Source organism: Protomyctophum parallelum (genome assembly GCF_964188405.1).
Source record: "Protomyctophum parallelum genome assembly, chromosome: 8".
In the NCBI taxonomy this organism is placed as follows: domain Eukaryota; kingdom Metazoa; phylum Chordata; class Actinopteri; order Myctophiformes; family Myctophidae; genus Protomyctophum; species Protomyctophum parallelum.
This window is the reverse complement of record NC_139703.1, coordinates 43,330,583-43,474,761: the sequence shown is the minus strand read 5'-3', so window position 1 is coordinate 43,474,761 and position 144,179 is coordinate 43,330,583. Positions and strand designations below refer to the sequence as shown.

The 144,179-nt window shown below is 39.4% G+C and overlaps 3 protein-coding genes across 4 annotated transcripts in view; 1 reads left to right on the top strand and 2 right to left on the bottom strand.

Annotated features, from left to right (window-relative positions):
• elk4 (ETS transcription factor ELK4) overlaps positions 1 to 10,603 on the top strand; it is a 14,578-nt gene extending 3,975 nt beyond the window's left edge. Inside the window, exons 2-6 of the mRNA XM_083770873.1 lie at positions 129 to 343; positions 2,222 to 2,995; positions 3,229 to 3,459; positions 5,671 to 5,793; positions 5,896 to 10,603. Of these exons, the coding sequence (XP_083626999.1) occupies positions 137 to 343; positions 2,222 to 2,995; positions 3,229 to 3,459; positions 5,671 to 5,793; positions 5,896 to 5,994 (1,434 nt within the window). The 5' untranslated portion in view covers positions 129 to 136 and the 3' untranslated portion in view covers positions 5,995 to 10,603. The remainder of the gene's footprint in view (positions 1 to 128; positions 344 to 2,221; positions 2,996 to 3,228; positions 3,460 to 5,670; positions 5,794 to 5,895) is intronic.
• Positions 10,604 to 54,650: 44,047 nt separating this feature from the next.
• On the bottom strand, positions 54,651 to 66,741 carry mfsd4aa (major facilitator superfamily domain containing 4Aa; the record flags this gene model as incomplete). The annotated part of the gene is given in 11 exon segments (XM_083771983.1): positions 54,651 to 54,772; positions 55,330 to 55,450; positions 55,689 to 55,759; positions 56,393 to 56,540; positions 60,530 to 60,703; positions 61,312 to 61,427; positions 62,090 to 62,114; positions 62,116 to 62,226; positions 62,769 to 63,014; positions 63,378 to 63,576; positions 66,509 to 66,741. Coding segments are annotated over 11 exon segments (1,485 nt in total). The 3' UTR covers positions 54,651 to 54,731.
• Positions 66,742 to 71,810: 5,069 nt separating this feature from the next.
• cdk18 (cyclin dependent kinase 18) lies at positions 71,811 to 113,728 on the bottom strand. 2 transcript variants are annotated; one of them, XM_083771613.1, is made up of 16 exons: positions 113,400 to 113,728; positions 93,995 to 94,125; positions 86,582 to 86,742; positions 85,756 to 85,860; positions 84,719 to 84,775; positions 82,697 to 82,811; positions 82,343 to 82,437; positions 82,172 to 82,234; positions 81,209 to 81,332; positions 80,509 to 80,629; positions 78,492 to 78,589; positions 77,196 to 77,301; positions 75,975 to 76,017; positions 74,391 to 74,481; positions 74,143 to 74,220; positions 71,811 to 73,496 (listed from the first exon to the last, which is right to left on the bottom strand). In XM_083771613.1, the coding sequence occupies exons 1-16, from the start codon at positions 113,414 to 113,416 to the stop codon at positions 73,462 to 73,464; spliced, it is 1,440 nt and encodes a 479-aa protein (XP_083627739.1). In that variant the 5' UTR covers positions 113,417 to 113,728; the 3' UTR covers positions 71,811 to 73,461. The 2 variants fall into 2 exon arrangements, with proteins under 2 accessions (XP_083627739.1, XP_083627738.1); XM_083771612.1 differs by having other exon boundaries at positions 85,756 to 85,890; positions 86,609 to 86,742.
• Between the last annotated feature and the right edge of the window lie 30,451 nt (positions 113,729 to 144,179).

Genomic DNA, 144,179 nt, shown 5'->3' with positions numbered 1-144,179 from the left:
TCATGGTTTTGTCATTAATATTGAATTGCAGCTGTAGATTTATAATACCTCAACCTCAACTGTATACTCCCTGTAGCTTGATGACTGAAGTCCAATCTCTGTCATGGAATCTTGTCTCCTTTCCACAGTGAGAGACATGGACAGCTCTGTCACCTTGTGGCAGTTCCTTCTTCAGCTCCTATTGGATTCTAATAATGAGCAGCTGATCTGTTGGACCAATGAGGAAGGAGAGTTCAAGCTGCTACAGGCAGAGGAGGTGGCCAGGCTGTGGGGTGCCAGGAAGAACAAGCCCAACATGAACTATGACAAGCTCAGCAGGGCTCTCAGATACTACTATGACAAGGTAATCACTCTCAGCATTGTGACATAACATTGTCAAATTGAAATAACGACTACTGCAATTTCCAAATCCCATTTTCATTTATAACTCCAGGTGGCAGACGCATTGTAGTTTTTTCTTACATTTATTTTGCAGTAATACTTGGCCTAAAAATCTTTAATCTTTATTCTGTTTTTCGTGCATTGACCATTGGCATCTTTCTCCTCATCTTTCTCCTCACAAGGAAAAACATCCATGAGAACGTACAGTTCACAAATTTAAGACAACATTTTAAAATCATCTACACCAGTCTTCATCTTCATCTTATATATTCTGTCTCTGTCAATCTATCTAATATGTACGTAACATATACGATTAATATTGTGAGTCCGACTCCCAATACTCAATTCTCCTGCTTGTTATGTGGCAATAAGCTAATCATTAAAGAACGGTTGACACCTTCTGTAATCTGTACCGTCACCATATCTGGAACAGTAACGGCTGTCAGGATGTCCCGAGGACCAAGGCTTTGAGGAATAACTTGGTGCTGTAGTTGGTGCCCCAACTAGGTCTACTTCTGCTTACTAGGGATGCATGCCTGTTGTCCTGTCCTAGCCCAGGACAACTTGCATTTTTATTATTGAATTCTAGCGTTTTTCAGAATTTCCGAACACACAAATCATATATCAGAGAACACCCTTCATTAAATTCAAACAAATTCAAGCTAGATAATTGTTTGATTCCCAAAGAAAGCACCATTCTATTTTGTCTGATCAAGAAGCACCTGACAGTCACACCCAAGCATAAATGTATCTGTAGCTGTAGATTAGATAGATTCTTTTGACCGGGAAAAACATACTTAATGTGCACTGTCCCTGTCTAAATAAAATAAAAAGAACATAACTGTCACACATTGTAAACCTAGGTTTGCATAATGACAATAAATAAATAAATGATTCCCTGACATCTGACTAATAACGATATTAGTCAGACTTAGGACCTCAGGACATACCTTTTAATAGCATTTGGGGTTTAAAATAAATAAATAAGCAAGAACACATGGACGGTGGAAGATTAAGACGCTTATGATTTGGGTAAACGTATAATTTGCTGTACAGGAGGTATCTAACTGTTCAACCTTATTGCTTGTTGCTTGCAGGCACTGAGAGTAAAAGTACATGGATCGTCCCAAAACCTACACATCATATTTCAAGGGGAGAAAATATATCTCAATCAGATGGAGTGGTTACAATTCCTAATCTAGAATTTACAGTATAAACAAAACGATGCGATATCATTTGATGTTACACTATCTAAAACTGTTGCTGTCTGGGCTGTAGTGAGACAAGCAGAGGCATGACAGGGCTGTGCCTCTGAGGTCCCTTGCTCTGAGCTATGTCTGTGTTTGTCTCCCCCTGTTGCTTGTGGTTTGGCTTAAATACACCCTGACCCTGTGGGTGTTCTGGGCTGGGCTGGGCTGCTCTGCAACATGATTGGCTGTTAGTTAGGTGCAGGCAGGAAGGATGGAGCTGTTCCATGCAAGAATGATTTTCTGTGGTCTTCTATTTTTACTCTCTCTCTCTCTCTCTCTCTCTCTCTCTCTCTCTCTCTCTCTCTCCGACACACACACACACACACACACACACACACACACACACACACACACACACACACACACACACACACACACATACACACACACACACACACACCTCTGCCAACTCTTTGCTAGAGACCCAACAAGTGAGTTGCAGTTTAATAAGGTTGTAATGCATGTTTTACTCTTGTGTGTTATGTTAGTGACTGAAATACCTAAAGCTGGCAATGATGTTGGATATCTTCACATAGCAGTATGTTAACTTTTCCTGTCATCTTATAATCCCTCTCCTTTCTTCCAATTAGAACATCATCAAGAAGGTGAATGGTCAGAAGTTCGTCTATCGCTTTGTTTCCTACCCAGACATCCTTAAAGGGGAGGCTGCTGCTCGGACAGAGGGAGGAGATGTGGTCGGGGGAGGACTAGGCAACCCGCTGCCCTCAGAGAGGGCGGACAGTGCCATGCCAGACGTGGAGTCTGGGGACAGGGGCAAGGCAGGGGGCAGCATAGTGTGGCAGGGCTCCAAGCCGTCCAACAGGAATGACTACATCCACTCTGGGCTGTACACCTCCTTTACCCTCACTTCGCTGCAAAATGGACGGCAGCTCTTCAAGTCCATCAAGATGGAGAACCCGGCAGAGAAGATGGCAGACCGGAGGCTGGGGAGCAGCGCCACCCAGCAGGAGCCACACCCGCAGCCACCGCCCCTGCAACCTCAGCCCACCACGTCATCGTCGTCCGTCATCAAGTTCGGCACGACTCCGCCCAAGGCAACGCCTCCACACGTCCCTCCTCAGGTCACCGTAGAAATGGCCCTGACATCTAATCCGCCTCTGTATTCTCTCGCTCTGCCCACATCACGGGCCGATGACATGGCTGCACACTCGCCACTCCCGTCGCATACCCTCTACTCTTTCGAACACATCCGTCCCTCAGAGCCACGGTTCAGCCTATCGGAGCTGCCCTCGCCTAGCCCCTCCCCAAGCATAGTGCTTGACTCATCCCAGGAGCTGGTGATTGACAGCGACATTGAATCCATCACGTCTCAGCCCGCGGAATCCCAGACACTGGAAACAAAGGCTAGTCAATGCAACTCTGTCTCCATCCGTCTTAATGTAAAACATTTACAAAAATGCATTTATCTCTGAAAAAACACTGTAATGGGGCTCAAAAACTGCACAGCTGCTCGAATTTCTGGCTCAAACCAATTAAATAAATTATTATTGAACCTGCATGACTTTTGTTATTAAAACAAAGTTATGTCTAATCAAGTACACCTCTAGAATTAATGGATTTTGTTTCTCTGTCTTAGGTGGAATCTATCAGCTATATGTCTGCTGGGGTCATGGAATCTGAGACCAGCATGTCTCCAGTCAGCACCATCAACACATTCGGCAGTCAGAGTTCAAGCAAGACCCGTAAGCCACCCAGAGTCTTGGAGCTGAGCACTCCTACCCTGCTGGTCACCTCCTCTGACTTCTCACCCATGAACATCTGCAGTCCCTCGTTGCCAACTGCCTCCCTCACACCAGCCATGCTACAGGTTAGAGCCATCTCCTATACTGTGTGTATGTATATGTAGTTGGATAGAGAAACATGCATGCATGCATGCATGCACACACACACACACACACACACACACACACACACACACACACACACACACACACACACACACACACACACACACACACACACACACACACACACAAACTCGAGATGTGATCCTGCCTCTAGTATATTGAACGTTTCATTGCTTGGCCAATTATTGGAAAAGGTATTACATTGTGGTGTAAAAGAGCGGCACACATTTTCAGATCCATACACCAGGGGGCAGTGATGGACCAGTGATCTCTGGCACCTGGCTTCTGGGTTATTTTCATGATGTTTAATTGCTGTTTGTAGACCACATGACTGTGCACTCCGTTATGGCTGGAGAGGCTCTATTAGATCAGCTGGGGCAGACAATGCCTTTATTATGTATGACCAGGAGGTCAGCTCTGTGTCTTGCTGTCTCCGCGGTCATGAGACCAAGCCTCCGACTGCTGCTTTCCTGTCAGCGGTGGCTTTTACCCAGGACCACGTTCTCCCTGAAGAAAACCTATCCTGTGGCCGCTGAATTCATAATCTGATTATTAATTAAGTAATTTAATGTTGAATATCGCCAATACCGAGTCCTGATATTCCTTTTCAAAAGTGCTAGTATTCCAGTCAATCCAAAATCAGTAAAACCAGTCCAGGCTAGAAGAGATTAAGCTTAAAGCTCAATGTCATGTAACTGTATCTGTCTATAAATAGTCTACAGAATGGCTACATTTAATTGTATCGTCTTTTACATAGTTTAAGTGTTTTAAGCATAACATAAATAAATGCCCTTAGGGGGCCCTTAGTGGCTCACCTGGTAAAGCGCATACCATTAAGACTCCTTAATGGTCCTTCCGCAGCTGGCCAAGTCCAACCTGAGGGTGTTTGCTACATGTGCTTGAAGAGAAGAGAAGAAGCAAGCACTCGGTTGAGTAGTTCATTCAAAGTAATAATGTATCGTATGCACGGTTCAGGTAGAGAAAGTCATAGTAAACAATACCAGCTCTCACGTTGTATCCAATAGAATTCTTCTTTATTATCAGTTTTCCCTCAGCAGCAAGCAAACAGAGGGACCGTTTCGGGCCGGAGGCCTTCCTCCTCTCTCTCTCCTTGTTTCTCTCTCACTGTAGCTGTCTGGATAAAGCATGAAAGTACATAAAATACTTATTTAACATAAATAAATTCCCATCCATTATGCCTACAAAAATAATGTGTAAAATATGGATTCAGCATTTCTTCCATCCGTTCAGCAGTTTCTCACTAGTTTGTATTACCACCTCACCTGTGTATGACCCACAACACTGTTTGGCATGCAACACATTACTGTAAATTAGAACACAAGTCACTTCAGTATGCAGCCAGGCCTGGGACTGGCAAACATCCCAACTCCAAAGGTCAGTTGTAAAGCTAATTGCAGTTGCTAAACCATGTATGAGATCTATTTATTTTTAAGTGGATGCACAGCATTTTGTCGTATGTTCCATACAGTGACAACACGCATCTTAGCTTGTAATCTATCTTGCACCCCGTGCAAAATGCAGTGCAAGTGTCATTGCCTGAGGCATGGAAAAATGAAACAAAACATTTATTTTTATTTCTCAGTACCCCCCCTTGTTCTTGATTTATTTATTTATTTATTTTGACCACGCACCAGAGTGGTATAGAGATGTTTGCTCATCTGTTCAAGTTGATCTTGAAATGAGGTGTGATTTGGTGCATTGTTTTATTAGGCGGAGTGAGCACCTCGTCTAAAGTCTAGAGCAGCTCCTCAGGGCCAGCACAGTATGTCCGTCCATGCTAAAGCGTGCACTGCTTGCAATCAAATATATCCAACTCTGCACCCATGTTCAGAATTGAACGCTGTTCAACTAGCTAAATTTGAGTTGGACACCCCCAATACATTTTCGCCCTGTATTAATTTAAAACCATGTGCATAGATTGTCTAAATAGGCCATTATGTAGTACATCTGACCTGAGGCAACCTTAGTTTAATTATCGGTTAATCACAATAGAATTGCAGAAACGATCGGAGAGCAACATGGTCCACATCATGGGCCGGGTTCAAAAACCCACACCGAGTACATGGTCTGAACCACAAGGACAGCTTCTGCTTCTTCAGATGATCTGTCCGGTCTGCTCTCAGGTCACGTCTCTCTTGTCTTTTCCTCAGACTCCCACCCTGTTGCTGACTCCCAGTCCTCTGCTGTCCAACATCCACTTCTGGAGCACCCTCAGTCCAGTGGCTCCTCTCAGTCCGGCAACACGTCGACTGCATGGAGCACACCTTTTCCAGGTGAGTCTTCTTCATGGGTCTTTTTCTTAAGTTAACTGACTGTACTCTTTTCATTCAGCTCTGATAACCTGTCATAACACACTTTGTTCTGCTGTATTCCAGTTCCCATCAGTGCTCACGCCCCAGTTCCAGATCCCAGTGCACAGTCTGGAAGGGATCAACACACCTGGCCCCATCTCGCCAGACCCCCAGAGGACATAGTACTACATCCGTGTGCCTCGCATCTGTCCCCGGGACCTAGTCAGCCAGACCTCCATCATCAGCTCCTCATCTCCCAGATATCAGTGCGCTGACACACCTGTCATTGGGCCTGGGGCATCGCTGCCACCCCAACCCCACCCCCCCACACCAGGCCAGGCCCGCATTCTGGTGCTTGTCATTTTTGTACATTCCAAATGATTTACTGCCATAGAATTCACACTACAGTCACATTACAGTGAAGGGAGGTCTGGACTCTGGAGCGATGATGTAAGCTGGGTTGATGTGGGGTGATGTGTTCAATGTTCAGCTTCATGCCATTCTGAGGGACAAGCATTTGTGCACCAAGGAGGCACATTATGAACATTTACATCATTCCTTACATACCATTGTATACAACATTTTCCCTTGACTTTGGGGATTCTTGCTCATGTCTATTTGGAAGAAAAAGGGATTTCCATGGCAACTATAGCTGGCTGCATGCAGAACGATTGGACACAGACCAGCCTGAAGTATGTATAAATTAAGGGTTGGTTAGACCAACAATATTGCAGATGTCTGAATAACTGTTTGCTTTGTGTGCTTTTAAATATTTTAAACAGCCATCCATTCCTTAACGTTTGCTCCCTTTTGAAGGGCAGTGCATTAACCTGGTACTTAGTCATTGCCAAGTCACCCCATGTTTCATGCGGCCCCTGTTGCTGCGAGTGAGTAGACAAGCACATGCCTCCTCCATTACACATGGAGTCACCAGCTGTGTCTTTTCACTTGACTGTGTAATTTGAGACAGTAGGAGTCGCTAGTGCAGCAACAAGGACACAATGCCCTGCCAGCTGCCCAACCATGAACACTGACTGTTTGTTGGAGCACCCAGCCAAGGATGGAGGCACCTCTACCACCAATCAAACCCGGGCCTCTGCGGTGAGTGTACCTCTACAACACCCAGACAACCCAGGAAATTATTATTATAATGGAAATTTCATGTCGACATGATGCTTTATTAGCCTGCCTGCTGCTCCCTACCTAAGGATATACGTCCAATCTCGCCTACGAGTGTGCATTGCACTAGAGTTTCTTCAAGCTAACGTGTTGACTATAGCCATAACCACAAGAACCCTTACCTTAACTGTCTTACTGCAGCATTGGCCATATAGCAACTGAACCTCTCCACAATTTCCTCCTTCTTTAGCTTGCCTCTTTGTAAATGTACCCCAGCTCTTTCTGCATGTACAGTACACAGTGTGGGCCACCTGAGCTGCTCAGGGCACAAACCACAGTCAGGAAAGCCATAACTCCTAACTTAATCCCAATCCCAATCAACCTTAACCTTTGGACCTTGAACCCTAATTTAGGACTGTGTTGGAGTCCTAATCAGTCCTGTCATGGAGCAGTTTAGCACCTTCCTCTGCCATACAAACCTTTTGTGAAGGTGTAGAATATGAAAGAGTGACACCCACCCACACTTAAAATGACCTTGAAGCCATAAGTACTAATGCTCTTGAGAGTGTGGACATAGGATTTAATCATTTTTCTATCTTGTTTACACGTGACACTTGGGGAATTGAATGATTACACTGTCACAGTGTTCATTTACCCAAGCGTTGCTCTCTAACCCAGGGATGGACAACCAGTGAATTTTGTACGGGGAAGGACTAATTTGTACTCACTAATAGATCCAACTCCCACGCCCTATATGCTTAATTCCATTGCTGGGCTAGTTCACAATCTACAAGCTCATAATGAATTGTGAGCTTGTAGATCAGCTATATTCAGCGCACGACACTGCTGCACAACCAAGTATAAATCTGGCTTGTTAACCCTACAATCAAGTCATGCTGAAGCGGTGCCTTACCTCAGCCTAGCCCAAGTTAAAGTCTGACTGTCGATAGTTGCCAGTTCTGTAATTGAAAAGATTATTGTTTAGTAACCACAATTTATAGCCTAGGGCTCCTGTTTATGTGAATGCCTAACACTGAATTCACACCAGCATAAGTATTTCGCTGCTACGTTCGGACAAAGCAGTGAGGTTCAATGCATAGTCTGGTGAGGAACCACCACAGATAAAGGCAGCGTGGCAAAGCTGTGGCAAGATCGAACGGCAGCCAACCAGAAGTGCGCTGTGCTCTGAAGTGGGCATGGATTAAACATACACACTGGACAGCACTTGAGATCTACAGAAATGTAGGCTACTACATACTACTGTATGGAAGTACCTAATTGATTATAAAAGTTTAAACTAGCACTTGTAGATTTGTATTGCCTAAATTATTTCATATAATGTACCCGTATACAATTTATGAATCATAAATGAGAATCAAGTGTACCGGTATGTACTTCTCCTCCCTGCCCGCGGCGTGTGCAGCTGCTCGCTTTGAGCTGCTCGGAGCAGTGGAGTTCTTGCTGGACCACAACACACTTATTTAAGACGACGTCACTCATTTCTCGAACATGCAGATTTTGCGATAAAACGGAGTGAGCAAAATCACTGCCGCTGCTGGTGTGAATTCACTGAGTGTTTTCTATGCCATATCTTTGTTTTGACCAAACTAGAGCGCTTAAGATGTTTTTTTGTGTGTGTACTGTTCTTGTGTTTGTACAGTACTGTGCAGATCAGATGTTTATTACTGCTTATCCGTTTTCATTCACTTTAATTTTATAGAGGCATTCTAGTAGGGCTGTCCCCAATGCCTTTTTCAAGTTTTGGATATCCTACACATTTATCTAGCAAGCATTTTAATATTTGTTCTAAATTAATTAGCCAATACATTTAAAACAATCATGCCTCTTTGTGGCATGATTGGTATGGTATCACTGCAGAGGCCAGCACTTTATGGTACATTTTGTTAAGTCACATCTCAATGGTAAATGATGTTAAGTCACACCTCAGCCAAGCAGATTTATCACCTTAACCTTGATGACCCCATTATGGAAAAGACTATTTTGTATTTTTTAATAACTTCCAAACATAGCACATTTACAAGCTCAGGGATGTTGTGAGCTTATACATCAGCAAGTTTTGCCATTTGCCGTACAACTAATTGATGAATGAGTATCCAAAAATTAAGCTATTTGGGGCCAGCCCTAGAATCTAGTACTGTACCAATAGACAAAGTAAAGTACGTAAATACTTATTGCACATTAAGTAAATGTTTTAAGGTCACATTGACTCACAAAAGAGATCGACAGTATATGCACATAGCAGAGATATGGACCACCACCTCCATATCCTATTCTCTTTAAACCTGCTTAAATGTAGTTAAAAAAAACATACTGTACATGTATATTGTTTATCTAGTTGCTCTAGTTTCTTTAATCCACATTTATTTTCCTGTAACTTTCAATATAATTCTAAGAATTATTTCTATTTTTGTAAAAGGACAAAACGGACATGTGTGTGCCGGTATTTTGTTTTACAGTATGTACTGTAACCAGCCTAATTTGGTTTTTCATGTAAACACTCATGTATTTCCTCATGTAATGTCCCTCTCCTCTGTTTGGGAGATGGTTGTCCCATGGTGGTATTGGCTATTTGGGGAACCCTAGCCATCTAAATCCATGTTTATATGTATATATATATAGTGTTGTTATTGTAAATGCAGATGTTGTGGACTTGTGGTGGAATGTTTGCACTTAAACATGTTGGGGGTTCCTGCAGTATTGGATTCTATCACTTTTTTAAGACAGATTTCTTGTGTCCTTCTTTGAAGATGCCAACAGCATTTTAAGGGGTATTGTATTTTTTCGAAACAAGGGGAGCATAAATTCACGCACTAATTACTTTATACTACAAATCCAAGAGATCTACCTAAACTTTTATATATTGATTAAGAATCAATAGTTAATTCAGGCCCTAGAACAGTTGTCTATTTTATCTAAATATTAGAATTTATAAAAGCCCAATATGATTGGTCGGCTATATTGTATTTTTGCAGTAGTAGTTTTGATAAAACTCAAAGCAGCCAGATGATTGTTATATTTCTCTAAAGCTTTCCTCTCCTTAAGGACCCAAGTGCATAATTTCTTAATACCTACGTAATAATTTCCTTGAAGTTTTCTTGAAATGTAAAATCTGTTTCTGTGACTTTTTAAATGAGACAAACTGACTTTTTGCTTAAACGTCCTTGCTTTCTGTCCAGTTGTACATTTGTTTTTTTATGTTTACAAGCTACTTGTTTGAAGTGGCATTGATGTGTGAGTGAGAGACACAGAAGAAGTATTTGTATCTCAAGAGCTGGATATGACCAAATAAAGAAAAAGAATACCCTGATCTCTCTAACCCACTGTCTATGGACATTTATTAAATGCAAGTACTGCAATGTTGTAAGTATCAATACCACAATGTAGAAATACTCTGTTAAAAGTGCAAGTCCAGTATTCAAAGATTACTTGAGTAAAACTATACAAAAGTATTCAAAGCATCAAAATATTCTTTAGTACTAAAAGAAAAGTACTCATTATGCAGAATGTGCCATTTCCCAAGTTTGAAAATGGCAGAGCTACAAGCTCACAATGCATGTGAGCTTGTAGATCTGGTATTTTCAAATAGCCAACGTATATAGGTGTAGGCTATAGGCTGAAGTGGTTAATGTGTGTTTGTAGTCTACAAAGTAAAGCTTTCAAATAATTGTAAGTACAAAAAAAGCCCCTAGTGGAATAGAATAAAAGTATTGAAAATTGGAAATACCTCAAAATTCGTGAGTATGTTTGAGTTTGAATCTTTATTTCGGTCATTTTTACAAAAACAGATAAACAAAAATAGGTTTAAGCAATTTACATTGCTTAATTTATATTACATTAATTAGTCAACGCAGTGACTAGTTCTGACCGAAAAGGTATGGGCTGAAGCATAAAGCTTATTTTGCCCACCTTTTTATATAATACAAATAATAATAATAAGTCTGTGATCAATTATCACAGTAGCATAATTTATGAAAACACAAATGGGAAAAAAAGGAGTAATATCATAGAAATAATACTAAAAACAGAAAAGGAAAAGGAAATATAACAAAAGTAAACAGGATGTTGATTTACATTTGTCATTACATACTATAATATAATATATAATAATATAGTTATGAATATAAATATAAACTTAAATATAATTATAAATAGAAATAAATATAACCATACTTATCTAAATGTCTATACATGAAAATGTATACATATTTGTTTTTGTTTTCTTTTTTACAAATATATACAGCCAAGCACCCATTCAACCGTTTTCTCATTTTGTTTGTTCTGCTGCTATATATGTATCAATTATCTTTGCTTTAAATGATTTCTTATATGTTTGTATTGACCTAGACAATTTAAGCTCGTTATCCAATTTGTTCCACAGTTTCACTCCTATCACAGTTATACATCTCCCCATGGTGTTAGTCCTTGCCTTTGTTGTTTTAAACATAGCTGTTCCCCTGAGGTCATATTTGCCCTCTCTTGGCTTGAACAGCTCCTGCATGCAGCTTGGAAGTGAGTTATTATGAGCCTTGTAAATTATTGCAGTGGAGTTGAGGTTGACTAAATCTTGCAGTTTCAGTGTACGGTTTTCAATAAAGAGTGGGTTTGTTGGTGCATGATAGTCAGACAAATTTACAATTCTAATAGCTTTTTTTTGTAGCATAAAGATGGGACTAACTATGGTTTTATAAGTGTTTCCCCACACTTCCACACAATATGTTAAATATGGCAGTAGTAGGGATCTGTACAGAGTTTGGAGTGATTTTTTGTTAATGATACTTTTCATTTTGTATAATATTGCGATTGTTTTAGATAATTTTCTTTTTAAAGTGTCAATATGTGGCTTCCATGTGAGTTTTTCATCAATAATGATTCCTAAGAATTTAGTATAGTTTGTTTGTTCTAATTGTATATCATTGATTGTTAAATGGATTGGAGCATTTATAATGTTATTGCCAAAGATAATGAATTTAGTTTTACTGATATTTAATGATAATTTGTTTATTTCAAACCACTTTTTTAGAATAAATGTACTTTCCACCACTTTTGTGTGCACAGTCTAACATCAGGCTATGTCAATAATTACTGATTATGTGCCATACCAAAGCCAAACCTACTAATCTGAAGGATGACCAATTTCAAAAGGTCTATGACAAAAGCCAAATGGACATCCATGTTCCAGCACCATGTTCTTTATGAATGCCAAAGTTGTGGACCACATCATTTCAACATTGATACCATGTAGGCAATACAATATTCAGGATTCCAAACTGGTACAGGAAATTGAATGTCACAAGGATAGTATGGAGTTATGCTTATAGGCCTGTTACACAATTACTACATAAACACCTGATAGCAATTTAATGAGATAATTGCAACCACTTTTTCAAAACATAGTGGAAATATAGCAGATCTACAAGCTCAACATGCGCCAGTAAATTGGCTATTTCCACTATTCATAAATATATATATTATAAGTTATTAAGTTATACAAGTTATTTGTCATTATCTGCCCTGTGCACCTTTCATTTATGAAGCCGAACAGAAAAGCATTTCTTCAACGACTTAATTTATAATCGTTAATTGCAATAAATAAATAAAGCTGCTTAAAAGTGGGCTCTTAACATTCTCAATGAATGATTGATGTGTTGGTGGTAGAGCAGCTGCCTGTAGGTTATTTTCTCCCAGAATAGTAGCCTAGTTTCCTCCATAGTGTACTTAACGGAACAGGCCCTGAAGGTCCAAATGGCACTTGGAATGCCTATAGCACAAGATGAGGAGAGTGTGGAAATCAGACATGGGAGAAGACTTTGCAGTATCTGTGTCCTCCTCTTCCCTCTACCATATCGTTCAATCTTGGAGCAGATGTGACAACTCAGAGCCAAGGTCTTCAGGGTCTCTTGCTTCAATGTTATTCAAATATTCCATCCTGCACTGTGGCCGAACCTCATGAAGGTTATATGAACTGGTTGGTCCACCGACCATTCCATCCTCCAGCAATGGGTGCAGGTGTCACATAAAAGTAACTTTGAACATGTGGAAGTAGCTTTTCATGCTTTATCAGGGTCCAGAGTTACATCCACCTCATATTGTTGGAACCTCTTCAGCTCAGCATCACAGAGCTTCTTCAGTGTCTTCTTCAGCTGAGCCACAGCTGTCCTCACGGTCTCCACATATGGATGGACAATGCCCTTTGTCCAGTCCTTGGTGGGTGGAGGGGTGTTGATGGATGTGAAGTTCTGGAGGAGGTGGAGGTGGTCTTCAGTGAGTGAGATCGGTTTCAGCTCAGAGCTTCTCTTCTCTAACTGGGTGATTTAATGTTGCAGATCTTCAATGAAGCCTTCAGTCTGTTTCTCTGTTGTTTTCTGCTTCTGTTCAATCACACCAATGAGCTCAGTCTGGCTTCTCTGAATACAGCTGATCGGATCAGTGAAGACCTGCACACTGTCTGCTATGCTGCTTTCCTGCTGAGCTCTACTGAGCTTTTGACCTCCTGAATCTTCACTTGTCTGTCCTTGATCATCTTCTGGATTTCAGCCTCTGACTTTCTGTCATATTCTCCCCTGGCAGACGCCATCTCTACGCACTGACGATAAACGTAAATATATGAACAATATTTACAAACCTATTTTCACCTTTTTTTTCAATTCCTCCTAAAAATATTTAGCAAATTTGACAATGTTAGCTTTGTGATTTATTCTTTTATATACTTTTATTATAGCCTACAGTGTAAATTGTGAAATGACTTCACTGTTGAAATGTATGTAATGTAATTACAACAAAACAAACTAAGGCACTGGTGTGGTACTTCCTGGATTACCAGAACGGGGTTCAACTCCCTGCAGTGCCCTGCTCAATTTGTTGTATTTACATGATTTATCACCCTATAGCATGCACTCCAAGACGATGGATTATAGCCTGTCGCCTTTCCGATATTTTCACCTTTTTTTCAAATCCTCCGAAATCGTGAAAAATGGCACCCTATAGCATGTGCTCCGAGACGATGGACTATAGTCCATCGTTTTTCCGCGATTTTCACCTTTTTTCAAATCCTCCGAAATCGTGAAAAACGACATACAAAAGTATGCCCTCCGACACCATGGACTATAGCCTTTTGCTTTTCCTTGATTTTCACCTTCCTCCGAAATCGTAAAAAACGATGGACTATAGTCCATTTTCCGCGATTTTCACCTTTTTTCAAATCATCCGAAATCGTGAAAAACGACATACAAGTGTTGTTTAAACGTCTATATATAGACGGTCTATATAGACGTCTAATCAACAGCTAATCAACATCTAATCTAAGAATAGACGTCTAAAAAACTTTCATTTTTAGACGTTTTTTTATCCCATTTTTAAACGGCCCTTTAGACGAATATTAGACATCTATTAGACCAAAGAATGATCAGTGGGATGGGCTATTTTTTATCATTGTTTTTCATCATTTTTGACCATGGGCTATAGCCCATATCGTACGGCATACTATAGCACGCCGTTTTTCATCATTTTTGAGGATTAAAAAATAAATAAATAAAACGATGGGTTATAGCCCATCGTTTTTTTAATTTTTGAAAAAAGATTATCCTCGTTTTTCTTCATTTTTTACCACTAGTCCTTACCCGTTGTGAGATATTCCCCCCCCCTTGTGGCCGTGAAGGGTACTGCGCCCGGGTGCGTTTGTAATTGACTAATAAATAAATTAATAATTATTAATGTGTCAAATCGAAAAAAGGGCTTCGTTACGCCCTCCATATGCATATGGTCAATGCCTGTGTGAAAAGTGGGAGTGATTGGGTGCAGGCAGTAAGGAGTTACGGCACTGTTTCTGACAGACACACACACACACACGGACACTCAGACATTGTTAGAATTATAGTATGATGATGGGCTATAGCCCATATCGTACGGCATACTATAGCACGCCGTTTTTCATCATTTTTGAGGATTTGAAAGAAAATAAAAAATTCAAAAAACATGGGTTATAGCCCATAGTTTTTTGAATTTTTGAATTTTTTTTAATCCTCGTTTTTCATCATTTTTGAGTATGGGCTATAGCCCATATCGTACGGCATACTATGGCACGCCGTTTTTCATCATTTTTGAGGATTTAAAAAAAATTCAAATTTTCAAAAAACATGGGTTATAGCCCATCGTTTTTTTAATTTTTGAAAAAAAAAATTAACCTCGTTTTTCATCATTTTTGACCATGGGCTATAGCCCCTACCGTACGGCATACTATAGCACGCCGTTTTTCATCATTTTTGAGGATTTGAAAAAAATTCAAAAATTCAAAAAACATGGGTTATAGCCCATCGTTTTTTGAAAAAAAAAAAAAAATTAACCTTGTTTTTCATCATTTTTGAACATGGGCTATAGCCCCTACCGTACGGCATACTATAGCACGCCGTTTTTCATCAATTTTGAGGATTTGAAAAAAATTCAAATTTTCAAAAAACATGGGTTATAGCCCATCGTTTTTTGAATTTTTGAAGAAAAAAATTACCTCGTTTTTCATCATTTTTGAACATGGGCTATAGCCCCTACCGTACGGTATACGATAGCACGCCGTTTTTCATCATTTTTGAGAATTTGAAAAAAATTCAAAATTTCAAAAAACATGGGTTATAGCCCATCGTTTTTTGAATTTTAGAAATTTCTTTTTAACCTCGTTTTTCATCAATTTTGAACATGGGCTATAGCCCCTACCGTATGGCATACTATAGCACGCCGTTTTTCATCATTTTTGAGGATTTGAAAAAAATAAAAAAAATAAAAAAACATGGGTTATAGCCCATCGTTTTTTGAATTTTTGAAAAAAGAATTAACCTTGTTTTTCATCATTTTTGAACATGGGCTATAGCCCCTACCATACGGCATACTATAGCACGCCGTTTTTCATCATTTTTGAGGATTTGAAAAAAAATCTAAATTTAAAAAAAGATGGGTTATAGCCCATCGTTTTTTGACTTTTTGAAAAAAAAAAATGACCTCGTTTTTCATCATTTTGGAACATGGGCTATAGCCCCTACCGTACGGCATACTATAGCACGCCGTTTTTCATCATTTTTGAGGATTTGAAAAAAATTCAAATTTTCAAAAAACATGGGTTATAGCCCATAGTTTTTTGAATTTTTGAATTTTTTTTAATCCTCGTTTTTCATCATTTTTGAGTATGGGCTATAGCCCATATCGTACGGCATACTATGGCACGCCGTTTTTCATCATTTTTGAGGATTTAAAAAAAAATCAAATTTTCAAAAAACATGGGTTATAGCCCATCGTTTTTTGAATTTTTGAAAAAAAAAATTAACCTCGTTTTTCATCATTTTTGACCATGGGCTATAGCCCCTACCGTACGGCATACTATAGCACGCCGTTTTTCATCATTTTTGAGGATTTGAAAAAAATTCAAAAATTCAAAAAACATGGGTTATAGCCCATCGTTTTTTGAATTTTTGAAAAAAAAATTAAGCTTGTTTTTCATCATTTTTGAACATGGGCTATAGCCCCTACCGTACGGCATACTATAGCACGCCGTTTTTCATCATTTTTGAGGATTTGAAAAAAAATCAAATTTTCAAAAAACATGGGTTATAGCCCATCGTTTTTTGAATTTTTGAAAAAAAAAATTACCTCGTTTTTCATCATTTTTGAACATGGGCTATAGCCCCTACCGTACGGTATACGATAGCACGCCGTTTTTCATCATTTTTGAGAATTTGAAAAAAATTCAAAATTTCAAAAAACATGGGTTATAGCCCATCGTTTTTTGAATTTTAGAAATTTCTTTTTAACCTCGTTTTTCATCAATTTTGAACATGGGCTATAGCCCCTACCGTATGGCATACTATAGCACGCCGTTTTTCATCATTTTTGAGGATTTGAAAAAAATCAAAAAAATCAAAAAACATGGGTTATAGCCCATCGTTTTTTGAATTTTTGAAAAAAGAATTAACCTTGTTTTTCATCATTTTTGAACATGGGCTATAGCCCCTACCATACGGCATACTATAGCACGCCGTTTTTCATCATTTTTGAGGATTTGAAAAAAATTCAAAATTTAAAAAAAGATGGGTTATAGCCCATCGTTTTTTGACTTTTTGAAAAAAAAAAATGACCTCGTTTTTCATCATTTTGGAACATGGGCTATAGCCCCTACCGTACGGCATACTATAGCACGCCGTTTTTCATCATTTTTGAGGATTTGAAAAAAATTCAAAATTTCAAAAAACATGGGTTATAGCCCATCGTTTTTTGAATTTTTGAAAAAAAGAATTAACCTTGTTTTTCATCATTTTTGAACATGGGCTATAGCCCCTACCGTACGGCATACTATAGCACGCCGTTTTCATCATTTTTGAGGATTTGAAAAAAATTCAAATTTTCAAAAAACATGGGTTATAGCCCATCGTTTTTTGAATTTTTGAAAAAAAAATTAACCTTGTTTTTCATCATTTTTGAACATGGGCTTCTATAGCCCCTACCGTACGGCATACTATAGCACGCCGTTTTTCATCATTTTTGAGGATTTGAAAAAAATTCAAATTTTCAAAAAACATGGGTTATAGCCCATCGTTTTTTGAATTTTTGAATAAAAAAAATTACCTCGTTTTTCATCATTTTTGAACATGGGCTATAGCCCCTACCGTACGGTATACTATAGCACGCCGTTTTTCATCATTTTTGAGGATTTGAAAAAAATTCAAAATTTCAAAAAACATGGGTTATAGCCCATCGTTTTTTGAATTTTTGAAAAAAAGAATTAACCTTGTTTAAAAAAAATTAAACTCGTTTTTCATAATTTCTGAACATGGGCTATAGCCCCTACCGTACGGCATACAGTATGCCGTACGGTAGGGGCTATAGCCCATGTTCAAAAGTGATGAAAAACAAGGTTAATTCTTTTTTTCAAAAATTCAAAAAACGATGGGCTATAACCCATGTTTTTTGAAATTTTGAAATTTTTTCAAATCCTCAAAAATGATGAAAAACGGCGTGCTATAGTATGCCGTACGGTAGGTGCTATAGCCCATGTTCAAAAATGATGAAAAACGAGGTTAATTCTTTTTTTTTTTTTCAAAAAACGATGGGCTATAACCCATGTTTTTTGAAATTTTGATTTTTTTTTCAAATCCTCAAAAATGATGAAAAACGGCGTGCTATAGTATGCCATACGGTAGGGGCTATAGCCCATGTTCAAAATTGATGAAAAACGAGGTTAAAAAGAAAATTCTAAAATTCTAAAAACGATGGGCTATAACCCATGTTTTTGAAATTTTGAAATTTTTTCAAATCCTCAAAAATGATGAAAAACGGCGTGCTATAGTATGCCGTACGATATGGGCTATAGCCCATACTCAAAAATTATGAAAAACGAGGATTAAAAAAAATTCAAAAATTCAAAAACAATGGGCTATAACCCATGTTTTTTGAAATTTTGAAATTTTTTCAAATCCTCAAAAATGATGAAAAACGGCGTGCTATAGTATGCCGTACGGTAGGGGCTATAGCCCATGTTCAAAAATGATAAAAAACGAGGTTAATTCTTTTTTCAAAAATTCTAAAAACGATGGGCTATAACCCATGTTTTTTGAAATTTTGAATTTTTTTCAAATCCTCAAAAATGATGAAAAACTGCGTGCTATAGTATGCCGTACGGTAGGGGCTATATCCCATGTTCAAAAATGATGAAAAACGAGGTTATTTTTTTTTTTCAAAAATTCAAAAAACAATGGGCTATATCCCATGTTTTTTGAAATTTTGAATTTTTTTCAAATCCTCAAAAATGATGAAATGATGCTATAGTATGCCGTACGGTAGGGGCTATAGCCCATGTTAAAGAATGATGAAAAACAAGGTTAATTTTTTTTTCAAAAATTCAAAAAACGATGGGCTATAACCCATGTTTTTTGAAATTTTGAATTTTTTTTCAAATCCTCAAAAATGATGAAAAACGGCGTGCTATAGTATGCCGTACGGTAGGGGCTATAGCCCATGTTCAAAAATTATGAAAAACGAGGTTAATTCTTTTTTCAAAAATTAAAAAAACGATGGGCTATAACCCATGTTTTTGTGAAATTTTGATTTATTTTCGAATCCTCAAAAATGATGAAAAACGGTGTGCTATAGTATGCCGTACGGTAGGGGCTATAGCCCATGTTCAAAAATTCAAAAAACGAGGTTAATTTTTTTTTCAAAAATTCAAAAAACGATGGGATATAACCCATGTTTTTTGAAATTTAGATTTTTTTTCAAATCCTCAAAAATGATGAAAAACGGCGTGCTATAGTATGTCATACGGTAGGGGCTATAGCCCATGTTCAAAATTGATGAAAAACGAGGTTAAAAACAAAATTCAAAAATTCAAAAAACGATGGGCTATAACCCATGTTTTTTGACATTTTGAATTTTTTTCAAATACTCAAAAATGATGGAAAATGGCGTGCTATAGTATAACGTACGATATGGCCTATAGCCCATACTCAAAAATGATGGAAAACTAGGTAATTTTTTTTTTCAAAAATTCAAAAACAATGGGCTATAACCCATTTTTTTAAATTTTGAAATTTTTTCAAATCCTCAAAAATGATGAAAAACGGCGTGCTATAGTATGCCGTACGGTAGAGGCTATAGCCCATGTTCAAAAATGATAAAAAACAAGGTAATTTTTTTTTTCAAAAATAAAAAAAACGATGGGCTATAACCCATGTTTTTGAAATTTTGAAATTTTTTCAAATCCTCAAAAATGATGAAAAACGGCGTGCTATAGTATGCCGTACGGTAGGGGCTATAGCCCATGTTCAAAAATGATGAAAAACGAGGTTAAAACATTTTTTTTTAATTAAAAAAACGATGGGCTATAACCCATGTTTTTTGAAATTTTGATTTTTTTTTAAATCCTCAAAAATTATGAAAAACGGCGTGCTATAGTATGCCGTACGGTAGGGGCTATAGCCCATGTTCCAAAATGATGAAAAACGAGGTTAAATTCTTTTTTCAAAAATTCAAAAAACGATGGGCTATAACCCATGTTTTTTGAAATTTTGATTTTTTTTTAAATCCTCAAAAATGATGAAAAACGGCGTGCTATAGTATGCCGTACGGTAAGGGCTATAGCCCATGTTCAAAAAATTTGAAAAATGAGGTTAAAAAAAATAAAAAAAATAAAAAAAACGATGGGCTATAACCCATGTTTTTTGAAATTTTGATTTTTTTTTAAATCCTCAAAAATGATGAAAAACGGCGTGCTATAGTATGCCGTACGGTAGGGGCTATAGCCCATGTTCAAAAATGATGAAAAACAAGGTTAATTATTTTTTTTCAAAAATTCAAAAAACGATGGGCTATAACCCATGTTTTTTGAAGTTTTGATTTTTTTTTTTAATCCTCAAAAATGATGAAAAACGGCGTGCTATAGTATGCCGTACGGTAGGGGCTATAGCCCATGTTCAAAAATGTAGAAAATGAGGTTATTATTATTTTTTTTTATTCAAAAAAGGATGGGCTATAACCCATGTTTTTTGAAATTTTGATTTTTTTTCAAATCCTCAAAAATGATGAAAAACGGCGTGCTATAGTATGCCGTACGGTAGGGGCTATAGCCCATGTTCAAAAATGATGAAAAACAAGGTTAATTCTTTTTTTCAAAAATTCAAAAAACAATGGGCTATAACCCATGTTTTTTGAAATTTTGAATTTTTTTTAAATCCTCAAAAATGATGAAAAACGGCGTGCTATAGTATGCCGTACGGTAGGGGCTATAGCCCATGTTCAAAAATAATGAAAAACGAGGTTAATTCTTTTTTCAAAAATTAAAAAAACGATGGGCTATAACCCATGTTTTTGTGAAATTTTGATTTTTTTTCGAATCCTCAAAAATGATGAAAAACGGCGTGCTATAGTATGCCGTACGGTAGGGGCTATAGCCCATGTTCAAAAATTAAAAAAACGAGGTTAATCTTTTTTTTTCAAAAATTCAAAAAACGATGGGCTATAACCCATGTTTTTTGAAATTTTGAATTTTTTTCAAATCCTCAAAAATGATGAAATGATGCTATAGTATGCCGTACGGTAGGGGCTATAGCCCATGTTAAAAAATGATGAAAAACAAGGTAAATCTTTTTTTCAAAAATTCAAAAAACGATGGGATATAACCCATGTTTTTTTTAATTTAGATTTTTTTTCAAATCCTCAAAAATGATGAAAAACGGCGTGCTATAGTATGCCATACGGTAGGGGCTATAGCCCATGTTCAAAATTGATGAAAAACGAGGTTAAAAACAAAATTCAAAAATTCAAAAAACAATGGGCTATAACCCATGTTTTTTGACATTTTGAATTTTTTTCAAATACTCAAAAATGATGGAAAATGGCGTGCTATAGTATGCCGTACGATATGGCCTATAGCCCATACTCAAAAATGATGGAAAACGAGGTAAATTTTTTTTTCAAAAATTCAAAAACAATGGGCTATAACCCATGTTTTTTGAAATTTTGAATTTTTTTCAAATCCTCAAAAATGATGAAAAACTGCGTGCTATAGTATGCCGTACGGTAGAGGCTATAGCCCATGTTCAAAAATGATAAAAAACAAGGTAATTTTTTTTTTCAAAAATTCAAAAAACGATGGGCTATAACCCATGTTTTTTGAAATTTTGAATTTTTTTCAAATCCTCAAAAATGATGAAAAACGGCGTGCTATAGTATGCCGTACGGTAGGGGCTATAGCCCATGTTCAAAAATGATGAAAAACGAGGTTAAAACATTTTTTTTTTAATTCAAAAAACGATGGGCTATAACCCATGTTTTTTGAAATTTTGAATTTTTTTCAAATCCTCAAAAATGATGAAAAACGGCGTGCTATAGTATGCCGTACGGTAGGGGCTATAGCCCATGTTCAAAAATGATGAAAAACGAGGTTAATTCTTTTTTCAAAAATTCAAAAAACGATGGGCTATAACCCATGTTTTTTGAAATTTAGAATTTTCTTTCAAATCCTCAAACATGATGAAAAACGGCGTGCTATAGTATGCCGTATGGTAGGGGCTAGAGCCCATGTTCAAAAATGATGAAAAACAAGGTTAATTTCTTTTTCCAAAAATGTAAAAAACGATGGGCTATATATAACCCATGTTTTTTTAATTTTTTTAATTTTTTCAAATCCTCAAAAATGATGAAAAACGGCGTGCTATAGTATGCCGTACGGTAGGGGCTATAGCCCATGTTCAAATTTTTTGAAAAATGAGGTTAATTTTTTTTTTTAAATTAAAAAAACGATGGGCTATAACCCATGTTTTTTGAAATTTTGATTTTTTTTTAAATCCTCAAAAATTATGAAAAACGGCGTGCTATAGTATGCCGTACGGTAGGGGCTATAGCCCATGTTCCAAAATGATGAAAAACGAGGTTAAATTCTTTTTTCAAAAATTCAAAAAACGATGGGCTATAACCCATGTTTTTTTTAATTTTGATTTTTTTTTAAATCCTCAAAAATGATGAAAAACGGCGTGCTATAGTATGCCGTACGGTAGGGGCTATAGCCCATGTTCAAAAATGATGAAAAACAAGGTTAATTATTTTTTTTCAAAAATTCAAAAAACGATGGGCTATAACCCATGTTTTTTGAAATTTTGATTTTTTTTTTAAATCCTCAAAAATGATGAAAAACGGCGTGCTATAGTATGCCGTACGGTAGGGGCTATAGCCCATGTTCAAAAATGTAGAAAATGAGGTTAATTTCTTTTTTTTTATTCAAAAAAGGATGGGCTATAACCCATGTTTTTTGAAATTTTGATTTTTTTTCAAATCCTCAAAAATGATGAAAAACGGCGTGCTATAGTATGCCGTACGGTAGGGGCTATAGCCCATGTTCAAAAATGATGAAAAACGAGGTTAATGTTTTTTTCCAAAAATTCAAAAAACGATGGGCTAAAACCCATGTTTTTTGAAATTTTGAATTTTTTTCAAATCCTCAAAAATGATGAAAAACGGCGTGCTATATATAGTATGCCTTACGGTAGGGGCTATAGCCCATGTTCAAAAATGATGAAAAACTAGGTTATTTTTTTTTTTCAAAAATTCAAAAAACGATGGGCTATAACCCATGTTTTTTGAAATTTAGATCTTTTTTCAAATCCTCAAAAGTGATGAAAAACGGCGTGCTATAGTATGCCGTACGGTAGGGGCTATAGCCCATGTTCAAAAATTATGAAAAACGAGGTTATTTCTTTTTTACAAAAATTCTAAAAACTATAAGCTATAACCCATGTTTTTTGAAATTTTTAATTTTCTTTCAAATCCTCAAACATGATGAAAAACGGCGTGCTATAGTATGCCGTATGGTAGGGGCTAGAGCCCATGTTCAAAAATGATGAAAAACAAGGTTAATTTTTTTTTCCAAAAATGTAAAAAACGATGGGCTATATATAACCCATGTTTTTTTAAATTTTTAATTTTTTTCAAATCCTCAAAAATGATGAAAAACGGCGTGCTATAGTATGCCGTACGGTAGGGGCTATAGCCCATGTTCAAAATTTTTGAAAAATGAGGTTAATTTTTTTTTTTAAATTAAAAAAACGATGGGCTATAACCCATGTTTTTTGAAATTTTGATTTTTTTTTAAATCCTCAAAAATTATGAAAAACGGCGTGCTATAGTATGCCGTACGGTAGGGGCTATAGCCCATGTTCCAAAATGATGAAAAACGAGGTTAAATTCTTTTTTCAAAAATTCAAAAAACGATGGGCTATAACCCATGTTTTTTGAAATTTTGATTTTTTTTTAAATCCTCAAAAATGATGAAAAACGGCGTGCTATAGTATGCCGTACGGTAGGGGCTATAGCCCATGTTCAAAAATGATGAAAAACAAGGTTAATTATTTTTTTTCAAAAATTCAAAGAACGATGGGCTATAACCCATGTTTTTTGAAAATTTGATTTTTTTTTTAAATCCTCAAAAATGATGAAAAACGGCGTGCTATAGTATGCCGTACGGTAGGGGCTATAGCCCATGTTCAAAAATGTAGAAAATGAGGTTAATTATTATTTTTTTTTCAAAAAAGGATGGGCTATAACCCATGTTTTTTGAAATTTTGATTTTTTTTCAAATCCTCAAAAATGATGAAAAACGGCGTGCTATAGTATGCCGTACGGTAGGGGCTATAGCCCATGTTCAAAAATGATGAAAAACGAGGTTAATGTTTTTTTCCAAAAATTCAAAAAACGATGGGCTAAAACCCATGTTTTTGAAATTTTGAATTTTTTTCAAATCCTCAAAAATGATGAAAAACGGCGTGCTATAGTATGCCTTACGGTAGGGGCTATAGCCCATGTTCAAAAATGATGAAAAACTAGGTTATTTTTTTTTCTTCAAAAATTCAAAAAACGATGGGCTATAACCCATGTTTTTTGAAATTTAGATCTTTTTTCAAATCCTCAAAAGTGATGAAAAACGGCGTGCTATAGTATGCCGTACGGTAGGGGCTATAGCCCATGTTCAAAAATTATGAAAAACGAGGTTATTTCTTTTTTACAAAAATTCTAAAAACTATAAGCTATAACCCATGTTTTTTGAAATTTTTAAATTTTTTCAAATCCTCAAAAATGATGAAAAACGGCATGCTATAGTATGCCGTACGGTAGGGGCTATAGCCCATGTTCAAAAATGATGAAAAACTAGGTTAATCTTTTTTTTTCAAAAATTCAAAAAACGATGGGCTATAACCCATGTTTTTTGAAATTTTGAATTTTTTTTAAATCCTCAAAAATGATGAAAAACGGCATGCTATAGTATGCCGTACGCTAGGGGCTATAGCCCATGTTAAAAAATGATGAAAAACAAGGTTAATTTCTTTTTTCAAAAATTCAAAAAACGATGGGCTATAACCCACGTTTTTTGAAATTTTGAAATTTTTTGAAATTCTCAAAAATGATGAAAAACGGCGTGCTATAGTATACCGTACGGTAGGGGCTATAGCCCATGTTCAAAAATGATGAAAAACGAGGTTAATTCTTTTTCAAAAATTCAAAAAACGATGGGCTATAACCCATGTTTTTTTAATTTTTTAATTTTTTTCAAATCCTCAAAAATGATGAAAAACGGCGTGCTATAGTATGCCGTACGGTAGGGGCTATAGCCCATGTTCAAAAATGATGAAAAACTAGGTTAATTATTTTTTTCAAAATTTCAAAAAACGATGGGCTATAACCCATGTTTTTTGAAATTTAGATTTTTTTTCAAATCCTCAAAAATGATGAAAAACGGCGTGCTATAGTATGCCGTACGGTAGGGGCTATAGCCCATGTTCAAAAATTATGAAAAACGAGGTTCATTATTTTTTTCAAAAATTCAAAAACGATGGGCTATAACCCATGTTTTTTGAAATGTTGAAATTTTTTCAAATCCTCAAAAATGATGAAAAACGGCATGCTATAGTATGCCGTACGGTAGGGGCTATAGCCCATGTTCAAAAATGATGAAAAACGAGGTTATGTTTTTTTTCAAAAATTCAAAAAACGATGGGCTATAACCCATATTTTTTGAATTTTTGAATTTTTTTCAAATCCTCAAAAATGATGAAAAACGGCGTGCTATAGTATGCCATACGGTAGGGGCTATAGCCCATGTTCAAAATTGATGAAAAACGAGGTTTAAAAGAAAATTCAAAAATTCAAAAAACGATGGGCTATAACCCATGTTTTAAATTTTGATTTTTTTTCAAATCCTCAAAAATGATGAAAAACGGCGTGCTATAGTATGCCGTACGGTAGGGGCTATAGCCCATGTTCAAAAATGATGAAAAACAAGGTTAATTATTTTTTTTGTAAAATTCAAAAAACGATGGGCTATAACCCATGTTTTTTGAAATTTTGAGTTTTTTTCAAATCCTCAAAAATGATGAAAAACGTCGTGCTATAGTATGCCGTACGGTAGGGGCTATAGCCCATGGTCAAACATGATGCAAAAACAAGGTTATTTTTTTTTCCAAAAATTCAAAAAACGATGGGTTATAACCCATATTTTTTGAATTTTTGAATTTTTTTCAAATCCTCAAAAATGATGAAAAACTGCGTGCTATAGTATGCCATACGGTAGGGGCTATAGCCCATGTTCAAAATTGATGAAAAACGAGGTTTAAAAGAAAATTCAAAAATTCAAAAAACGATGGGCTATGACCCATGTTTTAAATTTTGATTTTTTTTCAAATCCTCAAAAATGATGAAAAACGGCGTGCTATAGTATGCCGTACGGTAGGGGCTATAGCCCATGTTCAAAAATTATGAAAAACGAGGTTCATTATTTTTTTCAAAAATTCAAAAACGATGGGCTATAACCCATGTTTTTTGAAATGTTGAAATTTTTTCAAATCCTCAAAAATGATGAAAAACGGCATGCTATAGTATGCCGTACGGTAGGGGCTATAGCCCATGTTCAAAAATGATGAAAAACGAGGTTATGTTTTTTTTCAAAAATTCAAAAAACGATGGGCTATAACCCATATTTTTTGAATTTTTGATTTTTTTTCAAATCCTCAAAAATGATGAAAAACGGCGTGCTATAGTATGCCATACGGTAGGGGCTATAGCCCATGTTCAAAATTGATGAAAAACGAGGTTTAAAAGAAAATTCAAAAATTCAAAAAACGATGGGCTATAACCCATGTTTTAAATTTTGATTTTTTTTCAAATCCTCAAAAATGATGAAAAACGGCGTGCTATAGTATGCCGTACGGTAGGGGCTATAGCCCATGTTCAAAAATGATGAAAAACAAGGTTAATTATTTTTTTTGTAAAATTCAAAAAACGATGGGCTATAACCCATGTTTTTTGAAATTTTGAGTTTTTTTCAAATCCTCAAAAATGATGAAAAACGTCGTGCTATAGTATGCCGTACGGTAGGGGCTATAGCCCATGGTCAAACATGATGCAAAAACAAGGTTATTTTTTTTTCCAAAAATTCAAAAAACGATGGGTTATAACCCATATTTTTTGAATTTTTGAATTTTTTTCAAATCCTCAAAAATGATGAAAAACTGCGTGCTATAGTATGCCATACGGTAGGGGCTATAGCCCATGTTCAAAATTGATGAAAAACGAGGTTTAAAAGAAAATTCAAAAATTCAAAAAACGATGGGCTATGACCCATGTTTTAAATTTTGATTTTTTTTCAAATCCTCAAAAATGATGAAAAACGGCGTGCTATAGTATGCCGTACGGTAGGGGCTATAGCCCATGTTCAAAAATTATGAAAAACGAGGTTCATTATTTTTTTCAAAAATTCAAAAACGATGGGCTATAACCCATGTTTTTTGAAATGTTGAATTTGTTTCAAATCCTCAAAAATGATGAAAAACGGCATGCTATAGTATGCCGTACGGTAGGGGCTATAGCCCATGTTCCAAAATGATGAAAAACAAGGTTAATTATTTTTTTTCAAAAATTCAAAAAACGATGGGCTATAACCCATGTTTTTTGAAATTTTGATTTTTTTTTTTAAATCCTCAAAAATGATGAAAAACGGCGTGCTATAGTATGCCGTACGGTAGGGGCTATAGCCCATGTTCAAAAATGTAGAAAATGAGGTTAATTTTTTTTTTTTAAATTCAAAAAAGGATGGGCTATAACCCATGTTTTTTGAAATTTTGATTTTTTTTTAAAAATGATGAAAAACGGCGTGCTATAGTATGCCGTACGGTAGGGGCTATAGCCCATGTTCAAAAATGATGAAAAACGAGGTTAATTCTTTTTTCCAAAAATTCAAAAAACGATGGGCTATAACCCATGTTTTTTGAAATTTTGAATTTTTTTCAAATCCTCAAAAATAATGAAAAACGGCGTGCTATAGTATGCCTTACGGTAGGGGCTATAGCCCATGTTCAAAAATGATGAAAAACTAGGTTATTTATTTTTTTCAAAAATTCAAAAAACGATGGGCTATAACCCATGTTTTTTTTAATTTAGATTTTTTTTCAAATCCTCAAAAGTGATGAAAAACGGCGTGCTATAGTATGCCGTACGGTAGGGGCTATAGCCCATGTTCAAAAATTATGAAAAACTAGGTTATTTCTTTTTTACAAAAATTCTAAAAACGATGGGCTATAACCCATGTTTTTTGAAATTTTGAATTTTTTTCAAATCCTCAAAAATGATGAAAAACGGCATGCTATAGTATGCCGTACGGTAGGGGCTATAGCCCATGTTCAAAAATGATGAAAAACTAGGTTAATCTTTTTTTTTCAAAAATTCAAAAAACGATGGGCTATAACCCATGTTTTTTGAAATTTTGAATTTTTTTCAAATCCTCAAAATTAATGAAAAACGGCATGCTATAGTATGCCGTACGGTAGGGGCTATAGCCCATGTTCAAAAATGATGAAAAACAAGGTTAATTTCTTTTTTCAAAAATTCAAAAAACGATGGGCTATAACCCATGTTTTTTGAAATTTAGAATTTTTTTCAAATCCTCAAAAATGATGAAAAACGGCGTGCTATAGTATGCCGTACGGTAGGGGCTATAGCCCATGGTAAAAAATGATGAAAAACAAGGTTCATTTCTTTTTTCAAAAATTAAAAAAAACGATGGGCTATAACCCATGTTTTTTTAAATTTAGAATTTTTTACAAATCGTCAAAAATGATGAAAAACGGCGTGCTATAGTATGCCGTACGGTAGGGGCTATAGCCCATGTTCAAAAATGATAAAAAACGAGGTTAATTCTTTTTTCAAAAATTCAAAAAACGATGGGCTATAACCCATGTTTTTTTAAATTTTGAATTTTTTTAAAATCCTCAAAAATGATGAAAAACGGCGTGCTATAGTATGCCGTACGGTAGGGGCTATAGCCCATGTTCAAAAATTATGAAAAACGAGGTTAATTCTTTTTTCAAAAATAAAAAAAACGATGGGCTATAACCCATGTTTTTGTGAAATTTTGATTTTTTTTCGAATCCTCAAAAATGATGAAAAACGGTGTGCTATAGTATGCCGTACGGTAGGGGCTATAGCCCATGTTCAAAAATTCAAAAAACGAGGTTAATCTTTTTTTTTCAAAAATTCAAAAAACGATGGGCTATAACCCATGTTTTTTGAAATTTTGAATTTTTTTCAAATCCTCAAAAATGATGAAATGATGCTATAGTATGCCGTACGGTAGGGGCTATAGCCCATGTTAAAAAATGATGAAAAACAAGGTTAATTTTTTTTTCAAAAATTCAAAAAACGATGGGATATAACCCATGTTTTTTTAAATTTAGATTTTTTTTCAAATCCTCAAAAATGATGAAAAACGGCGTGCTATAGTATGCCATACGGTAGGGGCTATAGCCCATGTTCAAAATTGATGAAAAACGAGGTTAAAAACAAAATTCAAAAATTCAAAAAACGATGGGCTATAACCCATGTTTTTTGACATTTTGAATTTTTTTCAAATACTCAAAAATGATGGAAAATGGCGTGCTATAGTATGACGTACGATATGGCCTATAGCCCATACTCAAAAATGATGGAAAACGAGGTAATTCTTTTTTTTCAAAAATTCAAAAACAATGGGCTATAACCCATGTTTTTGAAATTTTGAAATTTTTTCAAATCCTCAAAAATGATGAAAAACGGCGTGCTATAGTATGCCGTACGGTAGGGGCTATAGCCCATGTTCAAAAATGATGAAAAACGAGGTTAAAACATTTTTTTTTAAATTAAAAAAACGATGGGCTATAACCCATGTTTTTTGAAATTTTGAATTTTTTTCAAATCCTCAAACATGATGAAAAACGGCGTGCTATAGTATGCCGTATGGTAGGGGCTAGAGCCCATGTTCAAAAATGATGAAAAACAAGGTTAATTTTTTTTTCCAAAAAATTAAAAAACGATGGGCTATATATAACCCATGTTTTTTGAAATTTTTTATTTTTTTCAAATCCTCAAAAATGATGAAAAACGGCGTGCTATAGTATGCCGTACGGTAGGGGCTATAGCCCATGTTCAAAAATTTTGAAAAATGAGGTTAAAAAAAATAAAAAAATAAAAAAAACGATGGGCTATAACCCATGTTTTTTGAAATTTTGATTTTTTTTGAAATCCTCAAAAATTATGAAAAACGGCGTGCTATACTATGCCGTACGGTAGGGGCTATAGCCCATGTTCCAAAATGATGAAAAACGAGGTTAAATTCTTTTTTCAAAAATTCAAAAAACGATGGGCTATAACCCATGTTTTTTGAAATTTTGATTTTTTTTCAAATCCTCAAACATGATGAAAAACGGCGTGCTATAGTATGCCGTATGGTAGGGGCTAGAGCCCATGTTCAAAAATGATGAAAAACAAGGTTAATTTTTTTTTCCAAAAATTTAAAAAACGATGGGCTATATATAACCCATGTTTTTTGAAATTTTTTATTTTTTTCAAATCCTCAAAAATGATGAAAAACGGCGTGCTATAGTATGCCGTACGGTAGGGGCTATAGCCCATTTTCAAAAATGATAAAAAACGAGGTTAATTCTTTTTTCAAAAATTCAAAAAACGATGGGCTACAACCCATGTTTTTTGAAATTTTGAATTTTTTTCAAATCCTCAAAAATGATGAAAAACGGCGTGCTATAGTATGCCGTACGGTAGGGGCTATAGCCCATGTTCAAAAATGATGAAAAACGAGGTTAATTTTTTTTTTCAAAAATTAAAAAACAATGGGCTATAACCCATGTTTTTTGAAATTTTGAATTTTTTTCAAATCCTCAAAAATGATGAAAAACGGCGTGCTATAGTATGCCGTACGGTAGGGGCTATAGCCCATGTTCAAAAATTATGAAAAACGAGGTTAATTCTTTTTTCAAAAATTAAAAAAACGATGGGCTATAACCCATGTTTTTGTGAAATTTTGATTTATTTTCGAATCCTCAAAAATGATGAAAAACGGTGTGCTATAGTATGCCGTACGGTAGGGGCTATAGCCCATGTTCAAAAATTCAAAAAACGAGGTTAATCTTTTTTTTTCAAAAATTCAAAAAACGATGGGCTATAACCCATGTTTTTTGAAATTTTGAATTTTTTTCAAATCCTCAAAAATGATGAAATGATGCTATAGTATGCCGTACGGTAGGGGCTATAGCCCATGTTAAAAAATGATGAAAAACAAGGTTAATTTTTTTTTCAAAAATTCAAAAAACAATGGGATATAACCCATGTTTTTTGAAATTTAGATTTTTTTTCAAATCCTCAAAAATGATGAAAAACGGCGTGCTATAGTATGCCATACGGTAGGGGCTATAGCCCATGTTCAAAATTGATGAAAAACGAGGTTAAAAACAAAATTAAAAAATTAAAAAAACGATGGGCTATAACCCATGTTTTTTGACATTTTGAATTTTGTTCAAATACTCAAAAATGATGGAAAATGGCGTGCTATAGTATGACGTACGATATGGCCTATAGCCCATACTCAAAAATGATGGAAAACGAGGTAATTTTTTTTTTCAAAAATTCAAAAACAATGGGCTATAACCCATGTTTTTTGAAATTTTAATTTTTTTTCAAATCCTCAAAAATGATGAAAAACGGCGTGCTATAGTATGCCGTACGGTAGAGGCTATAGCCCATGTTCAAAAATGATAAAAAACAAGGTAATTTTTTTTTTCAAAAATTCAAAAAACGATGGGCTATAACCCATGTTTTTGAAATTTTGAAATTTTTTCAAATCCTCAAAAATGATGAAAAACGGCGTGCTATAGTATGCCGTACGGTAGGGGCTATAGCCCATGTTCAAAAATGATGAAAAACGAGGTTAAAACATTTTTTTTTAAATTAAAAAAAACGATGGGCTATAACCCATGTTTTTTGAAATTTTGAATTTTTTTCAAATCCTCAAACATGATGAAAAACGGCGTGCTATAGTATGCCGTATGGTAGGGGCTAGAGCCCATGTTCAAAAATGATGAAAAACAAGGTTAATTTTTTTTTCCAAAAATTTAAAAAACGATGGACTATATATAACCCATGTTTTTTGAAATTTTTTATTTTTTTCAAATCCTCAAAAATGATGAAAAACGGCGTGCTATAGTATGCCGTACGGTAGGGGCTATAGCCCATGTTCAGAAATTTTGAAAAATGAGGTTAAAAAAAAATAAAAAAAACGATGGGCTATAACCCATGTTTTTTGAAATTTTGATTTTTTTTTAAATCCTCAAAAATTATGAAAAACGGCGTGCTATAGTATGCCGTACGGTAGGGGCTATAGCCCATGTTCCAAAATGATGAAAAACGAGGTTAAATTCTTTTTTCAAAAATTCAAAAAACGATGGGCTATAACCCATGTTTTTTGAAATTTTGATTTTTTTTCAAATCCTCAAACATGATGAAAAACGGCGTGCTATAGTATGCCGTATGGTAGGGGCTAGAGCCCATGTTCAAAAATGATGAAAAACAAGGTTAATTTTTTTTTCCAAAAATTTAAAAAACGATGGGCTATATATAACCCATGTTTTTTGAAATTTTTTATTTTTTTCAAATCCTCAAAAATGATGAAAAACGGCGTGCTATAGTATGCCGTACGGTAGGGGCTATAGCCCATGTTCAAAAATGATGAAAAACGAGGTTAAAACATTTTTTTTTAAATTAAAAAAACGATGGGTTATAACCCATGTTTTTTGAAATTTTGAATTTTTTTCAATTCCTCAAACATGATGAAAAACGGCGTGCTATAGTATGCCGTATGGTAGGGGCTAGAGCCCATGTTCAAAAATGATGAAAAACAAGGTTAATTTTTTTTTCCAAAAATTTAAAAAACGATGGACTATATATAACCCATGTTTTTTGAAATTTTTTATTTTTTTCAAATCCTCAAAAATGATGAAAAACGGCGTGCTATAGTATGCCGTACGGTAGGGGCTATAGCCCATGTTCAGAAATTTTGAAAAATGAGGTTAAAAAAAAATAAAAAAATAAAAAAAACGATGGGCTATAACCCATGTTTTATTGAAATTTTGATTTTTTTTAAAATCCTCAAAAATTATGAAAAACGGCGTGCTATAGTATGCCGTACGGTAGGGGCTATAGCCCATGTTCCAAAATGATGAAAAACGAGGTTAAATTCTTTTTTCAAAAATTCAAAAAACGATGGGCTATAACCCATGTTTTTTGAAATTTTGATTTTTTTTCAAATCCTCAAACATGATGAAAAACGGCGTGCTATAGTATGCCGTATGGTAGGGGCTAGAGCCCATGTTCAAAAATGATGAAAAACAAGGTTAATTTTTTTTTCCAAAAATTTAAAAAACGATGGGCTATATATAACCCATGTTTTTTGAAATTTTTTATTTTTTTCAAATCCTCAAAAATGATGAAAAACGGCGTGCTATAGTATGCCGTACGGTAGGGGCTATAGCCCATGTTCAAAAATGTTGAAAAATGAGGTTAAAAAATAAAAAAAAATAAAAAAAACGATGGGCTATAACCCATGTTTTTTGAAATTTTGAATTTTTTTCAAATCCTCAAAAATGATGAAAAATGGCGTGCTATAGTATGACGTACGATATGGCCTATAGCCCATACTCAAAAATGATGGAAAACGAGGTAATTTTTTTTTTCAAAAATTCAAAAACAATGGGCTATAACCCATGTTTTTTGAAATTTTAATTTTTTTTCAAATCCTCAAAAATGATGAAAAACGGCGTGCTATAGTATGCCGTACGGTAGAGGCTATAGCCCATGTTCAAAAATGATAAAAAACAAGGTAAATTTTTTTTTCAAAAATTCAAAAAACGATGGGCTATAACCCATGTTTTTGAAATTTTGAAATTTTTTCAAATCCTCAAAAATGATGAAAAACGGCGTGCTATAGTATGCCGTACGGTAGGGGCTATAGCCCATGTTCAAAAATGATGAAAAACGAGGTTAAAACATTTTTTTTTAAATTAAAAAAACGATGGGCTATAACCCATGTTTTTTGAAATTTTGAATTTTTTTCAAATCCTCAAACATGATGAAAAACGGCGTGCTATAGTATGCCGTATGGTAGGGGCTAGAGCCCATGTTCAAAAATGATGAAAAACAAGGTTAATTTTTTTTTCCAAAAATTTAAAAAACGATGGACTATATATAACCCATGTTTTTTGAATTTTTTTATTTTTTTCAAATCCTCAAAAATGATGAAAAACGGCGTGCTATAGTATGCCGTACGGTAGGGGCTATAGCCCATGTTCAGAAATTTTGAAAAATGAGGTTAAAAAAAAATAAAAAAAACGATGGGCTATAACCCATGTTTTTTGAAATTTTGATTTTTTTTTAAATCCTCAAAAATTATGAAAAACGGCGTGCTATAGTATGCCGTACGGTAGGGGCTATAGCCCATGTTCCAAAATGATGAAAAACGAGGTTAAATTCTTTTTTCAAAAATTCAAAAAACGATGGGCTATAACCCATGTTTTTTGAAATTTTGATTTTTTTTCAAATCCTCAAACATGATGAAAAACGGCGTGCTATAGTATGCCGTATGGTAGGGGCTAGAGCCCATGTTCAAAAATGATGAAAAACAAGGTTAATTTTTTTTTCCAAAAATTTAAAAAACGATGGGCTATATATAACCCATGTTTTTTGAAATTTTTTATTTTTTTCAAATCCTCAAAAATGATGAAAAACGGCGTGCTATAGTATGCCGTACGGTAGGGGCTATAGCCCATGTTCAAAAATGATGAAAAACGAGGTTAAAACATTTTTTTTTAAATTAAAAAAACGATGGGCTATAACCCATGTTTTTTGAAATTTTGAATTTTTTTCAAATCCTCAAACATGATGAAAAACGGCGTGCTATAGTATGCCGTATGGTAGGGGCTAGAGCCCATGTTCAAAAATGATGAAAAACAAGGTTAATTTTTTTTTCCAAAAATTTAAAAAACGATGGACTATATATAACCCATGTTTTTTGAAATTTTTTATTTTTTTCAAATCCTCAAAAATGATGAAAAACGGCGTGCTATAGTATGCCGTACGGTAGGGGCTATAGCCCATGTTCAGAAATTTTGAAAAATGAGGTTAAAAAAAAATAAAAAAATAAAAAAAACGATGGGCTATAACCCATGTTTTTTGAAATTTTGATTTTTTTTTAAATCCTCAAAAATTATGAAAAACGGCGTGCTATAGTATGCCGTACGGTAGGGGCTATAGCCCATGTTCCAAAATGATGAAAAACGAGGTTAAATTCTTTTTTCAAAAATTCAAAAAACGATGGGCTATAACCCATGTTTTTTGAAATTTTGATTTTTTTTCAAATCCTCAAACATGATGAAAAACGGCGTGCTATAGTATGCCGTATGGTAGGGGCTAGAGCCCATGTTCAAAAATGATGAAAAACAAGGTTAATTTTTTTTTCCAAAAATTTAAAAAACGATGGGCTATATATAACCCATGTTTTTTGAAATTTTTTATTTTTTTCAAATCCTCAAAAATGATGAAAAACGGCGTGCTATAGTATGCCGTACGGTAGGGGCTATAGCCCATGTTCAAAAATGTTGAAAAATGAGGTTAAAAAAAAATAAAAAAATAAAAAAAACGATGGGCTATAACCCATGTTTTTTGAAATTTAGATTTTTTTTTAAATCCTCAAAAATTATGAAAAACGGCGTGCTATAGTATGCCGTACGGTAGGGGCTAGAGCCCATGTTCCAAAATGATGAAAAACGAGGTTAAATTCTTTTTTCAAAAATTCAAAAAACGATGGGCTATAACCCATGTTTTTTGAAATTTTGATTTTTTTTTAAATCCTCAAAAATGATGAAAAACGGCGTGCTATAGTATGCCGTACGGTAAGGGCTATAGCCCATGTTCAAAATTTTTGAAAAATGAGGTTAAAAAAAATTAAAAAAATTAAAAAAACGATGGGCTATAACCCATGTTTTTTGAAATTTTGATTTTTTTTTTAAATCCTCAAAAATTATGAAAAACGGCGTGCTATAGTATGCCGTACGGTAGGGGCTATAGCCCATGTTCCAAAATGATGAAAAACGAGGTTAAATTCTTTTTTCAAAAATTAAAAAAACGATGGGCTATAACCCATGTTTTTTGAAATTTTGATTTTTTTTAAAATCCTCAAAAATGATGAAAAACGGCGTGCTATAGTATGCCGTACGGTAGGGGCTATAGCCCATGTTCAAAAATGATGAAAAACAAGGTTAATTATTTTTTTTCAAAAATTCAAAAAACGATGGGCTATAACCCATGTTTTTTGAAGTTTTGATTTTTTTTTTTAATCCTCAAAAATGATGAAAAACGGCGTGCTATAGTATGCCGTACGGTAGGGGCTATAGCCCATGTTCAAAAATGTAGAAAATGAGGTAATTTTTTTTTTTTTAATTCAAAAAACAATGGGCTATAACCCATGTTTTTTGAAATTTTGATTTTTTTTTAAATCCTCAAAAATGATGAAAAACGGCGTGCTATAGTATGCCGTACGGTAGGGGCTATAGCCCATGTTCAAAAATAATGAAAAACGAGGTTAATTCTTTTTTCAAAAATTAAAAAAACGATGGGCTATAACCCATGTTTTTGTGAAATTTTGATTTTTTTTCGAATCCTCAAAAATGATGAAAAACGGCGTGCTATAGTATGCCGTACGGTAGGGGCTATAGCCCATGTTCAAAAATTCAAAAAACGAGGTTAATCTTTTTTTTTCAAAAATTCAAAAAACGATGGGCTATAACCCATGTTTTTTGAATTTTTGAATTTTTTTCAAATCCTCAAAAATGATGAAATGATGCTATAGTATGCCGTACGGTAGGGGCTATAGCCCATGTTAAAAAATGATGAAAAACAAGGTAATTTTTTTTTTCAAAAATTCAAAAAACGATGGGATATAACCCATGTTTTTTTTAATTTAGATTTTTTTTCAAATCCTCAAAAATGATGAAAAACGGCGTGCTATAGTATGCCATACGGTAGGGGCTATAGCCCATGTTCAAAATTGATGAAAAACGAGGTTAAAAACAAAATTCAAAAATTCAAAAAACAATGGGCTATAACCCATGTTTTTTGACATTTTGAATTTTTTTCAAATACTCAAAAATGATGGAAAATGGCGTGCTATAGTATGCCGTACGATATGGCCTATAGCCCATACTCAAAAATGATGGAAAACGAGGTAATTTTTTTTCTTCAAAAATTCAAAAACAATGGGCTATAACCCATGTTTTTTGAAATTTTTAATTTTTTTCAAATCCTCAAAAATGATGAAAAACTGCGTGCTATAGTATGCCGTACGGTAGAGGCTATAGCCCATGTTCAAAAATGATACAAAACAAGGTAATTTTTTTTTTCAAAAATTCAAAAAACGATGGGCTATAACCCATGTTTTTTTAAATTTTGAAACTTTTTCAAATCCTCAAAAATGATGAAAAACGGCGTGCTATAGTATGCCGTACGGTAGGGGCTATAGCCCATGTTCAAAAATGATGAAAAACGAGGTTAAAACATTTTTTTTTAATTCAAAAAACGATGGGCTATAACCCATGTTTTTTGAAATTTTGAATTTTTTTCAAATCCTCAAAAATGATGAAAAACGGCGTGCTATAGTATGCCGTACGGTAGGGGCTATAGCCCATGTTCAAAAATGATGAAAAACGAGGTTAATTCTTTTTTCAAAAATTCAAAAAACGATGGGCTATAACCCATGTTTTTTGAAATTTAGAATTTTCTTTCAAATCCTCAAACATGATGAAAAACGGCGTGCTATAGTATGCCGTATGGTAGGGGCTAGAGCCCATGTTCAAAAATGATGAAAAACAAGGTTATTTTTTTTTTCCAAAAATGTAAAAAACGATGGGCTATATATAACCCATGTTTTTGAAATTTTTTAATTTTTTCAAATCCTCAAAAATGATGAAAAACGGCGTGCTATAGTATGCCGTACGGTAGGGGCTATAGCCCATGTTCAAAACTTTTAAAAAATGAGGTTAAAAAAAATTAAAAAAATTAAAAAAACGATGGGCTATAACCCATGTTTTTTGAAATTTTGATTTTTTTTTAAATCCTCAAAAATTATGAAAAACGGCGTGCTATAGTATGCCGTACGGTAGGGGCTATAGCCCATGTTCCAAAATGATGAAAAACGAGGTTAAATTCTTTTTTCAAAAATTAAAAAAACGATGGGCTATAACCCATGTTTTTTGAAATTTTGATTTTTTTTGAAATCCTCAAAAATGATGAAAAACGGCGTGCTATAGTATGCCGTACGGTAGGGGCTATAGCCCATGTTCAAAAATGATGAAAAACAAGGTTAATTATTTTTTTTCAAAAATTAAAAAAACGATGGGCTATAACCCATGTTTTTTGAAATTTTGATTTTTTTTTTAAATCCTCAAAAATGATGAAAAACGGCGTGCTATAGTATGCCGTACGGTAGGGGCTATAGCCCATGTTCAAAAATGTAGAAAATGAGGTTATTTTATTTTCTTTTTCAAAAAAGGATGGGCTATAACCCATGTTTTTTGAAATTTTGATTTTTTTTCAAATCCTCAAAAATGATGAAAAACGGCGTGCTATAGTATGCCGTACGGTAGGGGCTATAGCCCATGTTCAAAAATGATGAAAAACGAGGTTAATGTTTTTTTCCAAAAATTCAAAAAACGATGGGCTATAACCCATGTTTTTTGAAATTTTTTATTTTTTTCAAATCCTCAAAAATGATGAAAAACGGCGTGCTATAGTATGCCGTACGGTAGGGGCTATAGCCCATGTTCAAAAATGTTGAAAAATGAGGTTAAAAAAAAATAAAAAAATAAAAAAACGATGGGCTATAACCCATGTTTTTTGAAATTTTGATTTTTTTTTAAATCCTCAAAAATGATGAAAAACGGCGTGCTATAGTATGCCGTACGGTAAGGGCTATAGCCCATGTTCAAAATTTTTGAAAAATGAGGTTAATTTTTTTTAAAAAAATTAAAAAAACGATGGGCTATAACCCATGTTTTTTGAAATTTTGATTTTTTTTTTAAATCCTCAAAAATTATGAAAAACGGCGTGCTATAGTATGCCGTACGGTAGGGGCTATAGCCCATGTTCCAAAATGATGAAAAACGAGGTTAAATTCTTTTTTCAAAAATTCAAAAAACGATGGGCTATAACCCATGTTTTTTGAAATTTTGATTTTTTTTTAAATCCTCAAAAATGATGAAAAACGGCGTGCTATAGTATGCCGTACGGTAGGGGCTATAGCCCATGTTCAAAAATGATGAAAAACAAGGTTAATTATTTTTTTTCAAAAATTAAAAAAACGATGGGCTATAACCCATGTTTTTTGAAATTTTGATTTTTTTTAAAATCCTCAAAAATGATGAAAAACGGCGTGCTATAGTATGCCGTACGGTAGGGGCTATAGCCCATGTTCAAAAATGATGAAAAACAAGGTTAATTATTTTTTTTCAAAAATTCAAAAAACGATGGGCTATAACCCATGTTTTTTGAAGTTTTGATTTTTTTTTTAAATCCTCAAAAATGATGAAAAACGGCGTGCTATAGTATGCCGTACGGTAGGGGCTATAGCCCATGTTCAAAAATGTAGAAAATGAGGTTATTTTTTTTTTTTAATTCAAAAAAGGATGGGCTATAACCCATGTTTTTGAAATTTTGATTTTTTTTCAAATCCTCAAAAATGATGAAAAACGGCGTGCTATAGTATGCCGTACGGTAGGGGCTATAGCCCATGTTCAAAAATGATGAAAAACAAGGTTAATTCTTTTTTTCAAAAATTCAAAAAACAATGGGCTATAACCCATGTTTTTTGAAATTTTGAATTTTTTTAAAATCCTCAAAAATGATGAAAAACGGCGTGCTATAGTATGCCGTACGGTAGGGGCTATAGCCCATGTTCAAAAATAATGAAAAACGAGGTTAATTCTTTTTTCAAAAATTAAAAAAACGATGGGCTATAACCCATGTTTTTGTGAAATTTTGATTTTTTTTCGAATCCTCAAAAATGATGAAAAACGGCGTGCTATAGTATGCCGTACGGTAGGGGCTATAGCCCATGTTCAAAAATTCAAAAAACGAGGTTAATCTTTTTTTTTCAAAAATTCAAAAAACGATGGGCTATAACCCATGTTTTTTGAATTTTTGAATTTTTTTCAAATCCTCAAAAATGATGAAATGATGCTATAGTATGCCGTACGGTAGGGGCTATAGCCCATGTTCAAAAATAATGAAAAACGAGGTTAATTCTTTTTTCAAAAATTAAAAAAACGATGGGCTATAACCCATGTTTTTGTGAAATTTTGATTTTTTTTCGAATCCTCAAAAATGATGAAAAACGGCGTGCTATAGTATGCCGTACGGTAGGGGCTATAGCCCATGTTCAAAAATTCAAAAAACGAGGTTAATCTTTTTTTTTCAAAAATTCAAAAAACGATGGGCTATAACCCATGTTTTTTGAATTTTTGAATTTTTTTCAAATCCTCAAAAATGATGAAATGATGCTATAGTATGCCGTACGGTAGGGGCTATAGCCCATGTTAAAAAATGATGAAAAACAAGGTAATTTTTTTTTTCAAAAATTCAAAAAACGATGGGATATAACCCATGTTTTTTTTAATTTAGATTTTTTTTCAAATCCTCAAAAATGATGAAAAACGGCGTGCTATAGTATGCCATACGGTAGGGGCTATAGCCCATGTTCAAAATTGATGAAAAACGAGGTTAAAAACAAAATTCAAAAATTCAAAAAACAATGGGCTATAACCCATGTTTTTTGACATTTTGAATTTTTTTCAAATACTCAAAAATGATGGAAAATGGCGTGCTATAGTATGCCGTACGATATGGCCTATAGCCCATACTCAAAAATGATGGAAAACGAGGTAATTTTTTTTCTTCAAAAATTCAAAAACAATGGGCTATAACCCATGTTTTTTGAAATTTTTAATTTTTTTCAAATCCTCAAAAATGATGAAAAACTGCGTGCTATAGTATGCCGTACGGTAGAGGCTATAGCCCATGTTCAAAAATGATAAAAAACAAGGTAATTTTTTTTTTCAAAAATTCAAAAAACGATGGGCTATAACCCATGTTTTTTGAAATTTTGAAACTTTTTCAAATCCTCAAAAATGATGAAAAACGGCGTGCTATAGTATGCCGTACGGTAGGGGCTATAGCCCATGTTCAAAAATGATGAAAAACGAGGTTAAAACATTTTTTTTTTAATTCAAAAAACGATGGGCTATAACCCATGTTTTTTGAAATTTTGAATTTTTTTCAAATCCTCAAAAATGATGAAAAACGGCGTGCTATAGTATGCCGTACGGTAGGGGCTATAGCCCATGTTCAAAAATGATGAAAAACGAGGTTAATTCTTTTTTCAAAAATTCAAAAAACGATGGGCTATAACCCATGTTTTTTGAAATTTAGAATTTTCTTTCAAATCCTCAAACATGATGAAAAACGGCGTGCTATAGTATGCCGTATGGTAGGGGCTAGAGCCCATGTTCAAAAATGATGAAAAACAAGGTTAATTTTTTTTCTCCAAAAATGTAAAAAACGATGGGCTATATATAACCCATGTTTTTGAAATTTTTTAATTTTTTCAAATCCTCAAAAATGATGAAAAACGGCGTGCTATAGTATGCCGTACGGTAGGGGCTATAGCCCATGTTCCAAAATGATGAAAAACGAGGTTAAATTCTTTTTTCAAAAATTAAAAAAACGATGGGCTATAACCCATGTTTTTTGAAATTTTGATTTTTTTTTAAATCCTCAAAAATGATGAAAAACGGCGTGCTATAGTATGCCGTACGGTAGGGGCTATAGCCCATGTTCAAAAATGATGAAAAACAAGGTTAATTTTTTTTTTTTAAAAATTCAAAAAACGATGGGCTATAACCCATGTTTTTTGAAATTTTGATTTTTTTTTTAAATCCTCAAAAATGATGAAAAACGGCGTGCTATAGTATGCCGTACGGTAGGGGCTATAGCCCATGTTCAAAAATGTAGAAAATGAGGTTATTTTATTTTCTTTTTCAAAAAAGGATGGGCTATAACCCATGTTTTTTGAAATTTTGATTTTTTTTCAAATCCTCAAAAATGATGAAAAACGGCGTGCTATAGTATGCCTTACGGTAGGGGCTATAGCCCATGTTCAAAAATGATGAAAAACTAGGTTATTTTTTTTCTTTCAAAAATTCAAAAAACGATGGGCTATAACCCATGTTTTTTGAAATTTAGATTTTTTTTCAAATCCTCAAAAGTGATGAAAAACGGCGTGCTATAGTATGCCGTACGGTAGGGGCTATAGCCCATGTTCAAAAATTATGAAAAACGAGGTTATTTCTTTTTTACAAAAATTCTAAAAACGATAAGCTATAACCCATGTTTTTTGAAATTTAGAAATTTTTTCAAATCCTCAAAAATGATGAGAAACGGCATGCTAATGCCGTACGGTAGGGGCTATAGCCCATGTTCAAAAATGATGAAAAACAAGGTTAATTATTTTTTTTCAAAAATTCAAAAAACGATGGGCTATAACCCATGTTTTTTGAAATTTTGATTTTTTTTTTAAATCCTCAAAAATGATGAAAAACGGCGTGCTATAGTATGCCGTACGGTAGGGGCTATAGCCCATGTTAAAAAATGTAGAAAATGAGGTTATTTTATTTTCTTTTTCAAAAAAGGATGGGCTATAACCCATGTTTTTTGAAATTTTGATTTTTTTTCAAATCCTCAAAAATGATGAAAAACGGCGTGCTATAGTATGCCGTACGGTAGGGGCTATAGCCCATGTTCAAAAATGATGAAAAACGAGGTTAATGTTTTTTTCCAAAAATTCAAAAAACGATGGGCTATAACCCATGTTTTTTGAAATTTTGATTTTTTTTAAAATCCTCAAAAATGATGAAAAACGGCGTGCTATAGTATGCCTTACGGTAGGGGCTATAGCCCATGTTCAAAAATGATGAAAAACTAGGTTATTTTTTTTTTTCAAAAATTCAAAAAACGATGGGCTATAACCCATGTTTTTTGAAATTTAGATTTTTTTTCAAATCCTCAAAAGTGATGAAAAACGGCGTGCTATAGTATGCCGTACGGTAGGGGCTATAGCCCATGTTCAAAAATTATGAAAAACGAGGTTATTTCTTTTTTACAAAAATTCTAAAAACGATAAGCTATAACCCATGTTTTTTGAAATTTAGAAATTTTTTCAAATCCTCAAAAATGATGAGAAACGGCATGCTAATGCCGTACGGTAGGGGCTATAGCCCATGTTCAAAAATGATGAAAAACTAGGTTAATCTTTTTTTTTCAAAAATTCAAAAAACGATGGGCTATAACCCATGTTTTTTGAAATTTTGATTTTTTTTCAAATCCTCAAAAATGATGAAAAACGGCATGCTATAGTATGCCGTACGGTAGGGGCTATAGCCCATGTTCAAAAATGATGAAAAACAAGGTTAATTTCTTTTTTCAAAAATTCAAAAAACGATGGGCTATAACCCACGTTTTTTGAAATTTTGAAAATTTTTGAAATTCTCAAAAATGATGAAAAACGGCGTGCTATAGTATACCGTACGGTAGGGGCTATAGCCCATGTTAAAAAATGATGAAAAACAAGGTTAATTATTTTTTTTCAAAAATTCAAAAAACAATGGGCTATAACCCATGTTTTTTTAAATTTTGAGTTTTTTTCAAATCCTCAAAAATTATGAAAAACGTCGTGCTTTATAGTATGCCGTACGGTAGGGGCTATAGCCCATGGTCAAAAATGATGCAAAAACAAGGTTATTTTTTTTTCTCCAAAAATTCAAAAAACGATGGGCTATAACCCATGTTTTTTGAAATTTAGAATTTTTTTCAAATCCTCAAAAATGATGAAAAACGGCGTGCTATAGTATGCCGTACGGTAGGGGCTATAGCCCATGTTCAAAAATGATGAAAAACGAGGTTAATTTATTTTTTCAAAAATTCAAAAAACGATGGGCTATAACCCATGTTTTTAGAAATTTTGATTTTTTTTTAAATCCTCAAAAATGATGAAAAACGGCGTGCTATAGTATGCCGTACGGTAGGGGCTATAGCCCATGTTCAAAAATGATGAAAAACTAGGTTAATTATTTTTTTCAAAAATTCAAAAAACGATGGGCTATAACCCATGTTTTTTGAAATTTAGATTTTTTTTCAAATCCTCAAAAATGATGAAAAACGGCGTGCTATAGTATGCCGTACGGTAGGGGCTATAGCCCATGTTCAAAAATTATGAAAAACGAGGTTAATTATTTTTTTCAAAAATTCAAAAACGATGGGCTATAACCCATGTTTTTTGAAATGTTGAAATTTTTTCAAATCCTCAAAAATGATGAAAAACGGCATGCTATAGTATGCCGTACGGTAGGGGCTATAGCCCATGTTCAAAAATGATGAAAAACGAGGTTATTTTTTTTTTCAAAAATTCAAAAAACTATGGGCTATAACCCATATTTTTTGAATTTTTGAATTTTTTTCAAATCCTCAAAAATGATGAAAAACGGCGTGCTATAGTATGCCATACGGTAGGGGCTATAGCCCATGTTCAAAATTGATGAAAAACGAGGTTTAAAAGAAAATTCAAAAATTCAAAAAACGATGGGCTATAACCCATGTTTTAAATTTTGATTTTTTTTCAAATCCTCAAAAATGATGAAAAACGGCGTGCTATAGTATGCCGTACGGTAGGGGCTATAGCCCATGTTCAAAAATGATGAAAAACAAGGTTAATTATTTTTTTTGTAAAATTCAAAAAACGATGGGCTATAACCCATGTTTTTGAAATTTTGAGTTTTTTTCAAATCCTCAAAAATGATGAAAAACGTCGTGCTATAGTATGCCGTACGGTAGGGGCTATAGCCCATGGTCAAACATGATGCAAAAAAAAGGTTATTTTTTTTTCCAAAAATTCAAAAAACGATGGGTTATAACTCATATTTTTTGAATTTTTGAATTTTTTTCAAATCCTCAAAAATGATGAAAAACTGCGTGCTATAGTATGCCATACGGTAGGGGCTATAGCCCATGTTCAAAATTGATGAAAGACGAGGTTTAAAAGAAAATTCAAAAATTCAAAAAACGATGGGCTATGACCCATGTTTTAAATTTAGATTTTTTTTCAAATCATCAAAAATGATGAAAAACGGCGTGCTATAGTATGCCGTACGGTAGGGGCTATAGCCCATGTTCAAAAATGTAGAAAATGAGGTTAAAAAAAATTAAAAAATTCAAAAAAGGATGGGCTATAACCCATGTTTTTTGAAATTTTGATTTTTTTTCAAAAATGATGAAAAACGGCGTGCTATAGTATGCCGTACGGTAGGGGCTATAGCCCATGGTAAAAAATGATGAAAAACAAGGTTCATTTCTTTTTTCAAAAATTAAAAAAAACGATGGGCTATAACCCATGTTTTTTGAAATTTTGAATTTTTTACAAATCGTCAAAAATGATGAAAAACGGCGTGCTATAGTATGCCGTACGGTAGGGGCTATAGCCCATGGTCAAAAATGATGAAAAACAAGGTTCATTTCTTTTTTCAAAAATTAAAAAAAACGATGGGCTATAACCCATGTTTTTTGAAATTTAGAATTTTTTACAAATCGTCAAAAATGATGAAAAACTGCGTGCTATAGTATGCCGTACGGTAGGGGCTATAGCCCATGTTCAAAAATGATGAAAAATGAGGTTAAAAAAAAATCAAAAATTCAAAAAACGATGGGCTATAACCCATGTTTTTTGAAATTTTGATTTTTTTCAAATCCTCAAAAATGATGAAAAACGGCGTGCTATAGTATGCCGTACGGTAGGGGCTATAGCCCATGTTCAAAAATGATGAAAAACGAGGTTAATTTCTTTTTTCAAAAATTCAAAAAACGATGGGCTATAACCCATGTTTTTTGAAATTTAGAATTTTTTACAAATCGTCAAAAATGATGAAAAACGGCGTGCTATAGTATGCCGTACGGTAGGGGCTATAGCCCATGTTCAAAAATGATGAAAAATGAGGATAAAAAAAATCAAAAATTAAAAAAACGATGGGCTATAACCCATGTTTTTTGAAATTTTGATTTTTTTTCAAATCCTCAAAAATGATGAAAAACGGCGTGCTATAGTATGCCGTACGGTAGGGGCTATAGCCCATGTTCAAAAATGATGAAAAACAAGGTTAATTTATTCTTTTAATCAAAAAACTATGGGCTATAACCCATGTTTTTTGAAATTTTTATATTTTTTCAAATCCTCAAAAATGATGAAAAACGGCGTGCTATAGTATGCCGTACGGTAGGGGCTATAGCCCATGGTAAAAAATGATGAAAAACAAGGTTCATTTCTTTTTTCAAAAATTTAAAAAAAAACGATGGGCTATAACCCATGTTTTTTGAAATTTAGAATTTTTTACAAATCGTCAAAAATGATGAAAAACGGCGTGCTATAGTATGCCGTACGGTAGGGCCTATAGCCCATGGTCAAAAATGATGAAAAACAAGGTTCATTTCTTTTTTCAAAAATTAAAAAAAACGTTTGGCTATAACCCATGTTTTTTGAAATTTTGAATTTTTTACAAATCGTCAAAAATGATGAAAAACGGCGTGCTATAGTATGCCGTACGGTAGGGGCTATAGCCCATGTTCAAAAATGATGAAAAATGAGGTTAAAAAAAATCAAAAATTCTAAAAACGATGGGCTATAACCCATGTTTTTTGAAATTTTGATTTTTTTACAAATCCTCAAAAATGATGAAAAACGGCGTGCTATAGTATGCCGTACGGTAGGGGCTATAGCCCATGTTCAAAAATTATGAAAAACGAGGTTAATTATTTTTTTCAAAAATTCAAAAACGATGGGCTATAATCCATGTTTTTTTGAAATTTTGAATTTTTTTCAAATCCTCAAAAATGATGAAAAACGTCGTGCTATAGTATGCCGTACGGTAGGGGCTATAGCCCATGGTCAAAAATGATAAAATACGAGGTTAAAAAAAAAATCAAAAATTCAAAAAACGATGGGCTATAACCCATGTTTTTTGAAATTTTGAATTTTTTTCAAATCCTCAAAAATGATGAAAAACGGCGTGCTATAGTATGCCGTACGGTAGGGGCTATAGCCCATGTTCAAAAATTATGAAAAACGAGGTTAATAATTTTTTTCAAAAATTCAAAAACGATGGGCTATAACCCATGTTTTTTGAAATTTTGAAATTTTTTCAAATCCTCAAAAATGATGAAAAACGGCATGCTATAGTATGCCGTACGGTAGGGGCTATAGCCCATGTTCAAAAATGATGAAAAACGAGGTTATTTTTTTTTTTCAAAAATTCAAAAAACGATGGGCTATAACCCATATTTTTTGAATTTTAGATTTATTTCAAATCCTCAAAAATGATGAAAAACGGCGTGCTATAGTATGCCATACGGTAGGGGCTATAGCCCATGTTCAAAATTGATGAAAAACGAGGTTTAAAAGAAAATTCTAAAATTCTAAAAACGATGGGCTATAACCCATGTTTTAAATTTTGAATTATTTTCAAATTCTCAAAAATGATGAAAAATGGCGTGCTATAGTATACCGTACGGTAGGGGCTATAGCCCATGTTCAAAAATGATGAAAAACGAGGTCATTTTTTTTTTCTCAAAAATTCAAAAAACGATGGGCTATAACCCATGTTTTTTGAATTTTTGAATTTCTTTCAAATCCTCAAAAATGATGAAAAACGGCGTGCTATAGTATGCCGTATGGTAGGGGCTATAGCCCATGGTAAAAAATGATGAAAAACAAGGTTCATTTCTTTTTTCAAAAATTAAAAAAAACGATGGGCTATAACCCATGTTTTTTGAAATTTAGAATTTTTTACAAATCGTCAAAAATGATGAAAAACGGCGTGCTATAGTATGCCGTACGGTAGGGGCTATAGCCCATGGTCAAAAATGATGAAAAACAAGGTTAATTTCTTTTTTCAAAAATTAAAAAAAACGTTTGGCTATAACCCATGTTTTTTGAAATTTTGAATTTTTTACAAATCGTCAAAAATGATGAAAAACGGCGTGCTATAGTATGCCGTACGGTAGGGGCTATAGCCCATGTTAAAAAATTATGAAAAATGAGGTTAAAAAAAATCTAAAATTCTAAAAACGATGGGCTATAACCCATGTTTTTTGAAATTTTGATTTTTTTACAAATCCTCAAAAATGATGAAAAACGGCGTGCTATAGTATGCCGTACGGTAGGGGCTATAGCCCATGTTCAAAAATTATGAAAAACTAGGTTAATTATTTTTTTCAAAAATTCAAAAACGATGGGCTATAATCCATGTTTTTTGAAATTTTGAATTTTTTTCAAATCCTCAAAAATGATGAAAAACGGCATGCTATAGTATGCCGTACGGTAGGGGCTATAGCCCATGTTCAAAAATGATGAAAAACTAGGTTATTTTTTTTTTTCAAAAATTCAAAAAACGATGGGCTATAACCCATATTTTTTGATTTTTTGAATTTTTTTCAAATCCTCAAAAATGATGAAAAACGGCGTGCTATAGTATGCCATACGGTAGGGGCTATAGCCCATGTTCAAAATTGATGAAAAACGAGGTTTAAAAGAAAATTCAAAAAACGATGGGCTATAACCCATGTTTTTTGAAATTTTGAAATTTTTTCAAATCCTCAAAAATGATGAAAAACGGCGTGCTATAGTATGCCGTACGGTAGGGGCTATAGCCCATGTTCAAAAATTATGAAAAACGAGGTTAATAATTTTTTTCAAAAATTCAAAAACGATGGGCTATAACCCATGTTTTTTGAAATTTTGAAATTTTTTCAAATCCTCAAAAATGATGAAAAACGGCATGCTATAGTATGCCGTACGGTAGGGGCTATAGCCCATGTTCAAAAATGATGAAAAACAAGGTTAATTTTTTTTTTCAAAAATTCAAAAAACGATGGGCTATAACCCATATTTTTTGAATTTTAGATTTATTTCAAATCCTCAAAAATGATGAAAAACGGCGTGCTATAGTATGCCATACGGTAGGGGCTATAGCCCATGTTCAAAATTGATGAAAAACGAGGTTTAAAAGAAAATTCAAAAATTCAAAAAACGATGGGCTATAACCCATGTTTTAAATTTTGAATTATTTTCAAATTCTCAAAAATGATGAAAAATGGCGTGCTATAGTATACCGTACGGTAGGGGCTATAGCCCATGTTCAAAAATGATGAAAAACGAGGTCATTTTTTTTTTTCTCAAAAATTCAAAAAACGATGGGCTATAACCCATGTTTTTTGAATTTTTGAATTTCTTTCAAATCCTCAAAAATGATGAAAAACGGCGTGCTATAGTATGCCGTACGGTAGGGGCTATAACCCATGTTCAAAAATGATGAAAAACAAGGTTAATTATTTTTTCAAAAATTCAAAAAACTATGGGCTATAACCATAGACTGTAAAAAATATGGACAAAGCGTTCTCCGGGTCTAACATGAACGTAAAATGAAGCCTGAAATCGCTTCATTGTAAATCGCCATCTTTCTAGATCCGTTTGGTACCAGCTGGCCATTGGCTGGCTCCGTTTTGGACCAGCTGGCTATTGGCTGCCCAGACAACGAGGCGGGACTTCCCCCCTTCTTCTCCGTTGGTTTTTATTTTGACTCGAGTGGGAGGGGAATCCCGATCATAGACTGTAACGGTAGCCACGCCCCTCAGAACATACGCGATGTTTTTTTTTCTTTATGGTCATTTTTTTAATTAATGGGACCATAATTTTCCAAAAAGAATATTATGACATTAGAAATGAGACTTTAAACTAGTGACTGGAAGAAGAAAGTATTCATGACCATGTTTATTAAGGTAATACAGTCTAGGTGAAGTTGGGCCAAAATACATGGGCCTCTATGGAGCTATGGGGCTTTTTGGGTCCAGCCCAGCGCCACAACAGGCCATTATATGAACTACCGATTTCAAATGAGGCTTCACGAAATATCTGGCTGACTGCCCCCCTGGCTATAACCTATGTTATTTTAAATTTTAATTTTTTTTCAAATCCTCAAAAATGATGAAAAACGGCGTGCTATAGTATGCCGTACAGTAGGGGCTATAGCCCATGTTCAAAAATGATGAAAAACCAGGTTAATTTCTTTTTTCAAAAATTCAAAAAACGATGGGCTATAACCCATGTTTTTTGAAATTTTGAATGTTTTTCAAATCCTCAAAAATGATGAAAAACGGCGTGCTATAGTATGCCGTACGGTAGGGGCTATAGCCCATGTTCAAAAATGATGAAAAATGAGGTTAAAAAAAAATCAAAAATTAAAAAAACGATGGGCTATAACCCATGTTTTTTGATTTTTTTTTTTTTTTCAAATCCTCAAAAATGATGAAAAACGGCGTGCTATAGTATGCCGTACGGTAGGGGCTATAGCCCATGTTCAAAAATGATGAAAAACGAGGTTAATTTCTTTTTTCAAAAATTCAAAAAACTATGGGCTATAACCCATGTTTTTTGAAATTTTGAAATTTTTTCAAATCCTCAAAAATGATGAAAAACGGCGTGCTATAGTATGCCGTACGGTAGGGGCTATAGCCCATGTTCAAAAATGATGAAAAACAAGGTTAATTATTTTTTTCAAAAATTCAAAAAACGATGGGCTATAACCCATGTTTTTTGAAATTTTGAGTTTTTTTCAAATCCTCAAAAATGATGAAAAACGTCGTGCTATAGTATGCCGTACGGTAGGGGCTATAGCCCATGGTCAAAAATGATGAAAAACGAGGTTAAAAAAAAAATCAAAAATTCAAAAAACGATGGGCTATAACCCATGTTTTTTGAAATTTTGAATTTTTTTCAAATTCTCAAAAATGATGAAAAACGGCGTGCTATAGTATGCCGTACGGTAGGGGCTATAGCCCATGTTCAAAAATGATGAAAAACTAGGTTTTTTTTTTTTTTCAAAAATTCAAAAAACGATGGGCTATAACCCATGTTTTTTTTTATTTTGAATTTTTTTCAAATCCTCAAAAATGATGAAAAACGGCGTGCTATAGTATGCCGTACGGTAGGGGCTATAGCCCATGTTCAAAAATGATGAAAAATGAGGTTAAAAAAAAATCAAAAATTAAAAAAACGATGGGCTATAACCCATGTTTTTTGATTTTTTTTTCTTTTTCAAATCCTCAAAAATGATGAAAAACGGCGTGCTATAGTATGCCGTACGGTAGGGGCTATAGCCCATGTTCAAAAATGATGAAAAACGAGGTTAATTTCTTTTTTCAAAAATTCAAAAAACGATGGGCTATAACCCATGTTTTTTGAAATTTGGAAATTTTTTCAAATCCTCAAAAATGATGAAAAACGGCGTGCTATAGTATGCCGTACGGTAGGGGCTATAGCCCATGTTCAAAAATGATGAAAAACGAGGTTAATTTCTTTTTTCAAAAATTCAAAAAACTATGGGCTATAACCATAGACTGTAAAAAATATGGACAAAGCGTTCTCCGGGTCTAACATGAACGTAAAATGAAGCCTGAAATCGCTTCATTGTAAATCGCCATCTTTCTAGATCCGTTTGGTACCAGCTGGCCATTGGCTGGCTCCGTTTTGGACCAGCTGGCTATTGGCTGCCCAGACAACGAGGCGGGACTTCCCCCTTCTTCTCCGTTGGTTTTTATTTTGACTCGAGTGGGAGGGGAATCCCGATCATAGACTGTAACGGTAGCCACGCCCCTCAGAACATACGCGATGGTTTTTTTTCTTTATGGTCATTTTTTTAATTAATGGGACCATAATTTTCCAAAAAGAATATTATGACATTAGAAATGAGACTTTAAACTAGTGACTGGAAGAAGAAAGTATTCATGACCATGTTTATTAAGGTAATACAGTCTAGGTGAAGTTGGGCCAAAATACATGGGCCTCTATGGAGCTATGGGGCTTTTTGGGTCCAGCCCAGCGCCACAACAGACCATTATATGAACTACCGATTTCAAATGAGGCTTCACGAAATATCTGGCTGACTGCCCCCCTGGCTATAACCTATGTTTTTTTTTAATTTAATTTTTTTTCAAATCCTCAAAAATGATGAAAAACGGCGTGCTATAGTATGCCGTACAGTAGGGGCTATAGCCCATGTTCAAAAATGATGAAAAACGAGGTTAATTTCTTTTTTCAAAAATTCAAAAAACGATGGGCTATAACCCATGTTTTTTGAAATTTTGAATGTTTTTCAAATCCTCAAAAATGATGAAAAACGGCGTGCTATAGTATGCCGTACGGTAGGGGCTATAGCCCATGTTCAAAAATGATGAAAAATGAGGTTAAAAAAAAATCAAAAATTAAAAAAACGATGGGCTATAACCCATGTTTTTTGATTTTTTTTTTTTTTTCAAATCCTCAAAAATGATGAAAAACGGCGTGCTATAGTATGCCGTACGGTAGGGGCTATAGCCCATGTTCAAAAATGATGAAAAACGAGGTTAATTTCTTTTTTCAAAAATTCAAAAAACTATGGGCTATAACCCATGTTTTTTGAAATTTTGAAATTTTTTCAAATCCTCAAAAATGATGAAAAACGGCGTGCTATAGTATGCCGTACGGTAGGGGCTATAGCCCATGTTCAAAAATGATGAAAAACAAGGTTAATTATTTTTTTCAAAAATTCAAAAAACGATGGGCTATAACCCATGTTTTTTGAAATTTTGAGTTTTTTTCAAATCCTCAAAAATGATGAAAAACGTCGTGCTATAGTATGCCGTACGGTAGGGGCTATAGCCCATGGTCAAAAATGATGAAAAACGAGGTTAAAAAAAAAATCAAAAATTCAAAAAACGATGGGCTATAACCCATGTTTTTTGAAATTTTGAATTTTTTTCAAATTCTCAAAAATGATGAAAAACGGCGTGCTATAGTATGCCGTACGGTAGGGGCTATAGCCCATGTTCAAAAATGATGAAAAACTAGGTTATTTTTTTTTTTCAAAAATTCAAAAAACGATGGGCTATAACCCATGTTTTTTTTTTTTTTGAATTTTTTTCAAATCCTCAAAAATGATGAAAAACGGCGTGCTATAGTATGCCGTAAGGTAGGGGCTATAGCCCATGTTCAAAAATGATGAAAAATGAGGTTAAAAAAAAATCAAACATTAAAAAAACGATGGGCTATAACCCATGTTTTTTGATTTTTTTTTCTTTTTCAAATCCTCAAAAATGATGAAAAACGGCGTGCTATAGTATGCCGTACGGTAGGGGCTATAGCCCATGTTCAAAAATGATGAAAAACGAGGTTAATTTCTTTTTTCAAAAATTCAAAAAACGATGGGCTATAACCCATGTTTTTTGAAATTTGGAATTTTTTTCAAATCCTCAAAAATGATGAAAAACGGCGTGCTATAGTATGCCGTACGGTAGGGGCTATAGCCCATGTTCAAAAATGATGAAAAACGAGGTTAATTTCTTTTTTCAAAAATTCAAAAAACTATGGGCTATAACCCATGTTTTTTGAAATTTGGAATTTTTTTCAAATCCTCAAAAATGATGAAAAACGGCGTGCTATAGTATGCCGTTTCTTTTTGGAGGATTTGACAAAAAGATGAAAATCATGAAAAAACGACATACTATAGTTCATGGTTTCGGACGGCATACTATAGCATGTCGTTTTTCGTGATTTTGGAGGATTTGAAAAAAAAGATGAAAACTATGAAAAAACGTCATACTATAGTCCATGGTTTCGGACGGCATACTATAGTATGTCATATTTTCATGATTTTGGGACAATATGTCAGAGCCAGGACTTGAACCTGCTGCCTCCTGATTCCCAGGCAGGCTCTGTACCCAGTGAGCCACTGCGCATGCTGTTCTCAAAAGGCAGAATAGATAATGACAGAAGAGCCAGAGACTTGTTTCCATTGTGGTTCATAAACATTCAAACGTCTAGAGATAAACAACAGCAAAAGAAACAATAGACAAATCTCCTGTTATTTTATTTTTTGTATTTTATTTTTGTATCAATGTTGTTACTCAAAGGGAACAGCAGACTGCATTGTGGCAGGTAGCAAGTAGATCAGTGACTTAGCACACTGGCTGCATGATCTGGAGGTTGTGGATTCAAACCCCTCTCAAATCTTTACTTGCCAAAATCTGCCATTGACCCCCATTCTGAATTTCTCAAATTTGAAAGCACTATATTTCTAAAACTATGAAACATTTCAAAGATTCCTTTTCAGGCAAACATGACCACCGTAATATGAACTTAAATAGGGTTTCTAGGTGCAAGTATGTAGGAATAGTAGCATGCCAAAGTGTGTGCTATTGCCATTGAGAATGCATTGGGCGTTTAAGTTAAATAACTCAGAAACTACAAAACATTTCAAAGTAAAAGGTTCCAGCTTGTGTCTCCACTCTCCACAGTAAGCTGAATTATAAAAAGTGTGAATGGAGTTTCTAGGTGAAAGTGCTTTTTTTGACGTGCCAGTGGCTGCCATTGAGACCCATTGTAAATTTCTCAAATTTGAAAGCACTATATTTCTAAAACTATGATATATTTCCTTTTTAAGCCAACATGTCCACCATAAGATGCACCTAAATAGGTTTGAATGGGGTTTCTAGGTGTAAGTATGTAGGACTAGTAGCATGCCAAAGTTTGCGCTATTGCCATGAAGGTTTCCCGCTGTAATCCATTACTAGAAACTCACTCTGACCATGATTTGTGACAGTGGCGAAAGAGCTCTCTTTCCATCTTCCTTTTGCACTGTCCTCTGTAGAAATACACAGAAATCATCTCTGTCCACTGGCCTGCCTTTAAGTCTTTTGCAGTCCGTGTGTCATGGCTGTCCTGGCTTTGGCGTCTCTGTCATGGCAATGCCTTTAGAGGAAGTTGTGAGGTAAAAAAAATAAAAATAAAGGATTATCAGTCATATTTTGTATGCAGAATTATACTAGTGTTGCTTAAAATCTTATTCAATCTGTGCTGTATTGTATACCCACATTTCTTTGTTTCACTTCTATTATTAGACATTAGTTATATAGTTCTCTAGGTGTGCAGCAGTTAATCAAACTAATCAATTATACAAGAAGAACAATCAAGTTTAAATTAAATTGATTTAAAAAAGCAACCCACTGTGAGCTTCTAGATCTGCTATATGCAACACAGTATATACTATTATATATATATATATATATATATATATATATATATATATATATATATATATATATATATATATCCATATCCGCAACATAGACAATCTTGTCTGGTGGAAATTGGCGTGGCCTATTTGGGGAGTTGTATAATGATCCAGGCTTCTTCGCCTGGAAGGGAGCCAGCTTTGGTGGTTCGGGCATCTGGTTAGGATGCCACTCCTGCGAACTTTGAAAGCCAATCTTAGCTGATCAGGAGTACGTGCTGCACATAGAGTGTACCTGACTGGCAGGGGCTGTGTACGTGCTGCACATAGAGGAGGAGCAGGAACAGGCCGCAACAGATGAACGATGCGATCAAGCCACACAGCAAGAAGGCATAACTACCCCGACTGTGGATCACCTGGACAGAGACAGAAAACACACGCATGCACACGTCATACATGCAAACAATCCAGTTGCAGTTGCATATTATGCATCACACAATCAGTTCATATTTATGCATGCACACGCGCACCTGCACACACAATTCGCACCCGCATGCACCCACATGCACACGTGCATGCGCGCGCGCACGCACACACACACACACACACACACACACACACACTTCAGTACACACACCTTGGTCGTCATCTTACCGATCCAACGATCATCTGCAGTACCATCTCTCCTGTGCTGGCGCTGGTCACTAGGACAGTTGTGGCACAACCTTCAGACAAAAACACAAGAGTTTGTGGTGTTTTCTCAACATTAGTTGCACTTATATGTGAATAGGTGCATGCATACATGTTAATGGGTCTATAAACTCATGTACCTATGAATACATTTACACATCGATGTGTGTGTGTGTGTGTGTGTGTGTGTGTGTGTGTGTGTGTGTGTGTGTGTGTGTGTGTGTGTGTGTGTGTGTGTGTGTGTGTGTGTGTCTGTGTGCGTGCGCACATGTGCATGTGTGTGTACTGTATGTGGTCTGTGTACCGTATGTGCGTGTGTGTGTGTGTGTGTGTTGTGTGTTGTGTGCGTGTGCGTGTGCGTGTGCGTGTGCGTGTGCGTGTGCGTGTGTGTGTGTGTGTGTGTGTGTGTGTGAGAGACAGTTATTGTACTCTTTTGACATGTCTTAAAGTGTCATGATTCTAAGGAAGCCCAGCCCAGTTCATTTGACATGAATCAACATGACAATTCACAAACAATGATCAGATAATAACCTACTAAAACACCCAAGCTCCACACATGGCAGATTACATAATTATAATATTAAACAGAACATAAAATACAACACCCTTGTAATTGGGCCTGTTACCTCAAATCTTAACATAAAAAGCAACAGCAAAGTGTGTGTTACCTTTATAGTTTAGTATGTCTTCTGTAAAGGCCAGCATGCAGGGAAACACACTACTGATGCAGATTCCCAACACACATGTTCCAATGAAGAGAAAAACACTGCTGTAGTAGAGAAGCAACATCATACACTGCACTAGTATCACCCCCACCTGGAGAAGAGAAAAACACTGCTGTAGTAGAGAAGCAACATCATACACTGCACTAGTATCACCCCCACCTGAAGAAGAGAAAAACACTGCTGTAGTAGAGAAGCAACATCATACACTGCACTAGTATCACCCCCACCTGAAGGAGAGAAAAACACTGCTGTAGTATAGAGAAGCAACATCATACACTGCACCAAGGTTATAATAGTTAACTAAAACTAACTAAAAAACGAAAACTAGAATTAAAAAAAAACATTTTAGTTAACTGAAACTAATCAAAACTAAAAATAAATTAAAAAAACGATAACTAAACTGAAACTGTATTGTGTGTCCTCAAAACTAACTGAAATTATAGACAAAATACGCTTAGTTTTAGTTTTTATCAATATGTGTATATGCCTTTCGGATATTTATATTATAATCCTTTTAAATTCATTAGATTAATTTCCTCATTTCTCCAACAAGTTTTACGACAGTTTTCAGCACCGTACGGCAGCATGTAACCACGCTAACTCTAAACCAAAGTACGAAAAAAACTAAAACTAAACTACAACTAAACTAAAACTAAGCATTTTCACCAAAATAAAAACTAAATAAAAACTAGCAAACCCGCTCTAAAAACTAACTAAAACTAACTGAATTAGAAAAAAATATGTCAAAACTAACTAAAACTAAACTATAATGAAAAAAACAAAACTATTATAACCTTGCACTGCACTAGTATCACCCCCACCTGAAGAAGAAAGAAAAGAGATAGAAAGGGACATGATTTTATGTATTGTTCAGTCAGACAACTCAAGAAGGATGTATATATTTATTGAATATAAGATGAGCAATACAATATATTTATTATGGTTTGGCGATGTATTGGATCTGCTTTTTAGGTACTCACTGAGGTTCCCTGACTGAACTTGCTCTGAGCATGTCTGTGACAGGCACAAACGCAATTTTTTTCTTTTGTTTTTATAAGCCGGGTCTTAAAGGAGAATTCCGGGGTAGCCGTTTTCTTACCGTAATATGACGATAATATATCCGTTAACCAAAGGGCAAAACAATAAAAAATAAAACTCCATGCCGAGCACTCATCAGCTATCTCTAAATCGTTATCGCTATAATTATTATCTGTCGTCCATGATGATGATGATATATAAGTCCACAGAGTTTTATTTCAAATGGGCTTCCATCTAAGGCTAGCAAATGTTATAGAACCCTCCTCCCTGCTCAGAGCTACAACACGCTAAAGAAGGACCTTTTCTTTACCACTACCAGTGGTTAATGGATATATGATCGGTAAGAAAACAGCTTCTTAAGCTTAATGTTGTGCAAAGTGCAAACCATATAAAGTAAACCCAAATTCTATTCAGATTCTGTTATGTCAAAGTTATATAAGTAACATTGAAAGTCGCATGTAACTAGATTGGCAGTAAGAACAGTAAACCACTCTCATCCTAACCTGGCTTTAGCCAGACTGATAACGTGGATTCACTCTCACTTCCTCCCCGGTATCAGTCTGAATTTCTTGAAAAGTGGGCGTAAGTACAGTAGTTGCCTTGACAGACAGACTCATCTAGCCAATCAGCGTAACAAGAAGCTGACACCATCACAGTGCTAGCGCTAGTGCTGGGAAATTACAAAATAAAAAAACAACAAGGTCTGTTTAGTTTCTACTTTCTACGTGAGCGAGCTATGTCGGATATATCAGAGTCTATATCCGAAATTACTGCACTTAGAGCTGTTTTTACCGTCTTGTTGCGTGGAGGGCAGCCATTGTTGTTTTTTGTTGCATGTACTGTATGTTACGATGTTAACTGTTACATCACCATATACACATGGAGTCATGGACCAAGAGGCTGCTTTACACTGTCGTACAGACAGCAGTTGAAACACAGTCACTTATTGGCCCCGAGCATTTTCTGATTTCTCCAGCTAACGCATACTCTCAGCCTAAGGCTGAAGTCCACTCATACCGGGGAGGAGGCGCCAGTGAATCCACGTTATGTGTCTGGTAGTCTCGCGTAGCCAGACAACTATTCCACAATCTCCTAATCCTTCTATGATGGAAGCATTTGAAAATTGTGAGAGGCAACAGTCTGGCAACACGAGACTATGTGCCTGGCCAAAGTCAGGCAGCTACTCTCATCCTAATCTATTTGATTACGCTTGTAAAATGATTCCACTAGAGCCACAGCCCTCGTCTATTTGAGCATAGTTCTCATATGTTTTGGGTATCATATAGAATGGCAGTTCAATAAGGAACTGCTATTTGACACCCACAAAATATGAGAAGCACAAAACATGAATAGACATTGTTAAACATTGAATGCTCATGCTTTAATCATAACTCTATGACTTATATCAGTAATTTTCCAGGTCGAGACACAGAAGAGAGATTAGACTCAAACTAGTAGTAGATCTACAAGCTCGCAATGCAGCGCAAATTATTTTTATTGTATTGAAAAATAAATAAATGAACATCTGTGTTGTGTTTAGTGATATTATATCTGCTGGTCTTATGCTGATCTTTGAATGATCTTGATATTTCTATGTTCTCTTTGACATGCTTAAAGATGGAGTGCCACCATTCTTTTTCACCCTAAAACATGATCATCAGGTATTATTACAATATAAGGGGAAGAACTTTTTCCAAAAAGTGTACAGTATTTGTTAAAATCATGCTTTTATGTGGACACGCCCACCAGTTCATTAAGTATGCCTGGTTTGGCTGGTGGGTGGTGATGGGTGGTGATCATAGAGTATTAAAAGGATAGAGACTGAACTGGCGCGAAGCTCCGCCCCCTCCGCTATTCATGTCAGTGGATGTTGCTCAGTGGCGTTTTGAAGCACCCGGAAAGCTGCCGGAAGGACCGTCTTATTTCCGCATTTTTCCGCTGATTCAGCATTTGGGCACCAAATTTTGGTGCCCAAATGCGGAAGTGCAGCTGGGCTTTAACATTGAGCGCTCGGTTGCACGGGGTTTCCTCGTCATGAATCCACGGGTCCGCCTGCAGTCCTTCCTCCTACCACTAGGGCCTAGAGCGCTTCAACATTGAAGTGCCTAGCTGGCCCCTTGGTGGTGATCCACCTGAACTGAAGCCGCACCCACAGCTGTAGTTGTATGATAAAGGGGGAGGGGTTAGGGGAGGGGCTGATAGTGTGGTATCACTATATTACTGTTTACTTCATTGGCCCGTTTGAATGTCAAGGGTTCAGCCTCCAGGAAGAAACCCTAAATACAAAGTCAATACACAATTGCACATAAAAACAACTCCAGGGTGTCTAATGAAGTACTGTCACTTCATAGACACATGAAAAACTGGAAAAATACAAAAATTGTGGCACTCCATCTTTAATTAATGTTTGTTTCAGTGACGTTTGCTTCCTTTGAATCTGCATTTTGTTCATGCTCACCTACCATGCAACAAGTCCATGGGGGTGGAAAATATAGGTAAAACTTGTACTGTATTAATTACAACTTTGAGGTATTTGTACTTTACTTGAGTACAAGCTCACAAGCTCACAAGCCCACAATGCGTCACATGTGGGCTTGTATTTTCAAAAGACATTTGAAAACTTAAAATGGGACATTCTGCATTGTGAGTACTTTTTACTTTTGGAGTTTTGGTACCAACTTTAAGTAGATTTTAATGCCAATACTTTTGTACTTTTACTCAAATAAACTTAGAATTCCTGACTTTTACTTTTAACGGAGTATTTCTACATTGCAGTATTGATACTAACAAAGTAAGTAAAACAATTGAGTATGTTTTCTGTGTGCGTGCGTGCGTGCGTTTGTGCGTTTGTGCGTGCGTGCGTGCGCATACCAGACTGAAAGTGAGCAGCCTGACAGCAGTGTATCTGTAGGACAGGTAGATACATACCAGACAGAAGGTGAACAGCCTGACAACAGTGTATCTGTAGGACAGGTAGATACATACCAGACAGAAGGTGAACAGCCTGACAACAGTGTATCTGTAGGACAGGTAGATACATACCAGACTGAAGGTGAGCAGCCTGACAGCAGTGTATCTGTAGGACAGGTAGATACATGCCAGCCTGCCAGCTGTGATAGAGGCCCAGAACACACTGTCCAGGTAGCCAGCTGCCTTGTGGCCCATCGACAGTGGAGGGGACACGGCGTAGGTGTAGACGAAGCCAGCATAGTAACCCTGGGTTCAAAAACACTAGCATGTTAGCTTGGACAGCAGTGTTGATTTCGTCAACTAAAACTATGACGAACAGTGTTCGTCAACTACCTATTGTAACTGACGAAAACTAAATATAAACTAAGCTATGATGACTAAAACTGAGACTAATTATATTGACAATTTCGTCAACAAATACAAAGTAAAAATGTTAGGGATGGACTGAAGGTTGTGATGCACTTTGAAAATAGCAGATCTACAAGCTTACAACTCGTTGCGATGCGACAAATTGTGAGCATGTAGATCAGCTACTGTATACAGCATGTAACCAAGTGTAAAATCTGACATTACGTCACCATCACCATAAAAGCCGGCCAAAATAGATTTTAGTCGACAAAATCAACTGTAGATTTAGTCAACTAAAATCATGATATTTAGTAAAGAAAAACTTCTCAAACTAAAACATTTCAGATGACTAAAAAAAAACTAAATTTAAATGTATTCAAAAGACGTAAAAAAAAAAAAAAAAAAAAGAAGATTCATCAACACTGTTGAACAGTATACACTGTAAATGACAGTTTCTTTATGTATGTTGCATGTTGTGTTCTCTGTGTGGTAATAGGATGTCTCACTATAATGCCATCAGTGATGAAGAGAATGGCTCCACCCAAAATATGGAGGAAGAAAAAGGAGGGCGGACGACCCTGCAGATTGCCAAGGCGACAGCAACTAAACACACTGCTGTGACCTGAGAAGACAGTAAGGCAGCATTTTATAATAACTACCGTAATTTCCGGACTATAAGCCGCTACTTTTTTCCCATGCTTTCAACCCTGCGGCCTATACAACGGTGCGGTTAATCTATGGATTTTTACAGCTAACAGCCACTAGGGGACCTAATAAATCGATCTCTATGGCCGGCTATGGCCTCTATGCGGCTTATAGTCCAGTGCACATTTGGTTTTTTTCCCTAAATTTAGCTGGTGCGGCTTATATTCAGGTGCGGTTTATAGTCCGGAAATTACAGTACACTAATCATTAGTAAATACTGAATTCAACAGTAAACACAGTTATAAACGTGTAAACTATACACTATTTAGCGTTAGTTAAGTTATACTTAATTCATCATGAATTCATAATTTGTATAGCATTATTCATTCAGTATTAAGCATTAATAAACACAGTTATAAACATTGCATTCCCAATTAATAACATCATCTTTAATGTGCTTAATGATTGTATTGACATTTTCTATATCACTGCTTCTTTCTCTTTTCTCAATACATAATAAACACATAATCCTGGCTTTAGATGGGCTCACACACAAAATAATGTGTACAGTGTGAATAGTGTGATGGATCATGTATACTGTATCCTTGATGGTTCACATGACCCTTAATTCATACACACATTGAGCTCCTCTTCTTACCCTGCTCAGTGTTGGCTGACCCTGCAGAGTCTCTGTCTAGCAGACGAGGACTGGAGTTGGAACAGGGCAGCAGTCTCTCATTGTACATCAACGCAAGCACTACAACTGGAACAGGCAGCTGTGCGCGCACGCACGCACACACACACACACACACACACACACACACACACACACACACACACACACACACACACACACACACACACACACACACACACACACACACACACACACACACACACACACACACACACACACACACACACACACACACACACACACAGTGAAAGGGGGTGTTGTTGAGAAGAACCACACGCCAACTCAACAACGCAGATGTCGTTTGGGAAACCGGGCCATTGTCTATAGTCTATACACATATTGAGCATGTAGTCCTGGCACTGGTCTTACTGTATGTAAAGCAGCCAGGTGTGTCAGAGTTATCTTAGCTCCTATTCAAATAGCCCTACACATGACTAATACCTGGATAGCTGGACTTCTAGCAAGGCCTGTAAACACGCGCAGGCGCGCACACACACACACACACGCACACACACACGCACACACACACACACACACACACACACACACACACACACACACACACACACACACACACACACACACACACACACACACACACACACACACACACACACTCACATTGATGAGAGCCATGATCCAGAAGGCGTAGCCCACGTCAGTGGTCGCGACTCCCTCCGTGTGGAGCGTGTAGTGGGACATGTTGTGCACCACCACCCCTGGCCCTGCCAGACCTCTGCGCAGATGGTGGAGGTTTGGAGAGGACGAGTTTGTGGTCCAGTTGGAGATGCAGTTTTCCTCAGACAGAAAAGGGTCAGCTACCAGGGGGCTGACCAGAGCTCCCAGGCCTATGAAGAAATGCAGGGCCTGGGGCAGAGCACAGTGTTCTGGAGATTACTTTCCAAATGCTGTCCCTTGCAGATTATGCATTAACAGTATCTATCAGGGCTGGGCAATATGTCATCATATTGCATCGTGGCACATAGATTGTCTGTTTTAGCAATTTAGACATTTTTGAATTTTTATTTGTATTATCGTCACAATATTGAGGTATTGGTCCAAAACATTATTTGATTTTGTCCATATTGCCCAACCCTGTAATATATTACATTATTTATGCTCAGACATTTATATTAAGAGTGTTTTTTACAATACAAATAACAAAGTTCAAGGTTGTGATAAGCTGCTCAAATGTTATTTGGATTCAAACTGAATTCAAGTACATCTGACCTGCAGGAAAACAGCCGAGTCTTTCTGGTACAGCTGCACCAGCCGCAGGTTAGCGATGGTGTCAATCACCCCCATTGCAAGGCCAGCAATTGCCATGGCAACAGACAACATAATCACATGGTGACAAAGTGGGATGATGGCAAACACCAGTGATATGGCGAGAGTGGAAGAGAAGAGTGTCCACAGGGAGGACTGGAGTCTGTTAATGATAGTGTAAATGTTTTTATTATTATATTGTATTTAACATCATTCAAAAGTGTGCCCAACAATGGAACAGTGATTATATTCCTCCTGGCATAGGATCCAATCTCTCTGTCATCTTTTTCACAAACTAAAATAATAAAATACTAATAATGAGAAGTCGACTCTCACATTTATTATTTTATTATGCTGCATTTACAGCGAGAGAAAAGTTAAATTAAATATGTTTTCTCTGATACTCATTCCAATTCTATTTTATTTTTATTTTTACCAAAATGTATTCCAAATGTCAACACAGCATGTCACAACACATAAAGATAAAATGCATTTTATCAAATTATTATTAAATTAGCCTACAGCCCTACACAAGTGTGCATTAATACACTTTTTGCATAGGGATATTTATTACCTATTATATCTGTAGTGAAACCTTAACTGTTGATTCAATTTTCAATTTAGTAAAAGCGCTAACCCAGAGCAAATTACATTAGATTACATTAAACATGTCACAACGCATAAAGATAAAATGCGTTATGTAATGCCATGCAAAAGCCTTAATGAAATTCTTCAATTACATAAGTCTGCAGTTGGGATATATTTTTTGCAAAGGGATATTGATTGCTTAATTGTATCCGTAGTAAACCCTTTTCTATTGATTACATTTCCAATTTAGACATTTAGCAGATGCCATTATCCAGAGTAGCTTACAGAATGGCATTAAACATTGTCAGCAAATTGTCAGCAAACCTACCATCTGTCTGGGTCATACAAACACAAACATCATGCCTACAAGTATCTAAATAGCAAGTAACCAACTTATGTGCATACTAGTATAACTAGCATGGCAACTATCAAAACATATAGGTAAAAATAAATGAGAAGTCCTAGAGGGTGAGATAAACTCTAAAGATGTTAATAGTTTTCGGAAAATGGAGTGAGTCTGGGGGGAGGGGGGTAGGTGGACCATTCCATTCCACAGCTTGGGAACCAGGAGGGAGAACTGTCCAGGACATTTGCAGAGATGGCCAGGGGTGTCATAGGGATGGGAGGGACAGACAGACGTCCAGTGTGTGGGAACTGGGAAGGGGTGGATCATATGCCCTGAAGGGGGAGCCATGCTTTTGTAGGTCATCACTAGTGTTTTCTGTTTTGAATTGGAAGCCAAGTGAAGGAAATACAGAAGGTTGGAGACGTGGAAATGTAGGAAGGTTGACCAGGCCTGCAGTGACATTTTAAATCAGCTGTAGTGTAGGCATTTGAGCGAGCATGCGGATAGACCAATATTCACCAGTGTCTTACATGTTCCTATTAATAAGTGGTGCACGGTGCAGCACACTATTTGTCAGTAATGAAAGCAGTGATTTCCAAATTCCAGGCTGGTTTAACAATAAACATAACAATAAAGTCACCTTGAACTTGGGGTTCAGTTCACTATTTATCCAGTTAGCTTATCAGGGCCTCAAGCACAAAATAACGCACTCCTTATCTTGACCCTGGGCTTTCCATCTTTCTTGCCAACTTTCCAAATGCCCCACTGTAGAATACCCATTTCCTATACCTGCATTTCCTCTAAGGTGAAAGGGACATTTCACACAATGCACATCATCAGTTAGAGCACACCGTGGCTCTAACTGACTTTATAATAAGTGTGATTTGATTTGTAAAAACTGATCTAAAAATAACTAAAAACTGCCAACCTTAACATAAAAAGTACTACATGGAACATATTAACTTGACTTTGAGATTAAGGAACAAGGACAGATATGCGTTGAAGTAGGTGTCCTTGACTGCTAAAGCACAACAGAAGAGTAAGCATTAAGCATACATATTAATTATTGTGTGACTGGTCCAGTGGTCCATGTAATGCAATAATGTACATAACTGTATGCTCACTGTTTATCAGTCATACATTTTATATAATTAATACCAGTAAGACGCCCTGAGCGCAAGAAGCGATCTTGCCCTAAAGGGCGAGGTCGAGCTGAAACAACAGCATCCGTGAGGTCAGATGTAAAGTTGCTGGCCGGCTCCATATATGCAGATCTAGGTGATGATCCAGTCTTCTCCATGTATGGCTATCCATGGTTTGATGAGGTCAGTGTCGTGATCTTCATATATGGAGAACCAGGTGATGATAGTCAGCTCCACATATGGAGCTGACTATCATCACTTATTATGGCCGTGTTTTTAGTGTACAGGGTTTGATGAGGTCAGATCAACATATGGAATGAATTCTGTACTGGCCATACTGTATATGGAGCATGTCACGAGGCATGACAGACGGACGCAGGATGACGGACACAATAAAATAAAATAATTTGAATGTGCCATTGAGTGAAGGTGAAGCCATCAGAAAGGACCAAAAAGCACGAAGCCTGATTTATACAAGTATTACAGAGCAAGACAGAGCAAATTAAGCATGACGCACCATCAATCCACAATGACGGTTCATAATTTTAAAAATGAATCCTCCCACTGCGTGCGTGCGTGTGCTGATGCCTATTATGTCCTAGATGCTGATGTTAAGCTGATCAATAGCATTTCACAGAACAGTGAATGGTGTCCTGTGACAAGGGCGGGATTGTCCACTTGTTTGGTTATTCACTAACTCTGGGGGAGCCCCGAGCCCGGGATCCAACTGGGAACCTCGAGGTTTTCCCATCTGGCCGTTCTACCTGCCACTCTGACTCTACCCCTGAGCCACTGACACTGCATGCCGTTATGTGTTTTGTATAACATGTTGGAAAATGATGTAGGAATAATAATAATAGTAGGCCTAATAATAATAATAATAATAAATAATAATAATAATAATAATAATAATAATAATAATAATAATAATAATAATAATAATAATAATGGATAATACTCTACGTGTAATTGTTAATTCTGAAACATGGCAAAAAAAATATAGGTTTGGTCAAACTTACGTTTTCTTAAAAAGTCCTCCAAAGGTGCTGCCCACCAACAGTAAAGACTGCTGGGCGAAGAACACCCAGGTTATCTGCTGCAGAGTGGAGTGAGTCTGGCACCTCAGGTCCAGGATGGTTGGCCCGAGGAGTGCGATGCACAGGCCGAAACTGAAGAACACGCTCCAGTATGTCAGCGTGTGCTGCCAGTGCCGCTTGAACAGTGTCCATAGCCGATCGTCAAACAGCTTCATCCCGGACTAGGTCGCTCAGAACAACAAACCCACATTAGATGGGTTGATATTTCCGAAGCCACAGGTTTTTCATTGAGTGCCCGGTGGGGTGTAATGACTGCTATCTATCTGGCAGTGGCACGTCAAAAACTAAACAAACACAAAAGTAGCCTACAAGTGGCTGTCGAGAGGCTCGCATTGCCAAGTTAGCTTCCTCTCTTTGCCAGTTTGTTTGTTGTGGAGATACGGTAATTAAATTGAACTTTTTAGACGGACGTCACGCTGATAGGTTGCAGGCAGATCCCGGTGCCCACCTCCTTTCGCGGAAGCACGATAGCCTATACTAATTAGAAACCTTGTATGTCCAAATTACCGGACGGCACGGCTGCAATTCGAAACTGCCCCCCGTAAAATCTGAATCCCCCCCACCACCCCTTTTTCCCCTCACTGTACATGTTTCTTTTCCCTTTTTTTAAATCTCCTTTATGATGAATTCCTGTTATGTTCGTTGGCTATATAGAAGTGTCTATTCGTCTCTAAATGTTTTGATGATTTGAACATGGTGGACCCTCTTGTAAACAAGTGTAATGCTTTATTGGGTCATCCACTCACAGTTAACAGTCTTTGTATTGAGTTTGTGCTGAAATGTACTGTAATTCTGCAAACTGAATAAATATCAATATATCAATCAATCAATCAATCAATCAATCACACTTTGACACTTTGCATCACATTCACATTCCGGTCTTTAGGCCTAGGCCTATATTAAAGTGACTTTAAGGCAATGGGTAGCCAGATAAGCGCTATTTGTTGTGAGGTATTTTAGCTACTTTTGCATGCAGACTGTATACTGTACATGACAGAGTCAGACCATTTATGAATTGTGAAAAAGAAAACAAACAGATTACGATAGCCTACTATCGTATCCTCTGCGGCTACAGGATGGTCTTTTTCGTCTGTTGGGAGGATCTAACAGTAGAATAGTGTTTGTTTCTGTGCAACAAACACGAGACATCCAGGAAAATAAATAAATAGGCCTAAATAAGGACAAAAAAGAGCTGAAGCACGAGACATTTCTGAGGCATGCATGTGTCATTAAACCTGACTCTGCCAGATTGCTGCAATTGTCCAGCAGGGTGAGTGGTTTTACCAGGCTAATGTGTCATGTGACCATCAAGTGTCTTGGTCGCTTTTAAGTCACCCGTGGCCCATAGCTTAATTAAAAGAATGGTCAAAGGTGGGCACAAAAACATTCTGGGCACTATAGGGGAAACTGGGCACCTTGGAAGAGTGGGCACTATGGCAATGTGGGCATCAGAAGAGAGAAGAGTGGGCACTATGTCAATGTGGGCATCAGAAGAGGTGGCACTTGCGGGGGAGAAGAGTGGGCACTACTAGGGAAATGTGGGCACCAGGATGAGTCTGACTGGGAGAACTGGGCAATAGGAAGAGTGCATGGGCACTTTGGAGGTTAAAAATAAAATAAAAACTAGAAAAAGTGTCCCTCTGGGCACAGTCTCCACTCTCCACCAGGAAAGTGTGTAAGTTTGGGAATGGTTAGGTTTAGGCAGATAGTTTTACTGAGGTTACGTTTAGGAAAACCTGGTGCATGGCAAGCGTTCCAAGGTCTCCATATTTGACCCGGGGCGAGCATGTATTCCATTCATCCTCCTTTTATTTATTGTTTGTTTGTTTATTTATAAATTAGTTAAAATCAATGATCTGTATACAAGATTTAACCTAATCAGTGACGCACCCCATTTTTAACGAAACCCAATAGACTGCACAACTTGACAGCAGGCCCTAGAGACAATTCTCCAAGCAGTTTGAATAATCAAAAAACCTATCTACAGTATGAAGACTATACCCTAAAACGATAAGATAGGACAGCTAGCTATTCCCACCAAGCCAAATCGCATCATGATGATGACGTCTTTGGTATTTCAGTGACTCCCAAGACTACAGCAAAACAAACATAGCCAAGATGGAGATGATTTCAACTTAATTTCCAGGATGACTCAGTAGCTCTGCCCCCAATAGCTCAAGAGAGCTCTTTTTGAAGTGCAGACAGACCTACAAATAATTATGGTAATTATAGTCAATCTTTGATAGATTTGTAATAGTACTAGTAACTAGTAGACAAGACAGAGAATTAAATGAATTATCTTAGATTTCCCCAGGCCTATAAACATAGGTAAATGGTATACTATGCTTTGTCCAATGTCGCCATCTTCTGTTAATTTGTATTAGTACTCTTTAGTCACTCCCATACAGTCTTGCATCTCAGGGTCTCATTGATGGTGGTCTGTTAAGGATGTGATAAATAACTGATGGGTGCTACTGGGTGCTGCTATTTTGTAATAGCCCATCAATTATGGGCATTGCAGAACATGGTTCTTCCCCATGCCTTTAGGGACTGACTAACACCCCTAAGAAGACATTGCAGAGGTACATGGGTTCCAGAACTTCTAGTTTATTTATTCATTAGTTCATTATTTAATCAATTTTGGCTTTGTGGCAGTCACAATACATTCAGTTTCTCAGTTTTCATACAGTATATCACACAAAATATTGAATATCACATCTTATACAAAATCTAAACATTAATCTTTTATAAAACATTTAGATATCATCTAATCTAATTCCTCCTCTTAACATGGTCTTGTTTCTTGTGGCATAAAATTCACTGAGGAAGATGAAAACATCTGTTAAAATACAATATATATATATATTATTTATTTTTCATGACAGTATTTAAAATAGCTTCATTTACCACAACAAATACACAAACAGTAACACCAGTGACTGCGGTGAGGTGGGGTTGGGGTGGGGGTGGAGTTTGGAAGTGTAAAGTACACCGCTACATCTCTCCCAAGTCCCAACAGCTTTGCCCTGAACTTCCTCGCCCTCAGCCCCTCACTCTTCGCCATCATCCAACTGAAAGGAGGCTAAGACAGGTCACATGGCAACGCTTATATCAAAGCTTTCAACCAGCTTTTAGTGGTCCTTTTACGTAAATGGGAAAGTGAAATTCAGTGAATTGAAATATAAACAAAGGCCAGTGGAATTAATCTTTTAACTCCTACAGTACACTGTATGCAGACTAATAGCTAGACTACTTAAGACTTGGCATCCTGTCTTGTGTGGGCCACCGTGCTGCATCCTTGGGCTGAATAGGTTAGTCGGCTCGATATTTGTGGGCACTTGAGGCAATCTCTGGAATACAGCCTCCTAGCAGCATCGAAGAGCGAGCTGACATTTGAGTTAGTGTGGTGATTTCTCTATCAAAGTGGTGTCTTAAAGCCAAGAGTTCATTCCAACCAAATACAGGTACTACACTAAATGGTCCTCCCAAACTGGTTGAATTTTGTTAAATAGTGAAATCCTCTTGGTGCACTGCATGTTTAATTGGAATGGAAACTGTAGTCTTGGCTCTCTTCGTGACACATGACCAGACAGCATTACTCTACTACGAGGCCAATATGCCAATCTGCTTTTCAATGGCTCAGGTGCAATAGTGCTCTATCCAACATTACTCAGAACGTATTGGACCCTGATCAATGAGTTCCTAGTCGGCATCGCCGTTGGTCCGACAACATCACTAATGAGCAATTGGAAGTAGGATCAGATAAGGAAGCCAACGTGAATCTCTCTCGCACACACACACACACACACACACACACACACACACACACACACACACACACACACACACACACACACACACACACACACACACACACACACACACACACACACACACACATGCAGTGTCTCTGGCATTGTGCAAATTGTATGGAACTTGTCAGCCTACATTATGCCATATAGACAAGCTATTGTACAGCCCCATACAGAATAAAATCCTGTATGTTGATTTAACTCTGAAAGTGTGAAAGTACATTTTTAGTTTTTCAGTGTAGAACTATCTGGATTTGACTGGGTAGCCTCACAACATCCTACATTTCCTTCTGTTGGTCTCAGAAGCACTGGACTCAGGGGTCGTCAGTGCGGTGGTGCGTAGGTATGACCACATCACTAGCAATCACATGTCTGCCAAAATGTATGACCATGTCCCTACCCATCACGTGTCTGCAAAAATGAAAAAGGTTTCTTCATCTAGGACCTAGGTAATGAGCATGACTAGTGGGCTAGTGTGTGTACTTGCAACATATTTTTATGAGAATTTAACACAACACAGCCAACTCCCTGCCATGAGCTGGTTTGGCAAAAATGTTTAGCAGTGCAAGATGAAGGTGTTGGGGATATTATGTGAAATTACTGAATATATTTGGCACTATAGAAAGTTATTGTCTGACATTATTTCAATAACTTTATCGTCTATTATTATCGTTGCCGTCGTGCAAAAATCTTGTATTTCCATATTTAAACGTTTTATTTTTCTTCATCAACATATACCCTATTTTATACTATAATATTTTTGAAAAATATTTTGAGTTTCATGACCTGCCCAAAATAATATTTAAGTATAAGTATAACTAGAGATGCACTATATTGACATTTTGGCTGATATCTGATTACCGGTTAATTGATTGGTCAAATTAACCAATGCCAATACTAATTTCCAGTGGGGTTTACCTGCGATGCAGTAACTGTGATTCTGGGTGCAGAATCTGTTTCAGACTTCAAAAAAGTATTACTGATGTATTAGTTTAAACAGCTTGTGGTGTTTTTAGTTTTTCCAGCTTGTTGACCATTTTGAAATCTTCCCTAGTAAACAGCCTTCATCACCACAAAAGCTCGTTCAGCTTCACATTCAAAGGGCTACAATTATATATATTATTATTATTTATATTGGTTCAATAGCAATATTTATTTTTGAGGGGCTCTAGCCCATCCTATATACAGGTTTAATGTTTAATGTCTTTCCTAGACAAACATTAAAAACGCCATTGACAATGGACAGAGTTTAATGTTTGTTTTGTCTGTCACTGAGCAAATCGGCATACAGTATGATGTTATGCAGTGACGAGTCTGGGGCCGGGGGGCCAGGGCTCCCATGAGGATTATGAAAACTATTCGTCCCTGATGTTATGTTAGGATATTGCGATGATGTAAGATGATAAGGGTTGGTAAAGCACCACTCACTTCACACAGGTGTGATATTTTAACTTGATATTGCCTATACCGATATGATGGCCATTTAAATGTAAAAGTAATGGTTTTGGAAGTGAACAGTTTTGGCCCGACAGCAACGATATGTAAATATTAGAGGGGAGAAGGTCTTTGGTAAGATACAGTATTAGGGTACGTTTCATAATCAAGCTAAAGTAAGGAGCGAGGCGAAGGAAAAGGAAGCAGGCTTCAGAGGACACTTCTGGTTTGTGCAAATAGGAAACTGAGAAATACAAACACTTATACAAATGAACCCCTAACACGAAGGCTACCACTAGATCTCGACTCTAGATATCAAAGATTCTTAGCAAGCCAACATACTGTATCATGCACATTTCACTAAGGCAACTTGAAAAACTCAGTGGACAATGTCGTTAAAAGTTAACGACAGTTAACGAAGACCCCAAGTCAAGTTGAAACACTGGGTCACTGTAGCAAGGCAGGTTTTTCTTACACACCGAGGGCTTTGATTCAATTTGGAGTTTGATTTTCTCGTCTTCTGTTTTTGGTAAGCTCATTGTTTCTCATTGGGGTGGCGTACTGTAGCAGAGGTATGGGAGTCTGCTGCTTAGGGTTGGGCAATATATCAATATTATATAGATATTGTGAATAGATTAACGCCTGGCATGGATATTGTAACATTATCATTTGTGGTTTTAATCACTTAAGCCTAATTCGATACTTTCCAGAGTAGTGGAAATAGCAGATCTACATGCAAGCTCAAGCTTGAAAATCTGCTGTATTAGGCTATTATGATATCTTTTTTAAATATTATTATTAAAAAGAAAATTCATATTATTATCACAATACAATATTATATGTATGTAGTCAAATTGCCTAGCCCAGCCCAGCCCTAGTGCTGCTACTATTTATTGTAGTACGTGTGTAACAGTACATTGCAGTTAAGGAAAGTCAGCTCAGCCTCAGATTGGTTGCTGTGGGTGTGATAGGTAGAATTAGGTGTATTGCAGAGAGGCTGTGGGTGTGATGGGTATAATTAGAGGTGTATTGCAGAGAGCGTTGTGTATACAGTGTGAAAGTAGCATAACAGTTCTTACATCAGTAGTTGTGGGAAAGCAATGCACTGTCCCTTTAGGCCTGTCTATATAGTAACGTATTACTAGAGTTGTACCAATTCACTGTCTAACTGAGGCAGGAAGATAATAATTGTGACTGTGACTACTAGCTTGGCACTATGTGTCTTTTTATTGTACTGTACAGTAGCTTGTGTGTGTGTGTGTGTGTGTGTGTGTGTGTGTGTGTGTGTGTGTGTGTGTGTGTGTGTGTGTGTGCGTGCGTGCGTGCGTGTGTGCGTGTGTGCGTGCGTGCGTGCGTGCGTGCGTGCGTGCGTGTGTGCGTGCGTGTGTGCGTGCTCAGCTGAGAAATATCTGAAGTGCAGTGCAAGTTCTTCCTCAGAAACACCCTACATGTCACCATGTTCTGTTACCATGGAAACGTATGTATGTGGATTCATGCATGCACATTTTGTGCATGCACAGACACACGAGTGTGCGAGTGCAAGGATAAAATTGTCTGTTGAGCGAGTCTCATTGGCCACGCTCTGCGCTCCACCGGGAGTTCTCTTCATCAACCTCTCTCTCCACTCCTCTAGAAGATACTTTGTCTTCTGTTTTTTCCTCGACCTGAGACAGAGAGATAAAATATACCATAATAAGATATAATACAATATGTCTGTCATAATAATAGCTGTGTTTTCTACCTAGGGACCTATCTTGCCTTATCCCTTATGCCTAATCTTATTAGGCATCTTTGTATAATTTTGTAACATTTTAAAATAGTGAAAATATCCAATCTACAAACTCTCAACATGTTGATGTAGGCTAGATCTTTTTCAAGTGTAAAATGATCTCTCAAAAGATATTCCTCATTGTTCTGCCATATGAACCACTGTTTTACCTTAATGACCACCAATTTCACACCTTTTACGTTTAACACTGATAATATTTTAAGACTTTTAACACTAATAATACTTTAACATGTTTAACACGTTGAACACTAATACTTTATCTAATACTTTATCACTATCAACACTTTTAACACTACCAATAACATTTTAAACAATTTTGACCACCACTGATATAGAAACACATTATGTTACGTTTTTCTGAAATCTGTCAGGATTTAGAAGACATTTATAGAATCGACCTCAGGTCTAAATGGGTTCAAAGTAATCGCATCATTCATCACTGACTTTTGGAGGCAGTTCTGTGAAACTGTGAATCAAATTCCTATACTTTCTGTTATGTTTGGAGAATGCGTGCTTTGTACCTGGTGGATGGAACAAAGAGCTGCGGTGTCCCGGGTCTTTCTGGAGTTGAATCTCTCGAAGAGAGAACACAGAGGCAGCTGTAGAAGGAGAATACAGACCATTATGACTTTACTGCTTATTACTGCTTCAGCTTGCATTGCATTGTCTTGTGTGTGTGTGTGTGTGTGTGTGTGTGTGTGTGTGTGTGTGTGTGTGTGTGTGGGTGTGCGTGCGTGCGTGCGTGCGTGCGTGCGTGCGTATCACTTACTGTCTGCCAAACTATGAATGCTCTCTCCGAGGTTCAGGAAGTAGGAGTGTCGGAGAGCTGTTTCAGCAGTGCTTCTACTCCTGCTGTCATACTGCAATCACAACACAACAGCTTACAGCATTTATAAAACAGCAGTGATTCACATGCTGCTGTGCTGATTCCTTGGGTGCCATTTTGAAGATCCGTTTTACAATGGGGTAATACATAAATTGCCCTCGCTCTGCGCACAATCGTATTATGAAAGGCATATCGGCCCGTGTTGAACGCACACACATATGGCATACAGCGTTCCTGAATATTTTAGCATTGTGGGAGTGTCCATATGTTGTGTTGCCATGTCTGTTTATTATAAGCGGCTTCTTTTTCTGTAAAGTTGCTTGTAAATATTGGTAGTTGTAGCCTACTAGTTGTGGTTGCTTTTCTTGTTTCTAAAGTGGTTATTTGGGCTTTCTCCTAATGTTGTTTAAACCAGTGATCCTCACACAGCACATTCCCATGTCAAGGATCCCCAGATGAATGCATTTGCCCAACTAAGGACGGCTAATCCAAAAATTAAATAAAAGATTTCCAAGATTACTTTTGAAAATAGCAGATCTATACCAGCTCACAATGCATCACATTCATTCATTAAAACTATGAACTCTGACTGCAGGGGGATATATATAATGATCATTATAACAATGTGCAAGAACATATTTAAAAAGAAGGAAGAACTTTATATTTGTGGACAATCAAAATATGTTTTTTTATTTTAATATGGTGTCATTAAAATTAATCTGGATATGGCAGACTCACTATCTAGAAAATAAAAACATGGCACTTCATTTAAAATAGGTTACAGACCCCTGTTATATGCGCTTATTTTTATAGACCTATTTACTTGTTTCTATGAGACATGGCAACAGCCTCTTTTTGCGTCTCTTTTTTGTAAAATGTTGTGATTAGAAACGGCCATAATTCTTTCATTTCTCAACCTTAAAAATAAATAAAAACATCTCCATAACCCTTGGGAAGTTTGCTTTCATATGCTGTATCACACCCGATTCAAGTCTTCTTCAATAAAATGCTACGAGCGAAGACCATATACCATCGGGGCCACAGGCACAGCATTAAGCAGCAGCATTCAACTCATTCCTTCATCATGACTTGAATGAAATAAAATATAATAAACGTTATTTTACTGGTGTTTTTCAATAGAAACAAATTATTTTGAGGCATAAAGGTGACAGCATGCAGTGCAATAGGAATAATTAACCCAAATGTGACAAAGTCATGTCATGTCTTCTATGGTGCCAGCCTGAAGAAATGTAATACCATGATCCACAAAGTGCGCATTCCGTATGTGACATCAGCTGACTGGTAAAGAGAATAGTATACGGACATGTTGATTGTGTACGTCTCAAACACTCCTTAAACACACCCATGACTAATTCAAGGCCGTTTTGCGCAATCCACAGGGTGTCGAAAGCGCTTCTTAACATGCCCAAAATTGCAATATGACATACAACACGCCCCCAGCTCATAAAACTGTAATATTATATGTCATATTATATGAATTGCTTAATGGAGCCCCTTGTCTCTTACCCTAAGCAGGGCTGACAATAGTTCGATTCCCTCTGTGTCCAACCTGTTGGTGACAAAATTGGTGGATTTAGGTTGTATTATGAGGTCGCACAAGACATATCTTAGAATGAGCTAAATTATTCAGCTGATAAATATGTTAAAAAGAAATCACACTGCCATTCTAGTGCCCTGAGCAGGGGCTATTTAATGCTTTAAAGTGAAACAAAACAAAGTCTCATAAAACAAAAAAATTATAATAATATAGTTCAATTGTTTTCTATCTAGTGCTAGTAGAAAATACATCGGATCACCAAAGTCAGTAGGTTTAATTCTCCAGGGTGCATGATTGAAGTTTTGTTTTATGGTTTAGCTTTTTAGATATTTAGTGCATAAGTGAAATGGCCAAAGGGAGGCGCTAGGGAACAGGCCTCGGGGTCTCCAAAATCAGTAGGAGCCAGAATCTGGCGAGCATGAAGCTACACAGCTAATTCTATGCTAATTCTAGCCTGGAAACCAGCCGAATTTGGCAGTGAAAATAGAAGCAAAAAAAGCTCTCAGTGATATTATTCTACTCATGCCAGGATATGGTAACTAGTACTACAGCCAGCCGTTTAAGAATATGTTGTTGGAGACAAAAACAGCAATCAGACAGACAGACAGATGGACGGGCGGACGGACAGACAAACAGACAGAAAGATGGACGGATGGACGGGAAGGGTGGCAGACTGGCAGACAGATGAACATTATGAACTAAAGTGACTGGATAATCTGCACAATGTTATATTTTTAATGCTCCAGATGATTATATCTAAATCATTTTAACTGGACACTGGGCCTTTCTTACTGTTAATGCATACTTTTTGTCTCCTTATAGCTGTGACCAACCAACTGCACAGTGCACACACACACACACACACACACACACACACACACACACACACACACACACACACACACACACACACACACACACACACACACACACACACACACACACACACACACACACACTAAATGGTTGGACACTCCACCTTGCCTTCTTTGTTGTGATCCAGGTAGGTATTATATTGTTATTATTGCTTCATAAATAACCACTAGCACAATACCCCTATAAATAATAATGGGACTGGGGTAGGCAAATGAAAGAAAAGAGGCCAATTTTAGAATATAAATATTGTTAATATGAGCTTGTAGATCTGCTATTTTCTGTGCGTGACACAGTATAAATCAGGGGTCAGTTACCTGGGCACATGATTGATGAGTGCTTGAGATCTGTACAGTGGGAACAGATAAGACTTGAACTCTTCATTATTGCTGATGCCTGACCAAGTGTCCTCTGTCGGAGTCCCTGAAACACCAAGAAACACAGAGAAGGAAGAATGAAATAGAATATATCCTGTTCTAATATGACTAACTCAGCTATGATACGAAGCCAATACAATTAGATAAAATAGTCGATCTGATCTATAAGCTACAAGCTGTGAGCTGTGAGGATTGCACAACATTTGTGTGATTATCTCAAATAATTGCCATTAGGCGATTATGAAATTATGACTAGGTTTTGTCCCGATACGATCACATGGTCGGAAATGTCATTTTCAAATGATCGGAATCGGATCGGGAGTAAATAAACATGATCGGGACATCCCTAGTATCAATATTATATCCATATCATGATATTAGACTGGATATTGTCTGTGATTTAGGATATTGTACTATTGTGATATGGCATAAATGTTCTATCAAAATATAAATATCTGGGAAAATCGGTTTTGGCAGATACTCAAAATCAAATTATCGGATCGGGACATCCCTAATTGTGACAGGCCTATGTCCTGGATGGTGGACCCTCATCCATGAGTCTAAAGGACTCACCCTTACCCATGAGTCTAAAGGACTCACCCTTACCCATGAGTCTAAATGACTCCTTACCCATGAGTCTAAATGACTCCTTACCCATGAGTCTAAATGACTCACCCTTACCCATGAGTCTAAAGGACTCACCCTTACCCATGAGTCTAAAGGACTCACCCTTACCCATGAGTCTAAAGGACTCACCCTTACCCATGAGTCTAAAGGACTCACCCTTACCCATGAGTCTAAAGGACTCACCCTTACCCATGAGTCTAAAGGACTCACCCTTACCCATGAGTCTAAAGGACTCACCCTTACCCATGAGTCTAAAGGACTCACCCTTACCCATGAGTCTAAAGGACAGGCCTATGTCCTGGATGGTGGACCCTTACCCATGAGTCTAAAGGACAGGCCTATGTCCTGGATGGTGGACCCTTACCCATGAGTCTAAAGGACAGGCCTATGTCCTGGATGGTGGACCCTTACCCATGAATCTAAAGGACAGGCCTACAGTATGTCCTGGATGGTGGACCCTTACCCATGAGTCTAAAGGACAGGCCTATGTCCTGGATGGTGGACCCTTACCCATGAGTCTAAAGGACAGGCCTATGTCCTGGATGGTGGACCCTTACCCATGAATCTAAAGGACAGGCCTACAGTATGTCCTGGATGGTGGACCCTTACCCATGAGTCTAAAGACCAGGTGTAGCTCTTCCTTCACAGTGGCGCCAGGGAACATGGGACGTCCTGTTGCCATCTCAAACAGTATACACCCAACACCCCTGGAAGAAGGTTTATGCTAAGATCATTTCACTGATAAACAGCATAGATACCCTACATAAATCCTATTCAACACAGACGCACACACGCACGCATGCACGCAGCCACGCACGCACGCACGCCCGCACGCACACACACACACACACACACACACACACACACACACACACACACCTTCTAAGTGCTCATAAAAAGCAGAACTGGGCGTTTTGTTCCCTGTATTACATCTACATATGAAAGAGATGAAGCAGATAAAAAAAGGTTGCCACTGTGTTATCGGAGCAGCCACATTAAATGGTGCTAATTAGAGAGTTCCACGTTTTCTCACCAAGGCACAATTGCTAATGAGCAAAATACGTACAGTACAGTATGTGCATACAGCCTTCTGCTGCATAATAATTAACAAGCTCGCTCACTGCGAATAACCTGACGCATTATAAATAGATACTGTATGTTCCTGTGTATCTGTGCGTGTTTTCTATGAAAATCTGCATCACCCTCAAGCATCTTCATTATATTTTAAAGCTACACTCAGTACACGTTTTTCATGTCATCTCTCGACAGAGCAAGGTATATTTGCAATTGTAATACACAAGTTTCATACATGGGTGTCCTTTGTAGGCAACCAAATGTCTACCGCACATCCAGCAGTGCCCTAAAGTCGTTAACGTGCCCTAAGACCGAAACGTTCCCGCTTCGATCCCCCAGATCTCAGGAAAAATCGGAGTGAATGGAAACCACTTCACTTACCCATCCCTCAACACAACTGCAGTGCCAATGGCCAACAGTATAAAGGTCCGTGCAGATGAGCAGCGATTAACGGGCCTAGTAATTCATTTTCAATGAGACCTGCGATTGTTTTCTGTACGAGTGGAGAAGTTGAGGGGCGACAAGGCAAGCGTATTTATTTATGTGAGCACGGTCCCGTGAAATTGTACTGGGAGACTCAAGCATGGCGCTGCTGAAAAGGAGCGCTCATCCAACCTCTCCTGGGCAAATAATGGTTAAAGAAATCCAAGAGGGAATACCTCCCCACGGAGACAGTGTGCTTATGAGCTTCAGGCAGGGCTACTTGTCAACCAGTATGTGTCCTACCCAACAGCATGGTCATGTCTCAATGGAAGACCACCTCCAACCATTGCAGATGTGATAGTTATACTGTTATCTCTGCTAGGCCGAAGGCAGGGCCAGAGATCATGTTTTCACCCCTGGTTTGCCTGGGTGTTTGTGGGATTGCCTCTCTCCAGCTAATCAGATTTAACAGATCAGATATATTGTGCATGAATATTTGCTTTGTTTGTATGTTTGTGTGTATGAGCACGGAATGTGCTCAGCCAATCAGCTGATGTACATGTACAGTGTGATGTACATGTACATGTGATATATGATGATGTATGATGATAAGAGCTCCCCTGAGTCTCTTCACATGAGTGTGATTTTTGAGGGGCCCCAGCCCCTCCTATACACAGGTTTAATGTTTGTCTTTAGTTCAATGTTTGTTTTGTAACCGCCATTGACAATGAAGGGAAAATGTACGTCATAATGTGCCTCATTATGTCATATATTGTCTCTTTATTGTTAATGGTGTTTAATGTTTGTGTTGGCACCGTTTGTTTCACATCACCTAATCAATATGAGTTAGACTTTTATATATTAGCGCCTCTCACTTCACACGGGTGTGATTTTTTTTAAATCAGCCTCATTTCTCTCTAGGTCGTCCTCAGACGAGCCCTCGATCCTGACACAAGATCCAGCTCTCGTCCACTGATGGCCCTCTTCATCATAGTCCAGGACTGTGATGAAGAGGAAGGTGGGACTATAAACGTCCACTTTATATTTTGGCCTATCATTCTTGAACTGTCCATAGGTCATAAACTACATTGTAGTCTACTGTAGTCACTACAGCACAGTATACACTCACCACATGTCAATGGGTGTGGAGTATTCTGTAGAGCCGAGCAGCACATCAGGTGGGCGGTACCACAGAGTCACCACCTCGTTGGAGTAGGTCTTAGTGGGGACTGACTTGGCCCGTGCCAGACCTGGACAACACAAAACATCACTACTGAAATAACATACTCTGATATGCCTCTGTGATGCTTAAAAACTAGCCTTTATAAAAAAATGAATGACCAAATAAAAAAGTCACTAGTATAATTTTCTTCTTTAAAACTTGTGATAAATAGGAACGTAAAGTATACTACATTAGTTTACATTGAACAAGTACTACTGTTGGGACAAATTAATTAATCCACTAATACATTTATATAAAGTAAACTACGGTATATGATATGACCTTATGATATGACCTTAGCAAAATGTAAGCACACATTCCAATGAGGCCAGTCTATTTGACATATATACTCATGTGTATGATGCCAAAACTGTGGGAGGAGTAGTGGCTGCGACCAGCTAATCTCCGGTGTGGTCGATGTGAAACTGTGCACACACACTCCCTGGATGCCAGAGCAGAACCTCTGCCCTTTTGGACACCTGAAAATCAGTCATCATCCGACGTAGGACCCGACTGCCTGTCTGTAGTAGTCTGAAGTAATCTGTTTGGTGGAGAGCTACCCGAATGTATGATGCGAGCATGCACATGTGTGTGCATAGTTCCCTACCAAAGTCGGCCAATTTGAGCTCTCCCTTCTCGTTGATGAGGAGATTTTGTGGCTTGAGGTCTCTGTGCAGAATCTTTCTCTTGTGACAGTAGGACAGACCTCGCAGCAGCTGGAACATAAAGATCTACAGAGAAAAGCAGTGGTGTAAAAGTAACCAAATCAAATCAAATCAAATCAAACTTTATTTCTAGAGCACATTTACAAAGACCAGAAGGTCAACCAAAGTGCTGTACACGATCATGAGGCAAACACAAGTAGCATAGTAAAACAAAATCAAAGCAACACAAATAGTACACAGGTTAATTAGGTCAAACATTGAAAGCCAGGGAGAAGAGATGGGTTTTAAGTAAAGACTTAAAGGCCTCTAGGGAGTGGGCAGACTTGATATGTAGGGGGCAGACAGTTCCAGAGTTTTGGCCGGCCACTGAAAAGACACGGTCACCTCTGGACCTGTAATTGGAATTGGGCACAGTCAGGAGCCGCTGGTCAGCTGACCTCAGGGCCCTGGCTGGGGTGTAAGGGTCCATGAGTACCGATAGATACAGGGGGGCCAAACTGTTTAGGGTTTTAAAAACAAATAATAAAATCTTGAAATCAATTCTAAATTTAACAGGAAGCCAGTGGAGGGAGGCAAGGACGGGAGTGATATGATCACGCCTCCTCGTACCAGTGAGTAGGCGAGCGGGGGCATTTTGAACAAGCTGCAGACGTCTGAGGGTGGACTGGTCCATGCCTACATATAGCGCATTGCAATAATCGAGCCGCGATGAGATAAAGGCGTGGATGACTCTCTGAAGGTCAGGTTGGGAAAGGTTGTTGTCAAGGAATTGTTGGATGCAACAAGGAGGATTTGAACCCCAGTATCCACGCTGATGGGCAGGAATGAACCTTAGCGGACTTCCAACTGCGCTGCTCATTTCATAAATAAAATGTACTGGGTGTTTAAAAAAATGTTATGCTCACCTTGACGTTGTTCATGCTCATGAGATTTCCACAGTTGTCCAAGTACTGTTTGAGGTCACTATCCTAAAGAGACACATATAAATAGTGTAACTGTCAGGTATTCACTACAGCAAATCCACTGAATAACACAATAAACGTATGTTCTACCTGTCAGTGTGTGGACTTACTCACCAGATACTCAAAGACCAGAGTGAGGGAACGCTCTGTGTGAATGATGTCGTGGAGAGTGACAATGTTTGCATGCTTCAGGTTCTTCAGTAGAGACACTACAGACATACAGAGGACACATTGGCAAGGACACAGTGAAGAGGAGACACGGGAGGAAGTCACTGTTGGGACAGGACTCCATCCTAGACCAGCTAAGGGCGTGTATATATAGGTCTTACCTACTCTAACTCAACCTACAGCTCCTTCTCAATGATCAAATGATCTACAACACTTATGGACTACAACCACTGGAGGTCATCACTCTTATACACTCCAGACCGGAGGATAGCGTGTGTGGTTTTGAAAACATGTGTGTACCCTCTCTGATAGCGGTGCAGGGTGCCCCCTCGTCGTGTTCTAGACGAATCTCCTTCAATGCCACCAGGTTCTCCGTCAGTTTGCTCCGCCCTTTGAACACTGTGGCATACGTCCCCTACAAACACACACCAACACACAGACATGCACGTCGCACGAACATATTATGCAATGCGTGCGTAGCGTACACAATACATAATTATGCATGGACATGTACACAAAACCATGCAGGGTCACGTTGACACGTTCTGATAATCTTTGACTGCATGTTGTGAAAGGAGTTGACACGGCTTCTTGTTAAACCATTCTTATGCCAAAAGGCATGTCTGCTTCAATAAATGTATGACATAATAACCAGCAGCACTTTGTCCTCTGGTAGAAACAGGAAATAGTTCCTATTGTCTAATTTATACTCCAACTCCATAGTATAACGGTGCTGCTGTTGCCAATTTTAATCATTTTTCCCCAATAATTAGCTGTGTACTGTTAGGTGTTCATAGCAGGCCTTTTTACAAGCCTGTTTACTTAGGGGCAAAATGAATGCACGTCTTGCTCTCTTTTACCCTAGGAAACCTCAAGAAGTCTCAGGTTATCTGGGACAGTCTACAAACTGTTCCCAGAGTTAAAAATAAACAAGATTTGAGGCTTGCAGCAACTCTGAATACTTTTACATCCAGGCTAAAGACTAGTTTCTCTACTGCCTTTTATTTAACGTGCCTTGCCTTATGAGGTACAGGTGTTAGAAAGGTAACAAGAATTTGAGTTATAAATCAGTACAGTACAGACTCTGAATGACCTTATAACTAGCAGCACATTTCACTGGAATGCTGAAACTAATTTGATTAAATGATATATCTTTTTGCATCTTGCTGTACGTGCCACCAGAATCCAAACACTAAAGAGGCAGATCATTTCATTCACGATCAATATTAATTATTTAACCTACAAGCAGCATCACAATAAGATTCATACATATTTTAACTCATCTTGGGGAGCCGTTTAGAAAATGCAAAAATAGATAAACAAGAACACAGTGTGTCCTACACACTGGTTCCATCTACAATGTGTAATCAGATTAACATTATCTTCTCCCATGTAATGCTTTACTGCGTAACACAGGGAGAAGTAGAGCTTCTAAAACCACAAGCCACAAGCTATGTTGGTAGAATATAAAATTAGCTCATTCATAGTCACCATTCCACCACCATGCCCAATAGCTGATGCTGTGCCTTGTGACTGTGGCCAATGCAGAGAGCGTCTGTTACTAATCGCTAAGACTCTTAAGACATGAAAAACCCCCACTGCATTAATTCTCTCTGGAGAGATCTATGATCATTTAGCTGGCGTCTAGCTGTGTGATGAGATTTGAGAAGACGTCTGCATCCAATCTTCTCACAGCAGCAGGACTGAGCAGAGTTAGAGTACCGCCCAATTAAGGTGGACTGTTTCAACAATCTGTTTCAACAATCTTACCAACCTGTGTGACCAGAACTGATTCAAGGAGAATAACGTCAATACTAAATATACTATATTCTATTGACGTTACTCTCCTTGTATACTCCTTGTTACTCTCCTTGTATACTATATATTCAATATACAGTATGGCCATATAAAACAGAACAGAACAGAGCCTTAAGCCATGATGCTGTCTGCGTTGTTATTTGATCAGGTGTTTAGCATCTCAGACAGGCTAGACTCACACTGCTCCTGCTAAGTCAAAGTTAAATGGACAGACGAGCGTATCAATGGTCAATTCAATCACTACACTGCTCCTTTCTGGCCCCAAGTTACTGCTGGCCTGCTGTTGTGACATGGACACTCATCACTGGATTGTCATTGCTTACAATGGTTAATGCTTACAGTAGATACTGTACAGCACCGTGCTTGGGCCACTTGATGCAATCATTGTACAAAGACCACTCTCAACAGCAAGGACATTTTACAATGTGTAATTCAGTTTCTGTCATTCCAGATGGCTGACAGCCTGGATTTGTGTATTGTATACTCAATGTGAGAGACACGTACCTCACCCAGTTTGCCCAGCTTTACATACGTCTCCAATTTTCCAAAGCCTATGTCAGACTGGGGAGAAAATAAATAGAACAATCAGCTTCCTGCCATATCCAGCCTTATGGTTCTCTTGTCTGTCACAGTCATGCATTCACACAAAATTAAATATGTCTATAGCAATATCAGCATATGTACAATGTAATATTGTTAAACTACAAATGTGTTGTAAATAAAAGGCAGGAAATAGGCTTGTAAAGTTTATATTTGTGAGAAGGTCTCAAGAAAAGTCAAATGCAGGTTAAGAGAACTACATTCAAGATCCATTCATCTTTTTGAGTGGTGCAACCACTCCTACAACCAGCAATGTCTGTGTACCTACCTGTTTGTGTACCTGTATGTCCGTGTACCTGTTTGTCTGTATAAGTGAGCACGAGTATGTGACTTATTTATACCAGTAGGGGGCACCAGAGTGGTACAACCAGCAATGTCCGTGTACCTGTATCCTGTTGTCATGAGCACGAGTGGTGTGCGCATGCGTGAAATTGGAACGATACAGAGAAGAAATTGGAACGATACGGAGAAGAAATTTGAACGATACAGAGAAGAAATTGGAACGATACAGAGAAGAAATTGGAACGATACGGAGAAGAAATTGGAACGATACAGAGAAGAAATTGGAACGATACGGAGAAGAAATTGGAACGATACAGAGAAGAAATTGGAACTATACAGAGAAGAAATTGGAACGATACAAATTGGAACAATACAGAGAACCAATAGACGGGAGTTGCACCACTCGGTTCACACTGGTGTGATTTTTTCATAAAAGGCAGGAAATAGGCTTGTAAAGTTTATATTTGTCCATTCATCTTTTTTCCAAGCCAGTGTTTGTAAATTATATTTCCACATTTATTGTTCCAAAGTTTAAGGGCACCAGTCAGCAACCAACAATTTATATTTAGCCTCTGCTTTGTAACAGTCAAAAAGTGTAGACTACACCTCTGTATGTGGACAATTACGGTACATATATTGACTGTATAATTGCCACTGACCAGTGAGGCACGTCGAGACATGCGGCTGAGAGGTTTGCAGGGGGGAGAGTCCTCACTCTCTAGCTGTAGTTTCTTGAGGAACTCTGGAGGCAGACCAAGAGGCATCTCCAAGCTGGGCATGTGTTTACTGACATCCTACAGTATGTGCAACAAACAAAACAACACAACGTTAGCCAGGTTACAATTAAGCGTGGGCTGCGTGGCCGAGGTATCTTGCTCTGTTCGAGGTATACCTCTTATGGGAGGCCGTGACACCATATGCACTTTATGTTGTGGCATCTGCAGTCTTTTAAAGTACCACATTTTTCCAGAGTGACTAAATAACATTTCCAACAAGATACACTCTACTGTCTGGACTTTGGGCCTTGGGAAGTATGAGAAAGACAGAGAAGTGATTCATGATCTTTCCACAGGGACACTTTTAGAAAAGGCGGAACAGTGAATTAACTCTCGGTGTGTCTGGTACTGTAGGATGGTGATTCATGGCTCCTACAAAGGCCATCCTAGTTAGTTGGGAGGAGGAGGACTTGTTGTTTTAATGCATGTGGATGTGACCTGGCAATGTATTTGCCTTTCTTTGTGTTGGTTTTCAAGATCAAATCTAACTCGCTTCAATATTATTATTTCTTAATTTCCCTTTTGTCTTTTGCAGAGTGTTTTCTTTGCTCATTAACATGTAGATCTTCAATTCACATCAACGTATGCTAAAGATGGAGCATGCACAATACAAGTGAATTTGCGCGCACGCACCCGCACCCGCACCCGCACCCACACACACACACACACACACACACACACACACACACACACACACACACACACACACACACACACACACACAACCCCAAACAACCTGCATGGAGAAGCGCCTATGCTGGGCCTTGCTGCGGAAGTGCAGAGAGGGGGAGTGGGACCCTGGGGCAGCTGGTTCAGGGCTCACTGGACTAGCATCCTGAGACGGAGGGCACAGTGTGTCTGGAGTCAGGCCTGCATGGGGGACACATACAGTACGCAGAGGAACTACAGTTAGAGACAAGTAAAATAAAAAAGAGCTTTAAACAGTAGAATCTGAATCAGTTATATTTGCAATGTCACAGCTTAAAGAAGCTGGGTCGAAATTGTTACATGAGAAGAAAGAGGATAGAGGTACAGTAGAATGAGAGTAGAAGGGAAATAAAAAGTTAATTGAGACAAATAGTACACAGATAATGTGTGCGATAGGAGGTATACTGTACATGACGTTTTTCTTTTTTTTAGAGATGTCGTTGCTGTATAAATTGGCTATGTTTTGATTCCATCCATATCCATGGATGGCATATTTGTCTAGGCTAAAGGTCAATAAAGTTCTTTTAACATTTTGTTGTTGCTAGTTAGTGCTATTTATTGGTGTAAAAATGTGGTAATTGTGTACATGTAGTGAATAGTGGGTATATGATTCATGCGAGTTGATGAGAATAGAGAGTGGTATATATGCAGTAATAACTCATTACTAAATTAGATATAATTTGTTATTAGATCACATGTTATTAGATTAGTAATGTAATGTAATTTGGAAAAATAAATCAAGATTGTATATTATTGTCATGCTGTAGGCCAGGGGTGCCCAAAAGGTCGATTGTGATCAGGTACATTTTTAAACTTTTCAGCAATGGGATAATATTTTGGTGGGTAGATCTTGTTTTGTTGGTCATTTTTAAAGTAGCTCTCAAGTCAGAAAAAGTGTGGGCACCCCTGCTGTAGACTCATAAAAAGGTTCCCTTGGCAGCAATCTGTTGCACGTAGCAGTGGTGGTAAAAAGCATAATGTTAGTGGCAACATTATAATATATGACCAGCTCAGTGGCCTTGTGGTAAAGAGTGTCCACCCTGAGGGTTTGATCCCCGGCCGGGTCATACGACTCTGAAATATGGGACCCAGTGCATCCCTGCTTGTCACTTAGCACCAAAAGTATCACATTAGTGCATTAATGACGATAAAGAACACCCTCGAGTGTAATATTGCAATTATACAACAGTTACCCTTAAAACTAAGATAATCGCAGATTTTTTTTCTTTTTTCAATGGTAGATACGACCACAAATGTCCCAAGAAACTAGCTAGCCTAGCCAACGAGTCTGCTGCTCTCTGAGAGAAAAGCACAGCTGAATTCTTTGTTCTGATTAGCCGTGCCATTATCGTGGTTTAAGCACGGCGCTGTGCCTGTGGGCATTTGAAATGCATTGGCGAGCAGACATCCCACTGTGGGCAGGTTTGGTGAGACACAAATGCTTATGTGGTGGGTTCAATGCGAGACATGCGCGGTAGCACACACACACACACACACACACACACACACACACACACACACACACACACACACACTGTTAGTAATGGCTGGCACAACAGAGACATGGGGGTTGGGGAGGAGCAGTCACTTTGCAAGTCATACACACACACGCTTCTGCTAAAGTAATCAAATAAGCAGCGCAACTTTTTATTAAGTAAACAAAGTAAGGCAAGCAAATTAAATAATTAGCTGTTGCTGCTGCTCAAACCAAGCGTTGATTCTCGTATTTGCGTCAAATTGTGCGTCTGAAAGGACTGTGATGTTTTTGTGCAGCAGACAGTGATGTGTTTATATAACATACAGCCTACAGTGTGTTTGGACAACAGAGCAGGTTAAAAAGGTGAAATTGTGTCCGTGATTGATCTGTTCGTTATTGTTCCTTGAACATAGCGCATAGCCAATTGTCCATGTCCACCATTATTTGTTTTGACAAAGTACCCATTGATTTCAAAGTGATGTCCTGTCCGGCCACGTCGCGTTGTTTTCGTCGTTGGAACAGCGTGACTGTCCGTGTCCACGTATGTGTTATGTAACTGGAAGTGTGACGCATAGCCTATCACATAAGAGCATTCCCGGGGCGCATGGCAAAGGTGTTAAGCAATATTGTATACAAATTATATACAAATACAATACAAAGTACAGAAAATATGATAGTTGCAAGCATGAAATGTTTATTGTATTTCCCATGGCATGCATTATATTTGTGCAAAGTTTGGAGGCAATTCACAACTGGTGTGCCAGTAGGAGACGAACCAAACGGATAAAGGACATACGCCTGGTCTAAGTTAGCCTCTGAACTAGAATGGCTTACAGCAGAAGAATCACCAGTGAAAGTGTCTCTCATCCAACTAGAGTTATTTTCCCCCTCAGACGCCCTATAGTTCTAAAGAACGAATGGTTTACACGGCTAGTGCAAATGCAGAGGACAAATTCTACATTTGTGCAAATAATGCCCCAACAACAAAAAAGAAGAAACCATAGCAAACCCATCTGTAATGACAGCTATCAGGAGCATGGCGTTCAGCTGCTTGGTCTCCTTAGCCTGGCCTCACAAAACTCTGTACATGAGGATTAGTTATGGATGCTGTGATCAATTCATTTACTAACATAACAACATGGAAGTGTTTCAATGTGGGCCAGGGCTTCCCTTTAGGCTGGGAGGCAGCAAGTGGGAGAGCACAGGGAGAGGATAACAGGGATGTCCTTTGTACATGCCTCGTGTAGTGTTCATGTTTGATGTCCTTCTGAGCACTGTTTAGTGTGTGGCTTCAGTTATGGTTTGATCCTCAATAGAGTGCACCATTCTGGTCAGGTATGGTGATTGTGAGTTTGAAGTGTCACGGGTGCTGTCAGCAACGTACCTATCGCAGCATGTACAGCACTTGCATGTGTGTAGTGTGCATGTATGTGCATATATGTGTGTGTGTGTGTGTGTGTGTGTGTGTGTGTGTGTGTGTGTGTGGTCATTCATTCCCCCTGAGGTGTTTGATGTAGAAAGCTAAGAGCTCGTTAATGCCTGGTTTCCATGGTGACTAACCCTCCCCAGTCGGTCCCTATATCTTTACTCTAGAATACCCCCAAACGCACACACGCACGTACATACGCATGCACGCACGCACACACGCACGCTATAAAAATCCACAGGTGTCAGAGACAATAAAGAAATTGCTGGGAGAACACAGGCAGAGGGAGACCGGTGTAGACATCTCCAGTTGTAAACTAGCTGAATGCATTTAGTACAGTAGGTCACTCTCAGAGAGAGAAGCAGAATAAAAGGATTTGTTGGATCATTTGAATATCACAGCCGTCAGCTGTGGCACATTCTTTGATCTCCTGATGGTAATTATGGTGAGAAAGCAGATTTGAGTTGCATGTGCTCACATGCACAGGCACATGACCGTGTGTGTGTGTGTGTGTGTGTGTGTGTGTGTGTGTGTGTGTGTGTGTGTGTGTGTGTGTGTGTGTGTGTGTGCACGTGTGTGTGTTGTGGACAGGACTCTTTAGCCACCTAAGAACCGTTATCGTGTGTATGTCATATTACTATTAGGGTTGTCCCCATCCGATCACGACATCGGGGCCGATCAATCGGGGCCGATCAAGTCATTTACAAATGATTGGAATCGGATCTGGAGAATGTGATTGGAACATAGTATCAATATTATATCCATATCATGATATTAGTCTGGATATTGTCTGTGATTTTGGATATTGTACTATTGTGATATGGCATAAAGTGTTCTATAAAAATATATATCGGGAATAATCGCTATCGGCAGATACTCAAAATCAAATTATCGGAATCGGATCGCGAGCAAAAAAAATGGATCGGGACATCCCTTATTACTATACTTAGTTGATTTCAAATTACCATACTTCATAACACTTAACCTAAACCCATTTGCTAAATTCCTAGCCTACTAACCAGTGCCATGAACCTCACCTAATCCTAAAATATCCCCATTATGTTCTTCACAGAGGCATGCACGTGCACAGAGAGAGAGAGAGAGAGAGAGAGACTCTACTGGCAACGTCTACTGGGTGTGAGATCTATTTCCAGATACCAAGTGATAAGGTCTGCGCTGCTAGTCTTGTCTGTTTTCCATATGTTTCACAGCTAGCTGCCCGCAATTCTCTCCTCCCCACTATCAACATCCATCCATCTTATTCTCAACAAGAGGAGACGATGGATGAATATGAAGCTAATGACAATGAGACTAGATGGAGGATAAGAGGATTACTGCAGGTGTTAGAGACAAGACTTAAAGATACCGAGGGAGGGCAGAATCCATTTCTTCCGGCCTACGTCCCAGCCGGTAAGCACCGTCGGCCGGTCTTTTTATAGGTCGACCGGTCGGTCCGAATGCATTTTTAGCGGCCGACGTGAAATACGTCGGCCGGCCGGTGCGATGGGTCGGCCGGTCCGTAGGTGCGTCGGCCGGTCGTTTGATATATCGGCCGGTCCGTGATTACGTCGGCCGGTCCGTGATTACGTCGGCCGGTCCGTGATTACGTCGGCCGGTCCGTGATTACGTCGGCCGGTCTGTGATTACGTCGGCCGGTCCGTGATTACGTCGGCCGGTCTGTGATTACGTCGGCCGGTCTGTGATTACGTCGGCCGGTCCGTGATTACGTCGGCCGGTCCGTGATTACGTCGGCCGGTCCGTGATTACGTCGGCCGGTCTGTGATTACGTCGGCCGGTCCGTGATTACGTCGGCCGGTCCGTGATTACGTCGGCCGGTCCGTGATTACGTCGGCCGGTCTGTGATTACGTCGGCCGGTCCGTGATTACGTCGGCCGGTCTGTGATTACGTCGGCCGGTCTGTGATTACGTCGGCCGGTCCGTGATTACGTCGGCCGGTCCGTGATTACGTCGGCCGGTCCGTGATTACGTCGGCCGGTCTGTGATTACGTCGGCCGGTCTGTGATTACGTCGGCCGGTCCGTGATTACGTCGGCCAGTCTGTGATTACGTCGGCCGGTCCGTGATTACGTCGGCCAGTCTGTGATTACGTCGGCCGGTCCGTGATTACGTCGGCCGGTCCGCAATTAGGTCGGCCGGTCCGTGATTGGGAGGCTAGACGGGACAATAGTCCGATACGGGAGGGGAGGTGCGTGCGTGCGGGCGTAAATGTGTCAAGTCACGTGACCACTGGCTGTGCTACGAATATTAATTATTATTATTATAGCTAACTTAATAGTTCCTGCTGTAAATCCCGTTTTGATTATTTCCCTAGTGAGAATTAATTTGATGCCTTCCATATACTTTCTGGAAATGCATAATGGGCGCTGATTTACGTCGTTGTCTGTATGCATGCATCTAATATGAATTAATATATTATTGAATATATATAGGCTCTGGGTGGCTGAAATCCCCCCGCAGGTTAAGGTATACCTAATTCGAGATGTTTAATGTGATATCGGTTATCTTTCTTCATATTATTATTTTTTTTCTGTTCGATTGAGCACACATATACAGTACACAGGGAAGACATATTTATAGATATAGAAGATATATTTATAACCACACCTGGGGGTCTATGAGAGTAACGTTAACTCCACAGACGCACACAAAACCGAAAAATCATGGCAGTAGGGGTTCCTGCACAACCTCACCCTCTTGTAAGGTCACTTGTAAAAATGAAGGAAATAAAATCTGTAAAATTTGTTTCAGCCTATGACCTTCTTCATCAATCAACAGTGGTGGTGGGCTCCCAGGACACACACATGTACGGACGCATACACAGATTTGTTATGCTTGGCATTTGTGGGTTATACACTGGAATCCTGAAGCGCGCTATTCCGACGCATTACTAACCTTGTACCTAACCTAATCCTAACGCTAGCCGCAGTGCACACAGAAGCCACATAGTCTAAATGGTGGTGTGTCGGAATGCCACTCTGTTCCCACATTTGTGATACCTTATCTGATTTAAGTTGTTAGTTGATTGATTAATATCCAAGAAGTACAGTAGCTTGTTTATCTGTGTGTGTGTGTGTGTGTGTGTGTGTGTGTGTGTGTGTGTGTGTGTGTGTGTGTATGGTAAATGGTAAATGGTGCATTTATATAGCGCCTTTATCCAAGGCGGTTTACAGAGATTGTGCATTACATTCACCCATACACACACACATTCACACACTGATGCCAGCGGAAATGCCATGCAAGGCACCAACCTGCACATCGGGAGCAATTAGGGGTTCACACTCTTGCGTGCGTGCGTGCGTGCGTGCACACTCTTCTCCTACATGTGCCTACCATGTGTGTGTTTTGTATTGTAAGCCAAGGTATGTGTGCGCAGTCCTGAGGGAACGCTAGTGACTTCATTGTGTTCAGTGAACTGAGGCTGATTGACATTTATTTTCTTTGAGAGTTTGATGCAGCTGCTCACGGACTGAAATAGACACAAAACCACCAGGAGAATCCAGGCTGATACAAAGTCTGCTGTTACAAGGAGCTAATCTCACCTGAGGATCACACAGCGATACCCCTGTCTGTCTCACTCATTTCCTCGCCTTGTTAATGAGCTGCAGAAATGTACCGCCGCTGCTCTGAACCAGTAATAGGAGTGTACTGAGAAATAAAGTGTGTGACTACACATAGTTAGAGATGACATATCTTGACATCAGGCTTAATTATGTAAGTACATGAAGACAACGAGGCTATTCAAATTACACAGTGTGATTTGGACTAAACTTTCTTCATTGCCACTTGGTTGTCATTTTGTGCTGGTGGAGTAATCCCTCAAGCATTGCAATATAATTGGATGCCACTGCCAGTGCCAGGCTGCATTGCTAAAGCTGGGTCCCTGGTTGAAGGCCAGTGGACAGTAATTGCGACCGCACGTCGCAATTACTATTAAAACGTCAATTTCCTGTCAGTCAGTCACTTATTATCCCCATAGATAGGTCTCGTGACATCACGTGACATCATCAGGGATAGAGATCCCTGATGTCATAGTAAATGTGACGTGCTGTCGCAAATAAGACCTCATCAAACACTGAACACTAAAGACATTCTTCTTATATGGCCAGTACAGAATTAATTTCATGTTGATCTGACCACCCATGCCAAAGCGCCAGCACTCGCCCAGCAGTCTGCCGTCAATGAGGTGGATGCGTGCTCAGACACAACTCTTAGTGCATTTGAACGTTTGACAAACCCCGCCCATTGTCATCTGGTGATTTTAGAGCAAGGGGCGACCAAGCTGAGTCAGGGACTGGTTCTTACCTTGAGTATGTCAAATGTTAAACTGGTGTATCTGCTCAGGCTGAGTCAGGGACTGGTTCTTACCTTGAGTATGTCGGATGTTAAAGTGGTTTATCTGACCAGGCTGAGTCAGGGACTGGTTCTTACCTTGAGTATGTCAGATGTTAAAGTGGTTTATCTGACAAGGCTGAGTCAGGGACTGGTTCTTACCTTGAGTATGTCGGATGTTAAGCTGGTTTATCTGCTCTGTGAACTCATTCTCCTCAATAGTTTCAGTACGGGGAACAGATAGAGAGAAACGCCGCTTAAAGTTCTTCATCTTGTTCATTGTGTTGAGAAGCCTGGTGTGAGGGAGGAGAGAGAGAGAGAGAGAGAGACAGAGAGAGAGATAGAGAGAAAGAGAGAGAGAGGATAACATTGTCAGAAATCAATCTACAATTTGTGTAAGGCTAGTAGTCAACGCCATGATCCGCCCACCTATAAACCCACCCGCAAGTCCTACTACAAGTCCTACTACAGTACACCACCATTCTCAAGTCCTACTACAAGTCTTACTACAGTACACCACCATTCTCAAGTCCTACTACAAGTCCTACTACAGTACACCACCATCCTCAAGTCCTACTACAAGTCCTACTACAAGTCCTACTACAGTACACCACCATCCTCAAGTTGTAATGGAAATCTGTTTGGACATAAGCTCAAAAGACAAATCACAATAATGAATAATGAGACAACACAAGAATTCGGAGTTATAGAGTATAAGGATTTACTCGAGTAAGGAGACAAGACTTACACGAACCTGTTTCATGTATTGGAAACCCCAGTCTGGCTCCCAGAATGACAAGACAGGACAGCCTTTATAGCTCTCTCCCACACAGACAACTCCCCAACATATAGCCACAAGGCATTCACCAAATGGGACAGTGACATCATAAAACAAACAGCACTGAAACAGCACCAACCTGTAACTTGGAGTATTATTAACTGTTTATCTCTAAATTTCCACGACATTACCCCACTTTTAAACATTTAAAAACTCATAAACACCATTTATCAGCACATCGCAGATGCAGGCGAAAACCTGGAACACATGTCAGACACACAGGGGAAATTCCTACATGGCCCCCATTTTTCATAGAGCGACCACTTAAAGCCTACGATACACAGTGACACAATGGTTTTATAACAATAAACAAATAAGGCAACGCCAAATTAAACATACAACAACCGTTGCAGACATCGGACCCAAGAAAACATCAATAAGGCAACGCCAAATTAAACATACAACAACCGTCATGTATCCTTACAAATACTATTCAAATTACTTGTTATTAACAAAACTATGCCTCAATATACTGTACTTATATCCTAATTAATTCTCTAACCGATACAATACAATGTAGAGTTTGACTTTTTTTACCATTCGTCAGACCTCATGTCTAACCAACTTGAGTCATTCAACCAACCAAACACTGTTCCTCCATCTCTCATATGCACACATGAAAGGCAAAACTTCACAGTTTCCCTCTTTAAATATAGGCCATCCAAAAAAAATGCCTATTGTGATCACAACCAAATTCATCACTGATACTTTAAAACCCTGAATAAAAGCAATACCTCATTTTCTGAACACCCAAACAGACCCATATACTCACTTGCGCGATGTCGGCCCAGCCGAAAGACAGAACTTTACTCACCAGGCCGAACCGCCAAGCCCATACAGCATATCTCGGTGGGAAACCTCCAAATTGTAATGGAAATCTGTTTGGACATAAGCTCAAAAGACAAATCACAATAATGAATAACACAAGAATTCGGAGTTATAGAGTATAAGGATTTACTCGAGTAAGGAGACAAGACTTACACGAACCTGTTTCATGTATTGGAAACCCCAGTCTGGCTCCCAGAAGGACAAGACAGGACAGCCTTTATAGCTCTCTCCCACACAGACAACCCCCCAACATATAGCCACAAGGCATTCACCAAATGGGACAGTGACGTCATAAAACAAACAGCACTGAAACAGCACCAACCTGTAACTTGGAGTATTATTAACTGTTTATCTCTAAATTTCCACGACAAAGTCCTACTACAGTACACTACCATCCTCAAGTCCTACTAGAAGTCATACTACAAGTCCTACTACAAGTCTTACTACAGTACACTACCATCCTCAAGTCCTACTACAGTACACCACCATCCTCAAGTCCTACTACAAGTCCTACTACAGTACACTACCATCCTCAAGTCCTACTACAAGTCCTACTACAGTACACCACCATCCTCAAGTCCTACTACAAGTCCTACTACAGTACACTACCATCCTCAAGTCCTACTACAAGTCCTACTACAAGTCCTACTACAGTACACTACCATCCTCAAGTCCTACTACAAGTCCTACTACAGTACACTACCATCCTCAAGTCCTACTACAAGTCCTACTACAAGTCTTACTACAAGTCTTACTACAGTACACTACCATCCTCAAGTCCTACTACAAGTCCTACTACAGTACACTACCATCCTCAAGTCCTACTACAAGTCCTACTACAGTACACTACCATCCTCAAGTCCTACTACAAGTCTTACTACAGTACACCACCATCCTCAAGTCCTACTACAAGTCCTACTACAAGTCCTACTACAGTACACCACCATCCTCAAGTCCTACTACAAGTCTTACTACAGTACACTACCATCCTCAAGTCCTACTACAAGTCCTACTACAAGTCCTACTACAGTACACTACCATCCTCAAGTCCTACTACAAGTCCTACTACAAGTCTTACTACAGTACACTACCATCCTCAAGTCCTACTACAAGTCCTACTACAAGTCCTACTACAGTACACTACCATCCTCAAGTCCTACTACAAGTCCTACTACAGTACACCACCATTCTCAGGCAATTAACTTTTACTGTAGAACATGATAAAAAAGAGGCATTTAATAAGGAGTCATAAGGCTGAGCATGCTACATCCCCAGGGACACAGCAGCAGCCTCATCACGTAGCCGAGCGCATGCCTTCAGTGGAACAACAAACAGCGTGCATGGTGGGTGTGCTGGTGCTGCTCTGCTCTGCATGGCCATCCCTGCCATCTGATAATGAGGCAGAGAACAGCGGGGCATCACCTGATGAAAGAGTTCAACTGCATGCTCAAATACATGACATAAACATCACTGATACTGCTGTTTATTACTTCTATCACTCTCCTGCACTGTCTGTGCCAATTGCTATTGGTGTGTGTATGCGTGGGTCTGTGCGTGGGTGCATGTGTGCGCGTGTGTGGGGTACCTCTCTCTCTCTCTCTCTCTCTCTCTCTCTCTCCTCAATGCCGTTACTGCTATTACGGAAGCAAACAGTGGCTTTCTTAATCGCAAATGAAACCTTAATCTCCATTTAATTTCAAACCTCCTAAACTTGCTGCATCTGTTTCTAAGTTCTTGATCTCTCTCTTAGAACAGACAGCTGAATAATAAACAGTTTGTCTTCAAGGAAGAACACGCTGTTCTGTGCCTGTTCTTTAATGTCACCGAAACTCGTTCTGTGCTGTCAGAAAATATTTTCTCTTTTCAGCCCACATCCTCCTACTGCATATAATACTTGTGAAATGCTGTGGATAAGTGCTTCAATCCTAAAATGTAAACGAAAGATGATGATGATGATGATGCTCGTCTACTAAACCCTATATACAGAATCCTATTGAAATGTACTTATTTTCAGGCAATCCTGAAATCAGGTTTTTTTTTGTATGCTTCTCTGTACACCGTAAAGTACAGCGGTGGTTCAACATAAAACAGACATAATTGAGAGTTGAACGTGTTCATCACATGCACCGGTCGATTTCCATTGGTAGTTAGCAATCATTTTGCACTCACCACTCCATCTCCCCTCCAACCCTCCTGTCCTTCGCTCTAGAGTCTAGGACATTGTTGGGCATTCAATTGAACAATCCTCCGTTTACTGTAAATAGGACAGGGACTAATGAGATAGCTCCACCTGGCCTTTGATTGGACCCTCTCGCTATTCACCCTGGCCCCTCAGCTGCCCTCTATTACGACTTAATTGCACGTGTCGCCAGGGAGATCTAGTCCCTGCCTGGGACTGCATGTGTGCCCTTGTGTGTTGTGTGTCGTGTTTGTGTGTGTGTGTGTGTGTGTGTGTGTGTGTGTGTGTGTGTGTGTGTGTGTGTGTGTGTGTGTGTGTGTGTGTGTGTGTGTGTGTGTGTAACGGCGGGCACCTCATTCATCTTGTGTACAGAAAACAGACTTCTCTCTGTGGATTAGGCTGCCGTCCTGCTGCCTTGATGCTCCCAGACAATTAGAAGCCCTTGGTTGGCCTCAAAGTGTGAGACTATTGACTGGCACACACACACACACACCCACCCACACACACACACACACACACACACACACACACACACACATACACACACACACACACACACACACACACACACACACACACACACACAATGCCTTTGCTCTGGATGTTTCAGTGGATCTCGAAGGGTCTGTCACTTATCTCTTTACACAAATATACTTTGTCGCTGTAGTGTTCATGTTCTCTTTTCTCTCTCCCTTTCTTCACTGCACTCCTCTCACCCATTCACCTCTAGCAGGGAGGGATGGTACAGTAACAGTTAGCATTCCTCTATCTATCCCGCCATCAACTTTTGCATGTGTAATTACATAAGCCCTATTGTACTGTATACTTTGGCTATTTCTTTAGCCAGTCTACAAGCATGTGAGCTCAGTGTTATTATTTTTTTAAGATATTTTTTTGCGGCTTACGCCTTTTATTGGTTTTTGAAGGGACAGGAAACGGGAGAGAGATGGGGGGATGACATGCAGTAAAGGCTGTGTCTCGGGAGTCGAACACGCGGCACACTGCGACTGGATTACCAGTCGGGTGCCCAGACGGTTACGCCACCGCCTGGGCAGCTCAGTGTTATATTAACATAATATTTGATTTGATTTGAAGTCCATCATAATGACAAAAATAGCCACTATACGATCTTGTATATTATAAACTTGTGAGCCCATGGATGAAGGTTACATGCAGTTGTGGGAGAGTATGCTGTGTTGTTTTGACTGACCAAATTAATCAAGTGGAAAACTGTATTTTTATTATGGCCAGTCATCCAGAGATTACATGAATAAGCCAGTGCGTACTCATTCAGAATGGGGCCAGCTGATGGGAAAAGATGCAACGCCTTTTTAAATGGGTTTCATGGCTTTTTACAGGTCAGTGGGCGATGGCATCACAAATATGACATGCATATTCAACCACACTTCCTATGGCTAAGGATCTACAGATGACAATTAATTAGCCTATGGCTAACTCGGCATCTTTAATATTAAAGTGCGTGCGTGCGTGCAACACACACTGGATACAGATCACAGGGGAACATATTTTGTCTCCCCCTTTCTTTCTCTCCTTTCATACTGCATTGTCCATTGAAATTAAACGTATGAATGCCACTGAGAGGACATCAAGTGCCTTTAGGGAAGGGCAACAACACACAGTAAAATCATCGGTGTTCATTTAAACCCTTTGAGCAAGGGTGGGCAACTGGTGGCCCGGGGGTCAAATGCGGCCCCCACCTTCACTTAACAGTTTCCGTGCTTTGAATGGATTACTCCAGGTTAATGTCGCTGCCATATCGGACATACGCGAGTTTTGTTTTATGTGTTTAATCCGCCGTAATGTAAACAAAAAAAAGAAAATTCTTCTTCGCCGCGGAGAAAGAGAGTAGGTGCATCTGTTGTGAATCGGAAACCGGAAATCGTCACATGCTGTGGGCTGCTAGGGCTTCTGGGAAATTGAGGCCAATGTAAACGAATGGGGTGCAACGCCTCATTGAGACCAGTCTTGTGTGCGTCTTCCGGGTGCACCAAGATGGTGGATGCTACACTCGGATCATAACAAACCAGGGGAGCTTTTTTTGCTGGATTTTCGCGGATTAAAAGCCCAAATAATTCAGCGTATGCTCTAAAGGTAATACAACAATCTCGGCAGTGAAGGGGGGTTGATTAAAAGTCCGGTAAATCGTTTTCCGCAGTCAAACTGTTAATGAGGCCAGCATGTTAATAATAATCAGAATACTGATATAGTATTGATTTCAGCTGTTGCAATTCCAAACCCGCTTTAATTACTTCATGACTAGTATTAAATGACTAGTACTTAATGACTAGTATTAAAATGTTATTGTCGTTTTGTGTCCAATGTAGTTATGTTAACAGTTCATAAAGTTAACATAACTATAACAAAATGCATTTGAAAATTTCAGATTTCCAATTAAAAAATAGCAAAAAATGATTCAGGTTTTCAATTAAAAAAAAGCAAAAATCCAAGATCTACAATCTCAAAACGTGTCGCATTGAGATGCGTTTTGAGCTTGTAGACCGGCTATTTTTGCTACGACAGTAATATGCGCTGTGGACCTCTGGAGTTAGCCTGGCTAATAATCCACACTCAAATCACACACTGTCGCGCCGGCAGGCAATTTCTTTGCCAACGGCTGATTCGGTCTGGCTTATTAGCCAGGCTACTCTGGAGTGAGTGTGGAAATATATTGGCCCTCGCCATCGTCAAAGTTGCTTGATGGGGAATTGAGTGACGTCTTTGAGTGACGTGACATCCCCGTCTGTGACTGAGAGACAGACCAGGCTACATGCTGTGATCTCCAGCAAGGTCACCAACACATTATCTGTTGCACAGCACTTTATATGCTCTGCTGCACCCGTCTGATGATCAGTGATCAGAGTACTGGGATTCAGTTTGATGGGACAATAAAAATGGCAGGGCATAGTAGTGCCATGTATGGTGTGCGAACCCATTCTGACCTGAGATCAGATTCTAAAAATGTCTTCTATACATCCTGACAGTGTTCAGAAAAAGCTATGTTTCTATGTCAATGGTTCTTCAATTTTTCAAAAATAGCAGACCTACAAGCTCGTAGCGCGCCACTCGGTGGCGCGCTATGAGCTTGTAGATCAGTTGCTTCTGATATACTACGCACTCGAAACATCACGTGTCTCAGCGCTTGAGTCCAAACAAGCCCTAAATGTACATAATATAGGCAACACATGAACTTATTCACAGCCAACATTGGTCACTTCAGTCTGTCATATTACCAACACCAAAAGTAAATCATGGGTACAAAAAGCACCTTCTCCTCCAAATAGACCGACTGCCTATAATGGAGGAGATTGAACAGTATGTTGCAAGCTGCTTTGCCTTACACTTGGACAACCCTATAATCCTCAAGCCTCTGACCACTAGCCTGTGGACATGGCAGAGGCTGCCAAATATAAAAACAATGAGCTGACACGTATAGCCCAGTTGTATAATGGTCTGTACTAATGGTTGATTGACACACACACACACACACACACACACACACACACACACACACACACACACACACACGCACGCACGCACGCACAGTGATAGGATGAAAAACGGATGTGTTTGCCAATAGGCCGTTAATCCTGATGTAGTAGTTGCCAAGATTGAAATTGTCGAACAGAGGTTGTAGTCTCTTAATTAATCGTGGTTTAAGAACCAGATTAAGATTAGGAGCCATCCGGAGTTTGGTTATTCCAACCAATCCGTCCTTGGTGGTAAAGCTCATTGAGAGCTTGTAGATCCTCCTTGGTAGGGAGAGAGTCAAATCAGCAACAAGTAGAAAAAGTGCTCCTCAGAGCAGGAAACCACAACCACAACCACCATCCGCTCCAGACCGGTTCACACAGCGATTTTGGAACACAGACCAGGCTTTCCTCCTACTGTAGGTGGAAAGCCTGGTGACGCGAGGTTACTGTGCACACAGTTTCGCTGCAATCTAGCCAATGGTGCTGCCGATTAGCTGATCACAGACTCAAAAACAGTCTCTCCCCATGGCTTTGGCGTTCTGCCTGGTGAAGACAATAATTCCAGCTCCAAAAAAGCAAGTTAAATGGTCTAAACTACTGGTGTGGTGAGTCTCCCCCATATGAACATAATGATTCAAGACAAAGATCTGATGAATAGCAGGTTGCCCACCAATTCACCTGTCAGTAAAACAGATCCACAGACGAAACCATAACACATAACACATAACCACAACACGACTACACACTGCCCTCTTCCACCTAGGGACGAGGAACTCCAATGGAAGAATTTAGAAATTACAGCTCATACATTTACACCATAGTCCAGTCCAGACTGGACACACAGGACTCAACCCCAGCCTGTGCAGATGTATCCAGTATTATCTCCTCCTCTACTCCATGTACCAAAACTACAAATACTGCAATTTGCCATGCACAGGTCAAGTCCGCTGATGACGACCTCATCAATGATAACGATAGGACAGCCACAACAATTCAAATAAGGGACACATTATGGAACCAAATGGACACTTACGGGTCCATTTCGTTCCATTTCTATACTCCCAGAGTTAAGGGGGCTATAGCGCCCCTCAAATTCAAACATGAAAGTCTATACAAACGAGCTGGCGAGATTTTCATGCTCTAAAAAAACATAAACATATCTCATAGACATGAGCATCGCGCCTGTCACAGACATGCCCTGAGCAAGTTCAGCCAGGAAACCTCAGTGCAGTCGTGCCGGCCGTTAATTGGGCCGCCTCAGCAACAGCTCTCATTCACATGATTCACTCAGCCAATCACACACTCACTCCATCTTCATACCGGCTAGTTAATCTGGAAGGGTTTGCACTCCTCCTCCCGCTTGCTTGCTGCTGCTGATTCTGCTGCGCTGCTGTATGCTGCTCATCCTCCTCCACCCCAGCTACCACGTGTCGTTTTGGATCTACTGTTTAGGTACGGGGGATTCGGAGTCCCTATGGTCGGGACTGATGCGCTTGATCTGAGTACCTAAAAAGCAGATTGAATACATCGCCAAACCATAATACATATATTGCTAATTTTATATTCAATAAATAACTGGGAACTGGGATGCATACGGGCTGGCTCAGAGTTACCCAAATCCCTAGCCTCAGAATACCATCTGGAGCTCCTACGAGTAGGAGGCAGGCTCCGCAGATGCCGTGATTTGGACTATCAGGTGATCCACCCAATCTTGTTACCACCGTCCCATCCCTATACGAAACTGCTCATTCAACAGTATGACGAAGATCTAGGACACCAGGGAACAGAACGAGTGTAACTCACTGAAATACAAAGGAAGTATTGGATACCGAGAGGCAGAGAGGCAGAGAAAAGGCACCAAGTCAACTGCTTCCGGTGCCAAATGTGGAGGGGCAAGACCTCCCTGAATCCAACCTAAGATTGGTGGACCCGCCCTTCTACTCGGCTGGCATGGATTGCTTCGGACCGCTTACCGTGAAGAGTGGCAGGAGGATTGAAAAGCGGTGGGGCATCATATTCAAGTGCCTCACGACTCGAGCTATCCACATAGAGCTCCTGACCAATATGCGGACTCATTCCTGATGTCACTCCGTCGTTTCATGGCACGCAGAGGCAAGCCTTTCGAATCCGGTGTGAACGAGGCACGAACTTCGTCGGAGGAAGTAGAGAGCTGAAATAAGCCTTTGAACATCTGAGGCCTGAACTCAGGACAAAGATGCCCCCCCCTGCAAATCGATTTCGATTTAACCCGCCAGTCTCTCCACATTTCGGTGGGGCCTGGGAAAGAAAGATGAGAACTGTTAAAACGATTCTTCGGGTGATAGGGACACAAACCGTCCCTGAAGAAATACTAGTGACAATGCTGATCGAGATGGAAGCTATCTTGAATTCCAGGCCTCTGGGCTACGTCTCTTCAGACGCGGCAGACCCGACCCAGTGACGCCAAATCACCTTCTCATGGGCCGGCCCGATGCCTCGATGCCACAAGTCATCTACCCTGAAGTCGAACTGCTCAGCCACAGAAGATGGCGACATTCTCAGGTCCTAGCCGACCAATTCTGGAAACACTACGTGCGTTACTTCCTGTCGTCCCTACAAACACGCAGGTGGATCGCAGAACGAGAGAATATCGCCATCGGAACCTATGTCCTGGTCATGGATCCCCAGCTCCCCAGAGAATTCTGGCAAATAGGCAAAAGGAGGTTCTGTCAGCCCAGGGAAAGACAGCCGCGTGAGAACAGACATGGTGCAAATAGACAATCGCACCTACACACGATCCGTAGCGTTGCCTGCCGAAGCCACCGTCATGAGAGAGGAAACCAAGAAGCCCGTAGAGGACACACCGCATAACTCGTTGCCGTGAGTAGCATAGTTGGGGAACCCACTGCGTTCACTGGGGGGAATACGTTCACACGACAACGGGTAACAACATGATGTCATGGCAGTGACATTGTTTGTTTATGACTATAAATATGTGGTGAGAGGCACATGATTCACCCTGTTCACCTCCTCTGTTCACTGAGGTCTTAATAGAAATGACCTTTTGTTCCTCTCTGACTCCCTCTCTTCTCACCAGCGGTGGAGATGCATCGCGACTCTTCGCGAGACAACAGACACTGCTTTCTCTGCACTGACCTATAACTTATACATTAACTTCCCTCTCTCTCTCTCTCTTTTTACACCTCCAATGGTGATAGCCATGGTGTTGTTTTATGTCCATCCATCCGTTTAGCTGTTATTTTCATATTTCCAGACTGAAATTGCAAAAGAAAAATAATGTATCAAAAACTTCCTTTCCCTCCATCTCTTTATCTCTCATTCTACCCCTATGCGTGTGAACAGTAGGGCTACTGTACAGCATGGGCCACCCCGCACAGTGGGGTCAACAGTAGACTGGCCAATTGTATCCCAGGCCATGCTGGATTATGTAATGGGGAAGGGAATGTCATGGTTGTTTTGTTAGGAGATGATTTTTTTTCGAAAGTATTTCTTTCATCAGATGCATTTGTGTGACCTTTGATTTCATGTTCATGCAACCCAAATCCAAGCGTATTAAGGTGTTTGCACACCGGTGCGTTTTTTCCCTGCTCTTTGCGGATTCGAAGGTAGTAGGCTATCAGTAGCTGACAGCCTGTCACAACACCCCACTAGACCCCACTATAGACAGCTGCGGTAAACGCATAAAATCGACCACGGTCTGAAAGATCTTTACAGGCGAAGCATTCTGTGGCACTGTGCAAGCGTGATTGACATAAAGTGGGGCTGATAAAATTGTTGTTCCACGTTAAATAAACATATGTAAGTCTGACTTACAGTGTGTGTGTGTGTGTGTGTGTGTGTGTGTGTGTGTGTGTGTGTGTGTGCACGCGTGCGTGCGTGCGTGTGCGTGCATGCGTGCGTGTGTGTGTCTTTCTCTTTCCTAGTTTCCAAGTGTATTTGATACAGTAAATGTCTATCATTATTTACAGTCCAGAGCAGCAGACTGGAAGCCTAGCAATGTTTGTATTTTCAACCTGCCCACAGCAATATGAGGCAAAGTGCTGCAATCACTCACTGTCTGTGTATTGAGGAACAAAATAACTCCACAAATTACATCTCATGAAGCCTATTAGGAAGGATCAAGCTGTCCTGAAGAGAGTATTAGTTTTTGGGCCGACGCGGTCAAACGTCAAAGACACCAACACAACCACGGTCAAGGTCAGAACAAGATCCTTTCCATGTGACCCGTTACATCAGAAATGTACCGTCGGTATGCTTCCATTATCCGTTCCACTGAAAGGCAACAGTGTGACGTCTGTGGTCAGTCCACAAGACTCATCCATCCAGGCACATAAGAAAGGTTTGGTTGATGTCCGGCGATGAGCCAAATATAACCTGGCAGTATATATGTAATTATAGTTGTCCAAATAGTAATCCTTATATTGTAATTATTATTAGTATTCTCCATTCTTTGGAATTTCTGTCCAGCTTGACAGATTCATACCAAAGTTTTTGTGATTTTTGAAACATGTACTGTATATATCTTGGTCCACCTCTTGCGAATTAAATGGACTAAAATGGCAATGGATGAGGGTGCCTTGCTATAAGCCTGTTGTTGATCTGGTCGAAGCAGGTGGGTGGTGGGTGGCACGAATCGTGGTTCTTGTAGACACCCAAATTGCAGTGCACTGCCGATTTGAAATGAACCTCTACCTTCTGCTTGTAGGTTTCTGTCCTAGCAATGTGCACAGCCCAATTCCTTGAGCTGATGCCTAGACATGCATTTTATAATTGTATTTGCACACACTTTGACTTAATCACCCAGCCCAGCAACAGTGTTAGACTAGGGTCTTGGGAGAATCAGTCTGTAACCATTTTTGTATAATCTTGTTTTTCCACCCTTTTCTTAACGTTTTTTTGGGGGGGCTTTTCTGCCTTTTATTGATAGGACATAGTGGAGAATGAGATAAACAGAAAACAAGGAGAGAGAGACTGGGAGAGACACGCAGCAAAGGTTGAGGGGGGGTCGTATGAGAAATACAGAAAAATGTGTGTGTGTGTGTGTGTGTGTGTGTGTGTGTGTGTGTGTGTGCGTGCGTGTGTGTGTACGTGTGTGTGTGTGTGTGTGTGTGTGTGTGTGTGTGTGTGTGTGTGTTGCTGCCAAAGTCAACACTTCATCTGTGAAGTTGTATGCCAGCTTGGCCAATGACCGTCGGTCCACCTGTTGGTCATCAGAAGAAGAAGTATAGTCGGGAGTGGCTTATTGTCTGCATCAGCTTGTAACATGCGGGAGTCTGTCCCCGTTACAATGCGCTAGACCCCTGGGAGATGGATTGCTGAGGTGGAGCGCCACACCTACCATCAGCTCCCAGTACTTCCCGCACGACTTGCCACACCCAAGCCGTGCTACTCATACGCTGAGGATCGAACCCATGAAGTTGTGGTCTTCTAAAGGCGAGAGCTCTACCGATTGAGCTACAGGGACACAATTCACCCTTTGTCAAGTGGTTCTGCCCCTCTTCGCACCCTTTGGTTGCTGTTTCGTGGTTGGACAAAAATCCTCTCTCTCCAGTCTCCATCCACTACCATTGAAATAACAGGTTTTTCAGTTACTTCGTATTGATATTCTGTGCATTCAATTCTTATTTTAAACTTGGTGTTAGTAAAAAGGAACAACACAGGTGCAGCATGGTGACTGGGCGTTTGTTTTTAGTTTTTTCCAAAAATGATGTTTTAGCAAATTCAACATAAACTAGGCGGAACCAGGGTGGAACAAGGCAGAAGAGCCTGCTGGTTAGTCAGTCAGGGACCAATCAGAAGGCTGACAAAGGGTGAATTGCATAGTCGCAGTGCGTTCTCAGCTGGCTGTCCAGACACAGCGGGCACGTTTGATGGGAAAAACTCTGCAGACGCCATTATTGCTCCAAAGCAATAGGTCAAGCGAATTGAAAAGATTTGTTTACAAAGAAGAACCAGCATGTGTTTGTCTTGTGCATGTAAGAAGGGGGGGCTCAGAGGACAAAAGGTTGTGAACCACTGCTCCTATAACAACCTAAAAAATATCACACCCGTGTGAACTGAGCGGTGCAACTACTGTATACGTACTGTACTGTATTACCCGTACTACTTGTACTGTACTAGTCATACTGTACTGTACTGCTCATACTGTACTACTGCTGCTGCACACCTCATGCCAATGCACCTACTGTACCCCAAATTATGTTAGATTAGTTCACTGAGCTAATCCTGCTTTGGTTTCAGAGGAATCGACAGTGCAGGAGTGCTGTGTGTTTTCTCTGTGGACAGAGAGGAGACCTGAGTTCCTCCTGCTGCTGGGCTGATGGCTGCACAACATACTAACACATTAACATACTAACACATTAACAGGACAATCATGTGTCTACTGTCTAATCCACTTACTGAGACCGTTCACCTCATCTGTTTGTCTATCCATACTTAACACTGTATCTCTTCGCGCGCACATGCACTCACACACACAGGTCACACACACACACACACACACACACACACACACACACACACACACACACACACACACACACACACACACACACACACACACACACACACACACACACACACACACACACACTCTCTCTCTCTCTCTCTCTCTCTGTACCCGGCTAGTTTTGTGAGTTGAGCTTGCCAAACCTTAGACTACTTTCTGTGAGCAACTGAATCTGTGATTCAGATTCAGTCTGTATGTTCTGGAAGAAGCCGCTTGAACACAAAGTGGTAGATGTCTTGCCGGATGGAACTCAATTAATTTCAAACATGTTATTGACTTAATTGTAATGGTTGGTCCGATGCCCTTCAATCACTGACTATTGGTTGTAGTTAAGTCTGATGTGACGATGTGATGCTGGGAATAGATTGCCAACATTCAAATCTTGTGTGTGTGTGTGTGTGTGTGTGTGTGTGTGTGTGACTGTGTGTGTGTGTGTGTGTGTGTGTGTGTGTACTCATACACAAACGACATAGACAAATACCTGCATGCAAAGACACACAAACCCACATGCATAAACCTACAGCACGCAGTCGCGTGCACACACATGAACACACTCTAATAACCCAGCCCAGCAACAGTGTTAGACTAACTAGGGTCTTGGGAGAATCAGCCTGCAATATCACAGCGGCCTCTACGAACGAACCACAAATACACCAATATACTCTTCCTCTTCAACCCAAAGCAGCTGACCCCAGCAGACCTGCCAGAGTGTTGACGCAGACTCCGAGCTCTGTGAAATAAATACACACTCTTATAACAGAAAAGCAATTAGCTGCGTTTGACACGCCGCTTTGTTCAGATTAGCTGGAAAGATTAGCCCTGATTGCCCAGTTGAGGGGGTTAAAAGGACACAGGTGGTGGAAATCCTTCCATAATAAATAATGCACTTAAAAGTAATACCTGACATAACACAGTATGTCAAGTAGTAAAAAATGATAAAGAACTATCATATAATGCATACAATCTAATGCCAGAATATGATAAGACCCACTTTAGTGCTCAACGATACATAACTTGAAGTCTCACAAATCAAGATGCATAAGAGTGTTGCCAAATCAACCCAGGTTGCTAGGAATTATAGCCTCAGTGTGCTCAGGAACAAACAAAGGACAGAACATTGGGTACACACACTAGCTACTGTAAGCCTTGCACAAAACTCATTATTATGTTGGCTAAAATAAACAAATCAGTCAGACAAAGGCTTCCCTCTCTGTGCTGAGCATTACAGAAGGGCATAAAAGTGACAAGTGCCCAGAATTATATGGGCCCACAGTAGCTAAACACATAGTGAATAGAGTAATGGCTGGAGCATATAAGCAACACCGTATGCTGGTACATACTGTAACATTTACCATTACTTAACATGCTGTTACAGTACGTCATTGTTGTAAACACATTCTAATCTTTGTGTACTTCTTCTCATTGATTGGAACACATGTAGGTAAATGCACAGGATCAGCCATTGTGAAGAAAAGTGGCACCATAGGGTAGATGCCCTTTATTAGACAAACGAAGAAAGGAATTATTGAGAGGTAGGGGAGGTGGCATACCACATACAGGAAATTGTAATGTCACTGGTTCGATACAGGATGGAAACCTGTGGTGTATGTCTTCGCTCAAAAAAAACATAACACACCAGTAAGTAACAGGACAGATAGAGGTCAAAGTAGATACATCTAATCCTCAACTTTTATAACTCTTGCTGATCTAGAAAAAGTAATCCACTGATTAATCTCCTCTCATACTCCATATAGAGCGCCGAAGTCCTGACGTCACTCTCTCATCCCCTCGATTCCCTTGGTTCACGGAAGTCATTTCTCTATGGAGAATAACATGGGGTCATCTTAATATCGTCTATTATAAGCATTGTGGTCCGAAAATAAACAAGCTGTCTCTGCGTTATTGTCAGGGAGGTGTCTCTGTATCGTTTATGACAGTCAGTCACTCATATATACAGTCTGTTTCTAGCGAAAATGTAACTAATTCAGTAGCAGTAACAATAGCGTTTTCTCACAGTCAGTTGATTGAAGTGACTGAGTGAAGCGGCCTGGATGATTTGTTTATTTTTCAAACACAGTTCTTATATGAGGCAATCTAAAATCCCCCTATGGGGATTACAATGCAAATAAAAAGTACATGAACCTGTGGATTTGCGCCCTCTGATATTGACGTCAGACTTCGGTGCTCTATACTCAGCCCGACCAAAAAATCAGCTAGCACAATTGCAACAATTTGAGGTTCCCTTCATTGGTTACCCGTTCAATCGTTCATTTTAGAATTTTTCAGGATTGTATTGATTACTTTTAGGGCATGCGCCGCATGACTCAGTCTAGCCTCGTCCTACATCACAGACATTTTAACCCAAATATGAGCAGGATGTGTACAGTAGCCTGAGATCCTCAGTAATAGAGCCCCTTTGTATTGTATTGTCTTTGTATTGAGTTTGTGCTTGAAATGTACTGTAATTCTGCAAACTGTTAATAAATATTTAAATCAATCAATTTGCTCATTCCATCTAAAACTCTGACTGAAGTCAAAAGGCTTGGCCCACAGGGTCCCTTTGGTAGGGTCCCTTTGGCCCACAGGGTCCCTTTGGTGTGACCAAACTGAGGAGATCAGGCTAGCAAGATCTGTGCTCTTTTAAATCACTTCTCAAAATACACTTTTAACTTTTTCTACCCGATTAGTCTGTTTTGAGTTATTTTCTTTTTATTTATTTTGGTTCACAATTTTTATGTTGTTTTAATATTGTTTAATAATGTAACTACTTTTAAAAAGTGGTATACACATAACAGCAATAACGATAGGATTAAACCAAAGTTCTTCATTATCCAAGTCCATGAAGAGGGACACCAACTATGTCACCGTGACCAACTACTGGCACGATTACTCATTTAAGTTGACGATTAAATTGTGTTTTTTGCATTGAACATTGAATGTACAATTAGAATTTCTCTATTTAAGGCTTCATAATCACAAATTGCACAGGGCAGATATGACAAATAACTTAGAAATGTAATCATTTGTAATAATGTTCCCTTTCCAAAGAATTTACAAAAAAGTGGAAATAGTTGATCTGCAAGCTTAAACACGTCACAAAGTTATATGTTAGGTTTGTAGATCTGCTATTTTTGAAAAATGTATGGACATTTTTCAACATGGAAATGATTGATGCTTATGCAAAAATAATTATCTCCAATAATTGCGACTAGGCGATGATGTAATAATCGTGACAGGGCTAACACCAACATGCCCGGTGGAGATGGCTACAAAGTCACATTTGACGTGTCGCTGTGCGGAATCTAGTATGACTGTTTCTTCAAACACTTATGTAATATGAAATCCTTATGGTGTGTGCACTGCACAGCATATTGTATGGCTTCAGGGTAGATATGTGACTTGAGTAATGTAACGGGGCAGATGCAAAGACTCACCCCGCATATTTGTCACTTTGTACTGTATCTGAAATTGAAGCCAGTTACAAACGTTGGATTTCACAGCTTCACATATTAAAGTATCTTTGACTGTATCTTTGCCTGTGTGAACGCAGCATAAATCCATTCAAATTTACATCCGCTAGATTAGTAAAGATTATATCAGTCAGGCAGGCACACACACACACACACACACACACACACACACACACACACACACACACACACACACACACACACACACACACACACACACACACACACACACACACACACACACACACACACACACACACACACACACACACACACACACACACACGGCTCAATGCAGTGTGTGAATTTGAAATAATGGTCCATTACATCCAATTCGGAGTCCGTGACCAAATATTGCTGTGCATAATTATGTGTCTGTGTGTTTGATGCTGTTGCCAAGGGTATTGTTGTTGAATATGGCAGCTATCTTCACATTGCCATGGCTGAGTGGGTGTGGGCCCCCTTTGATGAATCCAGGACCCAATAATAAAGCTGCTCATATAAACAGTGGTTTGGTGCCAGGTAGGGGGATGGTTGTGCCTGGGCTTTGCCCGGCTCCCTCTACATGTAGCCGGACCAAAGATTAAGAACCACTGCACAGTGTTAGCTTCAGTACACAATGGCTTACTGTAATTACCAGCATCAGTGCCATTCAGAAATCTCTATGGTGAGAGCTATGAACGTGCAATAATGTTCATAGCATTTCCTTTCCATGCCGTGTTGTTTTTAATCGGTGAGATTGGTCATCATCATTGAAGTGAGTGAGACTTCACCAGCCGGCTGCTGTCGAAAATACTTAATGTGTTGAAAACGTGAAATGATAAGCTGAATTCAGAATAACACACACACACACACACACACACACACACACACACACACACACACACACACACACACACACACACACACACACACACACACACACACACACACACACACACACACACACACACACACACACACTCACTATGGAGAAGTGTACTGTATGATGGTGAGTGAGTGCTATACAGAACACACAAGCATGGTCAGCAGTCAGCAGCACATACAGTACACAGACATACACTCTCACGCACGCACGCACGCACGCACTCGTGCCCGATCGACGCATGCACCGATTGCAGGTGCACGCACGCACACATACACTTCATTACACACAGTTCCACAATGTAAACAATGCTGTGGCCAGTTGAGTGGGTTGAGTGGTAGTGGACAGCCCAGTGTGTATAATATGAGAGCCCTTACTACCCTTCTGCTCTGCCAGGGTCAGCTTACACCACCTGAGCACTGATGCATTACACTGATCAGAGAGAGAGAGAGAGAGAGAGAGAGAGAGAGAGAGAGAGGAAAGCAGGGGTTCATCCATGGATGTAAAACACAACAGACACGTTGTTTTTGAATAAAACACTTGGCATGGTTCAACTTGCTCATCATCGGCCTAGGCCGGCCTAGTGGTCCGAGCACATAGGCTGCTAATCCAGCCTGACAGCATGTCGTGGTTTCGACTCCCGATCCCGACGACCTTTGCTGCGTGTCGCTCCCCATCTCTCTCCCCCCATTTCCTGTCTTGACCTGGGATCCCCCAGGGCTCTATAATAGGTTTGCTCCTTTCCTCCCCCAAACAAAGGGACGCAATGGTTCAATTTAATGAACTGCCTTTCGCTCTCCCTCCAGAGTCCATGCCATACAGTAAGACTGCGGCTATTTGTTTCAAGAAAGCTTTATATCGATGCAATGTGATCACATAGCTCTGTTTACTTAATGCTGTACCCCCTCCAACTGTATATACTTTCCCCATTCAACAGTTTTTATTGTATTTTGACACTTGCTTTGGCAATGTAAACGTATGTTTTCTCATGCCAATAAAGCTCCTTTGAATTGAATTGAAAGACACCCGAGAGGTGGAAGGAGCTCTTGCCTGTCTCTGACCCTGGTGGGCGACAGCTCTGGATCCTTTCGTGGAGAACCCGGGAGAGACCAGTGTTACTCAAAGTGGGGTCTGGGGACCCTGGACCCTTGGCCTACAGTACAAGCTCACAACAAGTCACAATGTTGCAACGCGTTGTGAGCTTGCAGATGTGCTATATTTAACAACAACAACAATCACAACATGACTCTCATATGGGGAGTCCCTGGTGGATAATCGTTTTCAGATGAGGGTCAAAATACATATCAATGCGTGGGTCCTTGACATGAAAAAAGTTTGAGAAGCACTGCGTCAGTCAAACAAGGCACAAGGACATTACTGATACTTACAGGACTGAAGAGGTCATCCACACACACACCCACTGTGGGTGTGTGTGTGCGCATGCAGGGCTCCTGGCACGGTCAGTCTCTCCCCACTCCAACCAACACTGCACTGCTCTGGTTTTCCCCTGGGCTCTCCCCAGGTGTCAGTCAAAGGGAGATGATAATCCACAGCTGTCTGCGATCCTTCTGAGAGGACGCTGGCAGGAGGACAGGCGTAGTGACCAAAGTGACAACCTTCCCACACTAGCCACCCTCTTGACAGCTCAGCCTCTCTCTGTCTTCTGTCCTGTGCAGTCGCTCTGCTGCTGCCTGGAATGAGTGAGGGGGGGAAGAGACAGAACAAATACAGGAGAGACAGAGAGACAGATTAGAGAAGGAGAGGAGAAAGTGCTGCACAGAGGGGTTTTATAATCGGCCTGCATCTCCTCCCCCTCTCTGCCTTCCCTCCCGCCCACATTGTTATGGCAACCGCCAATCGCAGCTCTGCTCCCACCTTCCTTTCCCTCTGCCTTCCTCCTCACTCAGCTGGCCTGCAGTGTTGACATTATTCTCACAAATTGGCATGAACTGTGTTCATGTGTTTGTTTGTGTCTTTTTCCCCCTGTGGATTTGAAGGTCTCCCTTATTAGTATGTCTTTATCTGCTGCATAATGTGTGTACAATGTACTACTAGAAAGACTGTCTTAGAAATTAAGCCTAAATGGAATGACTCACATGAGAGGCAAACAGTAGCCAGTAGCTGTAATGGCTAAGTTGGAGCACAATATTACCAAGTAATATTATGAGTTATATTCTGAGCACTCATCAGAATAAACTAGAAATCATAACTAGAAATGCACTCTGTCACTTAACTCTTGTCAACTTACTATAGTAACTTAACATACATAGTTACGTCATCAGCCAATCTCTGATTGGCCAAGCGACGCCACCAACATACAGAGCCAATACAATCAGTCGAGGGGCCACCGACATACGCAGCAAGCTACCAAACCAACCTCTGATTGGCCGAGCGACGCCACCAAAAATACACAATCCCTGATTGGCCAGGGATGCCATCAAAAATACACTGATTGGCTGAAGGAGTCACCGACATACGCAGCCGAAAACAGTACTTGCGCTCTGCTTGCGCAAGCATGGTGCTGTTGATCCCTGTCATATTTATTGTCCTGGGAAACAGAGAAACCCCCAATCTTTTACAGTCAGCATACTGGGTTGCATTTTACCACTAGAAACTGCTTTGCTTCTCTCCCACGATCACGGCCAGTGGACACCCGGTAATGCTCCCTACAGTGCTGCACCATGCACAGGAACTTTAATATTGTGCCACCTGAGTGTCCACAAATGGTATTTTACCAAATTAAATGGCATTTTTTTCCACATAAAAAACTATAAAGTATATGTGCTGTGTTAGAAGTATAAGCCTAGTAGCTAGCTACTGAATATGAAAACTATTTGTTTTGCAACCAATTTCTCCAGCAGCCATAAAGTTATGTTCGCTATAGGCCAACTCCATGACATCCATCAAGTTAATGATCTTTTTTCATTGCTTTCACAACCCAAGCATAACATGGCCAGTCTGGAAACCACTATGAGCTCACTGTCCTCCTGGGGTTATGAGTCTTATGACCCTGTCCAAACAAGCACTTCAGATCAGCAGATAATTGCACAAATGGTTTAAATGATTATGGTGACATTTGCCAGGTGTCAAAGATCAGCAGCAAGGGGAAGAGGAATTGTCTTGTGATTGTTTTTATAAGATTAATTGGCTTGGGTTAGCATTTAGGAAAATCTCTCTTAAGACCTTTTGCTGCCTGTACAGTGTTTTGTGTTAGTGTCACGATTTGTAAAAACTGGCAGACCCAAAAGCAGAACACAACAAAGTCAAAGTCCAAGGGTGTTTATTGAAAACACACAGGAGGAAAAAAGGAGCTTGTAGATCTGCTATATTTGTTGTGGTCGAGCAGGCTGAGGCTGGTGGCAGGCACTGGCAGGCAAGGCAACGAAGCTGGTCAGAATATCACTGAGAAAAAAGGATAAGAGCAAGGATCAAAAATCACGAGAAGCAAAAAATCAAGGTTCCAAAAATACTAACACTAAGGATTCACAAGGAAAAATACTAGAGAGGTTGACTAGAAGCGTTACCACACACTGAGGTTGTGAAACGATCTGGCATCGGCGCGGGGAGAAGACCAAACATTTATAGACTGGAGGATGATTAGCTGATGCCAGGCAGGTGAGGGAGATTAACTGGAACCAAGTGTGCCGAGCTGGAGGCAAGCCTACGCCCAAAACACACGCCCACTCACAAAGACACACACACACACACACACACACATGGACAAACACAGACACTGACAGAGATTGTGACAGTTAGTTATTTATTTATTATGGGGTGCTAGCCCCTCCAGTGCATGGCTTTACGAAATGATGTCAATGTGGCAGCCAAGTCTATGGACTTTGAATGTTTGTTTAGAGCCTAATTATAAAATCCCAGTCACCGGTAAAAGTCTATCATGACTTTATTGTTTGTTTAGGGTAGTTATGATGTAATTCTTTTCCGGCCAAGTTTATGGACTGATGTTTGTTCATTGCAGTAAATGACGACGTAAAATATTGCTGTTGCAATTCACGGAACATGACCAGATAAACATGCCCCTAAAGTCTGGGTGCCCCTCACTTCACACGAGTGTGATTTTTTGTTGATATCTTCCTTTGTGCTTCTCTTCACTCCAAAAATAATGCCCAGCCAGTTCTTCAAGAGATATCTTTATCAGTGCTTATGGTTGGTTAATTATAGTGAATGTACAGATCTGACTAATAACCGTCTTGGGCATCAGATACTGTATGATCAATCATTTCTCAGTCATAAAAATCCATGGCCAACAACACTCTCCCTCATCTCCACACACTCGTTAGCGATGAAAGAGCGTGGAACATATTTTCCCCACATTGTAAAAAAAATAGATTATAGTAGTTGTTTCTTGAGCTCCCTTACTAAGTTGCAAATCAGAGGCACATATTAATTTAAGATGGAGTAAGTGATTTCCTTTTATTAAGAAAACTGTTAAATGATAGTAATCATTGCCCCTTGTCTCTCCAGCTCTTATGTAAATAGAAAATGCATTTTCAGGTCAGGATACCAATTATATCCAATCAGGAGAAAAAACTCATACATACGGGATTAAAATGTTGAATTGGAAATGATGATACGGTACAAAGAAATGAGCACACAAATGTTAAACTTGAACATTATGACAAAATAGTGAAACAAAAACCCCTCATCTGCCAGTAGACTTGGTTGAGGTGGAGCCAAAAGGAAACCAAATGAACAATTAAAGGGAGCCTCAGCACACTCTATCACGCTATCGGTCATAGACCTTGCAGGATACTTATTATAAACCTCACCTCACCTATCCCGTAACCCTGGAGGGTCGTTGGTGCACCACAGACGATCTGTTGACCAGGTCTCTCCATCCCTCTTTGTCCTCTGCAGCTCTCATTGCCTCGCTGAGTTTCAAGTGAGTCCATTCTCCGATGTTATCTTCCCAGCTCTTACCTTGCAGGCCTGGTCTTTGCAAGGGCTGAGGATTTGGTGATGTGTCCGTACCACCTCAGTTTACGCTTTATGGTAGTGGTAAGAAGGTCATCATGTGGGCCGATGGCTTCGCTGTTATTTTGCTGTACTTCCTTGTTTGTGACATGTTGGGTGTAGGAGATACCTCATACCCATGAGTCTTCTGCAGCTCAGCTGTAAGAGTCCAAGTTTCACAAGCATATAGAAGGATTGAGATGACAAGTGACAGCAGTAGTCTCACCTTTGATGCCAGACTGATGTTTTTGTCTTTCCATATGGGCTTGAGTTTTGCCAGGGCAGCGGTTGTTTGAGCAATTCTGTCAAGGACTTCCTGTTTGGATCATTCACCGGACACGATTGCTCCAAGTTATATGAAGCTAGACACCGTGTGTATCCAGTGCCTGTCCATTTCTTCGATGTTTGAGCGGATGCCACACTGTTGTTGTTGGTCATCATTTTGGTTTTTTCTACATGGATTTCCATTCCATAGTCTCGGGAAGTGATGTCAAGCCTTTCCACTATGGCTGGCAAGTTCTTTTTCTTCTCCAGCTCAATATCATCCGCAAAACGGAGGTTGGTGAACATTAAATTGAACCAGATATTCTCTCCTGATTGGATGAAATTGGCAAACCACCTAAATGTGTTTATTTAAGAGTTGGAGAGACAGGGAGACCCATACTGAACAAACACTATCTATAAAACAATGATTACTAGAATAATATAGAGCTTTTGTTTTAATGAACATATCACTTAAATGTAGGCGTTTTGTGTATTTTCCCTTTTTTCTCCCAACTGGCTCTGTGCCATAGACTGTAAAAAATATGGACAAAGCGTTCCCCGGGTCTAACATGAACGTAAAATGAAGCCTGTAATAATATGCTAATTCCTGATGTAAGTCGCCATCTTTGGTACCAGCTGGCCATTGGCTGGCTCCGTTTTGTATACCAGCTGGTCATTGGCTGCCCAGACAACGAGGCGGGACTTCCCCCCTTCTTCTCCGTTGGTTTTTATTTTGACTCGAGTGGGAGGGGAATCCCGATCATAGACTGTAATGGTAGCCACGCCCCTCAGAACATACGCGATGGTTTTTTTTTTTTATGGTCATTTTTTTAATTAATGGGACCATAATTTTCCAAAAAGAATATTATGACATTAGAAATGAGACTTTAAACTAGTGACTGGAAGAAGATAGTATTCATGACCATGTTTATTAAGGTAATACAGTCTAGGTGAAGTTGGGCCAAAATACATGGGCCTCTATGGAGCTATGGGGCTTTTTGGGTCCGGTCCAGCGCCACAACAGGCCATTATATGAACTACCGATTTCAAATGAGGCTTCACGAAATATCTGGCTGACTGCCCCCCTGCTCTGTGCATAACATTTCCAGGTTTCCAGAAGTCAGCATACCAGTGTCCTGTTAGTCGCCCCATAGCTTCATTAGACTGGCTCGGCTGTAGATTTACTGAACTTCCGGTTCATTTGAACTACCAATTCAAATCTGCTGCTGAGCCAGTTATCCCATTCTGACCCGAGATCAGATTCTAAAAATGTCTTCTACATCCTGACAGTTTTCTGAAAAAGCTATGTTTCTATGTCAGTCGTTCTTTGATTTTTCAAAAATAGCAGACCTACAAGCTCGTAGCGTGCCACTCAAAATATGTAAGTAAAAAAACATTTTCTAAGGGCCCTAGAGATGAATACAAAATTAATATCAACATCTTAAAACTAAAATGTTGAATTGTGGGTTTGAGCTCACATGCCCTTTTTTCAACAATGTATTTATTTTCCTTTTTTACACACACAACTGACAATACAAACATACAAAAAACAACAATGAACATTACAAGACAATTACTGGTATAAAGAAAGCAAAACAACACTAACCACAAAAAACTAACAACAACAAAACAACAACAACAACAACAACAACAGCACTACTCCTCTTCAGCTCCATCCATTAAATGTGACAAATTATTGTTCTTTATGTAACTTATAAAACGTCCCCACACCTCCTGAAACTTTTCTTGTTTGTCCTTAAGAATGTATGCAGTCTTTTCCAAAGGTAAACATAAACATAATTCCTTGAACCACTGTGTAAAAAATATTATTTATTAATTGTATTATTTTTTTTGCAACTGAATGGCTAGAAAGTGTAAATTAAGAGTTTGCATAGTATGTGGTGCATGCATAAACTTTCCGGACGATTCTAAAAACGCCTTCTAAAGACTGACCTAAGATTTTTGAAAAACTTCAAATATGTATATAGCAGCATACATTTTTTGTAATTTTTGAATACTGTAAAATACTGTACAGAACCCAAATATGGGTTCCCGGCCTGAGGGGGTAAGACACCAAAAGGGGTTCCCGCCCAGAATGGGTTCATGATTATATCTGGTTTCAGTATTAATTTGTGATATATTTTATCTATAAAGTTATTTTTGCAGTCAGTTTGTATTGGTGGTGGGGAGGAGGGCGGGGGTCGCGAGACATGGCCAAAGCATTTCCGGGGGTCCCTATAGCCAAAAATGTTGAGAACCCCTGCTCTAGATGCAGGAGTGGAGAACAACTGCTATGATGGCAGCCAGGAGGCAAACCGGGAACATTCTGCCCAGTGATTATATTGTGCTTGTCCTTCAGTGTACCGTAAATATGTATTCACACTCACCACACACACGTGCTCTCTCTCTCTCTCTCGCACGCACACACGCACGCACACATGCACACACACACACACACACACACACACACACGCACACATTTCAGTGAATTAACATTATCCCAGGGACCTGCTGGCACAAAAGACTGTTTCATATTTGATTAACAAACACAGAGCTGAGTCTCTCTCGTTCTCTGATCTCCACTAGACAATCTCTATTTATCTCTATTTATCTAGCACAATGCATTCACACGTGTGTGTGTGTGTGTGTGTGTGTGTGTGTGTGTGTGTGTACTGTACTTAAGTAACATTTTCAGGTTTCAGTATTTCAAATTTCCAATACTTAACTTTTACTTCTACTCCACTACATCTCAAATATTGTACAGTACTTTTACTAAAAAAATAATATTTGAAACCCTTAAGTTACTTACTTTTTTAGTATTTCCACACAACAACTATAGGTATATTTATGACATAGTAAAATGTTGAAAATGAGTGTTATATTCCCCTTTAAGTAAATGTTGAATTCCAATATTGATTGTAACAGTATTTATTTTCTGCAGTAGGCCTATTGATACTTAATTTGAGTACTTTTTCCACCACTGGTGGACGGAGTAATATAACATTTGTTTTGATTGTATTGTTCCACTTTGGCAATGTAAACATATGTTTTCTGCCAATAAAGCCCCTTGAATTGAATTGAATGGATCCTATGGTAAAGGGTGAGGGAGGTTGGTTGGGTTTGGATTAACCATGCTGGATCCAAACAATTATTCAACGGGGGGCTTTAAAAAATATATATATATATATATATATATATATATATATATATATATGTATATATATATAGTTATATACACACTCCAGACATGTTAAAGGAACTATAACAATAGAGAAACTCCACTGAGCTTGTGGCTTACCCAAATGCCATTGTCTAATGCAATCCATAAAAATGCACTAGGCAAAACTATGTATGTATGTATGTGTATGCTATGTAAGTTTATAAAAGAAACAAGTGAATAATTATTATTATTAGTAACATCATCATCATTGTAACAATTGTCACTAAGTTGTAGATAGTGATTTTTTACCAGTTTTTTTTATCAGATTGATTTTTTGATTTTTTTCTTTCAACATGGTTGCGTTTAATCCTTTCATTAGAAATGCAGCAATGTAGAAAACGGATTTCTCTATTTATTTTTCCTTATGAGATTACTGAAATCTCAAAAAGGTGGGCATAATAAGCTTCGGCTTCAGCCCTTTCCTTTTCGGTCAATTGTATCATGACAACCCCTTTTCCTTGCATGTAATAATGTTGGATAAACCATGACCGAGACAAATAACTATCTAATCTATCTAAAACTAAAACTGTGATAAGAATAAAGTAACTGCGACAAGCACATGCTAGTTAATTTTTTTGGAAAATCTATTTTTTTATTTCATTAATATCGATATACGATATATCGTTATACATGCCTAGGAGCAGGACCGACATATCGTGCAAATGGCAGCCCCTGCCCAACCAGAAGCCAGGGTGAAGATCACAGACTATGCTGAGAGGGTCGTTCCTCAGTACAGGGATGATGCTTTCAAGGAGCATTTCAGGATGACACGCACAACCTTTGCAGTCCTAGCACGTCCTTAACATGCCATTTATGAGTTTTAACTATTTGTGCTCTTGCACCTTCCTGCGGTGTTTACTCGTCATGATACTGACCAAAATTATGTTAGTCTTCCTGGGGTCTACTACTCTACTCCTGACATGATTTTAACCAATATATTGACCATGCCGAACTGACCTGTACTAAATACATATTAAGATTAGTCATCTTTATAGATACGGTCATAGGTTAAAGCTCTATTGTGCTAAAGGATGCTCGTTTAACAGATTAAATGTAATCAGCAGGGCGCAGCAGGGAATCGAACCCCATCCCAGTAAACCAGGAGCTCCATGCCTGTGCCAAAGTGCTTAGTTTGCGATGCAACGCAAAAACCTACCCTAGTAGGAGCCCTACCCTACCAGCCCTACCCTACCAGCAGCAAAGAATACAAAAACAGATCCTTACCGTGAACCATCACGTTCTTCTGCAAATGACAGGCGGTGTCCACAAGTTATGGGAAATGGTGAAATGACAGAACCGGACGAAATTGTGGCAGTCGACGCAAAAGACGCAACGCAAACGAGCGCAACAGCAGGCAGCCCGACGTGACGCAACCGCAGGAAGCCGGAACGCAAACGCAAACGAGAGAAACACCATCAGTACCCTGCAGAACCACACCAGCGACAGCAAAGGACAATAAACAAGATTTGTACTCACTGCGCAGCAAGCAGCTCTTCCCAGCAGCAGCTATAGCGTACAGTTCCTACCTCAATGTCTTGTGCAGGGGGGTATCGAACTGGGAAACTTTACATGGGCTCCAGCCTCCAGGGTAGGGGTCCTCGGAAGGCTAAATTGGTGGGGCTGCGGGGCCCACGGAGATGGCTCGTCTCAGGGCCTGGTGCTGCCTACACCACTGGTCTCGTGACTCTGAAGAGAAAAGATAAATGTCATTAGTGTTATGTAGGCCTACATCACATTAGAAACACATGTGGCTGTATAGCCTTGTCAGCCCCCACAACCCACATTTTACAACTTAACGTCCCTCCCCCAAGGTTATACTTTAATATACATTTTCCCCCAACTTTTGAAATATGTTTTTCCTTCAGCTTTGAATTAACTTTAAGCCCAACATTGTATTGTGACAATACCAATTTTACCCTGACAGGTCTGTAACATGTTTAACCAAATGAACCCTTACAGCTCTGAGAGTGTACAAATGGAACCAAATGGACCCTGTCCATTTGTACACTGTCTCAAGAGTTAAGAGGAGATCTTGAAATGCAAGAGTTTGAAAGCCATTGTGAAAAAGACACTATGAGAACTATTGGAACAGTTACCTTAACCCTTGTTATAAAACACAACTCCTCAGTGGCATTCATTCACAGATCAAGTTCCCCAAACAGAATCATTTCAAACAAATAAAAAACTATTAAATGAGTAAAGAGTTCGATGTGATCAGTATCGAATCTTTAATCATTTTTCTATTAACAGTTTATATCATTACATGCATGCTTTTAGAAAATAAAATTAAAGTTATTTTATAATATATATATATATATATATAATTATATATAACATGATATATATATATATTATAATATAATACGCCAATATTAATTATTAAACCAAAAGGTCAAACATAATTCATAAATCAAATACTTTCAATATAAACAAACAGTTAACCAGTTGATCCAAGTTAAGATACTAAACTTATATAACTCACCGAAGAGTAACCAAGGATTGTCACAGTGAACAGGAACCTGCTGCTGCTGCCAAACATTTCGGCCATCTTGCATGAGGTGGGAGTGAGGAGTGTAGGAACTGATGTCACCTTTATACTGCCTTGATTGACAGTTGACATGGGTTGCCATTTGCGGGTTGCCATGTTGGCTGGGTTACATAAAGGTTTAAGTTTAACATTTAGTTACCTTCTTGCTACAGACAGACAGTCAGAATATTCAATAAATCAGTGTCACACACACACACACACACACACACACACACACACACACACACACACACACACACACACACACACACACACACACACACACACACCGAGGGGTAAACTTTCTAGTTTTTTTTCTTCTTCCTGAATCATTTGCTGACAGGGATAAATGGGGGATGTGATTGCGAATGCAGTGAGCACTAACTATAGAAGCTGGCCTGTCTAACAAGTACTGTACTTTTAGGCACCCAGCCAGCACACCGACGTGGGTCCCATAATGGTTTAGAGGTGGGCTGCCTATGTGGGAGCCAGGTGGGATTACTATATGGGACCCACATGGAAATGTCAGCGGGCACCAGATGGTTCTCACCTGGGTTGCCCGTGTGGGCTTTAAGTGGCTTCTACCTGGGTCCTAGGTGGGCCCCACCTTGGCAATTTATGTGGGGCTGACATGGGTTTCAAGGTGGGCTGAACTATATGGGCCTCAAGTGGGCTTGTCAGCGGGCACCAGATGGTTCCCATTTGGGCTTGCCCATGTGGGTTGTCAGTGGGTTCTACATGGGCGCTATGTGGGCCCCAACGTGTAGACCATGTGGGACCCTCATAATTTGCCCAGTTCAAGCCCATTCCCACTTGGTACCCATGTATCCCGCATTGAAACCACATGGGCACCAAGTGGGCGTGCTGGCTGGGCAGACATAGAATAGTACAACAATAGTACAACAACAATTAATTTCAGTAATGGAGGAATGGAACACCTTTCCAGAATGGAATTTCCAGAACAATGGATGGGGGTGTGCCATTCATTATCCATGCATAATTTTCATTTGACCAACAACAACAACAAACTGGTTCTAAATGTTCTCCTTTGACAAACAACATTGATTCTAATATGAGAAATAAGGTAAAATAAACATGGGGCGAGATATCCGTGCTTTGGGGCGAGATATCCACACTGTGGGGCGAGATATCCACGCTTTGGGGGCGAGCTATCCACGGCTTGGGGCGAGCCACTTTTTGAAATTCCGGGGCGAGCCGTCTTCACTTTTCGCGGGGGTGAGTTGGCAAAGTAAAGGGGCGAGATGACCTGTTACCCTTCCGGGCACTTGTCAACAAACATGTATGATTTTGCCAATACTGAGCTACAGATGCAACCTCCGGAGGTAGGCTACCATGCACCTTCAATAATAATTCAACCTGTTGGATCCCATGGGATAAATTCAGTTTTCAATTTGGTGTTAAGTGTATTGCATATGTAAGGTAGTGGCCTTTTGGTCAGCAGGTGTCACTGTTGACTGTCAAGGGTTTTCACCTGTGGGTTCAGCAACTCACCTTTTTGTCCCTCACTGGCCACCGTAGTTCAGGCAACTAGGCAGCCATGGGCGCTATCTTTGATTATGTACCATACTACAGCCATTACCAGCAGCAGAGCCTGTGAACCTGGCAGCTAATAAATACACCAGTCTCAAACACAACGCAGAGTCCAAGGGTGTGTAGAGAGGCACGTAACACTGTGGGTTACACCTATATAGGGACCCCTCACTATTGTCTTTGCTTCCATGTTGGTCATCACAGAATGATGGCTTGGTCGTCCATGTTGGTCATCACAGCTTGATGGCTAGGTGGTCCATGTTGGTCATCACAGCTTGATGGCTAGGTCGTCCACGTTGGTCATTACAGCATGATGGCTAAGTCGTCCACGTAACCATATTTACTATTTTCTAGATGTTATATCAGGTAGGTCATGTAGATGTTAAACAGATCATTGGGGACAGAAGGGAACAGACCCTTAGGGGACACCATTCTGCAGACTTCTGACACTGCTGTGCTGGCCATTGCTGGTCGGTTGACTATCATACCATGTTCGCTGTGTTCATTATTTATATCATGTAACCAATTAATCATAATTAAGGCAATAAAAGCAAAGCACCATATCAATACCGTTGTGTGTATATATTTAAAAATATATATTATTAACCCCATTGCTCATAATTAAAAAATAAATGCTTTTTCATGGACAATGACACTGTATTAACCTTCATTCAAAGCACAATAAGATTTTGCCCTAAAGGTAACTTCTATTAAAAAAAATCACTAGCCCTAAACCCCAGCAGAATATAAAAATCCTAATAAAATGTAAAAAATAAATAAATAATGCAATTTCTTTTCGATGGCCTGCAGGGCTCGGCCCAGGTCCTCCGCGCTGTACGGCCCGCAGGTCCAGGTGAAGTTACACAGGTATCTGAGGAGATCGGACGCAACCCATAAGAAACGGCATTCAAAGCGACGCAGGTACTGAAAAGCAATGTTAATCATAGTGATTCTAAAACCTTTTAATTTCAACCCCAGTTGAAACTGGACCCCCAGTTTGTTATGCATTAGGTCATAGACCCCCCATAACATAATGTCCCTGCATACCTGTAACTGAGTCACAATGCTCTGTTAAGCAAAGCAAGACAAATGTTATTTGTAGAACACATTTCAATAAGGTAATTCAAAGTGCTTTACATAGACTAGGGTTGAAATTAAAAGGTTTTAGAATCACTATGATTAACTTAGCTTTTCAGTACCTGCGTCGCTTTGAATGCCGTTATTATGTGCAATGTGGTTAATAATATATATTTTTAAATATATATATACACACAACGGTATTGATATGGTGCTTTGCTTTTATTGCCTTAATTATGATTAATTGGTTACATGATATAAATAATGAACACAGCGAACATGGTATGATAGTCAACCGACCAGCAATGGCCAGCACAGCAGTGTCAGAAGTCTGCATAATGGTGTCCCCTAAGGGTCTGTTCCCTTCTGTCCCCAATTATCTGTTTAACATCTACATGACCTACCTGATATAACATCTAGAAAATAGTAAATATGGTTACATGGACGACCTAGCCATCATGCTGTAATGACCAACGTGGACGACCTAGCCATCAAGCTGTGATGACCAACATGGACCACCTAGCCATCAAGCTGTGATGACCAACATGGAAGACCTAGCCATCAAGCTGTGATGACCAACATGGAAGACCTAGCCATCAAGCTGTGATGACCAACATGGACGACCAAGCCATCATTCTGTGATGACCAACATGGAAGCAAAGACAATAGTGAGGGGTCCCTATATAGGTGTAACCCACAGTGTTACGGGCCTCTCTACACACCCTTGGACTCTGCGTTGTGTTTGTAGTATTATGATAGGGGCGGCGGTGGCTCAGGGGTAGAGTGCCTGGATGGTAACCGTAAGGTTGCCAGTTCGAACCCGGGCTCCCCCAGAGTTACTGTCGAAGTGTCCTTGAGCAAGACACTGAACCCCTAATTGCTCCCGATGTGCTAGTTGGTGCCTTGCATGGTTTCCACTGCCATCGGTGTATGAATGTGTGTGTGAATGGGTGAATGTAATGCACAATCTCTGTAAAGCGCCTTGGATGAAGGCGCTATATAAATGCACCATTTACCATTTACCATTTTATGATCTGGGGTGTTGTGCGGAGAGAAGGGACACTGGACACAGCGGTTCTGGATCGTGGTTGAGACTGGTGTATTTATTAGTTGCCAGGTTCGCAGGCTCTGCTGCTGGTAATGGCTGTAGTATGGTACATAATCAAAGATTGCGCCCATGGCTGCCTAGTTGCCTGAACTACAGTGGCCAGTGAGGGACAAAAAGATGAGTTGCTGAACCCACAGGTGAAAACCCTTGACAGTCAACAGTGCCACCTGCTGACCTTACATATGCAATACACTTAACACCAAATTGAAAACTGAATTTATCCCATGGGATCCAACAGGTTGAATTATTATTGAAGGTGCATGGTAGCCTACCTCCGGAGGTTGCATCTGTAGCTCAGTATTGGCAAAATCATACATGTTTGTTGACAAGTGCCCGGAATGGTAACAGGTCATCTCGCCCCTTTGCCAACTCACCCTCGCGAAAAGACGGCTCGCCCCGGAATTTCAAAAAGTGAAGACGGCTCGCCCCGGAATTTCAAAAAGACGGCTCGCCCCAAGCCATGGATAGCTCGCCCCCAAAGCGTGGATATCTCGCCCCACAGTGTGTATATCTCGCCCCAAAGCACGGATATCTCGCCCCATGTTTATTTTACCTTATTTCTCATATTAGAACATTTAGAATCAATGTTGTTTGTCAAAGGAGAACATTTAGAACCAGTTTGTTGTTGTTGTTGGTCAAATGAAAATTATGCATGGATAATGAATGGCACACCCCCATCCATTGTTCTGGAAATTCCATTCTGGAAAGGTGTTCCATTCCTCCATTAATGAAATTAATTGTTGTTGTACTATTGTTGTACTATTCTATGTCTGCCCAGCCAGCACGCCCACTTGGTGCCGATGTGGTTTCAATGCGGGATACATGGGTACCAAGTGGGAATGGGCTTGAACTGGGCAAATTATGAGGGTCCCACATGGTCTACACGTTGGGGCCCACATAGCGCCCATGCAGAACCCACTAACAACCCACATGGGCAAGCCCAAATGGGAACCATCTGGTGCCCGCTGACAAGCTCACTTGAGGCCCATATAGTTCAGCCCACCTTGAAACCATAAGGGACCCATGTCAGCCCCACATAAATTGCCAAGGTGGGGCCCACCTAGGATCCAGGTAGAACCCACTTAAAGCCCACACGGGCAACCCAGGTGAGAACCATCTGGTGCCCGCTGACATTTCCATGTGGGTCCCATATAGTTATCCCACCTGGCTCCCACATAGGCAGCCCACCTCTAAACCATTATGGGACCCACGTCGGTGTGCTGGCTGGGTGCCTAAAAGTACAGTACCTGTTAGACAGGCCAGCTTCTATAGTTAGTGCTCACTGCATTCGCAATCACATCCCCCATGTATCCCTGTCAGCAAATTCAGGAAGAAGAAAAAAAACTAGAAAGTTTACCCCTCGGTGTGTGTGTGTGTGTGTGTGTGTGTGTGTGTGTGTGTGTGTGTGTGTGTGTGTGTGTGTGACACTGATTTATTGAATATTCTGACTGTCTGTCTGTCTGTCTGTAGCAAGAAGTCACACACCGTCTGTCTGTAGCAAGAAGGTAACTAAATGTTAAACTTAAACCTTTATGTAACCCAGCCAACATGGCAACCCGCAAATGGCAACCCATGTCAACTGTCAATCAAGGCAGTATAAAGGTGACATCAGTTCCTACACTCCTCACTCCCACCTCATGCAAGATGGCCGAAATGTTTGGCATGGCAGCAGGTTCCTGTTCACTGTGACAATCCTTGGTTACTCTTCGGTGAGTTATATAAGCTTGGTGTCTTAACTTGGATCAACTGGTTAACTGTTTGTTTATATTGAAAGTATTTGATTTATGAATTATGTTTGACCTTTTGGTTTAATAATTAATATTGGTGTATTATATTATAATATATATCTATCTATCTATCTATCTATATCATGTTATATATATATATATATATTATAAAATAACTTGAATTTTATTTTCTAAAAGCATGCATGTAATGATATAAACTGATTAAATGATTAAAGATTCGATACTGATCACATCGAACTCTTTACTCATTTAATAGTTATTTATTTTTATTTGTTTGAAATGATTCTGTTTGGGGAACTTGATCTGTGAATGAATGCCACTGAGGAGTTTTGTTTTATAACAAGGGTTAAGGTAACTGTTCCAATATGGCTCATAGTGTCTTTTTCACAATGGCTTTCAAACTCTTGCATTTCAAGATCTCCTCTTAACTCTTGAGACAGTGTACAACTGGACAGGGTCCATTTGGTAACATTTGTACACTCTCAGAGCTTTAAGGGTTCATTTGGTTAAACATGTTACAGTCAGAGTTACAGACCTGTCAGGGTAAAATTGGTATTGTCACAAACTCTCAATACAATGTTGGGCTTAAAGTTAATTCAAAGCTGAAGGAAAAACATATTTCAAAAGTTGGGGGAAAATGTATATTAAAGTATAACCTTGGGGGAGGGACGTTAAGTTGTAAAATGTGGGGGCTGACAAGGCTATACAGCCACATGTGTTTCTAATGTGATGTAGGCCTACATAACACTAATGACACTTATCTTTTCTCTTCAGAGTCACGAGACCAGTGGTGTAGGCAGCACCAGGCCCTGAGACGAGCCATCTCCGTGGGCCCCGCAGCCCCACCAATTTAGCCTTTCGAGGACCCCTACCCTGGAGGCTGGAGCCCATGTAAAGTTATCCAAGTTCGATGCCCCCCTGCACAAGACATTGAGGTAGGAACTGTACGCTATAGCTGCTGCTGGGAAGAGCTGCTTGCTGCGCAGTGAGTACAAATCTTGTTTATTGTCCTTTGCTGTCGCTGGTGTGGTTCTGCAGGGTACTGATGGTGTTTCTCTCGTTTGCGTTTGCGTTCCGGCTTCCTGCGGTTGCGTCACGTCGGGCTGCCTGCTGTTGCTCTCGTTTGCGTTGCGTCTTTTGCGTCGACTGCCACAATTTCGTCCGGTTCTGTCATTTCACCTAACTTGTGGACACCGCCTGTCATTTGCAGAAGAACGTGATGGTTCACGGTAAGGATCTGTTTTTGTATTCTTTGCTGCTGTTAGGGTAGGGCTGGTAGGGTAGGGCTCCTACTAGGGTAGGTTTTTGCGTTGCATCGCAAACTAAGCACTTTGGCACAGGCATGGAGCTCCTGGTTTACTGGGATGGGGTTCGATTCCCTGCTGTGCCCTGCTGATTACTTTTAATCTGTTAAACGAGCATCCTTTAGCACAATAGAGCTTTAACCTATGACCGTATCTATAAAGATGACTAATCTTAATATGTATTTAGTATACAGAATCCAGATATTGGTCAGATATAATTTCATAGGGTGTAGGAGGGTTATAGTAAATAATAAAAGATCGCCGTAAAATGTTGTAAACTAATACATATTACCCTGTTCGAATGCCCCTGTCCAAAAATCGCGGAAATTGTTGAGAGCAGTACATGAAGAAAAAACAACACCCAACTTTTACTTTATCTAATTTGGTTGAAAAAAACTAAAGTTGTCCTTTAATTTGACCTGAGATCAGATTCTAAAAATGTCTTCTACAGTTTTCAGAAAAAGCTATGTTTTGGTCAGTCGTTCTTCGATTTTTCAAAAATGGAACTACAAGAGTGGCGCATCTGCTCTTTTTCAACAGCTAAAGCATAACATGATGCTAACACCAAAAGGGGTTCCCGCCCAAAATGGGTTGTATAGCACCTGGCCTTACATGCAAGTGTTAAATAGCTGATCTACAAGCTCACAACACATCCCACAGTGGTGTGTTTTCACTGCTGTTACTGCCATACTGAGAAAGTAAAACATAGATGGAAATATTATGGAGATACTTTGGTTTATATGCCTGACAGTGTCAGATTATGTTTTTGGCACAAACCATCAAACGCATCAACTCCCAAGTTGTGGTTTGTTTGAAATAAATCCAAGTGTGTATAAACGCTGCAGTGATATATTTCACCCCGTTGAACAACCGTTGACGTTATTTAGTAGCAGGGAGGGTTAATTGTAAACATTGACATGTGCACACCCGCACGGGAAAAGAAATGCCCCAAACGTTCGGGTACCTATGAAGCACTGTTGCAGGACGCCCAACGGCAACGTTTCACCATGGCGTTATTATAGTATGGATGTTGTTGATACGAATACTTCTATTCTTCTTCGGAAAAACGCAGACATAACAGTCCTCAGTGGAGGATCGCTGATAGTAGGGGTTGTTTGTCCTGCTTAGCAACGGTATCGGCGATACCGTTGCTAAGGGGCAGGTGCGCGAGCGGGTGGGGCTTACCGCAAGGTTAATTGGCTAATTTGGGCCCTGTCCAGACCCTGAGCAGAGGCTTTTGCGCTGGTTCGGGACAACGGTATATCCCACAGACTCAAGGCCGGGCACTGCACTCCCTGTGGTGTGGAACGTGTGTGTCAAATTTGAAGTCGGTGGGGCAAACAGTTCTCGAGTTATATTGGATTACACATGTACAGTATGTACAGGTATACAGTACACGTGTACGTACACGTGCAGAGACGTGCATGGTGCATTTAGAATAGGATGCATATGTAATGACTAAAGGCGAACACATGGTCATTTTCAATGTTATTCCAAGTACTTATTTTTACAAATATTATTTCTGTACATCTGGCCACTGAAGCAGTAAATATCCCTGTGTGTGTGTGTGTGTGTGTGTGTGTGTGTGTGTGTGTGTGTGTGTGTGTGTGTGTGTGTGTGTGTGTGTGTGTGTGTTTTCTGCACACACTGTTATGACACAGGTCTTACCAAGTGAACTTTAGAGCATGCATGGTGTAGCTATACAGGAGATGGAAACATGTTAATTATTTAAAGGATGGACACAGTAGAGCTGTGTCGTGTGTGTGTGCGTGTGTGTGTCACGCTGTGCTAACAACTTGTTCGTGCAAGTTGAACTTCGTGCAGAATATATATACTGTATATAAATTAGGGGGCTAGCGGTGCTGAGCCTTCTCGTGGCGGCCCTGTTTTCACTAATTTTACAGTACCATACACTTCTCAATAATTCGTCATTTATTCTAATTGTTGTTATTGCAATTTACGAGCTGCGTAAATGACCAACAGTCATTAAGACATGTGAATCCCTTGACTCCTTCAAAACCGCTCTCAAAGGGCACCTACGGATGGCTGCAATTCGAAACTGGCCTCTGTAAGATCTGAATCCCCCCCACCCCACCCCCCCCCTTTCCCCTCACTGTATATGTATCTTTTCCCTTTTTGCTTCCTATATGATGAATTCCTGTTCTGTTCTTTAGCTTCATAGAAATGTCTATTTGTATGTCTCTAAATGTTTTGATGAATTGAACAATGTGGACCCTGTTGTAAACAAGTGTAATGCTTAATTGGGTCGTCCACTCACAGTTAACAGTCTTTGTATTGAGTTTGTGCTTGAAATGTACTGTAAATTCTGCAAACTGTTAATAAATATTTCAATCAATCAATCAAACACTCTTTGCTCGCAGGTGAAAACAAGGGCCTTGTGACTTCATGTGTACCAGTGGAGGCATGTGGTAGTACTATACACCCTTCATGTGTACCAGTGGAGGCATGTGGTGGTACTATACACCCTTCATGTGTACCAGTGGAGGCATGTGGTAGTACTATACACCCTTCATGTGTACCAGTGGAGGCATGTGGTAGTACTATACACCCTTCATGTGTACCAGTGGAGGCATGTGGTAGTACTATACACCCTTCATGTGTACCAGTGGAGGCATGTGGTAGTACTATACACCCTTCATGTGTACCAGTGGAGGCATGTGGTAGTTACTATACGCCCTTCATGTGTACCAGTGGAGGCATGTGGTAGTACTATACACCCTTCATGTGTACCAGTGGAGGCATGTGGTAGTACTATACACCCTTCATGTGTACCAGTGGAGGCATGTGGTAGTACTATACACCCTTCATGTGTACCAGTGGAGGCATGTGGTAGTACTATACACCCTTCATGTGTACCAGTGGAGGCATGTGGTAGTACTATACACCCTTCATGTGTACCAGTGGAGGCATGTGGTAGTACTATACACCCTTCATGTGTACCAGTGGAGGCATGTGGTAGTACTATACACCCTGTATGTGTACCAGTGGAGGCATGTGGTAGTACTATACACCCTTCATGTGTACCAGTGGAGGCATGTGGTAGTACTATACACCCTTCATGTGTACCAGTGGAGGCATGTGGTAGTACTATACACCCTTCATGTGTACCAGTGGAGGCATGTGGTAGTACTATACGCCCTTCATGTGTACCAGTGGAGGCATGTGGTAGTACTATACACCCTTCATGTGTACCAGTGGAGGCATGTGGTAGTACTATACACCCTTCATGTGTACCAGTGGAGGCATGTGGTAGTACTATACGCCCTTCATGTGTACCAGTGGAGGCATGTGGTAGTATACTATACACCCTTCATGTGTACCAGTGGAGGCATGTGGTAGTACTATACACCCTTCATGTGTACCAGTGGAGGCATGTGGTAGTACTATACGCCCTTCATGTGTACCAGTGGAGGCATGTGGTAGTACTATACACCCTTCATGTGTACCAGTGGAGGCATGTGGTAGTACTATACACCCTTCATGTGTACCAGTGGAGGCATGTGGTAGTACTATACACCCTTCATGTGTACCAGTGGAGGCATGTGGTAGTACTATACACCCTTCATGTGTACCAGTGGAGGCATGTGGTAGTACTATACGCCCTTCATGTGTACCAGTGGAGGCATGTGGTAGTGCTATACACCCTTCATGTGTACCAGTGGAGGCATGTGGTAGTATACACCCTTCATGTGTACCAGTGGAGGCATGTGGTAGTACTATACACCCTTCATGTGTACCAGTGGAGGCATGTGGTAGTACTATACACACTTCATGTGTACCAGTGGAGGCATGTGGTAGTACTATATACACCCTTCATGTGTACCAGTGGAGGCATGTGGTAGTACTATACACCCTTCATGTGTACCAGTGGAGGCATGTGGTAGTACTATACACCCTTCATGTGTACCAGTGGAGGCATGTGGTACTATACACCCTTCATGTGTACCAGTGGAGGCATGTGGTAGTAAAGTATACACCCTTCCCAGGGGTGATGATAAGATAAGATTATAATCGTCCAGAGGGAAATTCAGGTGTCATAGCAGCAATGGTACAGGCGGTAAATGTATTTAAGTTTAGATACAGGCAATACATATCTTCAATGGGTCTCTCAGTGTCTGCCCAAACATGACAGACTTTGAGATCACACACACCACCCTGAAGCAGGGCCTAACTAGAAAAAGTGACCCTTATGAATGTTGTACGCAGATCGGTGCAGTTGTAGGTTAAAAAGGTGAAAAGCTGCCTCATGGTGGCGCTATAACAGGCCGTTCTGGAAACTTTTGGGCAGAGGTTTATCGTTGGAACCTAGGGAGTGTGTGTGCAAAGTTTGACATCGAGAGGGTTAACAGTACCGGGGATTAGGTGTTAACGGACGGACGGACGGACAGACACACACATGGACGGACGGACGATGGAGTGCAAAACATACTCTCCCCATGCCTTTGGCTGGTGGAGACAAAGATACAGTTATTACATGGATATAACAACATTTGAACCCTACACAACTTAAGTTAAAATCCTATACTACAGGAGGAGGCTGGGGAGGTTTGTCCAAACTCAACACAAAATTACACTTTCAATGACAACTGCATAAGTATTCCCTTCTGCTTCAAATACAAATGTGATGCATATAGCCAGACCCCATACCTCTTGACAGTTTTCAGTGTGACAGCAGTGAGAAATCTTAGCCAAATTCGTCATGTGGCCATCAGTCTCCTGACTTCAAACCCATAGAAAATCTCTGGTAGCATTTAACAAAGTCGGTTGCAAAACGCAAACCCAAGAATATTTGTGATATGGGTACGAAGAAGTGCGTGGGTGCATGCATGGGTGCCCATGTGTGAGTGAGAGACAGGCAGACTTATCCACTCTGATAATAATTCAATTCTCATTGAGCGGGCCTGATGAATAATGCAATCCAGTGAGGCTTTAGACACCCAAAAGATGAAAGGAGGATGATGAGTGCATGAAGACAAGCCTCAGACAGGGGGTGGAAAGGACAAAGGCACAACAAAGGACTGCTAATGAATAGCACAAAGAAAGCACTGCTGTTTGCATAGACAGTTTTGATATGGTAACAGTTCCATTCAATGGCTGCATGAGACAGTCATATTGAGAGAGAGAGCATTGCACACGGCGCTGGGAGTTTCAAGGCTGTGACTGACTGACATACAGACAGGCATCATTGCCAAGCAGCCAGCCAGATTGTGATTGCGGTTGGATGAATGCTGTGGAGCTGAGAAAAAAGGTGGCGGGGGGGATTTATTACAGACATGATCAAGCTGCAGGTGCCTTTCTTGAGAAGTCATCTCTCATGATATTTTTGTATCCTACATGCAGGTTAACAATTATCTAAATAATTTGGGGATAGGGGCTAAGATCACCGTAAACTGGACTGGAATCAGTTTGCTTTGCCAGTTTCTATATCCGGTTTATAGCGAATCAGGGGAGATAAAATGAATGGTAAAGTGTACCTTTATCCAAGGCGCTTTTCATAGATTACATTACATTCACCCATTCACACACACATTCATACACTGATTGCGGCGGAAACCATGCAAGGCACCAACCAGCACATCGGGAGCAATTAGGGGTTCAGTGTCTTGCTCAAGGACACTTCGACACCAACTCTGGGGGAGCCCGGGTTCGTTACGATCCAGCCCCTATGATAATGTCTTTGTGTGCGCACTGCATGTGGGTGTGGAATTACCAGATACAGCTTTGAAGTAGGCAGACTTTAAACCAGATGGCACTGGTTAAAAATGGAATTGAAAGCAGACAGCTATATTGACACAAGGTTATTCTGGACACATGTACTTTCTTGGGCAAAACCCTATTGGTCAATCAATCTGTGTGTCTCCAACAACCTGATGTGCTAATATTATCATATTAACATATACCATGCAGAGTGGTTTAAATTATTTAAAAAAAGTCCCGGATGGTAACAAGGGATATCGCCTTTTCTATTCAAACACATATCCATGTCAAAGCAATGTGATTGGTTAAAAAAAGCTACATGTAGCTATGTCTCAACCATAGACTGTAAAAAATATGGACAAAGCGTTCGCCGGGTCTAACATGGACGTAAAATGAAGCCTGTTATTCCTGCACTGTAAATCGCCATCTTTCTAGATCCGTTTGGTACCAGCTGGCCATTGGCTGGCTCCGTTTTGGACCAGCTGGCCATTGGCTGCCCAGACAACGAGGCGGGACTTCCCCCCTTCTTCTCCGTTGGTTTTTATTTTGACTCGAGTGGGAGGGGAATCCCGATCATAGACTGTAACGGTAGCCACGCCCCTCAGAACATACGCTATGTTTTTTTTTCTTTATGGTCATTTTTTTAATTAATGGGACCATAATTTTCCAAAAAGAATATTATGACATTAGAAATGAGACTTTAAACTAGTGACTGGAAGAAGAAAGTATTCATGACCATGTTTATTAAGGTAATACAGTCTAGGTGAAGTTGGGCCAAAATACATGGGCCTCTATGGAGCTATGGGGCTTTTTGGGTCCAGTCCAGCGCCACAACAGGCCATTATATGAACTACCGATTTCAAATGAGGCTTCACGAAATATCTGGCTGACTGCCCCCCTGGTCTCAACCCAGACCTCTGGTCCACTAGGGGGCTAGTGGTGAGGGTAATGCCTGATATGAGAAGTCAAGGGTTGACACTAAAGGCTCATTCATAGTCTGGATTTTTGGTGGTGAGTAAAAACAGAGAGAAGGGCTGGGGCGGTGGCGGTGGTTTGCTCTTCACCGTGGCTTTTGACGTCATGTTGTAGTTCGGTGGTCACCTCACCACCGAAAATCCAGACTATGTATGAGCCTTAAGGGTTGCCGACTGGCTGGGCGAGTCAATCAAACGTTCGGGCAATTGAAATTTGCTTTCAGGTTGCCCGACGGGCAAGTCTGTTTGAGTGGGGAAGAAACTGTTCACTAAAAACAGATGGAATTTACAATCAGTTATATTGTACAGCTATTGAGATATATGACACAAATTTTAAGGTATATCCATACAGCCCCAAAAATATGTGTTAAAATGAACAGTAATTAAATTTTTACCTATCACAATTTCATTTTCGGGCAAGTTGATTAGGGGTGGGGGTGGGGCAGGATGGGCTATGAGTGCTGGACCAGGGATCAAATAAGGCAAAGCTGGATAAAGTTTATGTTACTGCTTTGTCATCATTAATGGGCTGCATGCCTTTGGCATGCACATAGCATGCATGCATGTCATTTCTTTTTTTATATACATTTTTATCCAGCGATTGTTGTAACCCAGCTCTGATTTACATTAGGAGCAAATCAGCAAATCACTTGAAATGACTTCATTGAGCTTCAAGCTGACAAGAGAAGTCATACAATCAGTGGGCTAAGAAAAATCCAGACGGGCCTCATAGTGGACACTGGACAGCCATGCAGGATGTGTAACAGATGGGTAGATGGAAAGACAAGCAGGTGGGTACTGGCAGCTGGTCAGACAAAGTGAGCGACAAGCCAGTCAATCGGATGAGTGAACTGGAACAGGATCAGTTGGGCTGTGATATAGAACTTTCTCTTCATCTCTCGGCCTAACTTGTATGATTACTGCTGGGCCTGGGGGTATATTACAGAACTACTCCAGAGTCCCATATACTGGCATCCAGTAGAGATAATTATTAGGCTACTAACTCTGCAATGCATTCCTGATTTGTTAAAGGAAAATATCAATGCAATCACCCTGCAAAGCACGGAAAAAACAATACCCAATACCCACATTGTGAAATTTTGCACTTTGGTCCTATGGATATGGAATCCTGACATTTGACATTAAGGCGTTACCATAGGCTGTTAAATGAAGATTACATACAGTAACAGGTGTAGATATAATTATGTCATAGACCGCAGAGAACGAGGAGAGATGCTCAGGTAGGAAACAAAGTTGACATAGCCTACAGTAACTGCATTGTAAGTAGTAAGAACTTGACTAGCTATATACCTAAGCCACTGGCTGGATGTCAAGTAGCAAGATCACTAAATAGAAGAACAGTTATGTACAGTAAATGTAAAGTCACAGGTTAAATCTCTGCCACAGCCATGAAATCTGTAACAATGTTTCGCTTAAGTTGTGAGATGCACCCAATTATTGAGCAGTGGGAACACAGTCCATCCTGTAGCTTTGTGTGTCCGTACCCCCCTTCTCCCCCTTCTCGAAGGGGGATCTCCCTTCTGGCTCCAAAACTATGGAATGCACTTCCCATTACAATCAGATCTGCAGCCTCACTCCCTATCTTCCGCCGTAGTCTGAAAACCCACCTTTTCAGACTCCATCATGGCCCGCAGCACTTGCCCTAGCCCCTTAGATAAGCACTTTATGTAGACTTAGATAGCATTTTATACAGACTTAGAATTAGCACTAGAATTGCATTTTATGTAGTCATAGCACTTTATAGTATATGTATAGTATATATATATATATATATATATATATATATATATATATATATATATATATATATATATATATAAGGTATAGTATGTACAGTTTCTATGTATAGTTTCATTATGTAGATAGTCCACGGTTACGTTCTTAGCTTACGCATGATAACTACTTTTATGTATGTGATGTATTGCCATGCTTTTTGTTCTTGCTTAATGTAAATCGCTCTGGATTAAGAGCGTCTGCTAAATGCCTAAATTGTAAACTAACTCCTCGCCACTTGCCCTACACACTTCCACTCGGTTTGAGCATAGATACTGTATATAAATAAATAATAGAGACGGCACCGGAATTCCCCTCCTATCCACTTGCATTCCGGTGCCGTCTCTATATATCATATACATGTGTGCACGCACATGTGCACACATCGCAATCACAGTTAAAGTTCTTTCCACCAGACTCAATATTTCCATCTGGTTCCCCAGCACTCAGGTTCCTCATTGCTTGCACCACACCACACCACACCACAGAACAGATCACTGAAACACTGTCGCACATCTAAGGATGTACATAGCACGTCACCATAGAATAGTGGATCTCAATGGACATATCAAAATATCTACAGTGAACATGTACAAACATTCCAGTGTCTTTTCAGATTCTGTCCAAAAAACATGCAAATCAGTACACACTCTATAGTCATTTGATCAAGACGGATCCGTCCGATATTTCATATTCCATCCTAATTGGCTATTGGCTTCCACAGTTTGCAGGATTTGTCAGTTTTGAACAAAAATGTCTCAAATCATGAAACGGCGTGCAATTAATGTGAAATCTTGCACACACATTCCCACTAGATCGAGGAATAAATCCCATGCACCCTTTTCACATTGGAAGTCATTTCACCCACACGATGGATGTTTGTCTGCAGCCCTGAAGTCACAACTGCTACAACAACTGAACATTTGTTCAAAGATTGTTGGACAACCACTTCACACTATCACAAGGTGTCCCAGCATACAATAAGGTTGTTCTAAAGAGGTCCTTTGTCCACCAATCGACTTTGAGGCTTAATCAGGAGTTGTAGCAAAGGGGTAAGCTGAGTGGTGAACATTGCTCTTGTCTTCATGTCTTTATGTATGTAGTGTACCAGTAAGACGCACTGAGGGTGAGAATCTCACGACCTCGTCCATGCGCTGTTCTGACATGGAATGTCAGAACAGCGGAATGTCAGAACAGGAATGTCAGAACAGGTCAGCTGTATATATATATGGAAATCTAAGGGTGGCAGTGGGGGCAGTGTCTTGAGTGTACAGGGTTTGATGAGGGCCCAGGTAGAGACGGGCCTTAACTTTCGGGCCTGTTGAGAACTGTAGTTTTCGCCGGCTGCCGGGCGCATCTGCACTAATAACTTTGGGGCAGGCCCGTCTAAAGTTTGAATGGACAGGTATCAGTCAAAAGGGAGACATCGAACAGGAAGTATGGCGAAGGATCAACAAATGGAATGTCAGAACAGCCCAGATATGGAGATCTAAGGGTTTGAGGTTTTTTAGTTCAGATGTAGAGTTGCTGGCCAGCAATATGCAGATCTAGGGGATTATCCAGTCTTCTCCATGTATGGCTATCCAGGGTTTGATGAGGTCAGTGTCGTGATCTTCATATATGGAGACTGCCATATATGGAGCATGTCACGAGGTGTGACAGACTGACGGCCATATATGGTGGCGTGACGGACAGATGGACTGACTGACTGGTTTTCATAGTAATGTGCGACCTACAGTCGCAAAAATATTGTTTTGTTCTTGTGCTATGTCAAATGTGTGTATATTTGTTTCTGCATACAGTACATGACTGCTGGGTCGCAAGACAGATTTCAGTGTGAACTGACAATAAAGTACTATATTATTATATCATATCACTCTACAGAGCAATCGCTATTGACGATTACAGACGACAAGGATCTCAAAATAGAAATGATTGCCCCAGCCCAACCCTATACTTGGATAGGCTTAAGCCTCCCACATATCTCCGTCTATACTGTACCTTCACCCACGTTCTTCTTTCCTTTCACTGTCTGCCAAATGTATACCCATCGTCTCATTTGCACTGTGGTTTGTTGGGCAGAGTGAGTCAAAATCTAAGTGAGAACTTACAGTAGGTTGGGTATTTGAATACGATCAAATGCATCAAATAAAGTCAAGTAACCAACACACTGAAACAAAATAAGGTTTCTTTGAGGTCAAAATAAACATTGTGCTGTATAGCACTTGAATTGAACCTACCTCCTAAAATGACAATGCTGTACTAGACTAGAACTCTTATTCAGAAAACTATTAGGCCTATGTTGCCAGTTGGGTGGGAAATGTACTGGCATGAATATCGGTATTAGCCAATGAGTTGGATTTTGCCATGTGTACATTATGATATAAGTGAATTGACAGCTGACTGTAATTCATATGTACTTTGCACCTTACTCTTAACTTGACAAATAAAATGTTGTTGTAGTGCACTTATATTCTGTTAAATTCATGTTTTCTTTCAGTCTAAAACGTCAAGTGTAGCTAAAAGAAAATACAAATAAACACTACAAACCCATACCCTCCAATAACAGTGATCACACTCACACACACACACACACACACACACACACACACACACACACACACACACACACACACACACACACACACACACACACACACACACACACACACACACACACACACACACACACACACACACACACACAATCAGTGCTTTCTGACAAAACTGCTATAACTGACTATAACCTTTGAGAATAAACCTATACAATTACACTATGTTCCAAGTTACAACATACTTGGAGATGCCAGATATTCTACTGTTAGACAGATGTTAGGCTCTTAGCTTACTTGTGATCTTTGATGATTATTTATATGTATTTGATGTATTACCATGTGTTGTTCTTGTTTACTGTGAGTCGCTCCGAATTAAGAATGCCTGCTAAATGCTTAAATTGTAAATTTAGATCCTAGAAGAGCTTAAGCTATTTAATAAGCTTCTACTGTTTGTGTAGCTAGAAAATGCATTTTGTTTAAATGTATTCACGAAAAACCTCCATCAGTGACTCAGTGGTATAAAGACATCTACAGAGTACTTCCAATGGAAAGGCTCAGTGCCAAATTAAAAGAGAGAGAAAATAATAACTTTATGAATATATGGCAGCCGCTGATAGATTACTTGCCCAGGGATCTATGCACTCTGATTTATAAAGGAAGTGATTCATTGGATTGGCCCCAGCTGTACTCAATAAGGCAATTTGCCTTAAGTTCTGATCTGCCCATGTGTGTTGTGTGAATAACGGACTGTATTGTGTATCTATAGTTTCATTCATGATTAATGTGATGTGCTGCTTGCCCTTTCCTCTTTTAGTTTTCGTTTAGTTTAGTTTTTCTTGTCTGTTTTCTTGTATTGTGCTTTTCATTTATACCTTTCTAATTAATAATAATTATTTGTACGATTCATCTTTATGCAGAAACGTAAAAGTTCAATAAAAAATCACACACGTGTGAACTCTCTCTCTCTCTCTCTCTCTCTCTCTCTCTCTCTCTCTCTCTCTCTCACATTTATTTCCTGTATGCAACTGATATTCACTAAAATCTGCATCATTAATGTATGGATCTATTTCCGGTCAGTGAGCTAGGAATATAAGGAATATATGCCCAGTCACCATGCTGCACATGTGATGTTCCTTTTTACTGACACCAAGTATGAAATAAGAATTGACTGCACAGAATATCAATATGAAGCAACTGAAAAACATGTTGTAAACAAGTGTAATGCTTAATTGGGTCGTCCACTCACAGTTGACAGTCTTTGTATTGAGTTTGTGCTTAAAATGTACTGTAAATTCTACAAACTGTTAATAAATATTTCAATCAATCAATCAATCAATGTTATTTCAATGGTAGTGGATGGAGAGAGAGGATTTTTGACAAAGGGTGAATTGCATTGATATTCAAAATATGTTTTACTTTGTAATTTCTACGTTTGAATACTTTTTTACAGTACACATTTGACTACTTTCACTTGTGGTTGAGTAATATTTGACCAGGAGTATCTATACTTTAACTCAACGATCTAAAGTAGGCCTACTTTGTCCACCACTGGTTAGGATTGACATGGGCTATATACTATTTCTCCAATGTATGTTCACCTACATAAAGTGGTCTGTTCTGTTCTATTAAAATGTATTCACTTCTAGTGTGGGGAAATAATAATGTGCTTGCCTTGTTGTCATAACACCAAGTGTACCTCTTAGCTAGTGGAAAAGCCCCCATTCAGCCTATCCAAAGCTAGCCCATGGCCATTTTCAAATTAGTATTAAAGATCATTGTTCAAATCACACCTGTGTGAAGTGAGGGGCGCTCTTAACTAAGATATATGAAATGTAAGCTGACAACTGAAATGTATGTGATATATAAGCCCCGAGCTGAATTAAAACAGTTGCACTGTGTTTAGAAAATCTCGGACACTTATGACATAAATTATCCTTTCATTGTCAATGGCATGTAATGTTTGTGTTGACACAAAAAGCTGATTTGTTCAGACACGTACATTCTTTCATTGTCAATGACAAATGTGACACGTGTTGTGACGAAAAGCTGTATAGACTGTAGGAGGGGCTAGCGCCCCTCAAAAATGTACTGTAAAAAACATTTTTTTTTACTATAAATACAATTGTAGCACTGTTATTCATCATGGAAGGCTGTTTTTCCATCTCCAACTTTTGCCAAATAAAGCACATTTATGTGTTTGTTTGTTTTCTTCAGTAAAACATTTTAGTTTATGATAAGTTATGATCCAACTATCCTTTTTAAGTTTGCATTTCCAAGCTGTATGGTGTGCCAATGTAGCCTATCTCTGACGAATGGAGTCCATGATATCCTCAGAACATCTTGGGTGCAAATACATCTGGAATCTATTTATGTTTATTTCGATTCCAATACAATCAGATCAACTTATGATATATGAGATATGATAAACCTTACAGTGTACGTAAATTGTCTGTTTGTATATCCAAGATATACAGCAGAGGGCAGTGTCTACCATGGTAACCACACAGCTTTCAGAAATGAATAATGTCTCTACCTTCCAGGATTATAGGGCTTGCCAGGAAATAAGGGCCAAGTCAAATAGGTAGCCTTTACCATCAGGATGAGCTGCTATGACACGATGGATAAAATAAAGACACAATATAAAATAGCCAAATAGCAATTAAAGCATCTGTACGGACCATAGAAACAATGTCTACAGCAGTATACTACTGTGTGTGTGTGTGTGTGTGTGTGTGTGTGTGTGTGTGCAGCCGTGCGTGTGTGCGTGCGTGCGTGCGTGCATGCATGCGCATGTGCGTGCGTGCGCGTGTACACACATTCAGACTCGCTGCATTACTAACCCTGTCCCTAACCCTAACCATACGTGGAAGCAACGTAGTCGGAATGGCGCTGCGTCGGAATGCCACTCTGTCGCCACACAGCATGTTTAGTACTCGGCAGTGATGCATCCAGATGACAAACCAACTGCATACAATACATCAGATTCCATGCAGAACCTCTTCAAACTGTGGAGGAAGAAGCATTGTGTGTAGAGTGTAGAGGGAGGGAGTCGTTGATGACTGTATGTGGTCAGGCCAGCCCAGGTGCTCTCTGATGTGGACCCAGAGGAGCCCGGAGCTTCTCACTCTCTCCACTGCAGTGCCATTAATGTGAAGGGGAGCTTGTACTCCCTGCAGCTAGCTAGCTAGTTAGCTGACATTGACATGGCGGTTTATCCTGACAGCACATTGTCGGGGTTCTCACTTGCTCTCTGCGGGCCTTCTTGTCATCGTTTGTGATCAGGGGTGTTGTTGCCAGCGAACTTTATAATGGTGTTTGAGCTGTCTTGTGGCCACAGCCAGTGAGTGAAGGAGGGAG

What these genes read in the sequence shown, in the direction of transcription:
- cdk18 (XM_083771612.1), bottom strand. An exon ending in ATAGGCGCTTCTCCATGCAG is followed by an intron (nt 85,891 to 86,608) that starts GTTGTTTGGGGT and finishes CACATACTGTAG; the next exon opens with GATGTCAGTAAACACATGCC. An exon ending in CATTCATAGTTTGGCAGACA is followed by an intron (nt 74,221 to 74,390) that starts GTAAGTGATACG and finishes CTCCTTCTACAG; the next exon opens with CTGCCTCTGTGTTCTCTCTT.